We start from the raw sequence: 112,691 nt of genomic DNA on the forward strand, positions 1-112,691 counted from the left end.
AAAAAACCAAGATTTTAAGCCATGTTGGTTTAAACCTGCCAACCCTGATGGTCATAAGTCTTAATAATTTGGCCAGGGACTGTATATCAAAAGACTGCACTAAATTAAAGGATCGATTTTTTCAAATTACCAATTTTTATGGGATAGTTGTAAAAAAGATGGTAAGGTTCCTCTAATTGTTCGCTGTGTATAGAAACGCTGCAGTAAAAATATAATCAAGGTTTTATTAATTTTAATTTCTCAAAGTAAAAACATGGATATATAAAAAAAATCAACTTCTTACGAAATAACGGTCAACATTAGGTTCCATGGAACAATAGTATAAAATCTGACAAAAATATCTCATTTGCATTCGGGGGAATGAAAGATAGAATAACTTTTTTGTGTAAAAGTAATATTTAAACAGTAAAATCGGTAAAACAAAAAGAATGTATTACACATAAATAAGCGAAATAAACTGAAAAATTGTCTTAAAAATTATATATGTATAATATAATTATTTAGGTACAATATTAATAACAATCTGTTCTTTACATAACTATTTTTAAGAATTATCACCGTAATCTCTATCACCCACGTTGATTCGGTCAGGGGCAGAAGTAACGTTAAAACCTAGAATTCGGGAGTCCACCTTCAACATTTTTGATTTTTTGATTTTCTTGTTTTTGCCCTAAAAATAAACAAATAAACTTCTAGTAACATGTAACACACATTAAAATACAAAAAGCACAAATAAAGGTAAGCTCAGAAACATGTTCAAAATTATCGCACTAACGTTTTGTAATATTTTCATTGATCATGATATATTATACAGGGTGATCCACTTTTGTGACAAAAGTCCGTTATATCTGTTGTTATAGGAGATACCAAAAAGTTATTTACAAAAATCGAATAGCTGTAAGCTTCACATCTGTAAGAGGAAAAAAAAATAATAAAATAAAAAGAAAATAGAAGTGGTTTAATAAAACAGCATAGAACGATAAGTCCATACCGATTGAAAAATAAAGTAATAGCCAGAAGTATGTTGAAACAATTAATAAAGAAATAGAAATAAGAGACTGGGACATGTGAAGAATGTATGGCAAAGACTGAAAGACACAGTACTGTATAGAGCAGAAAAAATATGTAATGTAAATAAAAGTAACCAGTAAAACAAAATGCCTGCATGGTGGAAGTATAAAATTAAGCGTAAAATACAATTAAAAAAAGATACAGGATAGAGAATGCCAAATACAATTAAAAAGTATAAAAGAAAAAAGGATGCAAAATATATAAGTAATCGAACATATGAAAACTATAAACAATATAAAGAGCAGAGAAAACAATTGAAAAATGTAACATTCGAGGCAAATCCTCGAAAGATTTTGGAGACAAACTAGAAGCAGACTGCAGGAATAATCAAAATCTTTTCTATAAAGTTATATAAAAGATCTAAGAGGTAATAAAAACAAAGAAGTAGTGCCAATAACGAACTAGAACGGGTACCTATTGACAGAAAAAGAGACAGTAATAAAGAGGTGGAAAAAATATTTCCAAAATCTTTTGTAGGCGGAAAAAACCTACAGTTTCGCAAAAAGAAAAAAGCAATAATGAAGAATATGACATTATAGAAAATATTCATCATCATCAATCAGCCAATCGCGTCCACTGCTGGAAATAGGCCTCCCTCAGTTCTTTCCAGTGTTTTCTACACTGAGCCGCTTGTAACCAGTTTCCCGCTACACTTTTTATGTCGTCGGTCCATTTAGACCAGGGGTGGGAAAAGTGCGGCCCGTGGGCCGCATGCGGCCCGCGAAAAAAAGTAAATTATTTTCTTTTAAAGACTTTTTCTAATTAATATTGCTAATTTATTAATTAAATATAGATAATACAGCTATTAACACTTTCGCAGCGGGTGATTCTTGCGCAAATTTTCAAAATAACGCGGGTTTCGGGCACAGTTTTGTCGGCTCTCTCAATGAAATCCATGAAATTTCAACAAATGGAAACGATATTTTTGAAGTACATAGTCAGAAACTGTTTGGAAATTTTTAAACTAACTCGTAACCACCTAGTAAGTGTAACACCTGACGGAGTACCAAAAACAGGAGCAAATATTGTAAACTTAAAGATTACGTTCATGAACAATCTCCAGAACATGATTTATTATTTTGTCACTGCATAATCCATCAGCAGGTGTTGTGCTCGAATGTTTTGCATGTAGACATGTCATTTCAATTATAGATAATATTTTTGGTTTTATTCGTTCAAGAGGAATAAATCATCGTGCATTCATAGCATTTTTGGAAGAGTTATAGAAACAGAACATACTGATGTCTTATACCACAATCATATTTGATGGTTAAGTTTATAAAATGTTCTTAAAATATGCTGTGAATTAGGGGAGGAAATTGCTTTATTTTTAGAAATGAAAAACTGCGACAAATTTGCTAAATTTATGTTTTTAACGCAAAATGAAACTTTTAAAATGAAACTCAAACTATTCATTGATCATACAAAAAAGCAAGAATTCGTCAAATTATTTCGCTCATTAAAATCATTAACCCGGCACCTGCCACGTGGGGTGCTACCAGCACCCCATAACACATTTTTATCAAATATTTGGTATTTCAAGTTTGGTAACGAAGCTGTGCGTCATAGTAGCTTTCTATAATATTATATAGTATAGATATGTTAATGATTGAAGTGGTTATTTATTGTAATTCTGAACTTATAGCTCTAAAATCGAATTGGGGTGTCATCATCTGGCACTTTAAGTTTTAAATTTTTTTTTTAATTTTTGATAAACAGGTCAAATTTACATTTTTTATTGAAATAACTGATTTAAATTATTAACATAGACTCTATACTCACTAAATCTTATTTTTTTAGATATTTTACTTGACTTCATTTATTATGGCTTCGTACTTGCTAATTTGCTTATAACACCTTTTTCATTTTATTTTTTAACTTTTATAACATATTAGTGGCTAATAAGTTAATAAAACATGTTTTTTTATATTCTTGTGTTACTCAACACATTATTTTGTTTTTTTAAACAAGTAGATCACAGAAATTCTTTAAGGGGTGCTGTGAGCACCCCACGTGGCAGTTGGCGCCTTGCAAAGCCACGTGGCAGGTGCCGGGTTAAATAATGTACCATAAAATCAGTTCAAAATTTATGAAGAAAAATTTTGTAATTTTCTGACGGAATTTGAAAATTTTTTCAAAGATTTTGAAGATACATTTTTCGTTACCACTTCTAAGAAATCATTTTTCAGTTCAAATTGATTCGGTACCTGTCTACATTCAACCAGAAAATAAACCACAATTTAAGTTTGAAATTAAATTCATTTGACGTTTCGATTTCCACTTCGGAAATCGTTATAAAAATAAAAACATACAAAACGATTAAAAAACATATTTAGGTGTTCATCACTTTACGATTTGACAGACAAAAAAGGAATTGAAAATAAAAGTTGTCAAAACTTTAAACGCGTTTTTCTCAAAACTGCTTTTTTCAAAGGCGGTGGACATTGCAACTCAAAAGCTACTTGATAGATCCACCTGAAATTTTTTATAGATTTTTTTTAGACATTTCGTGGGGTAATGCTGTCGAGATATTTTTCTTTAACAATAATAAATAAGTTTGTTTTGCACCCATTTTTTACAAAAAATTTCTTATTTTGACTTCTGAGTGATATCAAAAACTCAAAAATCATTAAAACTAAAAAACTTGACAGCGTTACCTCGATAAACTCATAAGCTAATAAAATATTTTTGAATTTTTTGTTGATGTCTACTGCAAAATCCCTTTTTTTTTTGGAGGTGTTTGTAAAAATTTGCCACCGTTAACTTATTTTTCAATATTTAGTCTTGAATTTTTTTGAATATTCTTTGAATTGTACCGAATATGTTTATTTAATTTAAAAATAAAATAATTCTACCATAGTTTCAAACAAAATTCACAAAAATGTGCTTGAAATGTTGATTTCAAACCATATCCCCCCCCTTAACAAGAGTTAAAAATTCGAACATGTTAAGGTAACAAATATTGCGGCCCTCGGTAATAGACCAAAAACATTTTGTGGCCCTTACTAAAAAAAGTTTGCCCACCACTGATTTAGACGATGGTCGTCCTCGGCTTCTTTTATAGTTTCTGGGCCTCCATTCCATGATTCATCTTATCCACCGTCCATCTTGTGTTTTAGCTACCTGTCCTGCCTAGTTCCACTTAAGCGTCATAGCTCTTTCGATGACGTCATGTCCAAAAACCAACATTCAATAAGCTATTTCTCAGCTTGTATTAGGACAACAGACACCATAAACAACATAATTTTTGATAAAAGGCATTATATTTAATTTCGATTCAGAGATTACCATCTTTCTATGGACCATTTCGAACTCTTTTGTTCTCATCAGGAAAGCAACTGTAATGATGCACCGAATCGAAAAATAAACACCTTTGCCATTCATGCCAATTACAAAATATAATTAACATTAAGACGCTATAGCGACCTCTATTAACAAAATGTCGAAACCCAAAAGACTCCATGTTCAAACAAATAAATGTTTAAAAATAATAAAATCTTTGGATTTCTTAATTCGGAAACAGATTCTCTCTTATACCTATTCCCATCCTTCTAAAAATTGCAAGGAATAAAGGGTGATGAATGTATAGACATGGGGAGTCTACATAGTAGACTCCTCATAAAAAAAAATAATAAAAGTGCCGGAGAAAGCGGAGTTCCAGCAGAGATATTAAAGGTAGGAGGAAATATACTGCAGCAAAAAATAGCTGGACTTATAAAGAAAATATGGGACAACGAAAAAATGCCGGAGCAATGGAACACAGCACTCATCTGCCCAATTCACAAGAAAGGTGATAAGACCATATGTGAAAATTACAGAGGAATCGCACTGTTAGAAGTGGTGTATAAGGTATTAGCAAAAATTATAAGAACTAGATTGAAAGCTTATGAATCAGAGATAATAGGAGAATACCAGGCTGGTTTCAGACAGGGAAGAGGAACAACCGATCAAATTTTTTTGCTAAAGTTATTGCAAAACAATAGTTATGAACAAAATCTAGGATTACATATGCTCTTTATCGATTTTAAACAGGCTTACGACTCAATCTCACGAAACGGGCTATACGAAGCAATGAGAGCACTAGGAATATCAGAGAAACTGATACGATTAGTTAAAATGACGTTAACCAACACAGTCAATAAAGTCATGATAGAAGGCAGTTTTTCAAATCAGTTTAACGTCAACAGAGGATTAAAACAAGGGGACCCCCTGTCAACAGACTTATTCAATCTAGTACTAGAAAATATAATTAGAGGAGCCAATATCCAGACAAGCGGCACGATTCTTAACAGAAGACAACAGTGTATAGTATATAAAATAAACACCTTTGCCATTCATGCCAATTTCAAAATATAATTAACATTAAGACGCTATAGCGACCTCTATTAACAAAATGTCGAAACCCAAAAGACTCCATTTTCAAACAAATAAATGTTTACAAATAATAAAATCTTTGGATTTCTTAATTCGGAAACAGATTCTCTCTTATACCTATTCCCATCCTTCTAAAAATTGCAAGGAATAAAGGGTGATGAATGTATAGACATGGGGAGTCTACATAGTAGACTCCTCATAAAAAAAAATAATAAAAGTGCCGGAGAAAGCGGAGTTCCAGCAGAGATATTAAAGGTAGGAGGAAATATACTGCAGCAAAAAATAGCTGGACTTATAAAGAAAATATGGGACAACGAAAAAATGCCGGAGCAATGGAACACAGCACTCATCTGCCCAATTCACAAGAAAGGTGATAAGACCATATGTGAAAATTACAGAGGAATCGCACTGTTAGAAGTGGTGTATAAGGTATTAGCAAAAATTATAAGAACTAGATTGAAAGCTTATGAATCAGAGATAATAGGAGAATACCAGGCTGGTTTCAGACAGGGAAGAGGAACAACCGATCAAATTTTTTTGCTAAAGTTATTGCAAAACAATAGTTATGAACAAAATCTAGGATTACATATGCTCTTTATCGATTTTAAACAGGCTTACGACTTAATCTCACGAAACGGGCTATACGAAGCAATGAGAGCACTAGGAATATCAGAGAAACTGATACGATTAGTTAAAATGACGTTAACCAACACAGTCAATAAAGTCATGATAGAAGGCAGTTTTTCAAATCAGTTTAACGTCAACAGAGGATTAAAACAAGGGGACCCCCTCTCAACAGACTTATTCAATCTAGTACTAGAAAATATAATTAGAGGAGCCAATATCCAGACAAGCGGCACGATTCTTAACAGAAGACAACAGTGTATAGTATATAAAATAAACACCTTTGCCATTCATGCCAATTTCAAAATATAATTAACATTAAGACGCTATAGCGACCTCTATTAACAAAATGTCGAAACCCAAAAGACTCCATTTTCAAACAAATAAATGTTTAAAAATAATAAAATCTTTGGATTTCTTAATTCGGAAACAGATTCTCTCTTATACCTATTCCCATCCTTCTAAAAATTGCAAGGAATAAAGGGTGATGAATGTATAGACATGGGGAGTCTACATAGTAGACTCCTCATAAAAAAAAATAATAAAAGTGCCGGAGAAAGCGGAGTTCCAGCAGAGATATTAAAGGTAGGAGGAAATATACTGCAGCAAAAAATAGCTGGACTTATAAAGAAAATATGGGACAACGAAAAAATGCCGGAGCAATGGAACACAGCACTCATCTGCCCAATTCACAAGAAAGGTGATAAGACCATATGTGAAAATTACAGAGGAATCGCACTGTTAGAAGTGGTGTATAAGGTATTAGCAAAAATTATAAGAACTAGATTGAAAGCTTATGAATCAGAGATAATAGGAGAATACCAGGCTGGTTTCAGACAGAGAAGAGGAACAACCGATCAAATTTTTTTGCTAAAGTTATTGCAAAACAATAGTTATGAACAAAATCTAGGATTACATATGCTCTTTATCGATTTTAAACAGGCTTACGACTCAATCTCACGAAACGGGCTATACGAAGCAATGAGAGCACTAGGAATATCAGAGAAACTGATACGATTAGTTAAAATGACGTTAACCAACACAGTCAATAAAGTCATGATAGAAGGCAGTTTTTCAAATCAGTTTAACGTCAACAGAGGATTAAAACAAGGGGACCCCCTGTCAACAGACTTATTCAATCTAGTACTAGAAAATATAACTAGAGGAGCCAATATCCAGACAAGCGGCACGATTCTTAACAGAAGACAACAGTGTATAGTATTTCAAAATATAATTAACATTAAGACGCTATAGCGACCTCTATTAACAAAATGTCGAAATCCAAAAGACTCCATTTTCAAACAAATAAATGTTTAAAAATAATAAAATCTTTGGATTTCTTAATTCGGAAACAGATTCTCTCTTATACCTATTCCCATCCTTCTAAAAATTGCAAGGAATAAAGGGTGATGAATGTATAGACATGGGGAGTCTACATAGTAGACTCCTCATAAAAAAAAATAATAAAAGTGCCGGAGAAAGCGGAGTTCCAGCAGAGATATTAAAGGTAGGAGGAAATATACTGCAGCAAAAAATAGCTGGACTTATAAAGAAAATATGGGACAACGAAAAAATGCCGGAGCAATGGAACACAGCACTCATCTGCCCAATTCACAAGAAAGGTGATAAGACCATATGTGAAAATTACAGAGGAATCGCAATGTTAGAAGTGGTGTATAAGGTATTAGCAAAAATTATAAGAACTAGATTGAAAGCTTATGAATCAGAGATAATAGGAGAATACCAGGCTGGTTTCAGACAGGGAAGAGGAACAACCGATCAAATTTTTTTGCTAAAGTTATTGCAAAACAATAGTTATGAACAAAATCTAGGATTACATATGCTCTTTATCGATTTTAAACAGGCTTACGACTCAATCTCACGAAACGGGCTATACGAAGCAATGAGAGCACTAGGAATATCAGAGAAACTGATACGATTAGTTAAAATGACGTTAACCAACACAGTCAATAAAGTCATGATAAAAGGCAGTTTTTCAAATCAGTTTAACGTCAACAGAGGATTAAAACAAGGGGACCCCCTGTCAACAGACTTATTCAATCTAGTACTAGAAAATATAACTAGAGGAGCCAATATCCAGACAAGCGGCACGATTCTTAACAGAAGACAACAGTGTATAGTATTTCAAAATATAATTAACATTAAGACGCTATAGCGACCTCTATTAACAAAATGTCGAAACCCAAAAGACTCCATTTTCAAACAAATAAATGTTTAAAAATAATAAAATCTTTGGATTTCTTAATTCGGAAACAGATTCTCTGTTATACCTATTCCCATCCTTCTAAAAATTGCAAGGAATAAAGGGTGATGAATGTATAGACATGGGGAGTCTACATAGTTGCACTCCACAACATATCAATTCACCGAGGTAAAGATCAACAAATCTGCTTCCTAGTACTCGATACGTGAGTAAAACCGTAGGTAGATAAAAGGCATTATATTTACTTTCGATTCAGAGATTATATTTTGTAATTGGCATGAATGGCAAAGGTGTTTATTTTTCGATTGAGAGCATCATTACAGTTGCTTTCCTGATGAGAACAAAAGAGTTCGAAATGGTCCATAGAAAGATGGTAATGATCTCTGAATCGAAATTAAATATAATGCCTTTTATCTACCTACGGTTTTTACTCACGTATCAAGTACTAGGAAGCAGATTTGTTGATCTTTACCTCGGTGAATTGATATGTTCTGGAGTGCAACTATGTAGACTCCCCATGTCTATACATTCATCACCCTTTATTCCTTGCAATTTTTAGAAGGATGGGAATAGGTATAAGAGAGAATATGTTTCCGAATTAAGAAATCCAAAGATTTTATTATTTTTAAACATTTATTTGTGTGAAAATGGAGTCTTTTGGGTTTCGACATTTTGTAACATATTTTTTGTTTTTTTTTATGTAAGAATGATTTTTTGATAAAATACATACTTTTTGAGTAATTAGCAAAAAACTGTTTGAAGAAGTGTTTTTTTTTTGTTACACTGTATTTTACCTTTATTGGCTGGACTAGTTTGGCTTTGAATGATGTGTTTATGAATGTTCATTTTCTCATAGGCATCTTTCAGTGCGTCACAGTTTTTCGATTTCTTTCTAACGCATTAAATTGTATGTGACAGAAAAAAAGGCACGTCTATGATTACGACATTTATAACATTTATTCTAGTTGTCGATAGATGGGGATATAACCGAAAAACAATTATTTACGAATTATATAATATATCTACGAATATAATCTATACAATTTATAAGACTATAGAAATCACAGAAAATACCAATTTATAAATGCAATAAATACAATTGACTTGTTTTTATGCCAAGTTGCAAATAAAATGTGACAGCTGTAAGATTTAATTAAAATGTCATGTTATAATAAATATTATAAATGTATATTATCACGGACTTACCTTTTTTTTCTATCATTTGTGACGCACTGAAAAATGATCATACAACCGACTTACAAGTCTACAACGGCTTCATTGTAGACATATTCTCGAGGTGTGAGGAAAAATACTATCTTTACAATTCTGCTTTGAACTCTTCACAATAAGTACTTACAAAAATGCTTAGTAAACATAAACCAACTTGCCTTACCTTGACCTCTTGGAATTCAGTACTATGTTGCAAGGATGGGGTAATAGCTGGAGCTGGAGAACACATATCGTCTTTGTGAGCATTATTCTTAGGTTTAAATGAACGCCGTTTTTCCAAAAAATTCACGGCAAATTGGTGTGTGGCGTTGTTATCTCCTAAGTATTCCTTACAATATTCCCTAACGTCGAACGCTGATTCGATATCTCGTAAGAAAGTAACAAAAGTAGGAACTGGAAATAATAAAATTACATATTTTAATTTACAATAATTCTAAGAAATGAATAATCAAAAAATAATCTTAAAATGCTGCAAGTGTTTCAACACGCTTTCAAATCTACAAGAGTTTATAGATGTATGTAACACTGATGATGTTCTTTTTAGAGAGCGAAAACGTTCTGTTGCGATATTTGTGGCCCTTTTAAGGGTTTTTAAATAAATATACCTTTTACCAAGAAAAATGTTTCATTAAATTTACTTGTAATTAATGATATACAGCCGGCAACAGGAAATAATTCCTTGTGGATTAAAACTTAGAACTAAAATCCCAAAGAACTAATGAATCAGAAGGTAAGTTTAGCAGATGAACAACCGGGTTTTCGAACTGGAAGATCGTGTACAGATGCAATATTCGTCATAATGAAAATTACTGAGAAATCACCAGAGTCTATTAGACCAGCATTTCTGTCTCTAAGGGCCTGGCGCAAATTGAACCTAAGCGAGACACAACCTGCACCGGCGAATTGCGTAGACAGTTTTGCGCATCCTACTATCAGTGCATGCGTTCGCAGGTCTCGCTTGGGAACGTTTGTCATCGGCGTACAGTTTTCTTGGGCCGTGGGAGGCGTGACTCACCGCCAGATGTGCATTTTTACTTGTTTTTGTTTGCGAGATGGACTTATCTGAAATGAATACGGATGGTACCTAAGTACAATTTATTATAAATAAAAATATTACCATAGTCAACACCCCGAGTGAAAACGGCGTTGTCTTTGTCATTAAATTCTGATAACTTTTGGTAGACTAAATAAGCGGCGATACGAAATTAATAATCAAAATATGACTTGACAAAAACACATTATTAGAAAAATAAGGTGAAAAATTATTCATGTTACTAAAAACCATGATCGATAAAAATATCGTATTACCCTCAAATTCAACTTGGCGGCATATTACATTTTTGTTTATTTCATAAAATTACATTTTTTATGCTTGAAAATTAAAAACGAAATATGCAGATAGTGTTATTTTTTATGACCGATCAGTAGCGGAGGAATTATGAATTATGACCTGCAGTAATTGTAAATGATTGTGATCCGAGCAGTAAATTGAGGAATATGAGTTATGACCGAGCAGTAGGGGAGAGATTATTTTAAATATGTAGGTATTATGTCCAAAAATAAAATACTTACAACCGGTTGTTCGAACGCTAATCAACATTGATCACTATCAAATATTTAATTACTGTCACAACTGTCAATGTCAACTTTGGTTGGGTTGCTGAAAACATAGTTAATTATAATTATGAGATTAGTTTGTCAATTAACATAACAATTATTAACATAATTGATTAACTAATTTCATAATTGTCATCAATAATTATGTTTTCGACAACCCAACCAAAGTTGACATTGACAGTTGTGACAGTAATTAAGTATTTGATAGTGATCAATGTTGATTAGCGTTCGAACAACCGGCCCTTAGTGTAAGATATCTTTTTATGCACCGGCTTATGATCAAATTCGATGTTTTCGAAAGTCATACCGCTACGACTACTATTTTTTTAACTAAGAGGAGTGATTAAAGTTTACCGCGCTGTATTGCCTGTTTGTAATTGGTCCAACCGCAGGCAAGTTTACTCCACTGTTATAAAATTTTGACACTAATGACATTTATCAAATTTTGACACTAGTGACATTTCATAGGTTAATTAAGTTATATAGGGATTTTTGTGTTTTCTGTGTTATTCCTTTAATTTTTAGATTGTTAGTCTGCTTTTATATAAAACGCAGTTGTTTTTGGAACTCTTTAGTGACGTATTAATTTAATATAATATTTATGGATTACCGTTGAGGCAAGACTAGATCAACCAAAAAAGATGTATTTAATTATTATTATAGTGACTTTCTTGGGTGTGAATCTGTCTTTTTAGTTTACTCCTCCTGGTTAAAAAATAAACCATAGGGACGTGTAAGATATTTTTAAAACGTTACTAGTTACAAGTACGGAAATACCGATTTTAAGTTGCCTACTCAATTCAGTACAAGGATCAGACACATCAGTATTTTGTAATTAGTATTTGTACTCAGTACCACTGAGAACCGGTATCAAAAGTAACCGTTGCATGTCCGCACTGATTTTGCCGGTCTCTATTCGCCACGTCGATAGCCAACGGTTGGGTTAGGTTGTGTTCAATATGCGGCACGCTAGAAAAATAAATGCACGGGTCACCCGTCCCGCCGGCGCAGGTTGTATCTGGCTTAGGTTCAATTTGCGCCGGGCCTAATTGATTTGAAGGACGCATTTGACAGTGTAGGACTCGAAGATGTAATTCATCTTCTGCATAATAGAGAAGTTCCCCTGAGTATAAAAACTATTAAAAACATCTACCAAAACAACAAAATGGAAGTCAGAATAGATGGACATCTACAGAACCTATAGACATAGGCAGCGGGGTAAGACAGGGGTGGACTCAGTGAGCCACAGGCTCTTCAATTTAATCATGGATGAAATCATCAAAATGTCAATAAAGCAGGAGGATAGAGAATAGGAAATAAATAAGTAAAAATACTATGTTAGGCAGTCGACGCAATATTGATAGCCTAAGATGAAGATAGTCTGCAAAGACTAGTCCACAGATTTAACATAAGAGCAAAATAATTTAATATGACAATCTCTATTCAGAAAATTAAAACAATAGTAATCAGCAAAAAACCAATCAGATGTAAAATAGAAATTGATAACGTCAGTATTGAACAAGTAATGGAAATAAAATATGTACCTTGAAATTACACTGTGTAAATGAGAAAAAAAGATATACTTACTATCTACGTTAGTTGATATATTTGATAACACTTTGTAGCACCAATTCATAAATTCGTCCGATGACGGTCCGTTATTATTATTATTATGATTTGTTTTATTCGATTCTTCTTTTTTTACCTTGGCGTTGGTGTTCTTTGTAGGGTTTTTCGCTTGAGACTTTGGAGCTGCACTAAACGTATTTGTCGAATTACTTTTAGTTACAGTGGACGGTTTGTTTGCTCCTTGCTGCTGGTGCGGCTGCTGTTGTTGTTGCTTACTGGAAGATTCATCCCAAAAACCACCTAAAATCAAATTATTTCATCTAGCATATGCAAGCTGATCTGGTAGAGAACTTATACAGTATCGGAAAGAATTTAATGTAGGTATGCGCTTTCAACGATAGGGACTGAGAGAAACGTATTTAAAACGATATAGCCAATTCGTTTCTTAGGTATATTTCTGCAAGAGCAGCGTTACCAGGTAGTCGAAATCAGAAAATCTATTGTTCAAATTATTATATTTTAGAGTACAGATTATTGTATTTACTTAGATTCTATTGAACAAGACATTAACAATGTAGAAAAAGTAATATATATTAATTTTTGTAAAATAAACAAACGAAGACAAATAAAAAACGACTGTAATAAACAAACAAATTATTTAAAAAGAAAAAAATATAAATAAAGATAATTTGCTACGCCGACGACGCCATAATAACAGCCGAAGATGACCTACAAAAATTACTAATTAAAGAATTCAAAGACACGGCGCTCTTATACAACAAAGTGTTCTCAGAGAAAACTAAATCGATAGTAATATCAGCGGAACCGAGACGATGCAGGAAGAAGATGAAGAAAAAAAAACTTGTTACAAAGTACCACTATTCAGTTAAGAGAATGGGTACGTATTTTCGGCTGCAATACTATTCAAATGGGGATTCATTTTTTTCGAATCCTTAGAAAACTAATAAGTATTTTTGAAAAATTTAAACGCAGAATGAAAGATTAATAATGTTTATTTTAATAAGTTATAGGGCTGAAAAACTAAGAGAAAATTTAGTGTGATATTTCAATTAAAATATCTCATTCAAAATAAACTTTTTATTTATTCTAAGGGACTTTCGGCCCTCGGTAATAATATAGTCTTTCATTATGCGTTTAAATTTTTCAAAAATATTTATTGGGTTTTTCAGGATTCGAAAAAAAATGAGCACAATGTCCGTGGTAATATTTCCAAATCTATCTTTGTCATACAACGCACTCAGTCGAATAGAATATTGTCAGCATACTGTCAGTCAAACAGTGACAATCAGTGACAATTTTAAATATTTGACATGGCATCGGGAATATTTTGAGTTGTTGATTAAATAATGTTGATATATAGTGTATTTGATAAATAATTGATTTAAGACGTGAACTTAATAAAAAGTTATTTATTGTGTATTATTTGTGAAAGATCCAAGCAGAGAATACATCAGGATAATATATTTTGTGATCCAAGTATTTTGTTGTTAAATATGTTCAAAATTGTAAGCGTTCCATAGTAACAATATATTAGTAAAAAATCACTTAAACACTTTTCCTCTTTTCTCGATTGAGTATTAGTTTTTGTTGTACATATAAATTACCTATTACAATCACTGAATACATAGTTAGTGAAAAAAGTATCACATTTATTAACTGAATTAATAATTTGCAATTATAAAAAACATTCAAAAGCCATCTCTTTAAATTAATGATAACGTTTTCAAGTAGAATGACATTCTAGTAATGTTTACATATCCATACCAGTGTGAATTTTACTACACGTAATTTGCCGTGTAAAGACAGAAAAAGTAGGGATACCCTTAAAATAGTTGCGAATTATGTCCCGATGGTCTTAATAACTTCTTGCAGTTCATTATCAGCTTCTTTATTGTATAAATTGGATGTATTTATAGTTGTAACCATTCTTTCTGATGGTGTAAAATCGACACAACCCTTTTGACGATAAACTGATTGAGATGAATGCATAATGACATATAAAGTGTCTGTTACCAAGCGGTTCCTAGAATTCTTCGTTATTAAATAATTTACTTTTGAAATTTGTTATTCATAACTTGTATTAGAATGAGGTAGTTACCACAGACAATACAAAGACACTCAAATTCGTAAAAAAACTCCTGCATCTTTCGTAAAAAAACTCCTGCATCTTTCGTAAAAATCCTATTTCAATTTATAATCTAGAATATTTAGATACATGTTATTAATATTGACAAGACTGTAATATCTTAAGGACCAATTGTTTCAACATGTTTCTGTGTAAATTTGTGGTAACTAATTTTAGCTTTGGCAAAATGTATTATTTATTATTAGACCAGGGCGCATCTGTAAAAATATTAGAACATTTGGACGTTGAGAGGTGACTCATATTTTTTTGCAGAAATTGCTTGAAAATAACTTATATAATAAAATTTGAGTTATCCTCCCGCTCGAAAAGGTCCGGAACATTGTTTAAATAATCAAAATGTCAAAAAAATTAAGGAAAAATTCGATTTTTTCTTCGTTTTTTGATTATAACTTTAAAAGTATTCATTTTCCAGAAAAGTTGCACCAACATAATAGTTGCTTAATTAAATTTCCTACAACATAGGATTAGTTAAAAATTTTAAAAATTGTCACCCTTGTTGCAAAATAGCAATAATTGCGAAAAAAAACCATAAAAAAAACAAGTGTTCGCATTTTACGTTTGTCAACCATTTATGATACACTTAGGACCTTCATATTTCAACCAGAAAAACTTTATGATATAATAAAACAATATTGTAAATTTCATTAAGATCGGTTTAATAGATTTTGCAAAATAAATTCATTTTTTCAAAATGTTGCAGGACTGAATATAAAGCAGACAGCAAGTTGAATTGTTTCTTACATATATAAGAACACTGTACATTTCATTTGCAATTTGCAAAATTAAAATCGGTTAACTACCACGACGTCAGAATTTTTTTAAATAAACATTAATTTTTGGTGCTACGCGCAGGACAGCGGATACGTTTGCTCTGATTGGGCATTCCAATGACCTTTGATAATAATTATTGATAAATTTTAATTTTTAGTACATTTCGATATAAATAAATAAATTTGTTTATTGCAAAATAAAAACACATACTCTGTCCTTTGAAATAACACTTTTTTAGCAAAAATTTTCTTTGTTCATATATTTTAACTTAGAGAATGAAAGTTTATTATTTTTAAACATATGGAATTGTTTAAACAATATTTCACAAACAATAATCAAATTAGTTTGATTTTTGTGGAATTAAAATATTAAAATACAACAAAATATAGAGTAAGAAAATAATATATTAAATTTAATAAAGATTGGAAGAAATTTTGGTGGAAATCAACTTGTGTGAATCTAACACCGCTGTCCTGCGCGTAGCACCAAAAATTAATGTTTATTTAAAAAAAATTCCTGACGCCGTGGTTGTTAACCGATTTTAATTTTGCAAATTGCAAATGAAAGGTACAGTATTCTTCTATACGTAAAAAAAATTCAACTTGTTACCTGCTTTATTTTCAGTCCTGCAACATTTTGAAAAGATGAATTTTTTTGGCGAAAGCTGGATTGCAAAATTTATTTTGCAAAATCTATTGAATCGATCTTAATGAAATTTACAGTATTGTTTTACTGTATCATAAAGTTTTTCTGGGTAAAATATGAAGGTCCAAGTGTAGCATAAATGGTTGAAAAACGTAAAATGCGAATACTTGTTTTTATATGTTTTTTTCGCAATTATTGCTATTTCGCAACAAGGGTGACAATTTTTAAATTTTTTAACCAATCCTATATTGTAGAAAATTTAATTGCGCAACTTTTTTGTCAATGTAACTTTTCTCGGAAGCGAATACTTTTAAAGTTCTAATAAAAACGAAAAAAAATCGAATTTTTCCTTCAATTGTTGACATTTTGATTATTTAAACAATGTTCCGGACCTTTTTGAGTGGGAGGATAACTCAAATATTATTATTTGAGTTATTTTCAAGCAATTTCTGCAAAAAAATGTGAGTCACCTCTCAACGTCCATCTCAAAACAGATGCGCCCTGGATTATATACTATCACACACCTGGCAACGCTGGATGTTATATTGCGCCCTGGATTATATACTATCACACACCTGGCAACGCTGGATGTTATATTAAACAGTGATAAATCCGATCGGAAACAATCGGGTTTCAATCGGGAGGCTAGGAGGATATATGATTTTTATCTCTGTCTAGTAAGTGGAAATATTATAGTGTCTCTGTCTCTTTCGCTAATTTTGCAATACCCACCATAACATTTTTCCGAATCTGTATATAAAATATATAAATACCCCGAAACGAGAAAATAAAACACATCTTCAAAAGTATTCAATAATATATTATTTACAAATTTACCTGAACTAGAGGACCAATTTGCGGACGATGCAGAAGCCCACGTCAAATTTTGACTACTCCAAATACTACTGCTAGTATTATTGGTCACCGGTGATGGTTCTTTATCCTTCTGGTGTCGCATTTCTGCTGCTTGCTGATAAATTTAAACTCATTAATAATGTAACCAGGCCGATTATTGCGATAATTACCTTTGCTAATTTTTCTTGTTCTTCCGCTTGAATTTCGGCAAGGGACTTAACCTTCCTCGGTTCTACCGGTTTTTTCGCCCAGTTTAAGTGTGAGGTAGGTGCTTTCTCTTGTTGAAATTGTTGTTGTTGTTCTTTTTCCTAAATAAAGAATCAATTTTAGTATACAGAGTGAATTTTGTGTATGTAAACCTCAATTATCTCGGAAATGGCTTGCACGATTTTTATAGATTTTGGTGGGTACGGGTTTTCTAATGCGGCCAGTATTATAGTGGTAATTACATTGTTGTCAGATCTTTCGTTTTTCTGTAAATCTAATGAACTTTCTTATTTAAAATGTAACACCCTGTATATTTTTTGCGTTTTGAAGTCTTCGAGAAATACTTGAGAAAGAAGAAAAAAAGCTAGAGATTTAGGAGAGGAATATCTTAATAAAAGTTTTTGGTGGTATAAAGGAGACTAACAGGGAATAGCGCAGAAAAACAAACCAGGCTGTATAATAGACCCAATACAACAGAAAATCCGGACACAGCGAGTTAGAATGGTAGGAACATGTTTTACAATGTCAAAAAAAAACCAACCTAAGAGTTTTGCAGGCAGGAGAACAAAGGAATAAAAGAAGAGAGGGCACAGCGAGTTAGAATGGTAGGGACATGTTTTACAAATGACAAGAGAAAGAAACGTCCTAAAAGAGTTTTGCAGGCAGGAGAACAAAGGAAGAAAAGAAGAGAGGGACCAAGAAGAGAGGGACCAAGAAGGACGTGATTTGATGTCGTCCGGACTGATAGAAGAAATGGAAACAAGGGACTGGAGAGAACAAGTGAATGACCGGAAAAAGTGGAAGAATCTAGTCAATACTAAGGAAACGAAGGTCCATTGAGGTATGTAGAGCTGATGCAGTAAGTCAATCAATCACAATTAGTACATTCTTTCACGGTTTTTGCTCTAAATTTTAAAGAACCACTTGGATTGACATGAAATTTGGCATATTACGTATAGCTTACATGTCAAAGAAAAAAAGTGATATTGTGCCGATGTGTGCTTTTGCCCTGGGGGTGACTTTCACCAAAATAAGTCCGGAAATGGGTAAACTGACGTAATTTTGAGTAACTTTTGTTCTATAGAGCTTTTTCGCCAAGTCAACACTTTTCGAGTTATTTGCGAGTGAATATCGTCGGTATACTGCGAAAACCAGGTAAATGACAAATTTTAAAATATTGAGTTAAGTATACCAAAATTCTTAGCTTTTTACGCTCTACATACAGATAAAACCCAGTAAATGATACGACTTACCATTCAGCAGATAATTTTTGTGATAAACAAATAAGTTACACATAACCAACTTTTCATTTTCAAGTAAAACAATATATCGCTACTTACTTTCACAAAATTAAAGTTCTGTTGCATGTAAAACCAAGTAAGCGCACATATATTATTTTGCCGGATAACAATATATTTCTACTGCTGTATACCATATTCAGTAAAAAGGTGATAAATGTCTTTAATACATTTTACATGTACATTTTATTAAAATTTCTCATTCATATCGAAGGTAAAATAGATAGTATCGACTATGTTTCTTTGAATGGTCAAGAGGTACAGGTATGTGAGAAGTTTTTTTTTGTAAGGCACTTTGTATATCAGCGTCGTTAATGCAAGATGTTGTAAGAAAAATGAATATGCTCTGTTGTTATGCAGATACGGGCAAAAGAGGCAAGCATATACTGCCAAATAAAACAAGCAATGGAAACCTAAAAATTATGAAGGCTCATATTGAGTCTTTTCCAACCATGGTCCCACATTATATTCGCCTAAGTTCGAAGCGTCGATATTTGGACAAAATTGTGAGTATAAGGAAAATGTATCAACATTATATAAATGATTGTCAGCTGAAGAAACCGGAAGGTATTAGCGAAATTACATACCGAAGAATATTTTCTAACGACTATAATTTAAGCTTTTTTGTCCTAAATAAAATCATTATTTAGTTGGTAATAAATATTATTTATTAGCCCTATCATACTATGATATGGCTAATCCAACTAAGAAACCGGATTTAGAAAACAGTTACAGACAGCATCAGAAAAAAAAAGAATTATGGAATCTCTAAAAACGAAATGATAAGAAAAACTCTACTCAACAACGGAATTTTGATCCACAGGCTATACGCTCTGAGCTTCGCTGGTGTCGCTCCTAGCGGTTACTAATTCAACTTTTACCGGTAATTTTTAAATTTATTATTTACTTGTTATCGCTTAATATTTACAACGCAAAAAAGTAATTAAATTGTAATCGATTTTTTTAAGATTTTTCCAATCATTTTGACGTTCTATTGATAAAATATCAATTTCTTACTTCGGATACTTTGACAATAATCGTGTAGATGGCGCTAAGATTATAATAGATTATTTATAATTAGATATTACGGAACATTAAAAAAACTTAAATTCAGTATTTAAAACGTAAGTATATATAAGGTAAAAATATATATCACAGCTTTGACCAACTAATATTGTTTATAATTAATGTTTTTAATTTTAATTTTAAATTAATAATTTTGACATTTATGTCAAATTTCCAGTAAACGTTTACAAACTTGTCACTACTGGCGTTCACGAATTTGTAAATATCCCCTCTACGTACGAGCTCACAGCGTATACTACAGATTCCAGATTAACTGGACAATTCATATATTCTTACCAAATGTAGCTTACCGTTTTACCTGGTCAGAAATTAACGGTAGACGAGGAAATTCTGAAATAGAAAGCATTATACTCAACTAGTCATCAAAACGTGTTCCAGAATCTGTAAGCAAGTGAAATAAGTGTATTTTCTTATACCTGCAGAGGACAGTATCGTAACATAAATTTTAGAGTCGGGACATTCTTGTATGGAAGTTGACTCTATATATAGCAGCATCTAAACCGCTAGAAATCAGATCTCTCTATGGCATGCCAGATTACTTGCCTGTTTTTTCAAAATGGAAGGGAAACTAAAAATGTCAAGGCAAAAAACTTGTATAGAACCATACAAGTTTAAGATTTTAAATAGGTACTACGACTTTTATGATTTAAAAAAATTGTCACACACTCTAATTAAAAACCGGTGAAAAGACCAAAACGGCGAAAAAATAATATTATGGTTAAAGATAAAAAGATGAGATTCGTGAAAGAAGAGACAAACAGAATCCGTTTCAATTATGACGCGTCACCAAGCTTCATCTCCTTATGAGTTATCAACTAACATAAGCATGCTTACGTTAGTCGATAAAAACTTAAGCAACATTATGATAGAACTTCGCCAACTAGCATAGCAAAAAACAGAGATTTGTTACAGCTTTTTGATAAGGGAGTGATACCGGAGAAATATAACAGGTGGTATCGTATTTTACGATGCCAATGGCATCTTCTCAGATCCTGCTTTCAGTGACTAATCTGACGAGTAATACGCATAGTAATATTATTTTCTTGTATCTATAACACGTTCAAAATAAATTTGATTTTTCTATAAAACTGCCTATCGTTTATGTAAATAATATTCATATAACTACCAACGGCTCTGAATAAAATGTTCAGGGAGAACCAGTTAAATGTTATAATTATCGACTAATCCCTTAAAAACATTGCTATTAACTAGTTAAAGCCTCATATTCCGATCACAGAACTACAAAATATTATATTTGGTTTATTATATTTGTTATAAATGTGTTATTTTAAGGGTAACTGATTAATTTAGATTTACAGGTAAAACCAGGTAAGTGACCGCATCGCCATCTTAAATTTAGGTTTAATCAGCTAGGTGTCTTAACTTTTTCACACTAATGATAGAATATCATTTCTGATATATGTATCTTTCACTAGAATATCGAATATCAAACACAAGTTGTCCCTCTTAATTCAAAATGAAACACTAAACTTTAAAAACGTTTTTTCTCGGTTTCGGTATTTCGGCATTTACCTGGTTTTCGCAGTACACCGACGATATGTTCATTTTTCAACAAAATAACCACATTTTTAGACGGTTTTTCGCAAATAACTCAAAAAGTAAGTATTTTGTCGAAAAAAACGTTCTTAGCAAAAATATAGCCTATAAAAAAGTAAAAAAAAAAATGGTGTACGCGTTAGGTCTCTGGATCTCGTAGAACCAGAGTTATAGCCAATGAAAAATAGATTCATATTCACCAAATTTCAAATAGAATATTTCGACAATTCGATGAAATTAATCGTTACCGCTCCACAAATTATTTTACTTATGTTGTGTTTATATGATCTGTAAGTTTCATTGATTCAAAGTGCTTATTTTGAAAAAATTTGGTTTCAAAGTAAAATTTTTAAAAATTTTAATTTTGAAAATATGCTTTTTTTCAAAATAACTTAAAAATTGTTAGAGATAACAAAAATCTCGAAAAACAAAAAAAGTCAGCATTGGTTTTCTGAATATCATGTATTTTTTTGTTTTTCTGTTAGACAAAAATTGATTAAGATTTGGTGTTTCTAAATTTGCATACATTCGTGATCAGTGACTCGTTCAACCCCTTTTAACTACAGCCTTTTCAATAATAAGGACTTTGAACCGATGAAACCTACAGATCATATAAACAGTACATACACGAATCAAGAAACTTGTGAAGTCGTAACGATTAAGTTCATTTAAGATACTAATTAGGGGGTGATTTTCTCGATTTTTTACCAAAACAAAAAGGGACTAACTTTATTTTGAGCGTAACTTGTTTACTTTTTATGCTAGAAATTTTTTTTATAAAACAAAAATGAAGCTTTTTTTAAACACTTTAAATAAGTTGTAATGAGTTTCCCCGAAATGTGCTTCATTTTTGGTTATTTCACGTTAAAGTATTCCATTTGGAATTTGACGAATATGAACCTATTTTTCATTAGCTATAACTCTGCTTCTGCTAGGTATATATACATCATTTTTTAAAATTTTTTACAGGCTATATTTTTGTTAAGAATGTTTTTTCGACAAAATACTTACTATTTGAGTTATTTGAGAAAAACCATCTAAAAGCGTGGTTATTTTGTTGAAAAAATGAACATATTCACTGCCAAATAACTCGAAAAGTATTGACTTAGTGAAAAAACTCTATAGAACAAAAGTTACTTAAAATTAGCCAGTTTATCCATTTCCTGACTTACTTTGGACGAATATTTTTTCACCCCCAGGGCAAAAGCACATATCGGCACAATATCACTTTTTTTCTTTGACATGTTAGCTATGTGTGTGCCAAATTTCATGTCAATCTAAGCGGTTCTTTAAAATTTAGAGGTTTTGCGATATTTTACCGTTAAAGAACGGACTAAATGATAATAACATATACACACATAATATCTACATTCACGGTTTGTATAAAATTGACTTACTTGTAGCCTTTGTTGTTGCAAAGCTGCATCGAACGCTCGTTTTTCTCGTTCGGCTTTCTGAATCTCCGCGAGACTCAGCCCCATATTGGCGTTTGCCTGAGACCAAGGAGCGGCTTTAGCTAATCTCAATTGTTCCTGTTGCAATCTCTTCTCTTCTTCTAACCTTCTAATCTCCCTTTCCTTGATCTCTTGCCTGAAACAATACACTGTCAGTCCCCTAGCCTAGCTTTAGATTTTAAAGGAGTTAAAACAAACCTCAATCTATCTTCTTCTAATTTCTTTTGGTCTTCACTCTTCTTTTTCGCCTCTTCTTCGGCTTTCCTCAGTTCCTTAAGTCTTCTTTTCTCCTCTAGCTCCCTCAGCCTTTTTTCCTCTGCTTCTTTTTTTGCCTTTTCCAATTCCCTTTTAATCCTCTCGTCCTCCTTCCTCCTTTTCTCCTCGAGAGCTTTCTTTTCCGCTTCTTGTCGCTTTAGTTCCAGTTTCTTCTTTTCTTCAGCCTCTTTTTTCGCCAGTTTCTCTTCCAATTCTTTCTTTTTCTTCAATTCTTTTGCCGCTGCTTCTTCCTTTTGTTTCTGCTCCTTCTCTTTGTCGGCTTTCGAAGTCTTCGGCTGTAACGCTTGTTGCAGTTTTTCCGATTGAGTCAAAGGAGGCGAGGGAACAGCAGGTACAGGATTATTTTGTAGATCCCACATCGACATGGGGACTTCGTTTTGGGGTTGCCATTGCGAAGTACCGTTGTTGGCGGTAAATGTATTTTGTTGCCACAGTGAATCCACCTAGAACATACAACAAAAAATTTAGGAATACATATTTGGAATTTGGAAAAATTAGGAATAGAAACTTTGTTATTGGCCAGTCAAATTAGTAAAAAATCAGGCTTTTTGTCACAAGTGTATAGACGCGTTTGAACACTTGAAATGTGTAGTATAATATGAGATAATACAAAAATACTCTCATGTAGGGATTTATCAATTTTTTAGTGCAACTACTTTTAAATAAATAATCAAAACTTCAAACTTATTATTTTGGTCATAGCTTAAAAACTTTACTATTTTGAAATTTGACGTCAACAGACAACTTTTTCAGAAAAAAAAAGGAGACCTGCCAAATAAAATCGGTTAATAAACAAAACAATAATTGCAAAGAGAACACCAAAATCACGATTTTAAAACGTTGTTATATACTTCACTTGTTCTTTGTCACTTTATTCGAGGAAAAATCTTGTACTTGATTTTAAACATAGTTCCTGACGAGCTAGAGACCTGAAGTTTTCAGAATAACTCAGAACTCGATGACAATGCAAAATTCAACAGCTTGTACATGGATGCATTGAGTTTTATCATTCCAAAAAATCATAGTATTTTAATACTGGAGGCTCGCATTCGATTCCCGGTATCGGAATTTTTTTTGTTTTTAAAATTGACACTTTGATTTGAAAAGTCATTTTTTTTATAGGTAATACTTGTGTAATTATCTGTGTAAGAGTATAATTATTTTGACATCGTTAATAATTTTTTATTATTTAGTAAAATTTGTTTAAATGTACCTGAACTTGACGGTTTTATGTTTGAATTGTGTGCAAAAGATGGGCCAGATCGCTTAACAGTTTTTGCGAAATTTAATTTGTTGTAATCAGATTTTTTGAAAAATGAGTTGAATGGATCTCAATAATTAATCCGGGGCTTATTTTCTTCGTTAAGGCGTAGATTACGTTAATTAACGACATTAAGGGCTGAAATTAATAAATCTTTTATAAAGAAAAGGCAAATTTTTCAACAAAATTTTTATCAAACAAAATGAAAATTGTTTAAATAAGAGTCCACCCACGGTTTCAAAATTGAGAGCTCGGAAAAATATGACATATCTCGGTTTCTGCTGGACCAAATTTGCTCTTTTTTTAACTGGGGTACAACGTTCAAATAATAACATTTATCGTATTTCCATTGCAAAATTATCCTAAAAAAGTTATTAGCGATATTCAAAAACGAAGATTTTGTTATTCATTTTGCAATAACGTTTTTGTTTATTAACCGATGTTAACGACGTTCTACACCTTCGTTGCGGGGTATGCCTCTCAGAGGAAAGGGGGGAAACTTATATGCAAGCGAAATTTGGTAACAATGCATTTATAGCAGAATACTCAAATCATATGTTTCAGTATTGAATACTTTATAAAAATAAATTATAATAAATTACGGAAATTACGGAATAAATTACGGAATTAATTATAATAAATAAATTAAAAATAAATGGTACGGTAAACAATCCTCATTTTTTAATAGGTTATTCCTTACAAAAAAACCTTTAATTTAAGCACAAATAATTAAAAATCGTAAATTTGGGTCAAAAGTTATTGAATTTTTAAGAATTCCCATAAGAGCCCACGTTAAAACTTAACTTTGACCCTTAATAGTAATTAAACGGCACGGTAAAACAATTTTTTAAAAATCAAGTTTAGTTTTTTGAAGTAAACTATAACATACTAAAATTTCATGTAAATCCTTAATTCTTTGCCGAAGGTGTAGAACGTCGTTAATTTAACATATCTCATTTTGTATCTTTTTTTTTCTGAAAAAGTCTGTTGACGTCAAATCTCTACATAGACAAGTTTTTAAGTTAAGCAAAATAATGAGTTTGATTGTTTATTTAAAAATTGTTTCATTTAAAAATTGATGAATCCATGGATGAGAGTCTTTTTGTAATATCTCATACTACACATTTCACCTGTAAATCCATATAACGAAAAAAGGCTTATTTTTTACCAACTGACTGGTCTATAAAACTAAATTAGTTGGCCTACTATGTAACTATATTCACTTGAAAGAAATGTAGCTTGTAAACACGTACATACACAGAACACGTGAATAGAGATGTTGATTGACGTTACTTGTGAGTACCTACTTGTTACTTTTGTTATGCTTTTGTATACAATCAGTTACAGTATTCGTGATTTTGCAACAATAAGATACCTCTTCAGCACCTCTAGGGAGTGTGAATGAATTGAACAAGCATTTCTTGTGTTGACAATCTACATTCCTTTCAAGTAAATATACTATAGGACACAGATTTATTGAATAATACTCGTATAATTACCTGTGGAGGAGTCGATTGCTTTTGTTGTTGCTGTTGCTGCTGCTGCTGTTGTTGAAGCTGCTTAAGTAGGCTCGTTATGGGATCGCTAGCTTGAGTCGAAGAGATTTGTTCAACAGAACCTCGAGAAGTAGGTCTTGGTAGATTAATACTTCCTCCAATACTGACTGGTATATTGCTCTGCATACCTGGTATAGGCATTGCGGCCGTGTTAAGAGTGGGTGTCTGTATAGAGTAAAAAAGAAAAAATGAAGATTATAAAGTAGTATCTTAACCTCAAAAAAAATGCAATATAGTAGAACATGTACAGTAGGAAAAATGAAATAATTCCCATGAACGATCATATCAACCACATATTTTTGGATTTGCTGCCTTTTTCTATAAGTAACAAACGAGAGAGACAGATTATTAAGTGTTATCTACAAAGCATAAACGTTATCCAAGATATACGCAGTTACATATTTATAATTGGCAGAGTGAAACGGCGATACAATTGTCCAATGTAGTTATATTAATTTGGTAGAAAATTTAAACTCACACTTGACTATTTCTGTACATACTTCTAATGTCATTCTTAGAAAAACATTCAACATGAGTAGAGATAAAGATTGTATAAACTACTATTCGAGTAATCGTGCTGGTCAACTATAATCTGATAGATTCGATTTCTGTCACTTTGACAGTGAAACTGGGTTAGGTTCGGTAGAGTTTATAAATTTTAATAATCAGTCGTATTTACTTAAATAAACTCAGTTCTTTTGAGAGCTATTTTTATATTATATTGTATTTTTGGTTTGGTAAGTATTTATTTAATTAAAATACCTCAATAAAATTTGTAAGTAATCATCTGTCAATATGGTTAACTTCTGTCTATGAGTTCGCCAAACGTCATTACTCTGACTTTTCAATCATAGTGTATGACATTACAGATTAGTATATTTTTACATTTATTTATTTGCAGATAATGTCTGGAAAATGATCTGGATACCTAATGATATGAATTCATTAAGTTTACTTTCATTTTAAATCACATGCAGCTGACATAAATGACATTTTTTAAATTCCTGTTCCTATTTACGTCCACTGGCAACTTTAACATGGAGAAATTCATTATACTATATATGCTTACTCATTATTTTTGTATTATTAATCTATATCAAATAACTAATTACGGTAGTAATAGTAACATTTATCACCAATAAATATATATTATCAGAAAAAGAATATCACCACAGAAATTTTTTGACACATTCTTACGTGGCGAGAAATCGTACGGTGGGGTAGTAGTCACATCCGTTTATTTTCAGTACATATTAACATAGTTTAGACTTTGTTTTGACTAGAAATTTTTGATTTGATTCGTATGCATATCATCGATGACGCATGGGTATTCTTTCATTTTTCCTACTGTATTCGCAAAATTAAATTCCAACAGAGGGCGCTCAAAATTTCAAAGATGGATGACAACGCTAGGAAAACAATTCATTTTGTCATTTGAATTCACAGTTCTAAAACGTTAAATTAAAATAATTTACAGGAGTGTTTTGCCAAAGTAACCACTAAGTTTTGCAACTAAGACATCTTCTAAGTTAAAGACGACTCAAAATTATGTTTAATCTGTATGCATTCATTAAAATTTGATGCTAACTACTGATTTGTTTTTACCTTTTTTCATAAAAAAATCTGGCCCCCGATAATCACACAGCGTTCTAAAAATTATTAATCTATCTTAGGATTTCTAATTTTGTTTTTAATTTAATTAATAGGTGCACTACAGTTTATTTTACATCGACAGATAACAATTTTTAATTAAATAAAAACTGGAAACTTGGAAACTAAGTAGGTGAATTTATTTTATAATAATTGTGTTCTGGAAATTACGAAGTGGTCGGGATATTTTTTATAACAGTGTACATTCTATGTACAGAATATATACTACATTTTATTCATTTATTTAATTTTGCAGTCGCTTAAACATTAAAAAATACTACGTTTAATACAAACGTTAAATTAACAAAATATGTGATTTGGCATTGGTTAATTTAGGTCATTACGTAGAGTATAATAGGAATGAATATTGAGGAACACTGCAATAGTTTTTTAAGTCGAAATTATTGTTAACTACAACATAAACTGACCGCAAATATGTACACAAGTTAATGGCAAAGTCAATGTTTTCCTTGAGTTGATGCTTCTCAATTTCGCCACCAGGCGTCGCCCACTTTGCGGTTCCTCGCCAATACAGTGTTATGTAAATTTTTCAAAAATAAGATTTCAATACAAAATTTTATAAACAAAAGACAAATTTCTTACCTGTAAACTGGGCATACTTGACGATAATCCTTCTGGTTGTGGCAGATTTACAGGTAGAGTATTACTGAGACCAGCGGGAATATTGGTTGGGTGACTGGTCGTCGGAAGACGGTTTTGCATAGAAAGAAGATTATTCATTTGCATTTGTATATGAGGATCTAAGGTACCAGGTAAATTTGGTTGTTTTTCGACCAATCCTTGTCCTGGAATTTTATTGCCCTGGAAATAAATATCCATCTTTATGTAATGTATATTATATCTTTAAATAATGGTATTCCAATATAGAGTATATTTCCAAATCTTTCCGAGCAAAAAGAGAATAACTTTTAAACAATTGAACACCCGAAAATTTGCCTCGGACACCTTATGCAACTTAGGAAGCAAATTTGCTATGAGTCCTCTTCATAGGGTCATTATTTAATTATTGTCCGGTATATTTAAATAATCGAAATGAAAAAAATAATATTAATCATATCCTGAAAGGTACTTACTTGTTGCATTTGATTTATCATGTGCATTAAAGAATTGGTCGCCTGTGGTTGTTGTAGGTATTGGAGATCTGGTGCTACCTATTAACAGAAATTTATAATTGTTACAAAACAATCTATGAATTAGACTACGAATTGCTCCCTCATCCTCCCAATTCCCCAGATTTGGCCCCGAGTGACTATGTGAGTCCCCGAGTGACTATGTGAGATTGAGCCCCAAACTTGAAGAAATGGTTCGGTGGAAAGATGTTTAACTCCAATGAGGAAATCATCTCACAAACAAATGCCTATTTTGATGACCTCGACCAATCATATTCTTCGGAAGGGATAAAACGTTGGAGAGGAGAATCGTTGGACTAAGTTTATGGAACTCAAAGAAGACTATGTTGAAATAATTATAAAAAAAACTTTTTATAGTACCACGTTTTTATTATTCATAGGACAAAAAACTGCACCTTCTGACACAAGAATTTTAGAATTTTATTAAGGGGTCATATACGTTTCTCGAGCTTAAAAAGTAGTCTAAATGTAATGATAAATTGTACGAAAACTATTGGGCTAATTGATTTCATTTTTTTTTAAATTTTAAAGGTGGACATAAAACATATGTTAAAAGTTAAAAATAATTAAAAACATGGCGGCTGCATCCAGTGGCGCAGAATGTGTTTTTTTTTTTCAGGTCAAACGGTGGGCATGATAACTGCTTAACCGTTCGTCCGATTAACTTCATTTTTGGCATACATATTCTAAATTAGATTCACTATCGTGTGACGAGAGCTTTTTGATTAAATTTAACCATTTTCGAATAGCAATAAAAAATAGACTATTTTTTTGGTGAGAATTACGACTTTTTTTTTAAATTTCGACCATTTCCGTAATCTTTTTTTTTTTCTTAAATTCCTCTCGTCACACGAGAACTATTACTCTAAAAAATGATAACAAATAAACAATTTTTGTTTCAGATAAATATTACGAGCTGAATCATGCCCACCGTTTGGTCTGAAAAAAAAACACGTTCTACTCCACTGGACACAGCCGCCATGTTTTTAATTATTTTTTAACTTTTAACATTACGTTTTATGCTCCTTAAAAGTCCACCTTTAAAATAAAAAAAAAAAAAATCAAATCAATTAGCCCAATAGTTTTCGTACAATTTATCATTACATTTAGACTACTTTTTAAGCTCGAGAAACGTATATGACCCCTTAAAATATTTATTTTTGAGAATTTTTTATGTAAACAAACTAGCGAGGCAATTTTAAATAACATACAGTCGGAAAAATGAAAGAATGCCCATAAACGATCACATCAATCACTTATTTTGTATTTACTGTCTTTTTCTATAAATAAAAAACGTTTGTTATAGAAAAAGACAGCAAAAACAAAATAAGTGATTGATGTGATCGTTCATGGGTATTCTTTCATTTTTTCGACTGTACTCAATAGCGATTACAAACGAATAGCAAATTTTACATGACATAGAAAGTGACGCCATCTATTGAGGAAACTAGTAGCGCCATGTTTTGAGAAAAGTAAGAATTAATTAACTTTACCATATAAAATTTAAAAATTTTAAATTCCAAATAAAACTCGATGTATTCATGTAAAACTGTTGAATCCCTAACTAAATATTTTATGATGAAATAAGAACAGCTATAGAAACAAACTAGTCGGGTAGTATGTTTAAAATCGATTACAAATTTTTCTCGGACAAAGCGACAAAGTGACAGACAAAGAACAGGCGAAGTATATAAAAACGTGGTGAAAATAAAATAAATTTTTATACAGAGTGGGCCAAGGAAAACTGTCCACCTCGATATTTGACAGTAGTTATTAGATTTTAAGGAAATGCCGAAATAGGTCGATTTTTAAATTACAATTTTTTGATATATTTATATTTCATACTAGTGACGTCATCCATCTGGGCGTAATGACGCAATCGATGATTTTTTTAAATTGGAATAGGGGTCGTGTGGTAGCTCATTTGAAAGGGTGTTCAATTCTTTATTCAGTAATATAAACATTAATATCATTTATACAGGGTGGCCAAAAAAATAATTTTTGAATTAAATTAGTTGAAGCAAAAAGAAGAATGGATGTCATTTATTTAACTCAAAATACATTCTATTGCTTTTCATAAACATAGCTTTTCGCTTAAATTAAATGTTCAAACTGCCAAGAGGTAGATGGGAGGCTGTTTGTGATTTAATTTAAGCGAAAAGAAATGTTTATTTGTGAAATAAATATGTTTTTCTATGTTCTGACAGCAGTACAATGTATTTTGAGTTAAATAAATTACATACATTTTTCTTTTTGCGTCAATTAATTTAATTCAAAAATTATTTTTTTGGTCACCCTGGATAAATAATGACATTAATGTTTATATTACTGAATAGAGAATTGAACACTCTTTCAAATGAGCTGCAACACGATCCCTATTCCCATTTAAAAAAATCATCGATTACGTCATCACGCACCGATGAATGACGTCACTAGTATAAAATATATGCCAAAAAATTGCAATATAAAAATAAAAATCGACCTGTTTCGGCATTTTCTTAAAATCTAATAACTACTGCCAAATATCAAGGTTTTCTTTGGCCCACCCTGTATAAAAAACATGTGTTTCATTCAAAAAATCACGGACGTATTAACCCGCCCTCGTACATATTTTGAAAATCAATTATACAATATTTTTTTACCTGTTGCTGTTGCATAATCAGTCTTTGAGCAGCAAGTTCTTGCTGTTGTTGCAGGGATATCGCGTTCCATGGTTCGGTGAGAAGTCTGGTCTGCGCCTGTTTGAAAGCCATCTGCGTCAGATACTGCAATTGCAGCATATCCGGTTCTGCCGCGGGCATCTTCGTGACGGGGAAACGAAGGCCCGCTTGGAAGGGGTTCAGTCCACCGCTCAGGCCTATCAGATCGCCCAGTAAAACGAACCTCTCGTCGCACGCCCTTCGCACTTTCAATTGGTTACTGAAGTATCCAGCTTTGAACCACTCTGCCATCTCCATGTTGGAAAATGGACCCTGCATTTGACCCTGAAACATTTTTATTGTATTCATTATCCTTACACTACACGAGCTACCAAATACCTGTGGATCCTGATAAAACCATTTGTCTAGTATGGGTGGTGCAGCTAAATTTGGGGGAGGTTGAATACCACCAATTTCAAAACTACTGGGCACTTGTTTAGGTACGTCTTCGTCCACCACCAATTTCAAAACGAAATCTTCTTGCAACTTTTCAAACTCCGAATCGTCAGGCCTACAAAGAAAACTTATTTGGTCAATATGGTTTATGTAATAGAAAAATAGAAGATAACAAACAGTCAACATTGTATAATTATCAAAGCTGTTAGTGCTGTTTCACATTATAATAATTTAAACGTGCGAGGGTTAGAACGCACGACGACATTCGAATGGTGGCCCATGTAATCATAATATGGAGCCTTTCTCACTAGTCGGTAGTTGGAACGTTCGGTAAGTCGCCGTGTTTATGCCGTCCCTCGCTTACAACAACAGACGGCAGTCGTGCCGTCTTTACGAACCCAGTAGCATAGGGGATTTAATGCATCCTTTCATATGATACTGTCGTTCAGTCACACGAAGGTAGTTTCTTTGGTTGTTTGGTACATTATTTTCATTTACACTTTGTGGCTGTTTAAAGTAGGTGCATATATTTTATATTATGATGTCTCGAATTGATAGTGAAATATTAATAACATTAATTGAAGCGAGACCTGTTCTTTGGGACAAAACAATAGAAATATATAAAGATAGAAACTTGACGAGAAATGCTTGGAATGGTGTATGCCGTGCACTTAAGAGCACACAATAGCGATCAACAGGTAGCAACAAACGCGGTCCAAGATTGCGAAAGTTCTTCGAACTTTCAAAAGTGAGGCAACAGTGCGTCGGTAATTCGACACTGACAGTGACGTTTATACTATCAAAACAATAATTTTTATACACATAGGCGCATAGGCGTAACCGGGATGATCCTAAGGGGGGGGGGTTACAACTACTGGAAGGTCTCTGAGGGCTATGGTGTTAAGCGTATAGAGCTCAAAGTACATCCCAATGGGGGGGGGGGGGGGGTTACAACCCCCAAAACCCCCCCTGGTTACGCCTATGCATAGGCGCGAAATGTTGCCAAGTCAGTGACGTTCAATTTCTTGTTATAAAAAAATCGATTTTTAGTAGTTCCAATCTGACACAAAATCTAGACACGGGATAAAAATGTTTATTTGAAGAAAGTGTATTTTTTTTTGTTTTTCTTAATGGCGGTACAGACTCCTTTTTTCAATATTTTATTTAGTTATAGAGCAATTTCCACATACATACTAACATATTTCTGAAATTGGGCTCTGTACCGCCATTCTTTATTATATTACAAATATGTGTGCCAAATATCTCGACAAAATATTCAAAATTAGAGCCGCAAACAGTAATTAAAACTGCTAAGTATATTATAATAAACTTTATTTTACATAGTTGCAATTAACGTTGAGTATAGAGGGTGTTCCATCAATATGTGTGAATATAAAAATATATAAATCGTATATTTTTGTGTTAATAGGATGGACCTAATGAATTCGGTTCCTCTTATTTCTCTTTCTTCGACGATAAAGTAAACACAACGCTATAATTTGATTTCGATCCATATAAAATATACCTTTTATTCTAGGAACTTATATTTAGTTTTATAGGGTAAACAACTCGGTGAAAACTGGAGTAGGGCGGCGGCCACGTCTTGTGTGAAGTTATCCAACAACAAAATTTAAAACGAGGGGAACAACATTTAAAAATGAATGGATGACAGAGGGTCTTTTAAATTCTGTACATGAAAAACATAGATTGTAATGTTGTTCTGAAGCTGTTTCCTTGTGGAATTTTTATAATAAACTAGTCTAAATGGGAAATAAGCCACAATTTACCTAAAAAAAGATAATTTTATTAATTTTTCGACGCCCAAATCGGATGTCGAAACGTTAATAAAATCATTTTTTTAGTTCAATTTAACAACATTTAAAAATGAATGGATGACAGAGGGTATTTTAAATTCTGTACATGAAAAACATAGATTGTAATGTTGTTCTGAAGCTGTTTCCTTGTGGAATTTTTATAATAAACTAGTCTAAATGGGAAATAAGCCCACAATTTAACTAAAAAAAGATAATTTTATTAATGTTACGACGCCCAAATCGGATGTCGAAACGTTAATAAAATAATTTTTTTTTGTTCAATTTTGGCTTATTTCCCATTTAGAATAGTTTATTACATAGCTTTATGAGCTAATTAGATGAGCTAATCCAAGATCCCACAAATTACTTAGTAGAGCAATGATTATAAAAACAAATTAAGGCTTTTAATTAAAAACATAAGAAATAATAACTGACGAAATAGAAATTGCAAATGAATTAAATACGCATTACAGTACATTAGGACAAAAGTATGGACAAAAAATACCCATGTGTAATGATACATCGTAATGATATATATATCAGACAGCGTGTCATGTACCTACCTCAGCCACAAAGTGTAAATAAAAATAATATACCAAACAACACAGCAAAATATCTTCGTGCGACTGAATTCTTATTGTGTGAAAAGGATAGGTGCGTCAAAACTATCCCACGAGAAAACCCTCGCACGTTCAAAATTCTTATAATGTGAAACAGCACTTACATTAATTATATTCTTGATTATACTTAATATTGTCATAGTTGTTATGGAAATAAATTATTTAAATAAAAAATACTGGGATTACCAAATTTATAGTGAACTTGGAATTTCGATACGAAATAACATTAAATACGCAAAAAAGTGTCTGTCTAACACTAAGCATTGGTCCTTCGAACCGGATATTGCTAACTCAGAAAAGCTTTGTGATAAAAAGTTTTGTTTACAATGCCACCAAACTCATAACGCCAACCTCGATGCCGTCATTGGCGAGATAAATTTCATATTATGTCATTATGAATACCATCGCTACGGCATAATTAAACAAAGGCTCATGAAAGTGTAGTTAATCCAGCTGAGTTTCCTTGATATCACAACAGTCTTTACGACCATATTACATTGAATATCACTAAAAGATCTTTAATGATATCTTCTTTTTCTGGTCTCCTCCTCTTCATCCACTTCAAAATGTGCATCTTATTTTGAATTGTTTTAAATTACTATTTTATTTTTATGTATAAAATAAATCAAACATATTTAAGATCCAAATGATTCACTCCGCGAAAATCAAGAGAAAATGTAGAAATGCAACTAATAAACTTAATGAAAAAAATATATTTGGCACTTCCAAATATCAGTTCTAAGTGTTACGAGGAAATTTCGCTTATTTGGTACAATGCTGACAGAACGAGGTGGAGATTACAAAATATCTAATTTAAAAAATTCTCCTCTACTTTCAATTCCTGTCCGATTATCGAACGTTAACGATCATATTGGCAACAGTAACTATTTTTTTATGGCAACTCGAAACAGATTAACCGATGTCTCTTGATACTCTCGGAGATTTCGGAGACAGGATGTTCTTCTTCGGCCTGGGCCGCTTCTTCCGGCAATATTGCCCTGTATTATGAGGTGTACAAGGTTATACCTCAAAAAATTCTCAGAATAAAAATTTAAGATAAAATAAAAATGTATACCACTTTTATTCAGTTGCAATGCGAAGGTAAAACAATCCTATTTTTCACTTAGAACAGGGAGCGCAATCCAGCACTCTGAATCGACGATTTTCGACTCATATTGGAGTCATCATCAGAGAGGCTTAGGTCTGCTGCTCTCTGCTCGAAGTGACCAAAGTATGAAAGTTTATCCCCAAATTGCAACTGACGTGTATGGATTAGGGACTAGCGTCATCTGGCAATTGAAAGGTAAAGTTTTCAATCCTACTAGCAACATTAATAATATTGAAAAATATTAAAAATATCACTAAAAGATTTTTAAATTGAAAAACTTATTCGTCCATTTTTCTGGTAACACCTCCAAGGCTTCTAAAATTTGCAAGCCAGGTAACTTTACCTTACCTTTTAAAAATTTAAGAATTTATAGAATTTACAATAAATAAATAAATACCTTGGATTATCGTTAACTGGGCCGTTTGCTATCACTGATGGTTTCTCACTAATTGATAACTTTGGGGGAGCGCTGAATTTGGCCCGTTCGAGGGGGACATCTTTGTCGATTTTTTCAGGTATATTGTTGGGAACCAACTTTTTCCTTTCTTCTGACGGAGCTTTCTGTTTTGAATTGTGAAGTGTGTCTTCTTCTTTTTTCTTCATTGAATTCTGAAAACAATTCATGGGGATAAGAATACATTTATATAGCTCTAAATTTGGAATAACACAAGATCATAGCATAATTAAGGATCTTTTCAAGATCCTTAATTATGTTCTAGACCTAGACTACTTAATGTATAGACGGCTCGGAACTTCGCTAGAAAATTTAAATCGAATATAACAAAATTCAGCTTATTCTTGTTCTCATGATCATTTTTCAGTGCGTCATTAATTATGACGTCATATACTGTATTGGCTGTGTCGAGACTTATTTCATGTAATTATTGACGAATCTGACAGATGCCACAATCGTACTTAGCCATAGGTGAAAAGCTTGTGGAATTAGTAATTTAGTAGATTTGATTTTTACACAATATGTTAACATGTAGGTATTTTTTATAAAGGGGAATAGAATTAAAAAGTATACAATATTGTTATAGTATTTTTACTACAAAAACGTTATTACGTAGGTCAAAATTTTTGACGTAAGAGAACTGTCAAAACATTAGAATGTGACTTTTCATTATTGGCATGTTTATAATAAACATGGCGATAATGAAAAGTCACATTCTAATGTTTTGACAGTTCAATTACGTCAAAAATTTTGACCTACGTAATAACGTTTTTGTAGTAAAAATACTATAATTAAATTTATAAATATGGAAACATTAAAAAATGACACAAAACTATCCATAAACTGTGTTTTTATCTTCTTCTCTAGGTGCTGTCTCCGCTTCAAAAGTTAGCAATCATCAGAGAGATCTTTATTTCTGAAACAGCGGCTCTAAATAATTCATTGTTATTACATCCAAACCAGTTCCTAAGGTTCTTCAGCCATGAGTTACGTCTCCATACTATGGATCTTTTTCTTGCATAATGACCTGGAGTATTAGATATACATCTCTCATCACATGTCCCATATATCTCAGTTTTCTTCTTATTTGTTAGTTCTCGTTCCTTATGCGTAAGTCTCATTACCTCCACGTTGGCTATTCTATCTACTCATGAGATATTTAGCACTCTTCGGTACATCTCGAATGTCTCTAGTCTCCTCACGTCAATGACTAACTTTTAACGAACTAAATTATAAACCAAAACACAAAATAATGCACAAAGACGTTGTGAAACACAAGGGAAGTCGAATTGGAAATTTCAAAATGACAGGTACACAAAATACTGACCTGAATAATAACCGTCACTTGACTCTTTGGCACTTCTAAAAAATGGCCAAAATGGACGAAGTTTTCGTCAAATGTTCGTAATACGTGTATTTGATTAGCTAGAAAAAACGCGCATTCTAAATATCAACGAATCAAACGTAGGTTAGGAATAGACATCTTAGGTATGTATATAACCATTGTAATGCTGCATTATTTTTGTGTTTAATCACGGAGCTACCGCTTTTTCCGTCTCATCTAACATAATGCATTAGAGAGAAATCGAAAAACTGTGACGCACTGAAAAATGATCATGAGAACAAGAATAGCAACACATTATGTGAATAGCGATCCTGTGATATCAACAAAGCTGTAATTTAGTCCAGACAAATTAGTATATTTTTTTACCAACAAAAATTGGATATTTTAACCAAATAGCGTTTCAAAAATGATGTGCAGAATAAGTTTGAATTCAGTTCTGCTAATGAAATTGCTTGTTGTCCTTAAAATTAGAAAAAAAAGTTAAATTTCTCTTGCTTAATATTTTATCCTCTAATAATTTTAACTATACTAATATGCAAGTTGACTCCTAATGACTAATCTACATGATTAATGGGATCTTAAAATATCGGCAAGCTCGTATCTTTAAAGGCGGCGTAACGAATTTCTTAAACCAAATATTGATATGGCCATTTTTTGAGCATTGCATTGCCCACAAAAATGTATCGTGTATGAATGCTAAGATAATCAATGACATTGTTCTATCTGTAGTAAATCACCTTTCCTCAAGCAATGTTTTTTCTTTATGGACTAAAGTAGTAGACTTCAGTAGTCACTGTATCGAGCTCATTAAGGCATAGGCGCAAAATAGTCGTCTGTCAAAATGTTCAATGAATCGGTCATTTCAGAAACAACATGAGTCAGAAATTATAGTTTTGAGTAAATCACAAAAAAACTGTTTTAAAGCGCTTTTAGAAAAACTGCTTTAAAATTAATTGTTGCAATAATATTTCCCTATCCTGTACATTATGCATTACATATTTTTTTGTAAAAATTGTTTTTTCTTAAGTCATATTATGGCTTTAAAAAAAGTGACTTATGTTGTTTCAGAACGGAAATAAAAAAAATATTTTTTTTGAAATTTTATTGTCTATCAAACAAAGTATAAGCATTATAGTACGTCCTTAACAGTAAAATATTGCAAAACCACTAAATTTTAAAGAACCGCTTAGATTGGCATACACATAGCTAACATGACATTTGGCATACACATAGCTAACAAGTCAAAGAAAAAAAGTGATATTGTGCCGAGGTGTGCTTTTGCCCTGGGGGTGACTTTCACCCCTTCTCGGGGGTGAAAAAATATACGTACAAAGTAAGTCTGGAAATGGATAAATTGACTAACAATACTTTTCGAGTTATTTGCGAGTGAATATGTTCATTTTTCAACAAAATAACCACGCTTTTAGACGGTTTTTCGCAAATATCTCAAAAAGTAAGTATTTTGTCCAAAAAAACATTCGTAGGTAAAAATATAGCCTGTAAAAAATTGAAAAAAAGAAAAGGTGTATATAATAGGTCTCTATACCTAGTAGAAGCAGTTATAGTTAATGACAAATATGTTCATATTCCTCAAATTCCAAATGGAATACTTTAACGTGAAATAACCAAAAAATAAAGCACTTTTTGGGAAAAACTTATTACAAAATATTTATACTATTTATACTGTTAAAGCTTCATTTTTGTTTTACAAAAAAAATTTCTAGCATCAAAAGTAAACAAGTTATGCTCAAAATAAAGTTAATCCTTTTTTTTTTGGTAAAAAAATCACCTCCTAATTAGTATCTCAAATGAACTTAATCGTTACCACTTCACAAGTTTCTTTACTCGTGTATATATTGTTTATATGATCTGTTAGTTTCATCGGTTTAAAGTCCTTATTTTTGAAGGGCTTGAAATTTTTTTTCAAAAATAAGCACTTTAAACCGATGAAACTTACAGATCATATAAACACAACATAAGTAAAATAATTTGTGAAGCGGTAACGATTAATTTCATTTAAGTTGCTAATTAGGGGATGATCTTCCCGATTTTTTTTGCCAAAACAAAAGGGACCAACTTTATTTTGAGCGTAACTTGCTTACATTTGTTGCTAGAAACTTGTTATAAAAACAAAAATAAAGCCTATTTTAAACACTTTTAAAAAGTTATAATGGGTTTTCCCCAAAAAGTGCTTCATTTTTTGGATATTTCACGTTGAAATATTCCATTTGAAATTCTCTGGTTCTACGAGGTTCCAGAGACCTCAAGCGTACACCATTTTTTTTACTTTTTTACAGGCTATATTTTTGCTAAGAATATTTTTTTCGACATAATACTTACTTTTTGAGTTATTTGCGAAAAACCGTCTAAAAACGTGATTATTTTGTTGAAAAATGAACATATTCACATGCAAATAACTCGAAAAGTGTTGACTTGGCGAAAAAAAAAATAGAACAAAAGTTACTTAAAATTAGTCAGTTTATCCACTTCCGGTCTTATCTTGGACATATATTTTTTCACCCATAAGAGGGGGTGAAAGTCACCCCCAGGCCAAAAGCATACATCGGCACAATATAACTTTTTTTCTTTAAGATGTTAGCTATGCGTATGCCAAATTTCATGTCAATCCAAGCGGTTCTTTAAAATTTACAGCAAAAACCGTGAAAGAATGTACATACTATTAATCATCATTAATCGCATCAGTGGTAGACCACTGCATTAATATCTTCAAAAAATAATCAAGAAACAAGATCCGCAGAAACAACCAGTCGTTGACTCATGTGGTTTTCGAATAGGATAGGTATTTATTATTAGCTGTCGTTTATTACACCAAGTCGAGACTGATGTCATTTCTGCTTAGAATGGTGCATTGATGTATAAAAAACGGATTTATGAAGAAATGTCAATATGTATTGCCAAAAATTGACTCATGTTGTTTCTGAAATGACCGATTCCAATGTGTTTTAAATGTATTCATTTTTTTCGAATTCTGAGAAAACTAATATGTAAATACTTAGTTTTGAAAAATTTAAACGCAGTATGAAAGATTACTTTATTACTGAGGACCGAATGTGCTTAAAACTTCTATAATGTTTATTTTAATAAGTTACTGGGATGAAAATAAAAGAGAAAATTTAGTGTAATTTTTAATTGCAAATATTTCATTCAAAAGAAACTTTTTATTTATTCTAAGAACTTTCGGCCCTCAGTAATAAAGTAATTTTTCATTCTGCGTTTAAATTTTTCAAAACTATTAGTTTTCTCAGGATTCGAAAAAATCAATACATTTAAAACCCAGTGAAAATTTTGACAGGCGACATTTTGCGCCTTTTCCCTTAAGATGCCATGAATACCTTAGGTTAGACTGACTCTATGTACTTGGGACACTTCAAAAAGGCATGAACTTACTAAATTAATTTATTCAGTCATATTTGAACTTTATACAAAAAATGTAAATTGCTTTGTTTACACAGGGTGCGCCAAACCTCTGGTTTTCTTTGAATATGGCTAACGCTAAACTATGGGATATACAAAAAATGTTTATAACAAAATTAATGTGTATCAAAGTTGTCTATAATTTAAAATTATTTTCGATTATACAGGGTCAGTCGGAACGACGGTATGACCCAAAGTTGTTTTGTTAATGAAACACCCTATAATATATAGTAAATCATTTCTGAATATATTTTTTGAAGTTAAACTTCTTTACGGGCGTAATGACGGTGAAATTTTATATGGGAAAACCTAGCAACCGGGCGCATGCGCATTATAACTTTGTTCTGATTGGATGTTTAAATGACATGACAAAAATTACAAAAATGCCAAGTTTCTTGTAAAAGGTATATATTAAAATACCCTAAATAAGGGTCAAAATACAAAACGTTTTCGGATTAAGGAATCCATCATCAGTGTTTAAAAGCCAAAATTTGCATGCCTGAGCCACCAAAATGTATAGGGTAAAAACCCTTTAAATGTAAATAATAAAGATGTTTTACATATTTATATAAAATCCATCGGATGTAATAGATAAACCTGGATGTTACCCAGGGCAACACAGGACTCTCCCCACGTGGTTGGAACTTTTTTTTTTGGTGAAAACCTCACATATTGGATTTCAATGGCCAACTGACAAAAATTATCCAATATGGCAGCTGTGGCACAGCTGTGGAACAGTGCATGGTTTGGTTATAATGTATGCTTGTTGCGTTTTAAAATTTGTAGGAAGAGAAACAACAAACAAAAAGTTAGTTAATGGTTATACTGCCTTTTTAAATAGTTTTCATATTATATTTTTGGACTTATTTACATAGAAAAGATGATTGTTGCATGCCAATGTGAAAGCTCATCAAACTGTGCCTAGTATGAGTGCCGCAGATCTCGCTTATTCAAAGCTAAAGAATCTTTCACTGGTAAGTGTTTTATAAATAGTTGATCAAATTTTGTTATGATATTTGAACATAGCCACTTTGCACGACGCAAGTGATTGCGAAATTCATTAGTCGTTATACGGGCTCCGATACCTACCTTGAACCTACCAAAATACATAAGTAGTATGTTATACTTTTATTTACATAATTTGATTACCATCAAAATTTCTATCAATATTCACCTAATATATTGTCTTCTTACTCTATGTTTTGTTGTATTTTTTCAATTCTAAATCATTTCAATTCAAAATCAAAATAATTTGATTTACATAAGTTAAAAATGTCAAAAGGTTAATCTGTTTAGTTAAATGATCTTCGCACATAATGACAAGCTGTCTCTGTGGCGAAGTTTTAATGCGGGTGAATCCCAATACAACGCAAATACCAGCCGCGTGGTAAGTTGGTTCGAATCCCAATAGAAACTTTTATTTTTTTATTTTTTTTTTATACATTTTATGATTGTAAGTATATTTATTATATAATTTTATTTTCAGAAAATACGATTTAGTTAAAAATTTTTCCAACAATTAATGTTCAGAAATCATTTGTGGCATTTTTAATGTGTTTTTTGGCACTGTTTTAATAAAAATGTTTGAGAAGTAGTAAGTATAAATTAATTTAATAGTTAAATAAAATATAAATAAAAAGTATATTAATTTCGTTTATAATCATATAATCATATAATAGAAGTATAACTTCTTACGTGCGTACAAAGTACACACACATTCTTTTTTTTTAAATATGAAGAGTTTGTATACGGTTTTACAGGTCTAAAGTTAATAACCAATGAGGAAAATGGTAATATTTAAAGGGCTATGGATTAAATTTCCAAGGTAATAAAAATTTAAATGACACGTCAAAGTTTTTCTATTATAGTATCATTTTTAAATAATTTAATATCTTTGACATATAGCCATTTAATATACAGTATGATCACTATTTGCAAAACCAAAATGTTCTCATTTTTTAAATGAAACACCTTGTATATTAATATTGCATTTTGTAGTAAATATTACAAGTTTTCTTTTGAAACGAAATAGAGATTTTCGAATGGGACAAAAACTGATATATTCCATTTGTAATACACTTTAATATGGAGTAGAAAAAATCATCCCCTAAGTATTCATCCATTAGTTACAACCCCTAACTTTAATATTTTTAATAGCACTCTGTACATTTTTTTATAGTTTTGGATGTGGTCTTCTATCGTCTATTCAACAGATTTTTTAAAAATAAAATCGGTTTGTAATCAAGAAAATATCAGTTTATTTTTAATTTCTATTAATTATGGTATAGTTATTAAAAATTAAAGTTAGGGGTTGTAACTAAGAGATGAATATTTAGAAGATGATTTTTTTCTACGCCTTAAAGTGTATTACAAATGGAATATATCAGTTTTTGTCCCATTCGAAAATATCTATTCCTTTAATATCCTCAATAAATTAGTCCTGGACACATAATAAACATAAAAAATAAACTGATATTTTCTTGATTACAAACCGATTTTATTTTTAAAAAATCTGTCGAATAGGCGATAGAAGACCACATCCAAAACTGTAAAAAAATATACAGGGTGCTATTAAAATAATTAAAGTTAGGGGTTGTAACTAAGGGATGAATATTTAGGGGATGATTTTTTCTACGCCATATTAAAGTGTATTACAGATGAAATAGACAAGTTGTTGTCCCATTCGAAAATCTCTATTCGTTTAAGACAGCGATACTCAACCTTTTCTTTCCCTGGGCCACAGAGCAGCTATTGCCACAGCTTGCGGGCCGCAATCTATGTGAAGTAATAAATATATACTCTCTCTCTCCTGTCGTTTCCCCATTACTGAGGATCGTGATTTCTTCCAATATTCCTAACAATGTTTCGCCATTGGTCTCTATCTTCAGCTGCTCTAAGAGCTTCGCAGAATGAGTTTCCAGCTGAATGCTTTATTTGCTCAGACCATCTAGTTGGTGATCGTCCTCTTGATCTTCTCCCCGGAACGTTTCCAGAAACAATTAATCTCTCCAAACTGTCGTCACCTCTGCGAACCACGTGACCAAAGAATTGCAGAATTCGTTGCAGACATATTGTGGACAGCCTTTTTTTAATATCGAGTTGGTTTAGAATGGAAAGGTATGCGCAGCATTCTTCTCCAGCACCACATCTCAAAGGCATCAATTTTTTGGCGCTCGCATGCGCGAAGAGTCCAAGTCTCTGCTCCGTATAGAAATTTTGAGAATATAAGGGCATTCACCAGTGTCATCTTGATATTTTGAGAGATAGATCTGTCTTTCCAAACTTTAGTTAGGCGACTCATCGCATTTTTTGCCATACCAATACGTCTCCGAACTTCTGCTTCACAGTTACCATCGTTAGTTATACTAGACCCGAGATAGACAAAGGTGTTTACTATCTGGTATTCCTGTAATATGTTAGTCGGTTGAATAGTGTCAAATCTGTCGACCACCATTATTTTTGTCTTAGCTTTATTGATTTTCAGACCAACTTTATTGCTTTCGTACTCAACTCTTCGCAGAAGATCAAACATTTCTTGCTCATTTGCTCCTATAAGTGTAGTGCCATCAGCAAATCTTAAATTGGAGATTTTCCTACCAGCTACTGTTACTCCACCAGCCCATCATTCTAAAACCATCCTCATGACATGTTCACCATAAATGTTAAATAAATAGATACAGTATGGTGCAAATGAAAGGAATAAATTCGTTATTTCGTAAGCCAGCGACCTTAAGGAAAAATTCTGAAACATCGATTTTTAGTGATCGATTGTTTGGCATATGTATCATACTAGTGACGTCATCCATCTGGGCGTAATGACGTAATCGATGACTTTTTTTAAATTAGAATAGGGGTCGTGTGCTAGCTCATTTGAAAGGTTATTCACATGATGCCCAAAACATTTTTGTTTTGAATTAAATTAATTGACACAAAAAGAAGAATGTATGTCATTTATTTAACTCAAAATATAGCTTATTGTTGTCAAAAAACAGAAAAAATGTTTAATTCACAAATAAACATTGCTTTTCGCTTAAATTTATTGTTCAAGCTTCCAACCACCTGCCTCTTGGCAGTTTTAACATTGGATTTAAGGAAAAAGCAGTGTTTATTAATTAAAAAAACATTTTCTTTTATAGTATGATACATATGTAAAACAATCATAATTTAAAAATAAAAATCGACATGATTCAGGATTTTTCCTTAGAGTCGCCCGCTTACGAAATAACAACGTCGTCCAGGTGCGAAGCAGTGTCAGGATAGGTAAACATTTTTTTGTATATTTCATTTCTGAATATGAGGATTCGCACAGGGCCCAGAGCACGCCAAATAGAATTCTATTTTGCTGACGTCACAAAATAGAATTTCATAATGGGAGAATCGACGATTGCTAGGCAACGTGACGTCACTAAAATATAATTAACCAATACAGAAGTAAAAACTTCGAGATGTATTCTGGTATAAAATCGTTTATTTAAAAACTATAAAATGTCATCGATTGCAGAACGTTTTCGTTCTAAACAGAACATCTTCAGTGCATCCTGTCGAGTATTTTGAAACTAGCACACCGTAAATAGTGTTAACATCATCATATATGGTTTACATAATGTAATATGTTAAAATGTTATGACTACAAGTCGATGTTAATGGATAAAGTGGAACACATGCTAAAAGGGTGCCATGGTTCCCTGCTCGAAGATACTAGGTACTTGCCAATTCAATGGGCACAGACCAACTGAGAAATTATGAAGTGGATATACAATTTGACAAATTTTTCGTCAAATTGTATATCCACTTCATAATTTCTCAGTTGGTCTGTGCCCATTGAATTGGCAAGTACCTAGTATCTTCGAGCAGGGAACCATGGCACCCTTTTAGCATGTGTTCCACTTTATCCATTAACACCGACTTGTAGTCATAACATTTTAACATATTACATTATGTAAACCATATATGATGATGTTAACACTATTTACGGTGTGCTAGTTTCAAAATACTCGACAGGATGCACTGAAGATGTTCTGTTTAGAACGAAAACGTTCTGCAATCGATGACATTTTATAGTTTTTAAATAAACGATTTTATACCAGAATACATCTCGAAGTTTTTACTTCTGTATTGGTTTTTTAAACTATGGTATACAGCCAACTATTGGGATTTTCCCAGTGATTTTTTTTTTTTTTTTTAATATAATTCTATTTGGCGTGCTCCCACAGCAGGTATGATGAAGCGAACAACGTGAGGAACAAAGTAGGCGCAACTTTTGAGAGTTTTATAGTTATCCGGTACTAATTTCCCTTTATATTGATTTGCGTCTATTTTTTCTTTAAAAATTGCCTCCAGATTTGTATCATTTTTAAAATTAATTAGTTCATATGACAATTTTTACGGCCGAAAGTTGTATAGTAGCGGCTACTTCTAAGTGCCAGGGATTTTCCATTAATAGAAGACATTTCCTAATGTTTCACAAATCAATAAATCTTTCCTGAAATTCATTGCTCAAGAAAACTAGAAAATTAGAAATAAGTAGCATAGTTTTGTGGAAATACATTAATTCCATCTTGTGGAGCTTTCACCAATGTCGGAAAGTTATGCAGATTTTTTATATTAATTTCCTCGATGTACATCTTTAGCTTGTCCACGAAAGCAAATACTTTATTTGTCAACTACGAAAATAATTTTATATTTACCTTTTAATGTGTAAACGACGATTAAGTTCGCCAAGTTTTTCATTATGTCGCAAATAAATGCTAAAAGTCACCACCAACTATTTTACTTGAGTTCAAAACAATTTGATCATTTACAGGGCCTTTTAGTTAGCCCTCGGGCCGCATGCGGCCCGCGGGCCGCAGGTTGAGTATCGCTGGTTTAAGAGATATAGTCTGGATAAATTAGTCTGGGACACCCTGTATTGAAAGTGATAAAAAGTGCCTACCTCTTCTATGGTATCCTTTTTTTGTGAGGTATCTTCGGGTTTTACAAGGGACAACGTCGATTTGGATGAAGGCATCGGTGGAGGCTGTGATTTCGTCGAAATATGTTGTTGTGAAGTTGATTTTTGAAGACTGATTATTTCTCTCCTATTAGGTGGTTTACCCTCAGGCTGGAACAATAGAATCAATATTTAGAAATCGTGGTATAGTTTGGTCAAAACAATGTGATCCCAAAAAAAAATTAAAGAAGGATTAACATTACACCCATACCTCGCTTTACGGCCTAGATAGGTTCCACGAAACATGGCCGCAAAGCGAAATGCCGTATAACGAATCAATTATTCTAATACAAATTCATAAAAATTTAATGGGATCGGTTCCAAATCTGTTAAATATGTTACATGGTTTATCGTTAAAAATGCATTTTATCTGTTTATTTTATTTAAATTAAAAATACATACAAAAAAGCACATACACTGGTATATAAAATAATGATTCCAAAAACCAAAATTAATCTACAAACTCCAAGCTTTCTTGTTGTATCTCCATATAACGGGTAAATGATTTTTCCACCTACCTCTACCGAAAGTATACTTTTCCGGACCTAATTGTAGGGAGCAAAGTTGTACTTTTCCTCCCTAGGGAGGAAAATATTTTTCCTCCCTAGGGAGGAAAAGTAAAAGTGACGTCATTCATGAATATAACTTATTGACGCCCTGTACAACATCTATTTTCTATTACTTAAATATCTATACATTTTAATGTTTATTTATAAAACACCCAGTATTTTGCAGAATGGTAAAAAACTGTAAATTGTTATTTGGATTTAACAATGTTTACATTAATAATTTGATTTATATTTGACAGTTGACAGTTATATTGTACCTACTTGTTAGTTTTAGTTTTAATAAATTTTGTTGGTTAGTTACATAAATAAATTAAATAAAAATGAAAAATGACTTGTTATTCATTTGAGGAAGGTGGAAAAATCATATGTATAACATGGGAGTAAAGTGCCTTTTCCTCCCTTGAATGATTACTGCCCTCCGCTACGCGTCGGGCAGTAAACTTCATTCTCGGGAGGAAAAGTAGCACTTTCCTCCCTTGTTATACAAATAGCTATTTATTTAGTCCTGTAATAGGCCTTGGATTTTTGGACAAATTACAAGTGGTTTTAGCTTAAAATCACCAATGGCATTTGCACCAAGTAGCAAAGTTAATCGTTCTTTAGACCATTTATAACCAGGCGCAGATTTTTTGGTTTTTTAAATGTACGTGCGATCAGGCATTTGCTTTCAACAGGACTCTGTTTTGTCTACGTTAAACACTTATTCAGGTTTATAACCACCTTTTTCTATAAGTCCCTTTAAAATGTTAAGATATTCCTTAGATGCGGCCTAATCTCATTTTATTTTCAAATTATGCATAAACAAGTGGAAATAGAAAAGAGTGTGCATCGAGATTGCGTTTGCTCGAGAATGACAACATGGGGCCGTTATAGCGAAACATTTTAGGCCGTAAATCGAAACCGAGCCGTAATTGAACAGGGCCGTTATAGCGAAATGCCGTATACAGAGCGGCCGTATAGCGAGGTATGGGTGCATTTAATACATAATAGGGAGCTGAAAGTGTGTACTACCACAGATTAACCCAACACAGATGCGAAAGCTACGCTATGATGCCGGTACAAAAATTGGTAACCTTGAAACTAAGGAGCACAGTTGTTGTGCCGGTGTTTGCACCAATACAATTGATAACTTATAAAATAGTTCATTTGGTCTATAATACTTATTTTTACACCTGATTTGATATTTACTATATTTATAATTAAATTAATCCAAACAAGACTTAACAAAATATTGGTCATTGAATAAATGTATGTGTTAAACGAAAAAGGAAATAAAAATACAATAGGTAATTTGGGAATTCTAGGTATGTCCTTAACAAAACAAGAGAAAGTTAACTAACTGTTAGAAAAATGACAATCGTTAACGATTTATATATAAATGGTCATTTATTAAATTTCTGTGTATATTGACAATAATAAAAAGTTGCTTGGAAGTGAACACGATATAAATATAATAGGGTAATTTGGGAATTCTAGGTAGGTACAAAACAAGAGAAAGTAAACTAGCTACAAAACAAAACAAAGTTTTGTCCTTAACAAAACAAGAGAAAGTAAACTAGGTATTAGAAAAGTGACAGTCGTTTGGTGACAATAATTTGGGAATTTCCAGGTATGGCCTTCCAGAACAAAACCAGATAAAGTGTTGTTAATATAATAATTTTCAAGTTCCAGGTTATTTAATTATATAATCAAATTTAATTATATAAACAACGTTTAGTTGGTAAATAAAGAATTTTTTTCCAAAAATTGATAAGTTTTGGGTCCAAAAAAGTATAATGTGAGAGCGAATTGTTTGTATTCCTGAGAATATCTTCTGGCCTTTGGGACTTTTTTCTGCAACAGTGCCTAAGTTTTTACAATTTCGGCCAATGATTTATTGAGAAATTCGTCACATACTTTTTAAACTGCTCTAACTCTTGTTTTGTACCGTTTTGTTTTTTACATATTTTTCTATTCAAAAGATTTCTTTTTAAAAACCTGATTTTACATATCAGTTTATATTCACGTGGCAAGTTATACATAAAAGATGCTGGTGTTTGTAATGATACTGAAGGTGATAACTGGGAAACATATTTTGTAATTCTTGTAGAAATGTGTCCATCTTTTTCCTTACTGGGGCTGATAGAAACTTGTTTAGAGGATATTACCTGTAAATTTTCCGCCGCAGGCGGTATTCTATTATCTGAAAAATCATATCTTTTTATTATTGAAATTATTGATATTATTTACCTAATTTTTTACCTGACAATATTTGAACTTTTTTCGGCGGCTCCTCAGACGTATTCGCGCAGATATCTTTAGATTCGGTAAAAATTGACGGCAAAGCATTGTCATACAAGAGTTTTTGTCGTGAAGATGTGCATAAAAATTTATTTTCAAAATGCTTTTCGCAAATTCTGTATCTAGTTAAATCCTCCTCTAACAAATCTTGTCTTTTAGTAGCTTTTAACCATAGCTCACTCCTATAACGTAAGATTTTTTTAATAAAAAATTAATGTCTTGTTAATATCTCTTTTATTTTTTAAGATTATTTTGACTATCTTCAATAACAGAGCGTTATTCATTCTTACTAGTAACTAAAATTTACTGTTTTCAAGACAGGATTTTTTTCACACTTATCAAAATATTTCTTGAAAAAATACTATTGGAACTATTTCTAACACTCATAGCTTGAGTAACCATTTTATGTAAGTTTCGAGATTAATATAATTAATATGATATAAGTAATATGCCGCTTAATCAGTATTTAGAAAGTAAATCAATTTATTAACGACACTACATACCTTACTTCATCCTTTGGCAAACTAAAAAATGATATTCCTTGACCCGTCAGTTTAACACTACAATAAGCGCATGTACTGTCGAGGTTATTCAGGAACTGACAATAAGCTTAAGCCTACATACTAAGCGAGCTACTAAGCGACTACCCTTTTGGTAACTAAGTGGGAGGAGTTTACCAAAACTCGGTACCAGAGTTATCGCCAGGGTTTCGCATCTGTGTTGGGTTAATATGCGGTACTACTATGTAAAAAGAAGACCGTTCTTATGGCGCTCTCTGAACGAACTGAAATATAAGACGGACCTTGTTTCGTTTTACAACGAAATGATTATTTATTTCTATTAGTTTTACTCTTGAGTATGCGGGACCTTTTTTCGTTGGAATTTTACAGCGCTGGACAGGCGAGAAGTGAGATGCAAGTTTTAGATCTCCCTCAGCCTTCTTTGGTCCAGCATTCGTTGGTTTGCAAATTTTAGAAACCAAGAAGGTGTTACCAGAAAACTTGGTTCCAATGAAGTTTTTTTTAATATTTTAATTTTATTAATGTAAAACTTTCGCTTGATATACGATAATTATTGAGAGTTTTTGTAGTTAACGAGTTAAATAAAGTTAATGTTGTTCTGAAGCTATTTTTAATAATAAAATAAAACGTTACTAAAATCATTTTTAGGTAAAATTGTGGCTTATTTCCCATTTGAATATACTTGATTAAATAAAGTTAGTTAAACCACATTTTGGTTCACTTAATCGAAGATAATCTACCTATTTCCGAATTTTCATCCAATGTACATTAGTCCATTTAAGTCCCATTTAATACAATGTACAAACTACAGGACTATAAAACTGCTTAGCCACACCATGAAAATATGGGAAAGAGTAATTGATAGACGGATACGTGAAGAGACCGAAATATCCGAGAATTAATTTGGCTTTATGCATGGCAGATCAACAAACAGATGCAATTTTCATTATAAGGCAGTTGATGGAAAAATACAGGAGTAAAGAAACAAACGCTCAAATGGTGTTCATTGATATTGAGAAAGCATATGATAGAGTTCCTCGAGAGATTCTGTGGTGGGCACTCAATAAGAAACGAGTCCCTGGTGAATATGTACAGATTGTGAGGGATATGTATGAGAGAGTAACGACTAGTGTTAGGACAGATGTGGGAGAGACTGATAAATTTCATGTGAAAGTAGGATTGCACCAAGGCTCTGTGTTTAGTTCATATTTATTCTCATTAGTTTTGGACCAGATAACAGCGAAACTACAGGGTAACATTCCATGGTGCTTAATGTATGCTGATGATGTCGTGTTAGTAGGAAATAGTGAAAGAGACTTAGAACAAAAATTGGAACAGTGGAGGCAAGCTCTGGAGGAAAAAGGTTTAAAACTTAGTAGGACAAAAACAGAGTATTTGGAATGTTCATTTAAAGATGGAGTTACTACAAATAAAATGGTATCTTTGGATGATGAACTAATTGTAAAAAACAATAGTTTTAAGTACCTGGGATCGGTATTACAGAGTAATGGAAAAATAGATGGAGATGCATGCAGTAGAATTAGGGCTGGATGGATGAAGTGGAAAGAAGCGAGTGGTGTGTTGTGTGACAGAAAAATTCCAATGAAGCTGAAAGGAAAATTCTATAAAACAGCCATTAGACCGGCTATGATGTACGGAACTGAATGTTGGGCAGTGAAGAAGAAAGAGGAACAACGAATGCATGTGGCGGAAATGAGAATGCTTAGATGGATGCGTGGAGTGACAAAGAAGGATAAAATTAGAAATGAGTATATTAGGGGAAGTCTAGGTGTGGCACCAATTGATGCCAAAATGAGAGAGCATAGGTTAAGATGGTTTGGTCATGTTCAACGTCGAGACGTTAATCACCCAATACGAAGAATAGCTGAAGTGCAGATTCCTGGAAAGAGTAGGAGAGGAAGACCAAAGAAGACCTGGGGGGAGACGATAAGGCAGGACATGTTGGTAAAGGGGATTGACATTGATATGACCCAAGATAGAATTGTGTGGAGAAATGCAATTAGGGAAGCCGACCCCGCATAGGGATAAGGCAAAGAGAATGATGATGATTTATTTTTTTAAGGTTTTGCTAAAATTGTGCACTCTTATGAACGAACTAGTATATGAACCTGGATCCCGCGTACCAAAAAAAAAAGTTGAATAATAGAAAGCTGAAAATTTGTTAATAACTTAACGGTGTCTAGTCGGACAAACTTTGATGTATGGGAACACTGGAAGAGGGGAAGTTTTAATCGTGGAACCGGTTAAAAATTTGGAATGTCAGACTACGAAAAACAAGAATCTACAGGTCGAGCAAGTCTCGTAAATTTCACGATTGCGAGCCACGCTTCACGCAACCGTGTTTGCGTACTTGTGTTTCGAGTTGCGTGGTCGTGCGGAGTTATATTTACCAAATTTCATAGAAGAGTGGGTGGGGCCAAATTTAAATATAATCGTTTCTACTGATTCATAATATGTAGGTATACTATTCTCAATATGGTTACTGGGTGTAAAAGATAAATCTTATTCTATCTGTTCTTCATGAGTTTTAGATAATTTTAGTTGTATTTCTTTGTAATTTTGTGTTGTACAAAGATTAATTTAACATTTTCTCTGGAAGTATTAATTTAGAAAGATAATATGCTTCATTGGTGTTGTGTTTTGAAGTGTGAAATGCAAAGTAATTGTGATAAAGTCAAGATAAAGTTCACTTTTAAACTGAACTAAATAAGGTATCTGAGAGACAACAATGGTTAAATGCAATACAATGTACAGGTTTTACTAGCGAAATGAAAATTTTCCTGTCCTGTCTGCTGTAATCATTTTATATCTGGTAAGTTACAATTACAACAGTAACGATTTTTGAAGATGTTAACATTTTAATCTTATAGGAAAATAGGAAAACCAGCCGACTTAATCGATAATAACAATCTCCAGATTGGGTTCCTTCAATAAATATGGGCTATAAACACAATGAAATAAGTTCCCCAAAATCTAAAATGGAGTGGTATCAAAGGAGAATTAAAGGAAAAAATATTCATATTGAAATTATTTATAAGGCACTGGACTGTCTTAAATTCTACAATAATACTAGGTGGGTAAATGATTTTAGACATTTTTCATTAAGAGTAGATTAAGATTAAGTAGATTTTCATTCAGTAGATTTAAGACTTGTTTACACGGGTAGAGTAATGATGCAAGTACTTGATAGAGTAGAGTAACTCTACCTGTAAAAATGCTCAGCACAGTAGAATAGCTGGTAGAGTGTATAGTTGGAGTTAAAGTAGAGTGACTAGCAACCTATGGCAAAGTAACTACTCTATGACCACCACTACTGCCAAAATGTCTACTCAGCTGCACACTCTACCCATGGAACACGCTCAATTACGGCAGAATAGAGTAGGTAGGAGAGTACATGGGGGCGCTGTCATTCTGGCTGGAATTGTGTTTTGTGTAAATAGTGAAAATGAAGTTCACCGAAGATGAAACTTTAAAACTTGTAGAGCTATAATACGGCGAATACCAGTGTTTATGGAATTTAGGTAGTGTATACTACAGAAATAAAAGTTTGCAGCAAGCTGCGCAGGATGAAATCGTCGAAAGAATGGCAAAGGGGGCTTTGGAGTAAACGAGCTTAAGCAAAAAATTAAGAATTTAAGGTGCACTTATAATCAAGAGTGTTTAAAAATACAAAAATCGATTTCACTATACTAGCATCAGTACTATACTTGTACTCTCCTCATGTGAATGGTATCAAGCCATTTTTGGTAGAGTACTACCTCTACTCTCCTCAAAACTCTACCCATGTAAACAAGTCTTTAGAAACAGTGGAAAATGAGGTAGCTAGTAGAGTAGTAGTAGAGTAAAATATACTGGTTTAGCAAATTACAATGTTTTAAGTTAATACAGTAGCGATCAACAGGTAGCCAAAACGTGTTCCTGTAATTTTGAATATTTTTTCGAAGTATTTGGCACACGTATTCGTAAAATAATAAAGAATGGCGGTACAGAGCCCAATTTGAAAAATATATTAATATGTGGAAATTACTCTGTAATTATACAATATTTAAAAAACGAGCCTGTACCGCCATTAAGAAGAACAAAAAAATACACTTTCTTCAAATAAACTTTTTTATCCGATGCCTAGATTTTGTGTAATTTTGGAACTACTAATGAAATAAAAAATTTTAGTAGTTCCAAAATAACACAAAATCGGATAAAAAAGTTGTATTTGAAGAAAGTGTATTTTTTGTTCTTCTTAATGGCGGTACAAGCTCGTTTTTTTTATATTGTATTTAATTACAGAGTAATTTCCACATATTAATATATTTTTCAAATTGGGCTCTGTACCGCCATTCTTTATTATATTAAGAATATGTGTGCCAAATATCTCGAAAAAATATTCAAAATTACAGCCGCAATCTTGGAACACATTTTCGCTACCTGTTGATCGATACTGTTTCCTCTTAAGATAGTTTTAATAGTTATTTATGATATAAGTATTAAAAGTACAATTTTAAGACGCGCATGTGAAAGTTAACTTGAAAAAATAATTTTATTAATGTTTTGACTTCCACATCAGATGTCATTGTCAAAATACAAAATATTCATTATTATTAGGTTTATTCTAGCAAACAGTCAAACTAGTCAAAAACCGTCAGCAAACAGTTGGTCAGTAAAAGAACATAATACAGTCACCAGTGCGATCCCCTCTACTCGCGCTGGTCCACTATTCGCTGATGGTTTCAAACTGTTTGAAACTGATGCTAGAACAAACCTATTATTATTATGCATATCATTATCTGTAAATAATATTTCTTCTGATTGTTAATTGTAAAGGATAGAAAAATTACCATTTATTTTATTTTTTTTTAGAATCAGCTGAGAGAAGTGGTCTACAAAAAACCAGGAAGGAAACGGAATATGTGGCTACGAAAGGCAAAAGAAAGGTTTACAAAGCAAATGTGACACATTTTTTTGAAATATTTAGGAATATCAGTAAATTGCATTAAAAAAATGTATGAAAAGATTTTGTTCAATAAAAATGTTTATATTTATCAAGGATGTATTATTTGGTATGGCCACATATCGTCAGTGATGTAATAATACATCCTATCTGTTTTTTTTCATGAGTTTTGTAAGAGAAACTAAAAACTTGTCTTAGGGTCACCTCCTGTTTTCATATGATATTTTTTGACTTGTTTTGTAGTAAATTAAACTATGAACTACAAAACAAGTCAAAACTTACATATGAACACAGGAGGTGACCTTAAAACATGTTTTTCCATCTCTCATACAAAACTCATGAAAAAACAGATAGGAGGTATTGTCACATCAGCAAGGATGTACAGTGATGAGTGCCCTAATAACCGGCAAAATATGGGCAACATATTTAGTTGTGAGATAAAAAGAAATGAAACTAGTCGAGCTGGGAAATTTAGCGAAATTAACCTTTAAATTTACGTTATATTGATCCCACCTTTACACATATCGGAGGAGTATGTCAACTAAAATTGTCACTGTGACAGTGGTAGTTTCCAAACTCGTCTGATACGTCTGAAGGTGGTACACAATCAATACAATCTAAATGTATACAATGTCTTTTTATCTCACTACTTAATACATCTTTTGTGCTATTTTGCCGGTTATTAGAGCGCTCATCACTGTATTTCTGGTATATCCAGGGAATGTCTACAAAATATATTTTCAATGTCCAGAGAACATTCGTGGACATTCATGGAATGTTCCAATAAGACATTCAGGTAATGTTTAAAATGCTGACACAGGATTTTCCAGGATGTTCAGGGAACATGTTTTCGGGGATATTCCAGGAATTTTTCAATGTCTGTGTACCTTCTATGGACCTATATGGAATATTTTGGTGTTATTACCGCCGCACTCCACTTGCGATTTGTAATCAGGAAGATTGAACACATTGTTTCAAATACAAGTCAATCCATTTGTGACTAAATAATCATGGATTGACTTCTATTTGAAAGAATGTGTTCAATCTTCACAACTACAAATCGCAAGTGGAGTCCGGCGCTTAGGGCTACTTCCTCTTTGGTATTATGTATTATACTACATAAATCAGGAACTTTCCTTCTAAATATATGTATGCATCTTGGCCATCAAACATATTCTTCGAAACATTTTTTTAAGGGGTTACATAGGTCTTGTGGGTAAAAAAAGTGACTTTTTAAAAAACGATATCTCGAAAACTAAAATTTATTTTTATTTATAATTGGAACATGTAAAAGTATAGTACTTAAGGTAGTCTCAACAAAAGTTTCAGCCAAAAATATTCATTTATGTAGAGTTTAAGTTTTTTTTGCGTTGGCAGCATAACTAAGTCCAGTCTCATCTGAAATCAAAAAGTTTCTTGTAGTTTATACCTCTGGCTAGAATATGAACGAAGGAATTAAAAAAATGAAATTTGAAGATTTTACATAAGTTTAAACACATTTTTGACCCCAATTTTTCTCATTTTTAAAGTAGTTTTTTTTTTTATAAAACAAAAATGACCTCAACTAATAAAAAATCCTTTGTTCATTCACTAGCCAGAGGTATAAACTACAAGAAACTTTGATTTCAGATGAGACTGGACTTGTTATGCTGCTCACCGCAAAAAAGGGCTGTTGTCGAAAAATTGCAGTCAACTCTACAAAAATGAATATTTTTGGCTGAAATTTTTTTGAGAGTACTATACTTTTACATGTTTCAATTATAAATAAAAATAATTTTTAGTTTCCAAGATATAATTTTTTTAAAAAGTCACATTTTTTACCTGCAAGACAACAACTTGTTGATTTCAAATTGTAACAGTTGTTTTGCAAAGTATGCTGCCCTCTTGTATTTTCTGTGTTATCTTCATCATACAATTACTTCATCTAAAAATTTTCTGCGAAAAAAAAATAAACCAAAAGTTTAACCACCTTCACACCGCAGAATCAAGTTACACAAATTTTCAAACACCTCACCTGACACAGCGTCTCAAGTACGATTGCGCGAATTGGTAAATATAACTCCACACGACCACGCAACTCGAAACACAAGTACGCAAACACGGTTGCGTGAAACGTGGCTCGCAATCGTGAAATTTACGAGACTTGCTCGACCTGTAGATTCTTGTCTACGAAAATGTTCCATGTATTTTGTCGGACAGAACTTCCAATTGATTTGTTAGCATTTCATTAAACTCTCATGCAAAAATCAGACTGGTGTTTATCACCAACTGGGCATTTTAATGAGTGGAACATGAAGAACTTGTCAAATGACAGGAATCATGTTGGTTAGTAATAGCACTCTGATTTTTGCACAGTTTAGTATGAAAGATGAGAGAGAGATGAAAGGGTAACAAACCAATTGGATGTTCTGTCCGACAAAATACATGGGACGTTTTCGTAATCTGACGTTCCAAATTTTTAAACTGTTCCACAATTAAAACTCCCCCTGTTCCAGTGTTCACATACATCAAAGTTTGTCCGACTAGACACCGTTAAGCTATTGACAAATTTTCAGCTTGCTATTGATCAACTTTTTTTTCTTACGCGGGATCCAGGTCTAATAACTTATAACAAATATTTTTTATTTTTTATGACACCTTGTATATCTAATAACTTTTGTACATAGAGTAAGGCAACTTTACCTGTTCATCATCCGATCCGTGAAAGGCACCCTTCTCGTCAAAAGTACCTCCCCCTTCGGTAGGATTCTCCATCGCCCATTCAGGTAGATGGTCCTCGCTCTCCCAAGATTTTCGAGGAGGGCCTCGATTGTCATTCCAACTTGTGCGGCCACCTCTTTCTGGAGGTCCTGTTCTCTCTTCAGAGTCCCCATCCCCTCGCCAACTTGTGGAGCGCCCTGGTAAAATAAGTAAATTTTTATCAGACTTAAAGTTTGTAAATTAAATTAAGGATAGGAATAAGAAAATTACTAGCGTGTTGACTGCGCATATATAAAAATTACTCAAGTTGTGTAGAGAATGGTCCTGCTATAACGACACAATATACAGTGCGTAAAGTATAGAAATAAAGATATCTGTGACAAATAATTTTATATTTTGTATATCTACAAGCCTCACGGAAAAAGATGAAGAAAAATTGAGAATATTCGAAAGGAAAATCTTCAGACGGATTATGGGCCCGATAAGAATGGACAACGGAGAAATGAGAAGAAGAACGAACCATGAACTAAGAGACATAATGAAGGAAGAAGATATAGTTAGATTTATTAAAGCGCAGAGACTGAGATGACTGTGACACATAGAGAGAAGGAAAAACGACCTACTGATTAAGAAGATCACCAGATGGAAACCAGAAACTGAAAGACCAAGGGGAAGACCCAGGGAGAGATGGGAGGAGCAGGTCATGAGAGATAGCAAAATTCTGGAAGTGAGAAACTGGAGGGAGCTATGCACATATCGAAATGAGTGGAAGAAAATTGTAACGAAAACCAAATCATACAACAAACTCTGACAACACACAAGTGGAATGCAGAGTGATTCACCATAATAAGCGAATCAGAGAGCTCTAAGTAAGAGCGGCAAACATTCCATCCAGAATGAAAAGCCCTGATGATGATATCTACAAAACCACCTTGTCTTTGGAAACAGAAATCCATTCTGAATGAAAGTTCCCTAAGACTTTTCTTATGGTTTCTGGAGAAATTGGTGCTATCTCTTCTTTACGAGTAATCATGTATTTCAAGTCTTAGACAGTCTGTGGCCTATTTACATACACTTTGCATTTTAAATAACCCCATAAAAATAATCTAGATGTGTCAAATTCGGGGATCTTTCTGGTCATTCGATGGCTCCTCTTCTTCCAATCCAACGATTTGGAAATGTACATATTGTTGAGAAACTTAGGAACGCCTTAAAGATAATAAGGAGGTGCTCAATCTTGCTGGAACCCAACTGATATATTCACGAGATGAGGATCTATATCATCAGGAAAGAGACTGGCTAATTCTGGAATTAACTCCAAGTCTAAAAATGCCCAGTATTTTTCACCTGTTATGGTTCTATATTCTATACCAAAAGTAAAGTCCAATAATAATGACATTATTAATAATTCCACCAGACATTGATCATTTGTCAATACTGTGTATGTGCCTCCACCATCCAAAGATACCTACTCGTCTGGCCAGTACCTGCAGTTTTGTTTATTGATCGTGCCATTTAAATGGAAAGTAGCCTCATCGGAAAAAAGGATTTGGTTAAAAAAATTAGTGTTAAATATATTAAACATTGTGTTACATAACTCCATTCTGCAATCCTTATCATCTTCAATTAGTTCCTGTACCAATTGTGCTTTATAGGGATACCATTTTTAGCGCCATGAAAATGTTGACTAAAATGGGGTTTATATTATGTGAAGCAAAGTGAAATACTTACCCCATTTTTCGTGACCACCGCTTCTTCCTGGCCCACCCACGCCACTTCTCCACCCATCATCCTCATCTATTCTCGCCCTCCTCCAATTGTCTGAAGTGGTGCGCTGATTAATATACTCTTTTCTCGGACTCCACTCGGGCTGCTCCCCATTGCCCCAACCCGAGTCGTATCCACCCGTCGGCCTGCCATATTGGTATCCCCGTCCTCTACTGATCCGACCGCCTCTTTCCAAAGACCCACCTCTCCCACGTATTGGTCCAGACACAGCTGCATTCGGTCTGGGCTGCCAACCTCTTTGCTGTATCTGTTCAACAGGATAATAAAGTTTAACATAGATTTTAATACAAATCCTATTTAACAAACTTATCATAATCCATAAAAAACATAATGAACCAAATGAAACACACGAAACTACGTTTTGTATGGTTTTTAGGGAACCCCATAAATGTCTAAATACTGAGACTTACCTCTTCATCGGTTGCTGGTGATAAGGCTAATGGTTGAAGACAAGTTTCCGAGAATAGACATTTAAAATTGGTTAGAGAGACGGGAGGTTTTATATTTTTGTCAAATAACGCCAACATCTCTTCTCGACCATATCTGAAACAATAGATATTCGGATTGGCAAGCAGTTAGAAAGAGATTAGAGCCATTGAAAGTTCAACTGTAAGAACATCTCTTCTAGTATACTTATTCAATTATATAGAGACAAAATTATTTTTACATAAATATGAGGATTAAAAACCTTTGGAAAGCAATAAAAAGTCTGCAGGGGCTAGATCTGGTGAGTAGGGAGTAGGGAGCTTAGAAATAAGTTACTTTCTTTTTACAAAAGTAGTAAATGAGCAACGCACAAACTGATGCGTTGCCATAGTGTATCATGTTTGAGTAAATCACAAAGGAACTCTATTGACTGTAACATATTAAACTGCTCGTCAAAAGTTAGGGATATAGAAAATTCTGCTGATTTTCATAGTTGATTTTTTCGCGAACAGACGGATTCCGCTATTTTTTTTATTTTAGCCTTTTCTTTAGTATTTACACAGTTGTGCAAAGGTTTACTCAAACTTATTTTTTGTACTTATACCGGGAAGAAAAAAATATGTTTTTCTTGTGTTAAGTTTGAGAAACCCTGTAGGGAGAACGAGGTACAAATGTGAGTATACATCCGAATAATATTGTAGTCTTATGTTTTGTGAACATGCTGTTGTTTGAATGTCCCTGATATCTTAAGAAACAAAAAAAATAGACGGTTTTGTAATTTAACATGTGTTTTAACCGAAACAAAAGTTTGAGACACCTTGTAGGGAGAAAAAGGTACAAATGTGAGCATACCCCGATATTATGTTGTAGTTTCATATTTTTTGAATATTTTATTTTTTTAAAACATTAAAAGGGTAAACCCTGTAGTTGGCTGTATACCTTTGTTAAGACAACGTAGAATGAAGTAAACACTTCTGTTGTATATAGGTATATTATAAATTTATTAAAAAATTTTAAAATTCATCCACAAGGGAGTGGTTGTACAAAACGTTTTCGGTCAAACTGACCATCCTCAGTGTAAACGTCCAGTGTACAAGTAATTGAAACTAGCCACTTGAATAGGTGTAAAACCTCAAAATAACATTATTGCTACATTATGAGCTGTATAGTAATCGACAATAAGTCGATGTCTTAAGATTAAAAATGTATCACATGTGGATGTATGTCATCCTTGCTCGGAATTAGCACAAGGTTGTGATCAGGTGAGAGGTTAACAACCAACTCTTGGTTGTTAACCTCTCACCTGATCACAACCTTGTGCTAGTTCCGAGCAAGGATGACATACATCCACATGTGATACATTTTTAATCTTAAGACATCGACTTATTGTCGATTACTATACAGCTCATAATGTAGCAATAATGTTATTTTGAGGTTTTACACCTATTCAAGTGGCTAGTTTCAATTACTTGTACACTGGACGTTTACACTGAGGATGGTCAGTTTGACCGAAAACGTTTTGTACAACCACTCCCTTGTGGATGAATTTTAAAATTTTTTAATAAATTTATAATATACCTATATACAACAGAAGTGTTTACTTCATTCTACGTTGTTTATTTTTTTAATTTCTCTGATATCTTTAATAACAAAGAAACTAGACGGTATTACTCCTTAATATGTTTTTCTATGTTTCACATGTGTGATGTGACGCATGTCGTCAGTTAAAACACATATTAAAGAGTAATATCGTCTAGTTTCTTTGTTATTAAAGATATCAGAGAAATTAAAAAAATAAAATATTCACAAAATATAAGACTACAACAAAATATCGAGGTATACTCACTTTTGTGCCTTTTTCTCCCTACAAGGTGTCTCAAACTTTTCTTTCAGTTAAAACACATGTTAAATTACAAAACCGTCTATTTTTTTATTTCTAAAGATATCAGTGACATTCAAAAAACAAAATGTTCACAAAACATAAGACTATAATACGATTTCGATATATACTCCCATTTGTACCTCGTCCTCCCTACAGGGCGTTTCAAACTTAACATAAGAAAAACATTTCTTTTCTTCCACCCGGTATAAGTACAAAAAAAAAAGTTTGAGTAAACCTTTGCATAACTGTGTAACTACTAAAGAAAAGTCTAAAATAACAAAAAAAAATTAGCGGAATCCGTTAATCTGTTCACGAAAAAATCTACTGTAAAATTCAGCAGAATTTTCTATATCCCTAACTTTTGACGAGCAGTTTATATAATGTCCTACCTATGGATTTTAAAAACCTTACAATCAATAAATTTAAAGTCATTCTGAAAAAATATCTTCTGAGATTTGCTTTTTACTCTGTTAGTGAATATTTTGATCATTTTAAAGCAGTATCATGGACATGAATATTACTCACTGTTTTCCGATGTCTCATTTTGTGAATGTGCGTGAATGTATATTTATATTTCTATATATGTTATTTGTATATATGTTACAGTTCAAGTTGATTATCCAGTTGAACTCTAACGGCTGGTTTCAGTAAAAGTTGATTATAAATATAAAATGAAGATTTATATTCAACATTTACTAGTAAAAGTAGACTCCAACTAGGAAAAGTATACTCTTCCCAATGCCATTTAGTAAAAGTTGATTCTGCTTCACACAAACAGCCGATTCTAGAAATTAAATGTTACTGAATATGTTCAAATTAGTCTAGGCTGTATCGTCGCCCCCGTTAGGTAAATTACTCTGATTCGAATTTTTTGCACAAACTTACTCAAAAAGAGGTCCTTATAACAAATCTACTGGGTGCCAGGCAGTACCTTGATCGATAAATTGTTTAAACAATTTTTTTTAGACAAATTCACAAAAATAATTTTTTCACTTCGAACAATTTTTTTTTAGATCATTTGGGTTATTCTGAGCAAAAAAAGGTATTTTGTGATTTTTCTCTAAAATTGATTGTTGTCGAGTTATACGCGATTTAAAATTTGAAAAATGCGAAAATAGCCATTTTCAAGGCTTAGGGCCGGTTGTTCGAACGCTAATCAACAATGATCATTATCAAATAATTAATTACTGTCAATGTCAATTGTTAAAACATAATTAATTACAATTCTGAAACTATAATCAATTAATATAACAATAATTATTAACATAATTAATAATAAATCTCATAATTGTAATTAATTATGTTTTCAGCAACCCAAACAAAGTTGACATTGACAGTTTTGGTGACAGTAATTAAATATTTAATAATGATCATTGTTGATTAGCGTTCGAACAACCGGCCCTTAATAACTCGGTTAAAATCCATTATTATGAAAGTCAGAAAGTGACCATTCCAGCCGTCCAATGGTGAATCTCACTCGCACTCACATTGACGGCCGCCTCAATACACGGTTAGTGCTCATTGTTGATAATTAAAAATAATATCTTATTAATGAAATAATGACAAAAATTTCTTCAGGATCTTATAGAGGTAGTTTTAATCTTTGATTTTTTTTAGTTTCTGACTTTCATAATATATAATATCGTATGGCATTTTTGCCTTTCGGACAGTTCCGGCGCCAATTACATCTTTAACCCTGTTTCAAGTAACTAGTGTCGATGTACACTAGCCCAGGAGGACCGACTGCTTAACGTGCTCTCCGAGACACGGTGAGACGGCTCGTGTCATTATTGAAAATGAAAATGGTTTGTCTTTAGCAGGGCTCGAACCCACGTGCACTGGCGTATGAGCCCAGCGATTATGCCGTTACTCCACGGCCGCTCGCTCGACTTTCACAATAATTATCTTTAACCGAGTTATTAAACCTTGAAAAAGGTTATTTTGGCGTTTTTCAAATTTTAAGTCGCTAATAACTTGACAACAGTCAATTTTAGAGAAAAAAGGCCCAAAGGATTTAAAAAAAAATTGTACGAAGTGAAAAAATTATGTATTTTTGCGAATTTGTTTAAAATCATTGTTTATCGCCAAACTTCACTAAAATCATTCATCAAATCATCAAAATTATTGTACTTATTTGCCCTCATTTTCGGCAGTAAAGTAACACTTTGTTGTATTGAAAGAAGAATGTTACTTTACCTGCCGCGATAATTAATCAAATTAACCGAGATTGAATGTAAGTGGTCAATGGCAGCAATCGATTATTTATTTGAGTGAAATTAAAATTTATTTACTTTAATTATTAAAAATATTGTACAAAATTTATCTTATTATTAATAAAATTTGTCAAAAAGTAAAATTCTGTAGTGTTTCGCAATTATATTCATACAAAATAAATCAAAACTTTACAGATTTAGTAATTAGGTAGGTATACAATATTGACAACTACTATCGATTAAACATCAAAACCGGCCATCTGTCATTACTGTCATACGAATTTTTTATTTCGTCTAAAATTAAAAAAATTTCCTCAAAGTTGTAAGTAAGTGTTGATGTTTTTTATGATTGACGATACAATTTTGTACGCACCACCTCAATATTCTTTATCGAACGCGTCTGTTCCTCTGCTCGTAATATCAGACTCGTTCGATAAAGAGTCACTTTACTGACTGACTTTACTGAAATTGGTTAAACAATTTTTCGACCGCGGTACCGCGTGACACCCTGTGTATTTGTTATAAGGATTGTTATACGGATGTATTTCTTTGAGTAAGTTTGTGCAAAAAATCGAATCAGAATAATTTACCTAACGGGGGCGACGTTACAGACTATACTAATAAGTAGTTGAAACGGTCAAAACAAAGAAACGCACACTCATCAAAAATGCACTTGAGATTCTCGTATAATCAACATTTACTGAATCGATCCAGGAAGAGTCAACTCCAACTAGTAAAAGTTGATTTAAATTTTTAAAATCAACTTTTACTGCTCGTTTCAGTTAGTGTTGACTCCAACTAGTTGGAGTCAACTCTAACTAAGAATCAACTTGAACTGTAACATATACACATTATCTTATATATTTTATTTATCAAATTGACTTGCTACAATTCAAAAATTTTTTTTTGTAAACGTAGTCAATAAATTTTTGAATCTTTGCTAGATATCTGGTTTATTCCTTCGTACTTCTGCACGCTAATTTCTCATTGAGAATTAAAAAAGAAGTCTACCTTGTGAATGTGAATTACATTTCAGGCCGCAGTGTCTACACATTCAGTCAAATGTGTGTAAGTAATTCCTTTGCGCAAGTTAGAATAGGAAGGAAAACATCAAATGCTATCGTGTAAATTCTGGACTGAGACAAGGAGATCCGCTGTCCCCATTGTTGTTTAATCTGGCCTTAGAATATGTCTGTATATGTATATGAAAAATGTATCAAAAAATGAAACCAAACATAGCTGCTCGGGGAGCAAAGACCATTACCGCCTTTACCATTGACATAGATTTACTAGCAAAATCTACAGATAATTATTTTTTGTTTTCCAGGATTATCAAAGAAAGCCAATTCAAATACAATATTAAAAAACTACACTAAAGTGAATTAATGTGCTGCAGCAAAGTAATAATTGAGAATGATTTTCTTTCCAAGATAGTGGAATATTGAACTATTGGACAATGTTATTCATGAAATAGTTATAAATGTAAATTTGTAAAATGTTAATAGCCCAGTCAAAAATTTTTTTTATTGTAATAGGGTTCAAATTGAAACTTTTCCAAATCAAAATTTCGGCGAAAAGAATTGATTTCTAATGAAAATAATGAGTTTTTAGATCCCTCAAAAAGTAGTCCCCATAAAAGTTTTTACTTTTTTCCTTGAAAGTTTATTAGAAAATGCTTCTTTTTAGACTTTCTAAGTAAAACTTTATATATAATTTGTTTAAATAATTGAAAAAAAAGATTGAAAACATTTCTATTAATTTATTAAGATATTCTATTTGCTTATCAAAAAATTGATTTTTGCAATTTAAAAAAATGACTAGGACATGATGCCTGTCTTTGCTGAGTTTAGCTAGCAGCCCATCGATGATGACCACACAAGAAAGATAAAACTGCCCCAAAAAGATTGAATACTTTTGGAGCAGATTTCATATGAAATATTGTATATAACAACTTATCATGATTTAAATAACTTGAAATTGTTTCCTAAACTTTGAGTGAACCCCATAGTTTCTAATAAAATATTTAAGATAATAATTTTCAAAACAAAATATAATATATTTATAGCTATCTATAAAAGAGATAATAATTTTATAACATGCACAATATTGCAAATATGTGGCAATATTTTGAAATAAATTGTATGACAGATGTTGCATTTGATAGTGAAGGCATTGATAACAGATATTAAAAGCAGAAATTGAACATATTATTATATTTTCCTAATTAAGTATTTCATTAATAAACAAAAAATAAAAAATTCATAGAAGTGAAACCAACAGTTTTTTAATAAATTTATGTTAATACTCTTTATCTACAATATTATTTCTTCTTCTTGAGGTGCTTATATGTGATGAATATTGGCGATCATCTTGGCAATATTTATCTTGTGTGATAATGTTGCGAGAAAATGTTGCGGAAAACCTGCACATATGTTGTGCTGAACTAGGTTCTAAGGTTCTTTAACCAGGATGTTCTTCTTCTTCCTGGACCTTGCTTTGCAAATATTTTTCCTTGTAGAACGACTTTTAGGAGGGCATAACTAGATTCATTTGGCATAACATGTCTGAAGTATTATAACCTAGATTTGAGAGTGATCAGTACCTCTCAGTTCTTCTTTATTCTTCTGAGGACCTCATCATTTATGAATTAATCTGTCCATGGCATCTTAAGTATTCCCCAATATAGCCACATCTCAAATGTTTCCAATCTTTTGCACATATTTTCCTTCAAGGTCCACCATTCAACACAACAAAAAAAAAGGACAGAGGAGACATAGAAACGCATAATCAAGAAGTATCTAACCTCAAATAGAACTCGTTTTTAATTTTCAAAAGCAAACTTTTTTATAATTGGGATCTTTATATTGCCCATAAGTGCTTTTATGTATTGTGTATGTTGCATTCAAGCTATACAATTTTTAGTAAACTTGAATTTATAGTAATTTGTTCAAAAATAACCAGTTTCTCAAATTCTAACCTATAATGTCTGTTTTAAAATGTAGTGAGTGCCAATTGGATTTGTCATCTAATGAATATGTTGCTTGTGAGAACTGTAGTAGATTATTTCACAAAAAGCCATGCTCTGGTCTTAATGCCTCAGAGATTAAAGTTATGGAAGTGAAAGGTATGGAAAGGAAGTGGAAAACTTTATTAAAAATGGTTACAAACTCAAAGGAAAGAAGGTATTTGTTAAATTTGACTTAACCTCCAAAGAAAGAGAGAAATGTAAGTCTGTACAAGCGGAATTAAAGACACGCAAAGATAATGGAGAGAATGTAGTCATTAGATATCAGAATCAAATTCCATGTATAGTGCAAGCAAAAAACTCGAAGTAGGGCCTTTCATTAGTACAAATAAATCTAAGTATCACCCGAAAGAAAATATTGAGGTTTTTACCAAAATGTGCGAGGTCCTAGAACTAAACTAAATGTTCTTCAATCACGTGTTACTGCAAACTGTTACTCGATTATTATATTAACTGAGACTTGGTTGACCAACGATATTAGTGACAGTGAGTTGGGGTTATTTGATTATAACATTTACAGATGTGATAGAAGCCAAAATACAAGTAATTTGTTAAGAGGAGGTGGTGTGCTGATAGCAGTATTAAAGAATCTTACAAGTTCCATGTTAGACTCCCCAGACGGTATTGAACAATTATTTGTTAAAATAGAAACAGGTTTGGATACGATCATAATTGCTGCTGTCTATAGGTATTCCACCACATTCTCCATTAAACAAGTACCAGAACTTCATTACCACGGTAGATTGTATTAAGGAAAATCATAAAGAATCTGTATGGCTTGGTGGTGATTTTAATATGCCATATTGCACTTGGTCAACCGAAGATTTCTGTTCAGTACCAGTGGTGGAGGTTGGTGAACGGAATCATACAAGTGATGTGGTCACCCTAATAGCAGACTCTTGTGCATTTCACAACTTATATCAGGTGAATGAAGTCCCCAACAACACTGATAGAATCCTGGATCTGATACCTACTATCCACTAATGAAAATACTTCTGTTACATTGAATGACAACCCATTGGTAACAGCTGAAAGATATCATCCTCCATTGAACATTCAGATTAAGAACAATACGAACCACACAAATGAAAGCAGTCCTCAGAATGATATATTTTATTATGATTTTAAATCAGCTGATTAAACTTTCTTAAACGACTGTTCAAGTCGAATTAATTGGGATGAATTATTATTAAATCACTCAGTCAATAACATGGTGAACATTTTTTATGATATTCTGTACTTTTTTGTTCATGCTGTGCTGTAATTCCTCAAAAAAAAGTATCTAAAAGAAAATTTCCATTATGGTTTACCCCAGGGTTGAAGCAGCTGACAATCCAGAAAAAACAGACTCACAAAAGATTAAAAAATTCAGGGTTAAGAATTGATTATGTTGATTATAGCATACTTCGAGCTGAGTGTAAAAACTTATCTCAATTGTGCTACCTACAGTACGTTGAAAAATCTGAATTTTCTGTAACAGATCAAAGAAATATAAAACAGTTCTGGAACTTTGTTAAGAGCAAGCGAAGTGGAAATAAATTACCACCTTTCTTCTTCTTCAGGTGTCATCTCCGCTACGGAGGTTGGCAATCATCATAGCTATTTTAATTTTTGAGGCAGTAGCTCTAAATAGTTGTTTTGAGCTGCATCCAAACCATTCTCTCTACGAATTTCATGGCTGAAGAACCTGAGAGAATGGTTTGGATTACCACCTTTGTTGTTCTTTAATGATAAAGAATGTCAGTTGGGACCTGATCTGCCTGATCTTTTTGCAGAATATTTTCAGTCAGTTTACACTGACAAAATTATCAATCTGCAAAATAAACCCTCATTTAATCATATTTGTATCTCTGATTATAATATTTAACCATTTATGAGGAGATGGCTAATACTGACATAACAAAGGGACCAGGTATCCCTCCTTCAGTTCTGAAATCTTGTAGTTTTGTTCTTTCACATCCACTTCATGTGATATTCAATAAATCTCTTGCTTCAGGTATCTTTCCAGATTTCTGGAAAGTGAGTTATCTTAGGCCTATCTATAAGTCTGGTAACAGAGCTGATATATCCAACTATAGACCAGTATGCAGTCTTAATTCCATTCCAAAATTATTCGAGAAAATAGTAGCGGCTTATTTAAGATTTAGATAAATTAAGTTTGAGAGTAATAGAAGAGCAGTTTGGGTTTCTTAGCAAAAAATCTGCAGAATTAAATTTAATTACTTTTGCTAACTATCTGTCGGACGTCTTGGATGGGGGCGGGGAGGTTCATGCGATCTACACAGACTTTTCCAAGGCATTCGACAGGGTAAAATCTTGCTCAATAAACTAGAAACTGCTGGTATTCAGGGAATATTATCGGAATGGCTAGCCAGTTATCTAACTGAAAGATGTCAAACTGTAAAGGTAAATAATTACATGTCTAAAAATATTCCCAACCCCTCTGGAATACCGCAAGGGTCCCACCTGGGACCCTTAATATTTGTATTATTTGTCAATGATATTTCGGACTGTTTTAGATTTGCTGAATTCTTGTGTTTTGCAGATGACCTGAAATGCTACCTTAAAATTACCTCCCCAGAGCTCTTGAACTTCTATCAGATCTGGCCAGAGTCACAAGGCCTTGGAGTCACAATGGACTCCACACTCTCATTTGTCAATCACATTGACATCATAGTTTCTAGAGCACTTAGGATGCTTGGATTCATTAAGCGAAGCACACTTGACTTTAGGAGTATTAATGCTATTAGATTGCTGTACTGTAGTCTTGTCAGGCCTTTGTTGGAATATTGTTCTTCAGTTTTAGCCCCCATTATACTTCACACATTCACAGAATTGAGCAGGTGCAGAGAAAGTTCCTTAGGTTCCTAGCATATAAATCCAATATACCTCGTGTAAATGAGTTTTCATATGATTTTGCATTATTACAAGATACATTTTCCCTGCCTACTTTGAAAGTGAGGAGGGATCAGGCAGATCTCAATTTTTTTAAACTCATTATTATCATGATTGACTGTCCTTCACTGATTTCCACAATGTTGTTAGCAGTTCCAATGAGAAACACCAGATCAGTTAACATATTTCATCAGCCATTTAGGAGAACCAATGTTGGCCTTAATTCTTATATACCTAGAGTGTCACGAATGGCTAACTGTTATGCTGATAGTTTGGATTTTTTTAATGAAAGCTTTAGTAAATTTGTGAGCCTGGTAAAGCAAATTGTGATATAAATTTTTCAATGTGATGGTGTAGCAATATTGTAATAACGTGTAACTAATGATTTTGTACCTGTCAGTTTCATATATCAATGTTGTATTGTTTTATTATTTTAACTTTTATTATTTTAACTTTAACTTTCTAAGCACTTTTTAGACTGTATTTCGACTGATTGTATGTTAAGATTTTATTACTTGACTAATTCTATTAAGGTTTTTAAACAGTAAATTGTACTAAAAGTGGGCAAGGCCCGTTAATAAATAAATAAATAAATAAATTCTTATTTTTATAACAAGAGAGAGGTTGTGCATAATAATAATTATTCTTGTGCTCTGTAATTTATTTTGATAATTTGACTTTCCAAAAATTGGAAATAGTAAATAAATCTGATATGATTGAGAAAAATAAGTTGCATTTTTGAATTCAGCATGCATGAAATATATAAGATCACCTATAAAAGTACAGACCTCAAAAATGACCTAGGCCTGTGTTATTAGTTTCTAATAGAGATTTGTTTCAATGTGTATTGTAAGTATTTAACTTAATTTTTAGATTAGCAATATGTTGAAGAAGGTCATGATGGGTAGTTATTCTAATTAACATGTTCTGTACGGATGGCATACATGTGAGCCACATGATGCCTTCACTCATATGCAGACGGCGTGCGTGTATGCCATTGATTATACACATTTTTAAATGTGTTTTTTTGTCCGGTTCAGATCATAAGTTTTAGAGTGCGTTCACTATGGAGACCAAAGGATGGTATCCTAGCCAAGAGCATGGTATTGTACTCTTCATATTCGTGAATTCTCGCATTTAAAATAATGTATTTATTTTACCTGGCGATCGAAACTATATTATCGATCGCTATGTAAAATAAATGCATTATTTTAAATGCGAGAATTCACGAATATGAAGAGTACGATACCATGCTTTAGGCTAGGATACCATCCTTTGGTCTCCGTAGTGTCTCCTTAGACATCCTCATGTAATGTGTTAAGAGTAATGTGCTGTAAATATTGCAGTACAGTCGCCTATGAGCTACATGGGCAGTGAACATGTTAAATATGGTACACAAAATTATAAAAAAATAATTAAGGAGAGAGCTTTAGATTTAATTCGATTCAGGGGCCACCATCATCGGCTGACCTAGGTTTCTACTTTTCAGTACCTTCAGAGCCACCTTTGGTGTATCTGATCTATAGAGAATTTTCTCTGTCTCTAAAAAAATATTTATTGAAACAATTTGTTTCCTTTATGAAGGATTAAATTACTTTTATCTCATAAGACCAATCGATACATCTGAACTGATCCAAACTATCAATAGTATCAAAAGCAAATCATCCTGTAGTACTGACGGACTATCCATAAAAATCTTCTCAAATCTCACAGAAAATGTGTTGGAAATCCTCGTCTTACTAATTAATGATTCCTTTGAAAGAGGCAAATTCCCAGAGTGCCTAAAGATAGCCATTATTATTCCCCTTCATAAGGGTGGTGAAAAATCTAATGCTTGCAACTATAGACCTATTGCCTTACTACCGGTACTTTCAAAAATTATTGAGAGACTCATAAAAACCGGTCTTATGTCCTTTCTCATTGATAACAACATCTTATCCCAAAATCAGTTCGGCTTTTTAACTAATAAATGTACCACTGATGCCTTGTTTTCTGTGCTTCATGAGGTTTATCAAGCACTAAACAATAATCTTTATACTGCCACTGTTTTCTGTGACTATGCCAAAGCTTTTGATTGTGTAAATCACGACATTTTGATTAAAAAACTAAATTTCTATGGGATTCAAGGTATTTCTTTGAATTGGTTCCAATCTTACTTGAATAATAGGAAACAACTAGTTAGAGCAAATGATACTGACTCTAGTCTCAAAAACATTGTATGTGGAGTACCACAAGGTTCAGTATTGGGTCCTCTACTGTTCCTTATCTTTATAAATGACATCACTAATTTAAAAATCGATGGAAAATTTTTTCTTTTTGCTGATACCAGTATCACTTGGAACAACTCAACTATTGCATCTCTTCATGCAACTATAACTTCTGATTTGCTTACGATAAAAACCTGGTCTGACTCTAATTTACTCTCTTTTAACATGGATAAGACAGTAGCATTATCCTATAAAAGTGCTCTTCAACCCCTGCTTGTTAATAACAGCCAGATCTCTACAGTTGATTCTGTAAAATTTCTTGGTATTTTTTTAGACAGCAACCTCAAATGGTCCCTTCATATCGATTTGTTAAGTAAGAAACTCGCCTCAGCCTGCTATGCTATAAGATCTGTTTCGAAAGAACTCAATTTAGCATCTTCTAAACTAACATATTTTTCCTTGTTTGAGTCTCATCTTCGATATGGTCTTCCTTTTTGGGGTTCTAGTACAGCTGCCCAATTAGATGTTATTTTTAAATTACAAAAAAGAGCAATAAGGGTTCTGTTTGGCCTCAGAAGAACAACACATTGCAGAAGTTACTTCAAAGATCACGGCATTTTAACCCTTACATCTTTATATATTTTAGAAACTGTTTGCTTAATTCGTAAACATATGCATGTCTTTCCAGCAAGGCCTCATCATGACTACTCCACCAGAAATTCAAATTTTGATGTCTATTTACCGATCCCGTCCTCTGAGTTAGTAAAGAAATCTATATTACATTCCGCAAAAAAAACTATACAACCATCTTCCTTTACAACTCAAATCTGCAACATCTTTCCCCAAGTTCCATAAAATGACAAAAGCTCATCTATCTAAAAGACCATATTATTCAGTAGAAGAGTTTCTTAATGACTAACTAAGAAATTACAGTAATGTACAAGTAACCAAACTTATCTATATTTGGGTGTCACATGCAGCAGCTTAAACTTATTAGTTTCTATGTCTATAAATAGTTTACTTTGTTGTATGTTCACTTTGCAATTTCTATAAATTGTTGCAATATATCGATTTTGTTTTTTTTTCTTTACTTTATTAACTTATATTTTGTATTTATGTATATTTTTTTATATTGACGATTTATCAAATTTCAGAAAATTGTATTTGTTATTGTTATTGTTAGATATTATTTATTTATTTTGTCTGACTTTAATTAAGCTTTGTCCATAAAATTTGTATAATTTTCAGTGACTATAAAGCATATTTCTATTCTATTCTGCATTAGAAATAGAAAATAATAAAACTCTGCATGTTAAATTTAATGAAATACTGCAAGAGCTTCGGAACATGCATTGTTTTATTCAAAAATTACATATATGCACTATTAAAATTAAATATTATTGTTTTCAATTTTTAATGTGACTTTTAATGTTATCAGATAATCTGTTTCATTATCGTGAGCTAAATAATGCATGTAGTTTGATGTAAATTACATTTTTCAAAACTCCATTGTATATGAAAAATTTTATGGTTATGTACTTCATTGATAAATGTTAATTAACACTTGTCAGTTTTAAAAAAAGCACATGACATATGTTGACTGAATAATGAATTAATCCCACACATTTTAAAGATATAATCTATTGTTATTTTGTAAAACTACAGTATTCTAACATTACATTGTAATTTGACTATTTATAGGTTGTTTTACACTACAAGAAAATGTTATACAACAGTAGAATATGGCAGTGTAACATTCAAATTTATTGACTGTTTCTATACTCACTAAATATCGGTCAAATCTGTTAAGATTTCTAAGACCTATTCACTTTAGTTCTTGTACGTTCACATTCATATTTGAGGTAAAATTGGCAAATTTTTGGGAAGGTGGTCTCATTAATAATATAATCATAAAACAACCTACCGATAATCAGCAAGCTGATATCTTGTTCCTCCACCAGTTCCTCCTCCAGTAATACCTTCGGAGGACATGTTACGAATCCAATCTGGACCAAAATTCATTGAGTCAGTCATCCTAAAAACATAAACACACTCAGTACGAACCTGTGAAGCGAATGAACTATATTATATAAAGTAACACATAGAGCGTTACAGCAACAGTGAAGGCATATGTGGTATGAATGAGTATAGGTACACAAAAATGGAGGTAACTATTTTTAGACACAAAATATTAGTGGTACAAGTTACTACCGGAAGTCGACAATGAAAATAAGGATGATATATTCACGTTTATTACATAAATCACAAATATTTCACACTGTTTTATACAAAGCATGAAGTGCAAGGCCCCAGGCACAGACTAGGTGGCACATTGATTTTACCGATTAGGCTCGTTTTATTGAGAAACATGTACATAAAATTATTGAACATAAATCCTCTGTTGGTTTTATCACCAATCGTTTTCATAGTTTTCCTTATACGATTGCATTTACCTGAATATATTTGTTTTACACTTGGTAAAATGCGAACAACATAAATGGCTGCAGCGAAATTGTAGGTTACGGCGCATGTGCTCACAACCTAGTAACTAAAATGTCAAAATATTTAAATTCAAAATTCCACTAGATACACTTTTTATTTTCAAATTCAAATGAAAATTGGTCTAATCTAAATGGAAAACTATATCAATTACGATAAAACTATTATTTAAAGTTTCTTATAATAATAATATTAATATTTAAAATATCTATCCTATGACAAATATAGAAACCATGACAATAATATTGTTAAAAAGGTTTCTTAGGTTTGTGAAGAAACTAATTTAAAAGAACTATGAAGTGCTGTTATTTAGTAATAACGTTAACAATAACTAATATCTTAGTTACTTTTTAACGATTGTATTACATATTTCCTAGTTTTTTTGAAAATACTAAAATACTACCCAGCTTAAACCATTTTATTTAAAACAGATTTACAAAGAAGAAGAACTGACATTACATAATCTCAAAATCTGGTTCAAGCAAAATCAAGGACAATGGAATGTAATTTTATTGTCCTTGAAGCGATTCTATCATTTCTAAACATAAAACAACAACATAACCTCAAAATATAAATGTAAACATGTGATTATGATGATGTGATGTTGTTAATAAATCTACCTAATTGTTGAATAAAGCGAAACTAGTGAAACAATGGCACAGAAACCTTCATTTTCCGACCTTAAGCTTAATAATTGGATAATTAGGCAATGCGCAACAATAGGTAAAATTTTATTTTATTGATCATGATAGTTATTACATTGATATGGGAGTCCTAACAAGTATATATTGGGGCAAACTAAAATACATACATAATTCAGATAGTTGACGGTTTGTTTTTCCAATAAAAATGTTTTTTAATGTAATAGTATGTAATTAGTTAATTACATACTAATAATATAGGTTCAATTAGCAACACAAAACTAAACAGAACTTCTTTAAGTGCCATCGGTCTCCCAATTGGAGGCTGGATATCATCATCACTCTCTTTACTCTATCTACTACTGCTCTGAAAAGTTCTATAGAACTGCATGACACTCTCCTTCTACCTATACTCCTTCCTCATCTTATCTTTCTCGGTATTATCAGTCTTTGCATTTCATATCTCTGTCCCCTCATTACGTGTTCTAGATATTGTAACTTTCTTAGTTTTATTGTGTTTATTATTTCGTATTCTTTGCTCATTTCTCGCAATACTTCTGTGTTCATTTTCTTGAAGCTCCTTGTCTTCTGCTGTGTCCTTGCTATTCTAAGCCTCCTTCTGTAGCTTATTCACGTTAACTAGCTTATTCGTGTGTTCTTGCTTTAATGTCCAGCTTTTAAGTCCATATTGCAGTGTCAAAAACATTAGCATCTCAAAGCTGTACTCTCAGTTCTAACCTAAGGTCTTTGTTGCAGAGAATTGTTTTCATTTTCTTGCTATTTCTATCCTGGCCCTTATTTCTGTTGTTTGATTATTATTGTCTGAATCCAGGTTCCTAGGTATTTGTATTTATCAACTCTCTTTAGCGGTACATTTACCAAATCGTCGGTCTAAATCGCAAATTTCTTAAGTCCATTTTTTGCGAAAATTGTTTTTTGGTTTCATCTAGTAGTAGACGGTAAAAGCTACCGCCTGACAATTCCCACAAGCGCAATTATTATTTTATTTCGCGGCAATTTCGCTAAACGAAAAATATTTTACTCATAGAACATAGGCAAACTCCACACTTTTTTATCTCTCCTGTAAAATTTTCAATTTGTGACTTAGGCAATTTGTGATTTAGACCGACGAAATGTATGCTTGTTTGTATATTTGTTTTCTTTACATGAACATGTATCGAAAAAAGCTATGGATATAATTCTTTAGGTTTGCAAATCAGTATACAGATCCTTAGGCAAGCCGCACACCAACAAAAACATGAAACATAAAACGTAAAACACGTTTCATGAAAATTAAACATGGCTAAACAAATCTTGAAGTCCGCCTACCAATGAAACGAGTGTGATTCATGCTCATAACACATTTTTATTTTCGAAAGTTTCATAAATGGCCGGACGTCTATTTGTTTAGCAGTGTTTTATTTCCATGAAACGTGATTTACGTTTCATGTTTCTTTGATGTGCGGTTGGATTCTTAGTATTTTTATAGTTTTAGTTGTTAGTAAGTGCAATTAATATCTTGCATGTGATTCTTTGATGTTACTTATAATTTACAGCTGTGTAGTTTAGTTTATTTGATTTTAAAGTGTGACCTGGATTTTTGTTTTGTTTCTTTTTATCTATGTTAGTTTTAATTTTATGACATGTATTTAATTAGGGTCTTAAATTTTAACATTTTATATTTTATTATTGTAATATTGTATTTAAATTGAGCAATTACATGTTGACAAATTAATAATTTAAAATATTGCTGGTAAATATTACAAGAATAAAAAAACCGCTAAACGCCGTAAAAATGAGTGGCGCATACAATATTCCAGCTACAAAAGATCTGAAAATTTACGATGAATATTACGTGGCGCGAAAATGTATTTTCATTTTGATGCAAAACAAAATTCTAGTTTTATTTTAAAAGATTTTTCCATAATATTTGCCCAATTTGAAGTAAAACACACCACAAAAGAGTAACTTTGATACAGTTTGGATTTTGAAACTCTTTTGTGGCACGTTTACTTCAAATCTAGCAAATATTATGAAAGAATATTTTAAAATAAAACTAGAATTTTGTTTTGCATCAAAATGAAAATACATTTTCGCGCCACGTAATATTCATGTCAGATCTTTTGTAGCTGGAATATTGTATGCTCCACTCATTTTTACGGCGTTTAGCGGTTTTTTATTCTTGTATCAGGAGTTTTTCAAAGTTATTTATAAATTAAATGTATAAAGTTGAATGCAATGTTTCTCGATTACACGTTAAGCTTTATAAATGGTCGTCTTTGTCGCATTATCTCCCAAATGATCTAGTGTCCATCGAATGTACACTAGATTTTTTTTCTATTCGAAATAGATTGAAAAAAATATTGGGATGGCCGGTAAATGAACTCGGATTCCCCGTTGCCAGATCAAATTAGCGTCGTAACCACTACAACTACATAAACCATTTAGAGAATAATCGTTAATTTGATTATACTTTTGTAGCTTAATAACTTCTAAACGGCTTAACCTATTTTGTTCACTAAACATGAGTTTGAAACGTATTGACAAGTAGTATCTTATGCATCTAAGGTCAAGTATGATAACTGAAGCTATTACAGGAATTATTGAGCTTGAAAAACCGTTTTTCCCATAAGAAATAGATTTGATCATACTTATGAAGCCTATAACTTAAAAATTCGAATTTTCCCGGATATAAGGTATACACCGTTAGATTCGTCTAGAGTCCTTCTACAAACGCTCAGTTATTGGCGTAATTCGTAGGTTGAAAGTTTGAGTAATTGTCGAAAAACCAAACTTTTCAGAGTTTAGTTTTTCGGCTATACTGAGCCTTGTGCATGTCTGATCCTGACAGCTTAGACACCATTGGAAAGCTTAACTCAACGCTATTGATTTGGTGTATTTACTGCTCTCCTGTCTCTTCTTGAACCGAATATATATACCGCCAAAAAATATGCCGTTTTGTACTTACCAAGTCCTATAGCTGGCTTAAGGGTAGTCAAAACTCTCAAACTACACCGGTTCTGAATCGGTCCTCACCTCCTCTTCAAACACAAAAAAAAATTCAGATCGGTTTAACTTTTCCACACACAGACATACATACATATCCAGAAACGTTTTCCCTTTTTTAAATAAAAATTGACTCATATTTCTGAGCTCGGTAACTTTTGAACGGTATAACCGATTTTCAAAATTAGACATGCGTTGGAAAGGTAATGATCGCTTCTATTAGAAGCCGCAAAGGTCGGACTTAAATTTTCGAAGTTTTGGGGACGAGAACGAAAAACAGACCCTAAATAGGCAGGGCCGTAAAATCCACACCCTTGGACCAAAATGGATGGTTGACATATGAATGGGTGAGCCTTTTCCTGAACTTTAAGATGGGAGTTGGCCCAATTTTCAATTCAGTCAGATTTAGAAAATCGAAAATTTCGTGTATATATAGTGTCGCGTGTAGGGGGTGTAGGTGTGCGCCACTGGCGAGAACTGCTGTTCTGTGATAATTGTAATTAAAAAAAAATAACATTCAAACACCTGAATTTGATATATATTTCAATTTGTACCAATATTCGCTCATCCGGAAGAAAAGTATCACAACTCAAAAAAACAACTTTTTTCAGAAGATAAAAATGGATTTTTTAGATCTTAATTTAACTGTAAGTTCTAGACAGTAACTGCTCAAATTTATAAATTAAAAACGAAGAATATGGATAAGTGAATGTTTCTGTTTGTCTAAGAAACAAAACCAAAGAAACTAAGTATGTTATTTGATTTAACAAATAAGGATACTTCTCGAAATAGAATGGTTTTCGTGATAAATAACGATTTATTCACGTCAAATGTCAGAAGTGTCATTGTTTCAGAATAAAAATATACATTTTACCGCCAAACGAATAATGACATTACCGCCATCTCACGGAGTTGGAAGTAAACATCTATGTGACACTTTTCCTGGTGAAAGTATAGGATTTTTGGAGTCAATTTAACAAGATAACTGGACTTTTTTGAGTTGTGTCACTTTTCTTCCAGACGAGTAATATAGTTGTTAGGGCTTAGTACTACATTATTAATAATTTTAGGTGTAAAATCCCCTACTCCCATTCAGTCAAACTGTATTCCACAAATTTTAGAAGGTCGTGATTGTGTGGGCGCTGCAAAGACTGGTAGTGGTAAAACTTTGGCTTTTGCTTTACCCATTATACAGAAACTATGTGAAGATCCCTATGGTGTGTATGCCTTAGTTCTGACACCAACTAGAGAGTTGGCTTATCAAATAGCAGAGCAGTTTGCCGTTATTGGAAAACCTATGAATTTAAGACACTGTGTAGTTGTCGGAGGTAAATTTTCTTGTTTTTGTTAACTGTTAGTTGGAAATATGAAATCCTTATACTTAATATTTGTCAAAAGGTAATGTCCTACTGTAGATGTAATTTCAAAAAATTGTCCCATTATTTTCAATTTATTCTCACTCTCTTGGGATATTAATGTTGATTATTTCATTCATAGGGATTCTGACCAATAGAAACCTACAAAAATAAAAATTACAGCGATTATTTTTAATGATTTTAACTTGGATTTTAACTTCCAATGGTATAGTAAGATTTTTGATCACATGTTTAATTCTGTCCAATCAGATTATTATTTCATCAGTAATTTTTTATGTAGAAAATTACAGTGAGAATTTTTTTAAGTAGATTGTTTTTGTTTAATTGCAACCAGTTTCCTAGTTTTGACAATTGTCACATTTAAGAAAATATCCATAATATACTTTTAGTTCTGCATCTAATGTCAAATTGTCACGAGGAGAACACAAATAGGCAAATTTAAGCGCTCGATTTACTTCGGTAAGATTATTTCATGAATAAAACTGTATTTATAAATAAATTAACTAATATTTTAGTAATATCGTCATCTAAATATTTGCTAAACTGTGCTTTTCACTTTGACAAGTTGAAAAATGTGTGTCACATTAATTGGGATCAATGTCACTGAATGTTTTTATATAAAGACTTGAGTTTTATATATGTAAGTATTAAAAAATAATCTTACGAATATCACACGACAGTAAGAATAAATAAGAAAATAATGCTTCATTTTTTCGCAAATTTGTTGTCATTGGGCAATAGCCACTCGAGCCCTGCGGGCTCTCGTTTCTATTGCCAGACAACAAATTTTCGAAAAACTATCGCATTATTGTCAATTTATTCTCACTCTCTTGTGATATTATACCCGATAATTTTTGCTAATTTCTCATCGTCAAGTATTTTACATCAGATGCCCTTCGTTGCTACCCAAAAATACATTCAGTGACATTAATGACAATTAATGTTTTACAACTTATCACAGAGAACAACAAGAAACAGGTTTAGCAAATATTCAGGCGAAGATATCTATAAAATATTAGTTCAAATGGTTTAAAAAGACAGTTTTATTCATGAAATAATCTTACCGAATTACTAGAATCTACTCTCGAGCTCAAATTATCGATTTGTTTTGCTCTCGTGACACTTTGACATAATTTCACTCCCCTTCGGGTCGTGAAATTAAAACTGTCAAAGTGTTACTCGGAATACCAATCGATAATTTTGGAGCTCTCTTGTGATTACCATAGATATAATAACAGAATAGATTAGGCCAGTCCGAAAAATAGCGTAATGCGGAACAGTTCGGGTCGGTGGTCTATCTATCTCTCTCTACCGGCGCTTAGCTTTCTCTCTCTAGCATATGATGGCTGCCGCCTCTGTGTCACTGTCGTTCCATTACTCCCACCTCTTGGTAGATACGCTCACACTCGCACGACAGACAATGATAGCTAGACCACCGTACTTGATATCGGCGTTACACCCCGATGCATTGAGTGGCATATGACTAGCCAGATCTATTGTTGACATATATCTGGTGATTACTATGCTTTTTCTCATGAGGATCTTTCAGTGCGTCACGGTTTTTCGATTTCTTTCTAACACATTAAATTGTATGTGACAGAAAAAAACGCACGTCGGTGATTACATTTCGTCGGTGACATTTATAACATTTATTCTAGTTGTCAATAGATGGCGCTATAATCGAAAAAAATTATTTACTAATTATATAATATGTCTACGAATATAATCTGTACAATTTATAAGACTATACAAATAAAAGAAAATACCATTTTATAAATACAATAAACACAATTGATTTGTTTTTATGCCAAATTGCAAATAAAATGTGACAACTGTCAGATTTAACTAAAATGTCATGTTAGAATAAATGTCATAAATGTGTATTATCACGGACTTACCTTTTTTCTATCATTTGTGACCAGAGATATGTCAACAATAAATCTGGCTAGTCATATGCCACTCCATGCATCGGGGTGTAACGCCGATATCAAGTACGGTGGTCTAGCTATATTTGTCTGTCGTGTGAGTGTGAGCGTATCTACCAAGAGGTGGGAGTAATGGAACGACAGTTACACAGAGGCGGCAGCCATCATATGCTAGAGAGAGAAAGCTAAGCGCCGGTAGAGAGAGATAGATAGACCACCGACCCGAACTGTTCCGCTTTACGCTATTTTTCGGACTGGCCTAATCTATTCTGTTAGTATATCTATGTTTGTGACTTGTGATTTGTGACGCACTGAAAAATGCTCATGAAAAGAAGCATACCGATATTTTTTTTCGATAATCTCCCGTCGTCAAGTATTATGTCAGATGCCCTACTCAAAAATAAACATTCAGTACCAATAATGACAATTAATGTTTTACAACTTGTCAAACAGAACACCATGAGCAGGTTTAGCAAGTATTCGGGCGAAGATATCAATAAAATATTAGTTAAAATGATTTAAAAAGACAGTTTTATTTATGAAATAATCTTACCGAATTACACTCAAGCTCTTAAAATTTACCAATTTGTTTTGCCCTCGTGACAATTTGACATAATTTTCTTCCCTTTCGGGTCGTGAAATTAAAACTAACAAAAAGTACATATTTTCCAACCTTTCAAAGCAAAAATGCCAAATGTTAAACTTTTTACATTGTTGAAGTTGCTCAAAGAGTAATTTTGTTTTTTAATTTTGTAGGAATTGATATGGTAGACCAAGGTATACAACTGTCTAAACATCCCCACATAGTTGTGGCTACACCAGGCCGTTTAGCAGATCATTTAGAAAGTTGCAAAACATTTTCGCTTTCTAAAATCAAGTTCCTTGTTTTGGATGAAGCAGACAGGCTTCTTAGTGGCCAGTTTGACGAGCAGATCAAAACTATATTTAAAGAATTACCAAAAAGTCGCCAAAATTTATTTTTTTCAGCAACTATCACAGATACGTTAGAGAAATTAAAGGAAGTCAGCAATAAAGATATGTTCTATTATGAAGCTCCTTCCATCTCAGATGCTGTTACTGTTGAACAGTTAGAACAAAAGTATGTGTTATGTCCTAAAGATGTTAAAGATGCTTATCTAGCTCAAGTGATTAGGGAGTTTAGAGCCGAAAATGAAGATGGCAACATTATGATTTTTACAGATACTTGCAAGTATGTATTATTTTAAAGTTCTCGAAAGTAGCAATTAAATTGTTTTTATATAGGGTGATTCATTAAGAATGTCCAATCTCTGAATTGTAGATTCTAGACCTCAAAATATTAAGATTGAACCCAATTCACTTAGATCAAATGTGGCTCATTACCTAGTTACAGGGTGTTTTATTAAAAAAATTAATAGCTATTTGTATAACAAGGGAGGAAAGTGCTACTTTTCCTCCCGAGAATGAAGTTTACTGCCCGACGCATAGCGGAGGGCAGTAATCATTCAAGGGAGGAAAAGTAGCACTTTCCTCCCTTGTTATACATATGGTTTTTCCACCTTCCTCAAATAACAAGTCCTTTTTTCATTTTTACTTAATTTATTTATGTAACTAACGAACAAAATTTATTAGAACTAAAACTAACAAGTAGGTACAATATAACTGTCAACTGTCAAATATAAGTCAAATTATTAATGTAAACATTGTTAAAGGTTTGTTCCAACTCGATACAAAATCGTTCTTGAATCTTTACGCGCATGCGCAATAACGAATAATTATGCGCAGCAACACATTTTTCATTACTGCGCATACTCGTAACGGTTCAAGAACGGTTTTGTATCGAGTTGGAACAAACCTATAATCAGAATAACAATTTACTGTTTTTACCATTCTGCAAAATACAGAGTGTTTTTAAATAAACGTTAAAATGTATAGATACTTACGTAATAGAAAATAGATATTGTACAGGGCGCCAATAAGTTATATTTCATGAATGAAATACCATGACGTCACTTTTACTTTTCCTCCCTAGGGAGGAAAGTACAACTTTGCTCCCTACAATCAGGTCCGGAAAAGTATACTTTCAGTAGAGGGAGATGGAAATAATTATTTTTACCCACTACGTTAACTATTTGACGTATTCTTTTCATACTTGGCAGACATTACAGGTACTATACACCCTATGGAATTATGTTAAATAAGCGTTTCTGGCTATTACCAGAGGCGTACTACAGGGGAAAGTGAATGGTTGACCCTTCCCAAATTCTACGCCACTGACGGAAATACTATTTTAGTGCAATTTTTCGATTCTACAACATTTTCTACGTAAATAATATACCCTTCATTCGTAACGATAAAGTCATTAGTTTTCGAGATATTTAAAATTAAACATGTAACGACACAGTTATTTAATGTATTGTACTGCTTAATTTTAAACTTAATATATTTCGAAAATTAATGATTTTATCTTTAAGAATGAATAGTATAGTATTCATTGTTAACGATAAAATCGTTAGTTTTAGAGATATTTGAAGTTTAAAATTAGGCGGTACAATATATTAATCAAAATAAATGTGCCGTCATATGTTTAACTTTAAATATCTCGAAAACTAATGACTTTATCGTTAGGAATGAAGAGTATATTATTTACGTAGAAAATGTCGTAGAATCGAAAAATTGCACTAAAATGGTAATTCCACCAGTGGCGTAGAATTTGGGAAGGGTCAACCAAACGTTTATTTAACATAATTTCATAGGGTGTATAGTACCTACACTTTCTGCCAAGTATGAAAAGGATACGTTTTAAATTTTTAAATAAAACACCCTGTAACTCAGTAATGAGCCTCATTTGATCTAAGTGAATTGGGCTAAATCTTATTATTTTGAGGTCTAGAATCTACAACTCAGAGATTGGACATTCTTAATGAATCACCCTCTATAACGTTATAAATATAATTGTAATGTAACATACCAACATACCGGGTGTCCACTTATATTTTCCCCCATTTTAACTGCCTATAACTTCTAAACGACTCAAGATAGAAATATGCGGTTTTCGCTGAAATGTTTTGTTTTAGTAAAAGTTTTTTTTGAATGGATTGAATTTTTTATGTCGCTTTTAAATAAAATATGGCGGATTTTTGAAAAAAAACCTTGTTGGCTTTTTTAATGAAACACCGAGTAAATTTTTTGTAAATTGAAAGAACGGTCATTTACCTATCCAGCGATATAAAGTTTTTTAAAATTGGTTGTCAAATGACTGAGCAATTAATTTTTAAAATGAGAGATGCAATGCGGAAATCACAATAATATCAATTTGCTGTTATTTAGTTATGTGATATACACGTTGCACCTCTAATTTTAAAAATTAATTACTCAGTCATTTGACAAACGATTTTAAAAAACTTTATATCGCTGGATAGGTGAATGACCGTTCTTTCAGTTTACAAAAAATATACTGGGTGTTCCATTAAAAAAAAGTCAACAAAGTTTTTTTCAAAAATCCGCCATTTTTTTTCGTAATTGAAAGCGATATAAACAACTCAATCCATTCAGACAAAACTTTTATTAAAATAAAACATTTCAGCGAAAACCGCATATTTCTATCTTAAGTCGTTTAGAAGTTATAGCCAGTTAAAATGGGGGAAAATATAAGTGGACACCCGGTACACTCACCGGCAAAATTAACCACCTTAAAAATGGGTCATTTTTGATGTCTCGAATTTTATAAACCTGTTGTCCGATTTAAATGATTTTTTTAATATGTTACAGCGTTATTCTTGAACAATATCGCTGTAATAATATTGTTGCTAGACAGGTAAATTGTCATTGTATACCGGGTGTACCAATCAAACTGTGTTTTTTCTCAAACTGTGTGGAATATTTTAGCATTTATAAAATACTGAAATAACCCAATTATTATAGCCTCATGATTTATCAACATTCTGTTTTTTGATTCATTCCCTTATCTTAGACCATAAAAAAGTTAGGTACTTTAACAACTAGCCATGGTTTTCATCATCATACCTACAGGGTGTTTTTAAATAAGTATGGCAAACTTTGTCGGTAATTCTGCATGTAAAAATAATGACAATTTGCTTTATAAACGTCTGTCCGCAAATGCTTCGTTTCTGGGATAGGGGGCGTTGAAATTTTTCTTACAAACTGACGATTTAGGTATTACTCTAAAACCGGTTGAGATATGCAAATGAAATTTGGTGGATTTTACGACATAGTTATTGCGCATTTTTGACATGCAATTAAGAATTTTATATTCACCATTGGCGCGCATACAGGTCATGTAACCAGTATGCGCGCAAATGGTGAAGATTAAATTCCTAATTATATGTCAAAAAATACGCAATAACTACGTATTACAACCCACCAAATTTAATTTGCATATTTCAACCGTAGTCCTGTCGCCAGGAGGGGTACAACGGCCTCCTTAATTCAGATGGACTTACCCAAGTTTTTTTTGTATATTTTGACCCGCAGTATACGAATTTTTTGGGTAACAGTTGATCCGGATGTCGATAAGATTGTTATAGACAAAGAACTTGAGGAATTACATAACAGCGATTTCTAGCAAAACAAAACATCTTTTTGTATTTTTTGGGTCATTTTAAGCAAAAAATATTCCTACAAGTTTTTTCGTAGAATGCATAGTTTTCGAGATAACCGCGGTTGAACTTTCAAAAAATCGAAAAATTGTAATTTTTGAACCCGAATAACTTTTGATTAAAAAATAAAGTAGCAATTCTGCTTACCGCATTTGAAAGTTTAAGTCAAATTATATCGGTTTTGATTATTTGCATTGCTAGAAATTTATTATTTTATTGTTAAACAAAGCTATAAACACCTAGTATGTGAGTGATGTTTTCAATGATTTCTCATTTAAAATCGAACGAGTAGGTAGAGTAGCTACAAGTGCAAGCGAGGCAATTTCTACGTAGCATGCGTTAAAACGCATGTATTAGGCACGGGAAACACTATGTGTTTATAGATTAGTTTAACAATAAAAAAATTAATTTTTAGCAATGCAAATAATCAAAACCGATATAATTTGACTTAAACTTTCAAATGCGGTAAGCAGAATTGCTACTTTATTTTTTAATCAAAAGTTATTCGGGTTCAAAAATTGCAATTTTTCGATTTTTTGAAAGTTCAACCGCGGTTATCTCGAAAACTATGCATTCTACGAAAAAACTTGTAGGAATATTTTTTGCTTAAAATGACCCAAAAAATACAAAAAGATGTTTTGTTTTGCGAGAAATCGCTGTTATGTAATTCCTCAAGTTCTTTGTCTATAACAATCTTATCGACATCCGGATCAACTGTTACCCATAAAATTCGTATTCTACGGGTCAAAATATATAAAAAGACTTGGGTAAGTCCATCTGAATTAAGGAGGCCGTTGTACCCCCCTGGCGACAGGACTACCGGTAGAGCAATAAACAAATCGTCAGTTTGTAAGAAAAATTTCAACACCCCCTATCTCAGAAACGAAGCATTTTCGGACAGACGTTTATAAAGCAAATTGTCATTATTTTTTATGCAGAATTACCCCTTAAAGTTTGCCATCATCATCAGCCTCTCTCGATCCACTGCTGGACATAGGCCTCCCCTGTTTGTCTCCAAAGTGTTCAAGTGCCATATCTTGTGCTTTCTGTATCCAGTTTTTTGTTTTCTTTCGTAAATCGTCTTGCCATCGTGTTTGTGTTCTTCCTCTGCTACGCTACGTTTATCGGCTCTTGGTCTACATTTAACTGGTTTGCGAGTCCAGCTTCCGTCCTTCATTCTGGCAACGTCCAGCCCACTTCCATTTTAAGTTACAGCTTCTTTCAATGACGTCTATGACTTTGGTCTTAGCTCGTAGATCTTCGTTTCTAATCATGTCTCATTTCTCTCATTTCCCCTATCATTGATCCCTCCATTCTTCCTTGCGTTACTCTTAGTTTTTTGTGCGTTTTTCTTTGCCGATCGGCAAAGTTTGCCATACTTATTCAAAAACTCCCTGTATTGATGAAAAACATGGCTTGTTGTTAAAGTACCTAACTTTTTATGGTCCAATAAAAGCGAATGAATAAAAAACAGAATGTTGAGAAAACACGTGGCTATAGTTTGGTTTTAATGTTGTTCTGAAGCTATTTCCTTGTGGCATTTTTATAATCAACTATTTTTAATGGGAAATAAGCCACAATTTTACCAAAAAAAATTATTTTATTAACGTTTCGACGTTCAAATCGGATGCCGTTGTCAAAATATAAAAAATATTAATTAATTAAACAAAAATGTTGTTGCTTAGTAAAAAATTCTTCTAATAATTTATTTAATCTGACTCATTTATATCGGCAATTCAGACATGTATTATACATTTTAGAAGACTTTAAAATGATATTGCCAATATTGATGAGTTTTAATTTCAGTGTTTTATAAATGCTAGAATATTCCACAGGGTGATGCGAACTTTAAGAAAAAAAAAACAGTTTGATTGGTTCACCCGGTATACAATTAGAATTTACCTGTTTGGCAACAATATTATTACAGCGATATTGTTAAAGAATAAGACCTTCATATTAAAGAAACTCACTTAAATCGTACAACAGATTTAATAAATTCAAGATATCAAAAATGACCCATTTTTAAGGTGGGCGGTTAATTTTGCCAGTGAGTGTAATTTGTTTAAAATATAAATAATAAATATAAATCATAAAATTGTCCGGGAGTCATTGTAACTTAGCATCACTTAATGCGACACAATTTATAAGATTAAATGTTTTTGAAGTTATACTTCTTTAGGCGCGATTGAGATTGAGGGTGAATTTATATTGATCTGCGCGCATGCGCACACCGACAGTTAGGTATTAGTCTTTATACGGGCTCTGATTGGGTGTTGAAATGATCTGTCAATAATTGTTCAATATGGAGGTTATCGGTAAACAAAAATGTTGTATAATATATTAGTTTTTATTGTTGTGAGGACAGAAATAAAATCAAATTTATAATTATAGTGACTTTTTAAATAGTTTTGAAAAGCCACAGTAATTCTAAATGTTTCAGTTGTATTCCAATAAAAAATTATCTTCATATCTATTTGGAAAATGTAAAAAAAATAATGTACTTACCTAGTACCTACTTGCTATGCTATACCCCTAGTAGGCAATGCTTTAATTTACATAATCTGATTACGAACAAACTTTCTACAAATTTTCATCTAATGTATCGTTTTCTTACTCTATATATTGTTGTATTTTAATTCGACAAAAATCAAACTAATAAAAATTCATATAAACAAAATGTCAAAAAGTTGTTCAGTTTGTGTATATTCCCACATGACGTATACGCGAAGGTGGTGCAGTTTGAAGTCGCTTCGACTCTCGTACGGCGGGATACACGGGAAGTAGGTTGAAGCCCAATGCAAGTTATATCATTTTTTTTATAGATTTTATGATTGTAAGTATATTATTATATAATTTTTTTCAGAAAATACGTATTTAATTAAAATTTTTGGCAACAATTATTGTTCAGAAATCATTTGTGGCATTTTTCAATGTGTTTGTGTGTGTTTTATTATTTTATTTTTTTAATTTTTGGTATTGTTTTAATAAAAAATTTTGAAAAGTAGTAGAGAAACTGTTTAAAGTATATTGATTTCGTTGAAATCATATAATAGAAGTATAACTTCTTACGTGCGTACAAAGTACACACATTCTTTTTATATATATATATATATATATATATATATATATATATATATATATATATATATATATATATATATACAAGAAATACTGGATATTAGTGACTGTCAATATCAACAAACAAGTGGTTTATTAGGGTTGCAGTCAGAAGTTTGGCCAGGATATCAAAGAAACACTCTTTTGACTTTTTGTCTAGCTTTCGGGGTTGTTTGACCCCTTTATCAAGACTCTGTAATATAAAACAAAAATGTAAGTATTTTAAAATATTACATTGTTTTAGTAAACCTACTAGTCGTTGAGATTATTAGCTTCTTCTTACAAGCTTCTCTTTAATAATCTCAACGACTAGTAGGTTTACTAAAACAATGTAATATTTTAAAATACTTACATTTTTGTTTTATATTACAGAGTCTTGATAAAGGGGTCAAACAACCCCGAAAGCTAGACAAAAAGTCAAAAGAGTGTTTCTTTGATATCCTGGCCAAACTTCTGACTGCAACCCTAATAAACCACTTGTTTGTTGTATATATATATATATATATATATATATATATATATATATATATATATATATATATATGTAGTGACTTTTCTTGTTTTAGAAATTGCCAAGTACTCTCAATGACCTTAAACGATGTAGGATTTGAAAATGTATCTCTGCATGCGATGATTCCACAGCAACAGCGCCTAGCTGCTTTGGCGAGATTCAAGAGCAACACAGTAAAAATGCTGATAGCAACTGACGTGGCGAGTAGAGGTCTTGATATACCCACTGTGCAGTTGGTTTTGAACCATACTGTTCCCAAGGTGCCTAAAGAATATGTTCATAGAGTCGGTAGAACTGCTAGAGCGGGGAGAGTTGGCAAGGCTGTTACATTGGTCACTCCTTATGACATTAAATTGTTGCAGGCCATTGAGGAGCATATTAAGACAAAATTAGTGGAGCTAAAAATTAATGGTAAGAATTCGGTTGGTGATTTTTCAAGCTTTGTGTTTAAGATGTTGAATATAATAAAATGTGATTAAGTCTGGCCAGGTGTTTTTTCTAGAAGAGTGGTAAATCTACTATTAGATTATAAGTCCTTGAAAAGACAGAACTACAGGGTGATTGATTAGTGGGGTAAAGCTCAATAGATCCGCTATAGTAATAGATAGCAATAAAAGTTAATAACAAAAATTTTAGCCACTTTTGAGCTTCCTATTACAAAATTAGTTAGAATGTTACTGGGTGTTCGATAACACAGTGGCAGACCAAACTTATGTTTTTTTAAATGGAACACCCTATATTTTATTTTAAATTCGAAATCTTGTTAACTTCTCCATTACAAAAATATATAGTTATGTTATACAGGGTATTTACAAAGTTATAACCAATTTTGTGTGAAAATCGTAACAAGTTCAACTTCCTGTATAAATAAAAATACGCACAACAGCAATGGTTTATTAATACCATATTTTTTTATTTATTGTCAACATTTTCAAGAATTATTGACATTGCTTATTTTCTTTATATCAAATACAGGGTGAGTCAAAACGCAAGTACATACATCATTTTCTCGGTAGTGTTAAATGAAACACCCTGTATTTTATATCATTATTGAAAAGTAACATTACCGTACTTTATTTTTATATGACATTCCCTGTGTCCAAATTTATTAGTTTTCGAGATATTTTAATTTTTCAGTGTAAATTATTTCAGGTGTCTAAATTTATCTAAATTTTAGGTAAGCCATGACTGAATTGACAATTATTGACGATTACTGATTATCAATCCGGTAATCAATTAAACAATGTAGCAAATAAAGAAATAAAAATAATTTATTAGTAATACATTTTACAAAAAAAACACAACCACAACATGCAACATTTTTGAAACAATTAAAAACTACTTTTTTGTGTAAATGTAACAAATAAAGAAAAAAAATTAGTAATAAATTTTACAAAAAAACACAAACACAAAATACAACATTTTGTGAAGTCAATTAAACACTACTTTTGTATGTAAATGTTACAATGTAACAAATAAAGAACGAAAAATAATAATTTATCAGTAATACATTTTGCAAAAAAAAAAACATGTTTAAAAAATTAGAAGCTACTTTTAATAAAATATTTTTCCGCAAATCGCCAGGAAATTTTGACATTCCTGTCAAAATTTCTTGAAGAAAAAGTCAGGACTTCCTTACTGTAAGGAAATGTCATTTCCTTACTGTAAGGAAATGATATTTCCGTACAGTTGTTAGTGTTCTACATAAATGATAGAAAACATTGTCAAGTTTGACAATTCAACCTCAATACGTTTCCATAGTAACCCAAGTAATTTTATTAGGAATTTCAAAGCACCATTTATTTGGGAATAAAATTATCGCGTTTTTTTTAAATCAATCAATATCTGTCGAATTTTAAACGATTTGCGGAAAAATAGTATGTTTACCTCGTAGGAAAAGCCACATTCCTGGACTCTGTGTTGCTAAGTCTCGGCTTGCGCCTCGACTTAGCAATCTTCACAGTCGTCCAGGAATGTTAAGCTTTTCCTACCCGGTAAACAATGTACTATTTAATATTTAATTAATCAGGTGTTCAAAATTACCTCCTAATACATTTATGCACGCCTAAAAACGATCATTGAATGAGCTACTTACTCTACGAAGCATTTGTAAATTAACGCATCGAAATACACTTTGCATTCTATTTTTCACCTTATCCCTTGTTGTTGGAGGAATTTTATAAACTTCATCATTAACGTAACCCCAAAAAAAATCAGTCCAGTTTATTAAATTCTGGTGATCTTGAAAACTAATAAATTTAGACATAGGGAATGTTATCTAAAAATTAAAGTACGGTAATAGTACTTTTCAATTGTAATATAAAATACAGGGTGTTCCATTTAAAATTACTGAGAAAATAATGTACTTGCGTTTTGACTCACCCTGTATTTGATATAAAGAAAATTAGCAATATCAATGATTCTTAAAAATTTTGACAATACGAAAAACAATATGGCAGTAATAAACCATTGCTGTTTTGCTTATTTTTATTTATACAGGGAGTTAAACTTGTTACGATTTTCATATAAAACTGGTTATAACTTTGTAAATATCCTGTATAACATAACAAATCTTTATATTTTTGTGATGGAGAAGTTAACAGGATTTCGAATTTAAAATAAAATATAGGGTGTTGCATTTAAAAAAACATAAGTTTGGTCTGCCACTGTGTTATCGAACACCCTGTAACATTCTAACTTTTTTTTTTTTTTTCGTCTTTAAAGAGGGGGGGTCTGGAATCTTCAAAAGACACCTCAGTCCAGAACGCCGCCTGACTGACCTTAGTGCAGGATTCATTCTTCGTCTCTTCGTAGTACCAGCGATAGTTCCCGAGGTGCTTTAAAACGCTCTCTCGTCGCCGAGGCTACGCCGAATGCCTACCTGCTAAACCAGACCCTCCTCTGTCATCCAGCGCTCCGAAAACGGAATGGCCGCTGCAAGGTCGACATCACTTCCGAAGCACTTTACCTTCATTTATCCACAGACTGTAAGCAAGGAGGCCCTTCATTTTCCCCGTTCCCCCTTTTTTTAGTCCCAAGATTGGGTTTTTTTTTTTTTGTTTTTTGAGCTTCTTTCCTACAGTCTGTCTCATACAATATATCTCACTTATTCGCCTCTCGTCAAAACTTATTCCCTCTGCCTTCTACTCGCCATATATTTCACCCCTATCGTTGGTACAGCTGTTTTTCCTCCTCTTCTTTCTTCTTGATCACTACACGGATATAGTTGTGTATGCTAGTCCAACCAGTTTTATTTTCAATCATCTCTCAATCATTTCTCGCACTGTCACAAAATTCACACCTGTCTCTCTTTCCATTCTATTTCTTTCTACTATCCATCTGTTGCACTCTAGCATGGTATGTGTAACAGTGTCCGGGTGTCTGCAGTATAGACATTCGTCAGTGTCAGCCTTTCCAAACCTAGAGAGGTAGGCTCTAAAACACCCGTGTCCTGTGAGCACCTGCGTCAGGAAATAGTCCAGTCGCCTGTGACCACAGTCCATCCAATCCTTTAAATTAGGAAGCAGCATCTTTGTCCACTGTGCCACATGCTCCATGTTGTTCCATTCTTGCTGCCATCTTTCAATTGACCTTTCTCTTTCCTGTCTTCTCTCGGCCATAGTAAGCTCAAGGTCTCTTCTCTCATACAGTTCTTTTCTTTCTACTACCAACACATGCGGCGGAACACATCCAGTGATGGCCCACAAGGCTGCGGCAGACACAGTCCTGTAGGCGCATGCCACTCGCAGCAGACTTGTTCTGTCCACTCGTGTAATGAGCCCCCTGTAGGCCCGTATCCCTACCGCCTCACTCCAGACTGGGGCTGCATAGAGGACGATCGACTGAACAACACCGTGCAAGGCCCTCCTCCTTTCGGATTTGGGTCCTCCAATGTTGGGCATCACCCTCCCCAACGCAGCCGCACTGTTTGCAGCCTTCCGGGTCACCACCTGCACGTGCTCCCCCCATTTTCCATTCTGGTGCATCGTCACTCCTAGGTACTTTACGTGTTTCTTAGGTGTTAGACACGCTCCTGCACATTGTAGCTCCACACTTTGCCTGTTCCTTTTCCCCTTCAGAATGATGGCCTCGGTCTTCTCTGCCGCGAGTAACATTCTAACTAATTTTGTAATGTGAAGCTCAAATGTGGCTAAAATTTTTGTTCTTAACTTGTATTGCTATCTATTACTATAGCGGAGCTATTGAGCTTTACCCTACTATTCAATCACCCTGTATATCGCAATAAGTACAGATTCGCATACTTAAATGGTATTAGAACTTGGTGGTAAAACGATTTAAGCATATTTCGCCCTACAGTCGCCATATTGCCATTACATTTAGTTTACTGAAAACAATTGCAGTTTGCTTTGGTAGTAAACAGGTTTAACCGTGCGTTTGAACCGTTTTACCACAAAACTATTTTTAGTATGCTGTAATAACAAATAGTAATAAACGGATTTAAATGCGCTTGAACCATTTTACCACAAAACTATTTTTAGTATTCTGTAATGTGTAAACACATGTTAATACAAGATTAATTTCAAGCAAATAAATATTAGATTTGTGACCAATTTTGAAGACTAATTAAGTATTATGCAGCGTTCCAGTTGTAGTTACACTGTGGATAACATCTGGGACAAAAATGATTAGTAATATGTAGTTAACATCTGCACTTGAACCGTTTTACCAGTAACATTTATCAACACCATGTACCGATTCAAGTACATTTTTTTAATAATTGAAAAAAAGGAAGGATATAGTAAGAGTAATAATATATCCTTATATTCTTATCATTTTATAGTACATTGTACACTAGATATATTTTAGTTTAATGACTCCTAGAATTTATAAAATTCAAACAACTTTGAAGCTGATTATCTCAGAACTATCAAAACTGCACTTAAACCCTTTTACGTCTGGCCCCCTTAATCAGGGCCGGCGATAACGGGCCTGCAAGGGATGCACTGCAGGCGGTCGCCCCTGTTCAGGGGGTGCCAAACTGAGCTTTTTGTTCTGCTGGTGCTATACAAAATATCAATTTAAAAAACGGAAGGGCGCCTATGCTAGTGTTGCAGACAGGCGCCTAATACCATAGCACCGGCACTGCCCTTAATTATAAACAACACTATTAAATATAGTCGGTTCACTAAACTCTGGCACAACTGACACAACTGGCTAGTGATTTTAGTAAGTAATTTTGCCAATTTCGTAAAATTGGCAAAACAGTAATTACTAAATAGTTAATATTAATTACTAAATAGTTAATAATTTTGCCAATATTGGCAAAATTGGCCAAAAACAAAAAAATATCAACTAAAATCACTAGCCAGTTGTGTCTGAGTTTAGCCAACCGACTATACATACTATAATACTACAATACTATTAGATTTAACATAATTTTTTATGGTCTCTTTGATTATAATTGAATTATCAAATTTTTAGATTCTGAGGTGGGAAAGATCTTCGCTCAGGTGTCGGTAACAAAAAGTGAAGCTTACTTGAATTTAGACGAAGGCGATTTCTACGAAAAGAGGCTGATTAACAAAAGGAAAAAATGGATTTTGGAAGGTTTAGATCCCGATGAAGAAGAAGCGAAACTATTGAAGAAACATAAAAAGAAGAAAAAGTCGAAACGTACAAAGGAAGAATCGGACCTTTAAAATTATTTCGTTAATTAAGATAAAATATATTTTTTATGCTAATGTATAAATTGTTTTTTATTTTAACCTATATATTTTCCATAGTATTTGTCAAGCTAGAAGTAGATGAAAGAAAACTACACCATATAGAAATAGAAATGCTGTGAAATAAGAAAGCAAAACCTATATGATAAGATTTTAATCAACATAAAATTATACATACTCCAACAAAAACAATAGAAGAATAACTTGGAGAATCCATGACACCGACTTATATGTCACACATGACAAACCTAATAGGATGAAAAATTGTCTGCAATTCTACAATATGCTAAGTCTACAGTCAATGCAATACCAAGGCAGTGGTGACGCGTGACTTTTTCTAACGGGTTGCCAAAACCAGACGTAAAAAAATTATTTTGAACCTCCCAAATATAAGTTTTTGTTTTCAATCCTGTGGGATAAAAGTAAACAAATAACTATTCCCAAATTATAGATATGTATGTATGTAATTATGTATATGTAACAGGTATAACAATAAATATGAAACAAACTAAACATATTATTCTACCATAAAATTAACATCAAAAATTAACAAGTAGGAAAAGGAACAGATTTTGAAAACTATTGTTTATATTTTAATTCTTCCATTTTCAATAATCTTATTTTTTCTTCAAAATTATATATATAAAAAATATATATACAAGGAGAATGACTTTTGGAATGACAAGGAAGGTAATATCTTATCATTCTCCCACACTATAGTCTTCCAAATACTGTGGTAAATAAAATGGAACTCTTTCAGATCTTCATATGTGGAAGATATAGACAAATCTGCTTTGAACTGCATATTTTGTATAATTGGATGAAGAATCATTGAGGCTCGAAGTAACTCATTGGGCCTCTGCCAACACTGATTCTTGACCTAGTATATCTAGTATTTCTCCTTCACTTTGTCCAATTGGAGCCAGATAACGCTTAGACACTGCGGGTCTTCCGTCCGTCTTTCAGTTTAACAAAAGAGTATTCAGGATTTGCCTCTACTACCTCCACTTCCTCTAGGATAGGCTGGTACTTGTTTTTCAGATCAAGCGTTTTCATCAAGACATGCCCTAATTCTGCTAGCAAAGAAGGCATTGTATTCCCATTTGAAGATCGACGTGTGTAGGTACACGAACATATTTCACGAGGCTTACAGTTAGTTGCGATAAATAATGAACAATATTGTTCCCAAGTCTTAATAGGTGATTCACAGGCTAGTTGAATAGCTTTCCAGACAGTAGAGTTCAACTTCTCTACTTGACCATTTCCTTGAGGATTACAAGCAGTAGTTCTACTTGTTGCAATTCCTCGGGAGTTGAGAAACTTTTTGACTTGAGCAGATAGAAATTGAGTCTCCCTCTCTATTCCAGATTCCTGGAAATCTGGAATACTTCTGTATTACCGTCAGAATATAACGATTATTGGTCCTTTAAAGTCGATACTGAGGAGTTTAAAGGGAACTGTGGCTTTTATGAGCTTCGGAAAAGGCATTCTCAAAGTTGTTCTGCTTAATTTTAGGGCATATTAGAACTTGACAGTCACACAGTCTTTATTGAGAGTCGAGAGAGAAAGGTAATTTCTTTGATTTTATCCAGTGAAACACATCTATGTGTATTACCCCTGGATGACAAAGTGCTGTGTGAAGTGAATTGAGTTTTGATCCACCTGCAAAGGTTATAGACTTTTGATCAGACGTTTGTATTCGATTGTGTTCTTATTTTTATATTTTCTTCTTTCGTCCATCATATGTAAAATCTATGATGTCCAATCTGTTCTTGTCCTGGATCGTTTTTTTTTTTATTTCTTTGTAGGTAAATAGATGAGGTAGCGTTAACCAGGAAGTACCAACCCAAGCAGCAAGAGTCAGTCGAAGAGACGTCGAATGTACGTCACTACTCGACGTCCAAATACGTCGAAACAACGGTCGGTTCAACGTGAATTCGACGGCACAATGTCATAGTTGAAACGACGTCGACTTATGACGTTTAATCGACGACGAGATATACCTCACTGATAACGTTATATAGACGTACAATAGACGTTGGCAGTTATAGTTTCTTCGAATGGCAGCTTTCAGTCGTCTATTGGATGTACATGCAGTTCATTTTTAGCATTTTCAAGTTAAAAAATAAACAAGGCATGTGTCTTCCGATTAGCAACTGCTGCTCTAACAAACGTAACCTGTGTCAAATAATAAAGAAATCAAAAACTCTGTCAAAACTTTTATTATATAAAATACAAAAACTTTGTAAAATGACAGGTGAATATAAAATACAAGAAACTTTGTAAAGCAAATGGCAGGTAGGGTGGCTAAGATATACCTGGTGACGAGATCAGGTAACAGTGAATAACTTTTTTGTTAATAAACCGATTATTTTGAAATCACATAAATATTCAGCTTTTGGCGGTGCTTCAATTATTACTTCCGGTTTAACAGGAAATGAGATAATTTTTTTGTGACAATATTGTTCTTCACAAAATTTCAAATCTAGTGATGTATCATACTTGACAATGTATCTTTTTGAAAATCTTGAATCGCATCCCCATGGCTATTTAAAAATAATATTTGAATGATCATAAATAAGTATTTTTTTTTAATAAATATAACTTTTTAATAATAATCTTTTTCATAAAATTTGCAAAATATTGATGTGTAAAACATACTTTTTTAAATAGTCAAAAAATTTAAATTTTTTTGAACATAATCGAGAATATTTTTATTTTTAAATTTTTTGACTATTTTTAAATAAAGATGTTACATTTTATACATCAACATCTTGCAAATTTTATACTTATCCTTAAAAACTTACTAAACGGTATCACTATGTACTACTGTTTTACTAACAAGGGAAGAAGCCTGATTTAAATTACTATTAAGACCTTCAATCGTATTTTTAAGTTCCTTAGCCACCCTCCTACACATTTGGCGTTCACCTACAGTTTCTTTATAAAACCTTTGCATGTTTAATCAAATAAAAAACTAAAATTAAAACAATTCCAAATTAGTAATTTTTCTTGTTACGGTTAGGAGCATGTTTTAACCAGCGCTTAATAGCGTTCTCAACTTCATGAGTTGTAAAGTCAGTTCCTTGTTTTACCGCATCTATAATAAAAATAAAATTCAGTGTATCAAAAAATATACAATATATGGGTTGTTTCATTCAGAAACATAATTACACAATACGGACTAAAACTGTTTGTACTAAAAATGAGTTTTTTCACTCTTTGCAAATAATATTACAACCCATTCATACAAAATATAATTTCTTAACTTTTCTTTTAAATCTGGGTTTGGAAATTTAAAAAGATTAAGACCAAAAAAGATTAAAAAACAATATACAAGGCAGTTGGAAAGAAAAAACTGGGCAAAATAGATAAAATGCCCTATACCTCAAGTTATTAAAGGAGTACAACCCATTAAATATGAACCTTCTGCAAAACACCTAGGCATGCCCTATCTGTAGTTAAAGTATGTCTATTTTAGAATGAAACACCCTGTATAAACACCTTTCCTTATTTTCTTCACAATCCGTGTTTACAATCGAAGCAAGTTAATAAAAAACAAAAAAATTTAAACCACAAGACTCACCTAGAACCACTTTGTTTAAGCGCAGTTGATTAAATGGTCGCTTATTTGATACTCTGTCTTGCCGCCGGTTGTTACCGAAGTAATTAAAATGCTTCGCAATATTATCTGTCAAAAGAGATCTTAATATCCTATTATTCTTCTGGGTAACATCTTTCAGGTTTGAAATTGAGGCACAGTATGATTTCTAAAAAAATATAAATTAAAAAAAGTATTTTTACATTTAGGTGCAACTAATTTCTTTTAATTTATACAAAGAAAGTTTAATAAGGGAATAATTTTCTATTATAAACAAATCAGCAAAAAATTTAAATTTTCTTAATTTCTACAATTGGGTACTAGATTTATACAACTTACAAAAGTGTTGAAGTTCTCTTCTTCTGTCAAATATATCTCTAGTTCTTCCAGGTCTTGTAAGGATTCTATTGGCAATTTTATTTTGAAGTCATCAGGTAAATCTGAATTTTCAAATGGTTTTGATTTCTCCAAAATATTTAGAATTTTTCTGTTCTGTTCCTTAATTGTTAATATATGTTTAAGTAGAACCTTCAATCCTAGAAACAAAACATATTTACAACACATTGAATAAAGTACAGAAGGTTTTCCATTAGTTTTTTGCAATTATTCATTGATACTTATAATGAATGCATGCTAACATTGTGTACCTATATCGTTGGTTGTACCTATGCCCATAAAAAATTGTAAGTTTGGGGAAAACACAATTTGACCATTTACATTAATAGTATCAGTAATAACAACTATAAAAATTAGATGATTTGTTACACTATTGGAAGCTTTTTCAAGTCAATTTTTACTGTGTGCTTTAAACCAACAATATTTTTGGCAAATCAATAAGGTAGTGTTGTGCAAAATTACTCCCATAAATAAAAGAACTTACCATTTGTATCCTGAAGACTATTATCAAAATTTAGAGACTCGTTCAGAGTCGGTGTTTGTATTTCAGTTGCTTCTTGCCTACCAAAAGACGATGAAGATTTTGGTGTAGATATCTGAAATGATAACTTATCCCTTGGTGTGGATATGCTTTTCATAAATTGAGAGCCAGAAGGAATGCCAGGGTCAGACTCATCTGTCCCAGATTCCAATTCTTGAGACGATCCTACAATTTTATTTATTACTCCCTTAATACTTTATGATACCAGTGAGGTTCATAATGGATAAATTAATTATTGTCTAGCTGATTAATGATTTGGAAGAAAATCCTACAACAGACCAATTTTTACTTTCCCTCAATTTTACATATCCTATCCTTAGATAGGATATGTATTATCGAAGCGAAGTATTGTGATGGTGTAAAATTTCGACTTCGGGATTTTCATTGATTTTCAATGTGTGTCTGTGGAAAAATTTTTCGTCAACGGTTTAGCAAAAATTGCTAAACAGATTTTTACAAAATTTGGACCAAAAATCAACTATGTGAAAATCTGGATCTGATTAGTTTTTTGGAAAAACTATTTATCACACATAATAAACCCACTGACATACGTTAACGGGGTGTTAAAGACATTTGAAAATTAAAAAATATTTAAAAAATTCATAAAAACTAATGAAATTTAAACAAAACAATCTCTATTATGTTTAGTAGATCAATACAGTCTATTTTTCAAATTATTAAACTCATAGGCTAACGTTAATGGAGTTTAAGAGGCTTTGAGACTTTGAGGGAAAGTACCTTGTGTCATAACACACAACTAGTTAATTTTTATCTATTTTTTTTACACTGAAAATTCTTACGGACTACACTGTACAATAATATGCTGGCATCATCAAATGTACAAAATAATAATTTAGGTTTAAAATTGTTAAACAAGTGTTTGTGTTTAAAATATTAATATTGATGTAAATCTTAGAATCACTAACCTCTTGGATTTGTATAGAGTTTATTAATTCCCACAGGTGGAGGCCATGGTAAAATTTGCTTCGACTTTTTGCCAGGCTTAAATAGCGAAACCTGGTCGTTGCTGTCCTCATCCAAACTAAATTTTCGTTTCAGGATCTTTCTTCTGGGTCTGGTATTATCATCCTCAAGATCAGTTTGTAGATCAGATGTTATTTCTGCTCTTTTTAATTTATTTGTGGCCTTTTCAAAATCATCTAAAAATGTACGGGGTAATAAAAGGGTTAAAATAACTTTACTGGTATCACTATTTTCACTTACACTACCACAAATGAAAAATGACAAATCGCAATTAAATTTTTGCCTTATACTTTTGTAAATTATGCTAAGCATATTTATGGCACACAATCTTCTGACAAGGGGTATTTCGCTTCAACAGAATGTGTACACCAGATTGGATATTGTGAGATTAGAAGCATTTTTACAAGATTCATGAAAATTTATGAAGAATCTTGAGCCTGAAACCTTTAGTTTTCTTCAAACTGATTCAAAGAGTTCACCGTTAACCAAAACACATTTCGTTGACTATGTCAACATCATCAGGAGACGATAGAAACATACTTCGAGCTTAGATTTGTGATATTGTCACCATATTTTCGAAATAGATTGAGAGATTCAAATATATATTTGAGGATTTCTGAGATTGTGCCTGGGATTGGTAAGATTTCTGACATTTTAAGCTGATTTAAAGCACAATGTAAAGACCAATCACTATTTAGAAATCCTTTCAAGCTGAAAACAAGAGAAATGGGAACAGCAGACTCGAACGTCAGACAAACGTGGTGGCAAAATTTGCAAAAGGACTTCCAAATAGTGATTGATGTCTACACTAGATTGCGTGAGTGAGACACCCTTTGTGTTTTAATTAGCTAAATTATTATCATTACCTGTTGAATAAAAAATTTTCTGGACACCATATATCTTCCAAGTTTCATCAATTTCAGGTTCTAGTTTGCGTAGCACTTTTTTAAATTGAACGTTATCTTTTATAGGGGGCCAACATACTTCAGTTTTTCTAGGTGTCAACCAAGTTGAATTTACTATAGATAGTCCACCACCATCTTCTTCTTGTTTAAATTCTATTACAGAATACATTTTTACCTACATAATTGTGAAGAAAAAAACTGTATTTTAATTTTTCTTGACTATTTTATCTTGTTACTAATACTAATACAGTGGAACCTCGATAAGTTGGATTAATTGGGACCGCGGCCGATCCGGGTTATCGAAAATCCCGGTTAGCCGGAGAATATGGTAAAAATTAATAAAATACGGTATACTTAGAGATAAACTCCATTATAAATGACAAAACATGAAATCCATATGCACAGTACATCTAAATTACATACAGTTGTATAGAGTATTGTTTATTTCTTGGTAAAAAACTCAGTCGAAGTGAAAAAATTTTTGTTTTGTCTGATGAAAATCGGTCCGGGTTAGCCGGACTTCCGGGTTATCGGGGGCCGACTGATCGGGGTTCCACTGTAGTTATAAAATGTTTTAAACAAAATAAGTATATATTCTTAATAGGGTTATTTAGAAAAATGCTGTAAAAATGATATTTTGTTAAGACAAACATGTGTAATGTTCCTGATTATTACTATTTTTTCATATTCACCCACCATAATTTGGCCACAGAGATTAGTCAGTGAAATGTATTTCACCAGTTGAAGTTCATTTTCGTAAGTAGAAGTGAAAAAATATACCTCAGTTTTTAAGTTATGATATTTCTAAAAATTAGACTTACCTAAAACAAGAAATAATCCAAATATAAACTAATTTAATAAACAAGGAGCCAATGGATGGAAAAAAGCGAACTCCTTGAACACGATGGATCAAGAAAAACAGGAAACAAACGTAAACTAACGGAAGACGGCATTATGCCGTCTAGCGTTTGCATACACCACCATAACCAACAAAGCCATTTTGTTTGATTTGACTGTCAAAAACGTCAATTGTCATCCAAAATACACAGATAGCGGCAAGACTTTTTTTAGCCAATCACTACATAGTATTTCAAAGTAATAATAATTTGATTGGTTAAAAAAATGAACTCGATATTCTGTGGACAGGACGTTTTGCGCCGTTATGACAACCCAATGAGAAAGTTTCGCGCAAAATTTGAATTTATTTAATGATAAGTTTTTTGAAGATCGATGAGTGAAATCATTGTTATAGGTACTAATATTAAATTTATAGGTCTAACGATTAAAATAATGTTGTTTTGCTTTGTACCTCTGGTGTTTTAAGGCCCCGTCTCACCATCAAATAATTGACAGTTATTTGATCAAACTTGACAGTTAGTGACACAAAGTGACAGTTAGTATGTATAGTTTGTGTCACTAGTCAAGTTTGACTGTCAAGTTTGATCAAATAACTGTCAATTATTTGATGGTGAGACGGGGCCTTCACTGTGTTTTTACTTTGAACTAAACTTTAGAATTGGCATTCGTTTGTCTAATGTCTATTTTCAGTTTGATTTATAGATATTTCTATATCAAATAACTATAATATTGATGGTTACTTTCATAACGTCTTTTCAACGTTCATTTTTGGTCGATAAATTTTGAAAACCTCTACCGCCCTACAATCGACGTTAAATCAACGTCTATATTATGATGTCGAAAAGACGTCTACAAATCGACACCTAATCGATGTCGTTTTAAGGTCGATCGACGTCAAGGTCTACAAATGACTTAGTATCGACGTATATTCGACTAACTCTTGCTGCTTGGGAAGTGGAGGTGTCAAGAAGGATCAGGTATTTACTAACAGACGTACCTACTGTTCAACAGTGCCATCCAGGTTTTATTGTCACTTACCTTCAGGCAAGACATGTGACCCCAGAGGTCTTTTGTTAGCCTTATTTACTTCCCAAGATATAATAATAAGTTCAATGGGAAAGTCCCAGTAGCTGGCTGTATACCATAATTAAAAATCATACAGAACAAGTAAAAACTTCGTTTGTATAATGGTATAAAAAATATATTGAAAAACTATTAAAAAGTAATCCAAAAGGATTCGCAAAACGTTTTCAATCTAGATCAGATCATCTTCAGTGCGTTCTGCTTAGTACATGAAACTTGTTGGTCTGTGTCCATCTGACTGGCAAGTACCACACGTTACCATCGAGCAGTCGCCCTTTGCAGCATATTGCCCTTTGAGCACTCTTAAAATTGTATCACCTAACATCGACTTAGAGTCGCCACTAACATCATTTTTTAAAAATGTAAATCATATTTCTCGATGTCACCTATTCTACAAGGTTGCTAGTTTCATGTACTAAGTAAAACGCACTGAAGATGATCTGATCTAGATTGAAAACGTTTTGCGAATCCTTTTGGATGACTTTTTAATAGTTTTTCAATAAACTCTTTATACCATTATACAAACGAAGCTTTTACTTGTTCTGTATGAATAATAATAAGTAATCCATAAATTACTAATTTAGTAGTCGTTACTAATGAAAGGAGATTCTTACTAGAACAAAATCCTGCATTATGTGCACCTACATAAAAACAGCAAAGTTACCCATTAGCTTATATTTAGATATATTGTAATTATAATTTATATAATTAAAAAGGAAAGCCCGGAACGAGATGGTTGGATGACGTGGAAGACGATCTGAAAACCATCAATATACGACAATGGAGGAGAAGGACACAAAAGAGATCCGAATGGAAGGACATAGCTAGACAGCAGTGCCGGTTTATCACTGGGCGCTTGGGGCGGGCCCCGGAGGGGCCCGTTTCTTTTAATTATAAAAAAATAAAGTAGCTAAATAATTTACATATTCTCCGAAAAAATCTCATACGCAGATACGCCAATACACTGCAAACGCCTTTGTTCTATTGTTACATCTCTTCACGCCTATACGCAGTGCCGTAGCCTAGCCTCACAGGGGCCCCGTGTCAATGTTTGTGGCGGGGCCCTTTTCCAAAAACTACAGAAAGTTGTCAGATTTCGCCATGTCATTGATTAAAAACTACCCAGGTAGTGGGTAAAAACTGTGTAGGTTATTAATCAATGACCATGTCTCGAATTGTATCCAAAATAATCGCACAAACGGAGTTTTTTTAGTTTCTAATAATTTCTTTTTGAATTGTGGGGCTTAAATAAAAATGTATCTCACTTTTCGGCTTTAAAATAAGTTCTTTTAAAATAGGAACAAAATAAGTCCTTTTAAAATAGTTAAACGAAAGACAAAAATAGATATACATAAATCTAATTTATAGATAAAGAATAGATTATTCTTGAAAATGCCAATACCCAAACAATAGGTATACACTCTTTCAAACATTCAAAAGTTAAGTTACAAAAATTGCAATTTGGCATTATACAATGGCCTCTAAGGCTAGCACTCCACTTGCGATTTGTAGTCGCAGCGACAAAAAAATCGCTGTCGCAGAAAATCCAGAGTCTAGAAAATTAGTCGCTGTTTTCAGAATCGCGATTGAATGCTACAAGAATGTAACATCAACTTTTAGATGTTTTTTTAATCTAGAGATAAAGAAGAAGTCAAGACGTCAATTAATACTTTATGCGAGAAACATAAAAACGATGTTGATGAAACCAAAGAGAACTTGCAGAATGAAATTACCCATTTTGTAACGTTATGCCAAAATTTGAATAAACATCATACAATTTAGGAAAAAATTTGATTCTTCTAGGATGTAAAATCAACTTTTCCCAATATTTTAACTTTGCTGTAAATTTATTTGACGACACCAATTTCTAATGCCTCAGGCGAGCTGTCTTTTTCGGCTTTAAAAAGAATAAAAACATATTTAAGGTCAAATTTAGATCAAGAAAACCTAGACGCATTATCAATATTGTATATTATAGAGAATGAAGAACTAGAGAAACTGAATTGGGATAATATTATATGGCAGTTTGCGCATGCCAAGTCAAGAAAAAAAGTGATCTAATTTTTGTCTTTATGTATTTTTTAGAATATGTTTTTTTGCTTGTCATGTGTTGTTTTGTGGAACTTTCTGTTTTTTATTTATGTTTTTAAATGTATTTTTTGGATTATTTTTTACGTTTGCCATTCTTCTTGCTTGTTTAAAAAATATTTTATTGATATTACAGTAAACCTTTATAGTTAATGCAGGTGTTTTCTTGTTAAAAAACTGACAACGAATAGCAATGAAGGGGGCCCCTAAACCTCCAGCGCCCAGGGCCTGAAGTTAGGTTAAACCGGCACTGCTAGACAGGCAAAGACCCATCCATGATTATGATGCCAAAAGACGAAGAAGAAGTAATTATAATTTGAATTGATAAATAAAATAGTATTATATTATGTATTATTTAAATTATTAAAAGAACCCATTCTCTAAATATGTATGTGCTGAATGGGTTGCCTATATATAGGCGTTTAGTATTGTAATATGTATTCCAAATTACAATCTTAATAATTATTATAATTCAAAGAGCACACATGATATTATTTTAAACATTTTATTATTTTAAACAACGGAATAAGGCACTTCAACAATCTTAAAATAATGAATATTCCTTTGAATAAACTAATGTCAATGAAACTAACCAATGAGGTTGAGACAAGTACATACCTAATCGGAACATTCTGGAACGTATGTAGGGGTAAGTCGGGTAAAATTGTTCACTAAGATATTTCTCATAATTTTCCTAAAATCGTGTTTAGCGTTTAGATGTCTTTATTATATTCAGTACAATCACGTTTAATATATAAACCCAAAAATGGGCTATTCTTGATGTAATACGCGCTTATAACATGTATACGCGTCCACAGGTCGGAAACAATCAATACCTATATTGTCTTATAGGTTTATATCTTCCCACCTCTACTAGTTTCATCTCTTTTTATCTCACAACAATATGTTTTCCATCTTTTGCGTTATTTTGCCGTTTCTTAGTTTGCTCATTACTGTATAATCGAGTGGTATAAAAACCTATGGAGCAAATCATTTATTCAAAAGAAACAAATGTGGCGTTAAAAGAAATGGAAGTCTATCATAGCTGGAAGATACTTTTGTAACTCCATAAGATATATGTGCACTAACTCAGGCACCTTCTCAGACAAACAATTCAAGACCTTCACAAGGATCTACTGTTTTTACCTCGACACCAAATTCTCTTTTGATGAGAGAAAAACAAAAAAACACTAAATAAAGCCTTCTTCGTAAGCAGCTAGGAAAGTTGTAAGCAGTAAGATGTTTAGGTACAAAAAAAAGAAAAGAAAAAGATTTGATGATGATGAATACCACCATGTCTGGAATTATTTGGGAAATCACTAGCGAAGGAGGTTTGGATTAAATGCAATTTCTGCAATAAATAGTCTCATATTGTGTGTGAGTGTAGTTTGAATGCAGAAATTGTATATTTTCGAAAATAGAAATGTTTTATTGAAGTTATACTTCTTTAGGCGTGTTTGGGAACATTGTTGAGAGTGAATTTTTATAAAAACTACAGTATGAAGTACCTACGGGCACACGACAGTCTGAATAAGTTAGTTGCTAAATCTTAAAGTTACGTATGTATCAGTGCAAATAAAGTGTGAAAAAAATATATTGGTGTTTTAGTATAGTTATTTTCCTAACAAGTGCAGAAAGTCATTCTTTTCCGCACGCGACTGCAGTTTGCCGAACGACGCGAAGCGGGAGTTCGGCATACAGTCGGGTGCGGAAAAGAGACTTTCTGCAAGAGTTAGGAACAATATTTTTTCGAAGAGCCTTTAAAGAATTACCAAACATTAATCAATTAATTTAATTATGAAAATACATACACAAATTAATTCTTTGACAAGGTTGTCAAAACCAAACTTTCAATATAATTAGTTAGCATGACGACGATCTTGGTTTCCATGACGATGATTCAAAACGACTGTTATTGTCTACCGATTTGACTTTCGAATATTATGTCAAAATAATTTTATTTCATCGAATTTCCGCGTTAATTTCATTAAAACAGGAACACAATAAGATATATTTGAAATAAATTAGTAAATAATGTTTAAATATTAGTTTATTGCGTGTATTATAATTACTTTAAGGCCATATTAACATATCTAAATTAACACGCGTGCGGAAAAGTAAAAACCGCGTGCGGAAAAGTAACACGCGTGCGGAAAAGTAACACGCGTGCGGAAAAGTGAAACTTTCTAAACTAAAATGCGTGCGCGGAAGTACACATTTTTGCACGCTCGTAGAAAAAATATATTTTATTATAATTTTTGCGTCTTTGGATTTGTCTTCGTCGGGAATAGGATAATAAGTATTAAAATATGATGAAAAGAAGATTAAAAATTCAATCTTAATATTATTTGTACAATCTGTCAAAATAATTCATTTTGGTATCAATTTTATGCCATTGTGATCTAGAAGCAGGGTCGAGCAAGGTTATGTTTTGGATGGGTGACCGCTTGGGAAAGCCTCATGTTGCAGCCTTATTTTTTTAATAGGGCTTTTCATCGATTGTCATTTGTTTCGAGCTTCTGTCATGTGCCACAAAATATTAATATATCTACGTCATACGTCTCTGGTTTGTATCATTGTTATATACCAATAACGTTTGACGTAGATATATTAATATTATATGTGACACATGACAGAAGCTCGAAACAAATGACTGTGAATGAAAAGCCCTATAACGTTCGTACAAAGTAGACACACTCATTTTTTTTTTGTACAATACAAAATTTTATGTCATTTTACCTTATGAAGGGGTCATTTTACCCTAACCATGGCGTAAAAAGGTCGCGTCCCACCATCAAATAATTTGATCAAACTGGTTTGAGCAAACTGAAAGTGACAGTTAGTGACGTCACATCCTGAGTGTTCATTGTGGATAATAATGAAAAAATTTAATTTTAAATAAAGTATAAACAAGTTAGACAACTCAATACAAAAAATTTGATCAAACTAGACTGATAGTGAGAGCACAGATTTTTAGAATTTCAAAAAAACTGCAATTGTGACGTCACTTTGACGTACTTCCGGAGTTTGCTCAAACTGTTTGATCAAATTATTTGATGGTGAGACGCGGCCTAAACAGTCCCTTTTGATATTTTCAAATATTACGTTATTTTTCTTTTAACTGCATATTTAAATATAATTTTTTCAAAGAAATATGTTCTCACCTCTTACGCCCGGATTCATAATCAACTTAAAGTGAACATTAACACAGAATAGGGCTTTTCATCGATTGTCATTTGTTTCGAGCTCCTGTCATGTGTCACATAATATTAATATATCTACGTCATACGTCTTTCGTTTGTATTATTGTATATACCAATAACGTATGTCGTAGATATATTAATATTATGTGACACATGACAGAAGCTCGAAACAAATGACTGTGAATGAAAAGCCCTATAATAACCACACAGAAGCGAATCTGACTTAAGTTCAGAGAAATAAGGGAAAAAAATATCCTTTTGGTGACACAACCCCCTCCAGGCCGAAACCAAATTTTTTGAGTACTATGGACATCTATATTAATAACCTGTATGTTTCCTGCAGCCGATTTTGATGATATACATAGTTATAAACAAATGAAAATCAAAAAACGGTAAATTTTAGCTTTTTTCGTCTATAACCAAAAACATAAGTATTTTAAACAAATTTGAGAGTGAGAAACTCATAAATCGTATAAAAAACTTCAATATGGCGTTCGCTGAATATGTCTATCCTTATTGGTTGCTTAGAAAATTGCAAAATAAATCATAAATTTTGAGTTTTTATAAATATTCTTAACTTATGTAAAAATTAACTTAGAAAATTCTTTTTACACGGAATGGTGAGACTTCTGGTGCTTAAATCATACCCTAAATTTCAAAGCAATTGGTCAAATAGTTTAAAAGGTATTTAATTTGTTTATCCCAAATTAATTTTTTTGCAACTCTATAAGTCAGAAAATCATGAAGTTACACTAATACTTTGAATAGTTTATGAAAGAAGAAAATATATACTATTAATTTAATTAAAAAAATGACAAAAAATAATTCTCCTAATTGTCCTAGGACAATTGTTTTTCTTTCTAAATGTGTATAAAAATTCAGTCTTTCCAAATATGAAAAAATAATTTTTCTACGGGTAACGGTTAAAAAGTTATTCTAATTGTGCAATAAGCAAAAAATCGACGTGTTTTTGCAATATAATTTTACACTGTAAAATTACTTTCTGTAATTTTTTTTTAATTAACTCAATAGCATACATGTTCTTCTTCCATAAACTGTCAGAAGTCTTAATGTAACCTGATAATTTTCTGACTTATAGTGTGGCAAAAAAAATGAATTTGGGATAAACAAATTAAATAACTTTTAAACTATTTGACCAATTGCTTTGAAATTTAAAATATAATTTAAGCACCAGAAGTCACAGTAATTCGTGTAATAAGAAGGTTCTAAGTTAATTTTTACATAAGTTATGAATATTTATAAAACCTCAAAATTTATGATTTATTTTGCAATTTTCGAAGCAACCAATAAGGATAGACATATTCAGCGAACGCCATATTGAAATTTTTTAGACTATTTATGAGTTTCTTACTCTCAAATTTGTTTAAAATGCTTAATTTTTTGGTTATAGACAAAAAAGCGAAAATTTACCGTTTTCTGATCTTCATTTGTTTATAACTATGTATATCATCAAAATCGGCTGCAGGAAACATAAAGGTTATTAATATAGATGTCCATATTACTCAAAAAATTTGGTTTCGGTCTGGAGGGGGATGTGTCACGAGAAAAATCTTATTTCTATGGACTAACTGTCGTTTCCATTGATTTTGTTGGGACCGAAATATTTGACCTTGTGCACCAGTTACAGAATAGAACTTGATGTTTTAAGGAATAGACCATTCCAAATTAGGTAATATTTTTGACAAGTTGTTATTAATTAAATATGAAATATAAAATTTAACTATAAAATATAAATAAACTATAAAATAAAACATATAAATATAAAATTTAACTATAAACAACTGTCACGTCAGTCGCAAAAGTGAGGTTGCACCAGTTACGTTGACACATGAGCATGAAAATTATGTTACCGTTTTCGGCAGAAGTTTCGCTTCTGTATCTGTATGGTTATTTATTCTGTGACATTAACTAAAGTTCACTTTAAAGTTGAAATTTACCCATATATGTATATGGCTTTTCATCGATTGTCATTTATTTCGAGCTTCTGTCATATTTTGTATAATCTGTGTATAATATTATACGACATATGACAGAAGCTCGAAACAAATGACTGTGAATGAAAAGCCCTATAGGGCTTTTCATTCACAGTCATTTGTTTCGAGCTTCTGTCATGTGTCACATAATATTAATATATCTACGACATACGTTATTGGTATGTACAATAATAAAAACCAAAGACGTATGACGTAGATATATTAATATTATGTGACACATGACAGAAGCTCGAAACAAATGACAATCGATGAAAAGCCCTATTGATAAACATACCAACTTAAAATTTAAAGTTCACTTTAACTGATTATAAAACCTAGCGTTATTGTTTGCTTAAACTGTAATTTATTATTTTGTTATTTTTGATCGAAAAATATTTAAAAAAATCGAAAAAAATAGATAAGCATTTTAGAAGTGGTAAAACTTTTTTTACACAAATACAGTGTTACTGTGAGGTCTGTCAAACAAATGACTGTGAATGAAAAGCCCTATTGATAAACATACCAACTTAAAATTTAAAGTTCACTTTAACTGATTATAAAACCTAGCGTTATTGTTTGCTTAAACTGTAATTTATTATTTTGTTATTTTTGATCGCAAAATATTTACTGATTCCATTTGCCCCACTCTCTCGTATAGAATATGCACAAGATATTCTTACTCACTTCCTCGTGCGGGTTTGCCAAACCAAGCAATTTTGATGTAAAACTTAATAAATTAGTGATTAATGATCTTTAATCAATGGATTAATGGAAAGGTTCTGATGTTTTCTTGTGTTTTCCGTGTTTATATGTGATGCCACAATTTGTTGTAATGGAAATTAGATTCTACATTTGTTTCTATAAACTTCGGAGATCGTTTTTTCAAAAAGATTATTTTAAAATAGGGTTTTTATTATAATCAAGTTGTTTTTTATAAATAAAAATAACAATTATTATAAAATGTAATTTTCAATAGGTACAATTAATTGTGAAAATACTATCACACAAACATAATATTTAACAATGGATTGATGTTAGAGTTTTTCTTTCCTTCATAATGTAAATATGCAGTATACAGGGTGTTTCATTAATAATTGGAAATATTTTACGTGTTTAGGTTTAACTTAACCCAAATCACCTAGTCCGAAAATGCTTCTGAAGGAAGCTAAAGCGCTCTTTGAAGATGGCGTCGTTTTAATAACGTTTTTTTAATAACTCCAGAATGCTTCTATTTAGTAAAACGAAAATGTACGCCCATATATCTTTAAGAGATAAATCGATTCCATAAATTGCGAATTTGTAGTACCGGTTACAGGCGTCATAATATTTTGAGACCAGGAATCTTCAGTTAAAATATTTCCAATTATTAATGAAATACCCTGTATCAGTGGCGGCTCGTCAGAGGAGGCAAGGGAGGCTCAGCCTCCCCATAAATTTTTTACACACTCTATACTGTTTTGTTTATCATGAATCGCGAAAACAACAATTACTCTCACTATTATACAACGTGTAAATTCCATATTATCACTAATTATCCATACGTACGGAGCATTAGCATTAGAACGCATGATCGCGTCTCAGTTTTATTACATATTATTGTAGGCAGGACCCTGGGTTATCCCGAGATGCACGAACGGAGCCGAAAAGCCCAGCATTCTCCGTTGTTAATGCTCCGTGCAGCGCAGCAGGCGTTTAAGGAGAGCCGG

The 112,691-nt window shown here is 32.4% G+C and overlaps 3 protein-coding genes across 7 annotated transcripts; 1 reads left to right on the forward strand and 2 right to left on the reverse strand.

Annotated features, from left to right (window-relative positions):
- Positions 1-204: 204 nt before the first annotated feature.
- LOC114349510 (GRB10-interacting GYF protein 2) lies at positions 205-74,531 on the reverse strand. Of its 3 annotated transcripts, none has more exons than XM_028299907.2 (19): positions 74,429-74,531; positions 73,900-74,010; positions 59,738-59,870; positions 59,271-59,574; positions 57,522-57,736; positions 46,447-46,614; positions 35,678-35,889; positions 31,682-31,853; positions 31,286-31,627; positions 28,587-28,664; positions 28,096-28,314; positions 25,786-26,007; positions 22,948-23,468; positions 22,693-22,885; positions 17,318-17,455; positions 17,130-17,262; positions 12,728-13,009; positions 9,687-9,916; positions 205-670 (listed from the first exon to the last, which is right to left on the reverse strand). In XM_028299907.2, exons 1-19 carry the CDS (start codon positions 74,503-74,505, stop codon positions 545-547), a joined length of 3,876 nt encoding a protein of 1,291 aa, XP_028155708.2. In that variant the 5' UTR covers positions 74,506-74,531; the 3' UTR covers positions 205-544. The 3 variants fall into 3 exon arrangements, with proteins under 3 accessions (XP_028155708.2, XP_028155711.2, XP_028155710.2); XM_028299910.2 differs by having other exon boundaries at positions 9,682-9,916; XM_028299909.2 differs by lacking the exon at positions 74,429-74,531 and adding an exon at positions 74,318-74,339.
- A 438-nt stretch (positions 74,532-74,969) lies between these two features.
- On the forward strand, positions 74,970-95,358 carry LOC114349511 (probable ATP-dependent RNA helicase DDX49). 3 transcript variants are annotated; one of them, XM_028299911.2, is made up of 5 exons: positions 74,970-75,197; positions 79,192-79,449; positions 82,179-82,632; positions 89,704-90,059; positions 95,091-95,358. In XM_028299911.2, exons 1-5 carry the CDS (start codon positions 75,128-75,130, stop codon positions 95,306-95,308), a joined length of 1,356 nt encoding a protein of 451 aa, XP_028155712.1. In that variant the 5' UTR covers positions 74,970-75,127; the 3' UTR covers positions 95,309-95,358. The 3 variants fall into 3 exon arrangements, with proteins under 3 accessions (XP_028155712.1, XP_028155714.1, XP_028155713.1); XM_028299912.2 differs by having other exon boundaries at positions 75,005-75,197; positions 79,243-79,449; XM_028299913.2 differs by lacking the exon at positions 79,192-79,449 and having other exon boundaries at positions 75,004-75,197.
- A 2,655-nt stretch (positions 95,359-98,013) lies between these two features.
- LOC126882787 (uncharacterized) lies at positions 98,014-102,744 on the reverse strand. The gene is made up of 7 exons (XM_050647823.1): positions 102,581-102,744; positions 101,721-101,934; positions 100,797-101,030; positions 99,814-100,035; positions 99,273-99,469; positions 98,919-99,102; positions 98,014-98,432 (listed from the first exon to the last, which is right to left on the reverse strand). Exons 2-7 carry the CDS (start codon positions 101,926-101,928, stop codon positions 98,332-98,334), a joined length of 1,146 nt encoding a protein of 381 aa, XP_050503780.1. The 5' UTR covers positions 101,929-101,934; positions 102,581-102,744; the 3' UTR covers positions 98,014-98,331.
- Positions 102,745-112,691: the final 9,947 nt, after the last annotated feature.

Source organism: Diabrotica virgifera, chromosome 3 (genome assembly GCF_917563875.1).
Source record: "Diabrotica virgifera virgifera chromosome 3, PGI_DIABVI_V3a".
Lineage (NCBI taxonomy): Eukaryota > Metazoa > Arthropoda > Insecta > Coleoptera > Chrysomelidae > Diabrotica > Diabrotica virgifera.

Bases quoted from the DNA above. Each gene is read 5' to 3' on its own strand.
- LOC114349510 (XM_028299907.2), bottom strand. From the start codon at position 74,505: ATGCGCCGTAACCTACAATTTCGCTGCAGCCATTTATGTTGTTCGCAT. The intron at 74,011-74,428 runs GTAAATGCAATC...TTATGTTTTTAG, and splicing joins TGTAAAACAAATATATTCAG to GATGACTGACTCAATGAATT. The intron at 671-9,686 runs GTAAGGCAAGTT...GTTTATTTTTAG, and splicing joins CTGAATTCCAAGAGGTCAAG to GGCAAAAACAAGAAAATCAA.
- LOC114349511 (XM_028299911.2), top strand. From the start codon at position 75,128: ATGGCACAGAAACCTTCATTTTCCGACCTTAAGCTTAATAATTGGATA. The intron at 79,450-82,178 runs GTAAATTTTCTT...TTAATTTTGTAG, and splicing joins ACACTGTGTAGTTGTCGGAG to GAATTGATATGGTAGACCAA. The intron at 90,060-95,090 runs GTAAGAATTCGG...TCAAATTTTTAG, and splicing joins AGTGGAGCTAAAAATTAATG to ATTCTGAGGTGGGAAAGATC.
- LOC126882787 (XM_050647823.1), bottom strand. From the start codon at position 101,928: ATGTATTCTGTAATAGAATTTAAACAAGAAGAAGATGGTGGTGGACTA. The intron at 99,470-99,813 runs GTAAGTTCTTTT...TTTTGTTTCTAG, and splicing joins TAGTCTTCAGGATACAAATG to GATTGAAGGTTCTACTTAAA. The intron at 98,433-98,918 runs GTGAGTCTTGTG...TTTTTATTATAG, and splicing joins CTTAAACAAAGTGGTTCTAG to ATGCGGTAAAACAAGGAACT.